The following is a 113,656-nucleotide window of genomic DNA, read 5'->3' on the forward strand; positions in this document are numbered from 1 at the left end:
CCCTGTTCTTTTTTGACAATAGTGTGTGGAAAGATAACACATAGAAGTGAAAATTATTATCATGAAGAAGTAGATTTAAAAGCTAGATTGGGTAGCAATACAAAGATTCCAAAGGGAATATAGTCAATAAGAGTGAGATAACTGTGCGTGGTGACAGATGGTTACTAGACTTAGTGTGGTGATCATATTGTAAGATATGAAGTGTTAAATTACTATGTTGTACAGCTGAAACTAATATGATATTGTATGCCAACTACACTTTAATAAAAACAACACGAGATACCACCCATTAGGATGGCTGTAATAAAGAAGACAAATATTTTTAAATGTTTGCAAAGGTGTGGAAAGATTAGAATCCTCGTACACTGCTTAGTGGGAATGTAAAATTATGCTTCTGCTTTAGAAATCAGTTTGGCAATTCCTCAAATAGTTGAACATAAAGTGATATGACCCAATAATTCCATAACTAGGTATACACCCCAGAGAAATAAAAACATATGTCCCCAAATATGTTGTTTTATTTATCATCTAGGATTGTAGTGTCTACACCCTTTGACAATAGTCATATGAATGCAAAGTTGTTTCTGAAAACTTTGGCTGAACTGAGGTCATCTAAAACTTTCAGGTGAATAAAAAGTAGAGCCCTGGCTGGCGTAGCTCAATAGATTGAGCGCGAGCTGCGAACCAAAGTGTCGCAGGTTCGATTCCCAGTCAGGGTACATCCCTGGGTTGCAGGCCATGACCACTAGCAATCACACATTGATGTTTCTCTCTCTCTCTCTATTTCCCTCCCTTCCCTCTCTAAAAATAAATAAATAAAATCTTCTAAAAAAGTAGAAAACTTAGTAAGTTCATGACAAATGAAAACATAACATTTAGAAATACATGCACCATGCGGTTCTGTTAAGATAATTAAACAGAGGCAGTGGTAGAAATGCAAATCTGAAGTTGTCTCTAGATCAGTCAACTAAAAGGACATAGAAGAGTTAAATTAATTTTACCCTCAACAGCATTACAATTTTAATAGATTGAAAATAGAAAGCTTCAAATTTTAGGGTAAATTATAATCAAGTGGGAAGGGGGTTAAAATGTCAATTGTTTTCTATCTCATCTTGGCTTATGACCTTCTCTATTCCCCCTTGATATTTTACATCTCACAGAACTTTCAAGACTCAACACCCAGTATCCCTGACACACAGACTCTTGTGATTCAGAAACAACTTCAGATTCACATTTGTATTGGGTCCTGCAGAACCACATTAATAAGTATTTCCTAACTGTCCAAGGTAATTTATGAATGGTATGACAGTGGTAAGTATAATAACAATTTTTGACTAATTAGTAACCTACATTCTTTAATGTCCTAAGAACAAAACTTCCCCCCGCCATACACAAAGAGTCTTATTCAGCTGTTAGAATCATGTAGTCATTGAACAAGACTGGACATGAGACAATACAGGCCCTCGGGGGTCTGGGGTGATCTGCCTGAGCTCCTTCCTGGGACTTCCAGATGCACCAGCGAGCAGCCAGTGTGTTCACTGGCGTTCTTTGAGGTTTCTCACATCAAAGGTTATAGCCACAGTGTGTTCAGGGGACATGCTGCAGCCTCTTGGCCCAGGGTCCCTTATAACAAGTAATGCCCAGGACTGGACAGAGACCTCAGGGTCTCCAGGGTGCTCTTGGAGTGTCCTTGCTGCCCTGTCAAACATAGATGGACGTTTTCACAATACCCCAAAGTAGTAGTCTCAAGTACCAAAACCTCAAGCAGGGGCACCCTACAAAATCAAACTGCTATATTTATCCCAAAACTAGTTTTTATGGCACTTGAAATAATGTACCAAAAAAGCTATAAGTCATATTTACCAGGACACATGTGTTAAATAAGGACACTGTTTCCCATTAGTGCACATATGCACAGGGCAATTATGGTGGTTCCTGGAAGAACAAAACTTTTGCTTTCTCTCTACAGTGATTGTATTTTGTTTTCATCGAAATTCTTTTTTTGTAGATTTGCTTATTTATTTAAGTATAGTTGTCATAAATATTGTATTTTTTACAGGTGTATGGCACAGTGATTCAACATCTCTATATCTTATGATGTGATTATCACACTGAGTCTAGTAACCATCTGTCACTATGCCAAGTTATCACACTATTATTGACTGTATCCCCCACTACCCTTTTCATCCACCTCTTTCTGCCTGGCAAACATCACTTTCCTCTTTGTTTCTGTAGTTTGTTTTGTTTTGTTAATTTGTTTTGGTTTTTTAACTTCACATATAAGTTGAATTATGTCTTTCTCTGACTTATTTTGCATAGCACAGCTTCTGGGTCTATCCATATTGTCGCAAATGGCATTGAAATGCAACAGCCAGATTTATTTTGGAGTTTACTAACATTGTCAGGACCTGGATCTGATACTGTGCCAATTTGCAAACTTATTTCAAATATTTCCATTAAGCTTTATGAGGAAAATCTTTCAAAATCATAAACATATTCAAAAACTTATTTAAAAGTTTGCTTAAAATGTGTTTTTTACTATCATATATTTTCCTCCTCTGTAGAGTTAGAAGTCTGTCTAAACATTGAAACATTATGCTACTCTGTGAGAATGAGTATTTTAATATTCAAAGAGAAACTGTCTAGTTTTTCAATATCCCTGTATATGGTAAGAAAATTAATTTAAAACTTTGTTTATAAAACATAGAAATGCATGTCAATATGTTCACACATTCCTGTAGAAATCATTGTATGTATATCTTTACATGTATAGTTTCCTTTTAAACATCAGTATCTTGAATTTCCTTAGGAATGTCTACTCAAATAAGATTCTTGTGTACAGGTTGCTTCATTTATACCTTTTTTAAAAAAAGATTTTATTTATTTTATTTTTAGAGAGAGGGAAAGGGAAGGAGAAAGAGAGGGAGGGAAACATCAATGTGTGGTTGCCACTTGCATGCTTCCCACTGAGGGCCTGGCCCGCAACCCAGGCACGTGCCCTGACTGGGAATCGAACTGGCAACCCTTTGTTGCCAGCACTCAGTCCACTGAGCCACACCAGCCAGGGCTATACCTTTTTTTTAATCTAGGAAAAAAATAGTTGTCCTTTGTTTCTAGTATTTGAATTTTTTACGTTTTGTTTGTAATGCAAATTCAAGCTGTTTGTAGGTGATGTATTGCAATAAATGAAATGGGATTTCAGCAGAGATTTTTGAGGTATTCACCTAGGACAAAGTACTTTTTAAAAATGAGCCTAACTGCAATAAAAGACTTCTTTCTGGTTTTGTGTTAAGCCTGACTTCTGTGGGTTGGCTTCTCTGACGTGATTCAACTTCTCCATTATTATTTATTTCAGTCAATGACTCCCAAATTCAGCTTTTAATGCTGTGCATTTTTCAATGATTTCTGCCTTCTTGTTGGCTAATTGAGGGGGACATTCTTTATGCTTTCTGATAAGGACTTTTATGCAAATGGTGCATCTATTGAGAACTTTATTTGGGGCTTTATTTAATGAGGGTCTCTTCAAATATTTCTCTAAGTGTAATGTGTAATTTAAGAGTAAGTGGACCACTGTGGTCTTTTCTCAGAATCATTGTATTTTTTTCAGGTTATATGCATCTGGAGAATAATAAGCATACTCTTAATTGTATACAAAACAACCAGAGTTCATATCATGCTTAGGTACATATGTTCTTTCTTTTTCTTTTTACTTATAACAGTAACACAGGTAATAGCAAAAGGTGTATGAGGCTGAGCAGAGACTGAACATAATTCAGTGCCATTAGACTACTCAGTTTTCTGTGTAAAAGCCATTGCTGCTAATTTCCCAAGTTATATCCAAGTTGGACCATAAGAGAAATATTGAGCATAGGATGGGAGATGTGCTTGGAAGATGAGAAGTTATAGAGGAGTCTATGTACCAAACATAACAATCAACCCGGGAGTTAATAAATTCTGTTATAACCCCATGAAATAAAATGTACAGAAACTTCTATCACAGTGGTCTGAAATATTAGGCTTTGCCAACATTATTTAACAAAACCACAATATATAAAAGAAACAACAATTTTATGCATATACTTTTAATAAAGAACATAAGAAGATAAGGCTGATCAGTATTTGTGGGTATTTCTCTGGCAAGACACAAGGTTTTAAGAATACCATATATAATCACTTTGAGCAGATTGGAGGGAAAAAGGACTTGTAGCAAATTGGCAACTTGAGCTTACTTGCTGAGGTCCCCAGGGCCTTTCTTTCTCCGGTACTCCAATACATTTCATATGTTACCGAGACCCAGTACTGGTTTTTCTGCTGTGTCTCTTTGCTGATTTAACCAGCAAAGTGACAGCAATTATTCCTTGACTGCATCTTATTGTTATTTTCCTTTCTTTTAACGCCATTCCCTACTTAGAATGTATTTCCTGATACACTACATTCATTGCCTGTTTTAACTCATTGTGCTGATGGCCATATACCAGGCTTATACAAAGAACACATGTAATAGTTTTGAACACTGTGTGGGATACAACCTTATTCATTTTGGGGAAGTAAACATTCATGGGTTGCATGCTATTAGGAGCCACCCATTCATTATTATATTACATAACACCTGCATGCAAAAGATTACAATTTAATATGGCACATTACAGCTATAGTTAAAGAAATGTAGATGTACCATACTTAATAAAACATTTTCTACTGATTGGATGGAGCTTATGAATTTTCTACTAACATGGTACTGTGGAAGGGTTGAACAATCTTGTTAGATGCCTTCTATGACTGAAAGAAACACAGAACATGTCTTTTGAACCAAATAAGTACTTTAGCTACTGTGGGAGCAGAGGTTCTAGAATGTATAAATGGAATGTTTTTCAACTTGCAGTGACTGTTGGAGGACATTTTTCTAGGAGAGGACAGAATTATTCCTTTAAAGTATCTGCTCCTCATCACCAGGCAGCCCATTTTGGAGACAGTGTGATGAGAAGGGAAAGGGATTGATTCTACATTACTGTTCCATTACTGTGAATTTGGGTCATGTTAAATTTCAGGTGCACTTTACAATAATGTGCATTCAATATTCTTAAAACATACCTGCTAGGGTTGTGCTTAAGTCTCCATTTACTGCAATGTCTACATTTTGTGCAATTTGGCATAAACATGGGGAAGCACATTAATTTCACTGACAAAGTCAGCCCTGAGATTTGGCTCTATGGGTTTCCAGAGGAGATAATGACACTGGCTGATGCCATGTAGTGTGAAATATATGTGTCACATGGGGCCAGTGGGGTAAAGAGGCACATATTACATTTATGTCACATAGAGAAAAAGAGTTGCATAAAATGCATGCTTTCAGATTATAGACAAAGTAGGACTCTTCTGAAATGTGATCTTGGCCTATTTTTTCTCACTGTTCTAAGCTGCTGCATGGTAATTGCAGTACTAAAAAGCCAAGTCACTCTAACAGTACACTGGACATTGTTTTGTTCCAAACAGCTAGGTGCATTTGGAGGGCATTTCATTTATTTGGCCTTAATTTTTCTACCTGTACCATAGGGAAATAATTTCTACTCTGTCTATTTCTAAGAACATTGTTGGAATTAATGGAAAACATTAATAAAGTACCCTAATCTCTGAAAGAACAAATCAGCAATGAGAACATGGAAGAATGGAGAGCGCTGGTTTACTTAGAAATACTGTTATGGTTAAACTCTTCATTCTAATCCTGCAATAATACGTATAAGAGCACTAAAGATTACATAGCACCTTTTAGCTGTGGGATCCTAATGAGTGTTCTCATGTTGCAAATGGGAAAGAATGGGTACCAAAGATTGGGGAATGTGATCCCACAGAGGTTATTGGACAGGGCTGCAAGGAAAAGCAGGCAAAGAAGCCAAATCAGGATATGCTAATTATCAAACAAATCTCTGTTGTTTCAATAATAAACCAATTGGAGGAATGCTTATGTATGTAGTCAATACTCAATCTATGGATATTATCAGTCTATAAACTAGTGAGATCAAGGTGCTGAGATAGGAATAAGGTTTCTTTATTTCACTAAGCCCCCAGTAAAAACACTGATTTATTTGGCCTTTTGAAGACTGTAAATCTGTCAGCTTTGCATCTTACCTTTCCTGAGCTTTATGACCTGATTTCTATGAGTGCTAATAGACTCTATGCATCAAAGAAGTTCTTGCTTCCTTTCTGGCTTTGAATTATAGTTAACAGCTACTCTGCCTAAACCCTTGGCAGAAGATGATACATGGAAAAGAGAAAGGCTTGCTTTGAGGCCCACTGGCTATGAAGTAAAAGGCCTACCTTTAAAGGTGCATTTCATGAACAGAAGGCAAGTCTTGTCCATCACAAGGCCACATGGATGGCCAAATAAGCTTTCAAGAGAAACCTAAACAAGGGAGTGTCTTGGAGGGAGAGAGGAAGGGGAAAACTATTCCCATCTGAACATATAGAATTTCATTGGGAAATCCAGTATGCATAGTCTTCTAGGCTGCTTCTTAGTGTCCGTGTTTGAGAAACAGCCCCTGGCCCTGATATATTTAGTCATGTCTAGTATTCTCTCAAGTGATATGCTGGCCACAATCAATTTAATTTATGATAAAAGTCTTATCTTGACCCAAACTACCTAGAGAATCCAAATAAACAGGTCTTTTGTTGCTTTAAGTAGTTGGGTTGCTCGCTTTCTCAGCTCCACTGGAGCCTGAACATTGAGTTGATTGTAGCAGGCAACTCTTTTTACTCAGTAAGGTTTGAGGGAAAATAATTTAGTAAACCTAACATTCCTCCAGGAGCTCAACTCCTTGATATCTGGAAGATGCCTGTAACACTGACTGATCTCCGAAGAGCTGAGATTTCTATGGTCAAGAGCTGGGCACTAGAGCACTGCCTGAGAAACAAACATCATCAATACTTTTAGGTATTATTATTATAAAGAAGCAGCATTCGTGTCCATACTCACTAATTTAGGTACTGGGACGAAAAGAACGGATGATTATAAATTAATGGGGAAATGAATGTAAACTATCTTCAAGGCTAAAATACCACTGAAACTAAGAAAACAAGAAACAAAGAAAAACCAAGGATTGTCATATTACTATTAGATTATCACTATCTGTACACTAACGCTTGCTGTGAAAACACAGATCTTCAGTGCTAACCCTTAGGCCAATTTCAACTGTAAAATTTTATCCTGATGAATAGTATTGTAATTAAATCTGAAAATCACCATTAACCTCCTTAACAAAATCAATGGTCCATAACTTAGGCTTATAGTTTTTCTTTCATCATAACAATAACTCATAAAGGCTAAAATAAAGCTAGGTAGCAGAAAAAAAAGAATAAAAGTAATTAGACAATTTTACCACAGGCTGGTATTACAAGTGTGTAAAATACTAATTGTTATATTTAATAAAGTAGAAATCTGATCTGATCTGATCTTCCCAACTAGCTGTGGTACTTTCAGGAACACCATACATCTATGACAGACATCAGGTTTTACATTTACATTGCTGTTCAGTTCCCAGTTTGAGGACCCTGATCACAGTGTGTCAAATCTCTCTTGAATTTTAGGGACCTGATATAGGGATGATGCTCACAGTTCAGCATATATTTAAATTGATATTTAGAAAAAAATATTGGATAAACAATGCAGAGTTTTTAAACTTCATTTTTCACAATACCATCGCAGAATTTTGTGTAAATGTACTACATATGTGCATGCTTGTCAATGCACATGCATACAAGCAGCAAATGTAGTCTGTAATCTGATTCCCCTCAATTCCACAAAGACCCTATAGATATGATTAATACACTTTCCAGGGGAGTTAAAGACTCCAAGAAAGTCTTTTGAATTCTGCTTTACCACATAAGAAAAATGAAAATAGCCTCTAGAAAGATTTATATGCATTTAGGCCTTCACAGGTTGAGGTGGGGTAGGGGGAGGAAGAGAGGAAGACTGGATGGTATTAACTGCTACCAGATTGATGAATTCAGTCAGTAAATTAAATGACTTGTAAAGTTCCAAAACACTATTTTCACAGCAAGTATTTGACAAAATGCTTTCATATAGTGAAGCTTTCAATCTGCCATGGTGACTTATTTTGAAGATTAAAATGGTTCCCAACATTGAACTCTGTAAACTTCATGGGAGATAGATGATCCTATGAATAAAAAAAAGAAATTCACAAGTGAGCTGAATAACTTAAATATACACATGGTAACATCCATTGACTATAATGTGCAACTGTTAAAATTATGTCTACAAAGAATATGGGTCAGCATTAAAAATGTTAAGTAATAAAAGCAGAATGGAAAATTACATATGCAACATTATAGTTATTTTTAACCTACTAATTGTATCTGGAACAAAAGCCTGAGGAAATACACTAAATTATTGTTAAGTAGTGGGTTTGTGGGTAATTTATTTTTATTTTCTCTACTTTCTATTTGTATTTTCCACATTTTCTCCAGTAGCTATATAATAATATCATCATGCAAAACAATTTATATTTTAAGATTCACGTGGAAATAACAAGAGCTTTGAAATTGGGCAATTCTGAATTTGAATTCTAGCTTTCCTGCTTGTTATCTATTTGACTCTGGACAAATAATATCAATGGACCTTAGTGTCTTCATCTGTAAACAAGGCATAATAAAATCTATCTAAAATGATATTTGGCATATAGTAGGTACTCAGGTAGCTGTTATTAGAATAAGCTTTTTGGAAAACAACTTGGCGTGTATATTAAGAGTCGTTAAAAAGTTCATACCAGTGATTTTGCTTCTTGAATTTTATACTAAGAAAATCATCATTAATTAAGAAAAAGATTTATGCCCAATGATATTATTGGCAGCCTTATTTATAATAGTAAAAATTAGATAACATCTTAATGTTGAACAGCAGTGAATTGGCTAAGTAAACAACAGTGCCTTGATATAATGGGAAATTATTTTCAGCATTAGTTTAAAAAAGCAGAACTCAAAACTGAATACAATATGACCTCAATGTTTAAAAAAATATATTCATAGAAAATATTTGAGGGGATACAGCCAAATGTTAACATAAGCAATCTTTCAGTGGTGGATTATGGGTGATTTTGATGTTATACATACTTTTTTATCTTTTTTATTATAAGTATGTTTAATGTACTTATAAAATGGATTCCAGGTCAGAGGAATGGTGGCATGAGAAGTCCCCTTGGTCTCTCCCCTTGAAGTTTCAACAATTTGAACAGCTATAACTCAACAAAGGATTCCCTGCTAATGCACACACCCATCTGACAGATCCACTAATTGAAACATCTAAAGGTGGGCAAATGGGAGTGAACTGGGGTAGTGGGAAGGGAGAAAAACAGAGATGAACCACAGACACAGCCCTGCAGCCCGACACTCACTGTGGGGCTCAGCCCGGAGAGGGGAGAAATCAGGTTGTGGAATAGCACTCCCTTCAGCCAGTAGGAGCAAAGAGATTTAGAGAGCATTCTTGCAGTAGTGGGCAGTACAAATTGCGGCTAAGCCCAGTGACCTGGGCAGAGAGGAAGCACAGAGGTGTGGCAAGTGTCTGGCAATTGGCATTTCAGACAGAAACATAGCAACAGAGCCTGACCAGCTTTCCCCAACCTCTGAAAGCTTGCCTTTCCACACCCTTCATGTTGGGATAAAGAGCACATTGTCAGCGAACCTAAGAACTGGTGTAACCCACACCATTTTCTTAAAATTGTTTCTGTAAATAAGAACTTGTGAAATCATATGTAGCTATGGATAAACTTCCTGTTTCCTCAAAGCATTCTAGGGGCTAACCTTGAAGGAAGCAGACTCCAGCTTCCAGGCATTTTAGCTCCAGGACATTTGCTCACCTTTGACAGTAAAACCAGAATGGCAAAAACCAGATCAACTGTTGATTGGCTCTGAGAATGACAAAAATCACACCAATTGTTGATTGCCTCTGAGATGGTTACTGGAGTACACTGTGCTGAGTCACACATACCACCTTCAATGGGGAGCCAGCAACCCCCTTCCTCCCACCAGTTTCCTTTGTTCTTCCTATCCCTTTGAGGCTCATAAAAACTGTCAGGATGGGCGGGGTAGGACAATTGGAAACCTAATTACAATGATAGCGTTTTGGACTACAAATATGGCCAACAAGGAATATGGCTGCCATTTGGACTACAAGTAATATGGCGACTGAACTCTGACCTAGAAGAGGTGGCTAACGTCAGACCAGGAACCACCAGTGATATGTGGCCGCTTTGTTCACCAAGAACCAATCCTTAGCTCCCATGAGGAGTCAAGCCATATAACGCCCCCCCACCACCACTCCTTCCCTTCTCCCACATGGTCTTTTCTCAGCCTTTTCTCTGTACGGGCGGGCGGAGAAACCTTTGCCCAGGAGCATAAACCTCCAAAATAAAGCTCACTTGCCTGTTTTCATGGCTAATTGGTGGCTTATTTCCTCGGCGGGGTCTAAGAAAACCTTACATTTGGTGCCAAAACCCAGGAGGAGTCATTGTCTACTGAAGACTGCTCCTCCCCCAGCTCCCAGAGGAGGCCTCGTGGCTACCCCACCAGTCTGAGCATTGAACCAGGGTAAGTGCTGCTGCCCCTTCCCTTCCTGGTCCTTGGATTCCGCTCCGGGTCCCTGTCCATTGGAAAGGCTGCTTTCCTAATTGAAAATCGTAGCACTACACTGGGGGAAGCCCTTCCGGGAGAAGCTGTTTTCCCTTCGGGATTCAAGAACAGGTGGAGATGTCCCTTGGGCTTGAACTCTCTTTCTGTCTGACTTGGTCTGTGACTTGAGTTGCGGGACGCCAATTCTCAGTCACTGATCTTCCGTCCTTGGGACCACGAATTGGAGGGCAGGGGTTCAAACCAGACACTAAGTCGCCTCTAGGGTGTCTGGCCTCAAACAGAAATGACTGCTTTTTCTGTCCACTACGGCCTGGCCGTTATATGAGTTCAGTAATTGCAAAACCTGGCCCCCTGAAGGCACTTTTAATTTCGTTACCCTTACTGACCTAAATAATTTTTGCAGACAGACTTGGAAATAGTCTGAGGTCCCCACATTTGGAGCTTCCGAACTTTGTGCTCCCGCCTGGACTTGTGTGCCCATGTCCCACGGCACAAGTCCTCTTGCCCCGGAAAAATTCTGAATCTGCACTCACTCCAAAACTAACTGCTCCGGAGCCTCCTCCTTCTTTTTCTGACTCTCTTGAAGATCTTGCTCCCCCGCTTCTTCCCCCTCCTTTATCAGCTCCCACCAGCGGCTACTCCAGCCCCGGTCCTCCCCTCTAAACCAGATTCTCCCCCTCCCTCTGAGGACCTTTCTTCCTCCTCCTCACCCCCCCTCCCTTTATCAGCTCCTGCTAGCAGCCTATGCTGGTAGAGGCCTATGCCGGTAAAAGCCGAGGCGGTGCCAGAAAAACCCAACTCTTTGTCTCCAGCCTTTTGGAACACAGTGAGTATGGTCTCACCAGCAAAGCTGGCCTGCCTTTCTCACCTTCGGAATTAAGGAAATGTGCTGTAGAGGTGGGAAATTTCAAAGTGTTAGGCCTATGTTCGGAAGTAAAAACAATAAGATCTGAAATGAGTGCTCCGGTTCTGTCCGGGCTCCGAAGAAAAGAGGCAGTTCCTCCCCCTGGCCCAAATCTTTGGGTGTCCCTATGTAAGTGAGGGCCTTGCGGGGGTGTCTGAGGTCAATCCCTGAGATGTTTAGGGGCCTCATAAAAAATTCCAATCACAGTGATTAAACTCCGGCTCGTCTGGGAAAGTGCACCTAAGGGCTGGTCACCCAGCACTCCAAGCCCCCCTGGCTGTATTAGACAGTCAGGGGAGAAACCAAAACATGTAAAAAAGTTAGGGATAACCAAAGGAATAGGCTTTTGGAAGCCCTGCACACAAACAGCACAATCTAACCCGCTACTTGGATTCCTTAGCCTTTTCTGCCTCCAAACCTGACCAGGGAAAAAAGTAAGTTTGAATCATTAGCCTGTTGTAAGCTTGCAGCAGTTATCTTTTTTTGTTTTTACCCTAGTTTTTTTATTTTATTATTTTTAATATATTTTATTGATTATGCTATTACAGTTGTCCCATTTTCTCCCTTCACTCCGCTCCACCCTGTATACCCTCTCCCACCCACTTCCCTCCCCTTTAGTTCATGTCCATGTGTCATAAGTTCTTTAGCTTTTACATTTCTCATACTATTCTTACCCTCCCCCGTCCATTTTCTACCTACAATCTATGCTACTTATTCTCTGTACCTTTTCCCCCTCTCCTCCTCCCACTCCCCTGTTGCTAACCCTCCATGTGATCTCCATTTCTGTGGTTCTGTTCCTGTTCTAGTTGTGTGCTTAGTTTGTTTTGGTTTTGCTTTAGGTGTGGTTGTTAATAATTGTGAGTTTGCTGTCCTTTTACTATACATTTTTTTTAAATCTTCTTTTCTTAGATAAGTCCCTTTAACATTTCATAAAATAAGGGCTTGGTGATGATGAACTCCTTTAACTTGACCTTATCTGAGAAGCACTTTATCTGCCCTTCCATTCTAAATGAAAGTTTTGCTGGATAGAGTAATCTGGGATATAGGTCCTTGTCTTTCATGACTTGGAATATTTCTTTCCAGCCCCTTCTTGCCTGCAAGGTCTCTTTTGAGAAATCAGCTGACAGTCTGATGGGAACTCCTTTGTAGGTGACTGTCCCCTTACCTCTTGCTGCTTCTAGGATTCTCTCCTTCATTTTTCCCTTGGCTAATGTAATTATGATGTGCCTTGGTGTGTTTCTTCTTGAGTACAACTTCTCTGGGACTCTCTGAGCTTCCTGGACTTCCTGGAAGTCTATTCCTTTGCCAGGTTGGGGAAGTTCTCCTTTATTATTTGTTCAAATACATTTTCAATCTGTTGCTCTACCTCTTCCCCTTCTGGTACCCCTATAATTTGGATGTTGGAATGTTTAAAGATGTCCTGGAGGTTCCTAAGCTTCTCGTTTTTTTGAATTCTTATTTCTCCATTCTTTCCTGTTTGATTGTTTCTTTCTTCCTTCTGGTCCACTCTATTGTTTTGAGTCCCAGTTCCCTTCCCATCACTATTGGTTCCCTGTGCATTTTCCTTCATTTCTTTTATGGTAACCTGCATTTGTTCATCTAATTTGTGACCAAAATCAACCAATTCTGTGAGCTTCCTGATCACCAGGGTTTTGAACTGTGCATCTGATAGGTTAGCTATCTCTTGGTGGCTCAGAAGGACGAGTTCTGGGGCACTGATTTGTTCTTCTGTTTGAGCTAGCTCTCTCTCTCTCTCTCTCTCCCTCTCTTTCTCTCTCTCTCTCTCTCTCTCGGTCTGGTCGCTCCTGTTACAGTGAGGGGCAGAGCCTTAGGTGTTCACCAGGACTGGGCACCCCAGTCGCTAGACTGTGATGTTGTATGTGAGGGCGGGGGTGGGAGGGAACAATGGCAGTAGCTCTGTTCTCTGTGGGACCTCAGTCCCCTCCCTGGGATCCTGGGTTGCACGCTCTGCCCTGCTCCACAATTGCTGCCTCACTGGGTCTGCCAGCTGCTGCTTGCATACTCAGGGTCCACCAGCTGTGATCTTGTGCGCCCCAGATGCATTACGCGCTCCCGGTTGCCTTATGTGCCCAACTCTTTCTGCTCTCTGCGCTGTGACCCACGCCCTGCTGCTTGTCTCTGCCCCTCCTACCAGTCTGAATGAACAGGTCTATTTCAACTTCTTGGCTGTCCGACTTCCATTCAGATAAATTCTCTATCAGTTCTGGGTGTTATTCTATCTCTAAATTGTTGTTGTTCCAATCTTGGTTGTGCGTGGAGGTACAGTGCATCCACCTATGCCTCCATCTTGGCTGGAAGTCTGCAGCAGTTTTCTCTCTCTTTCTCCCCTGGTAACTTCTAACAACTCAATTTGCATCCGAATACCACTTGAAAAAAACTGAAGGGGGTGGACAATGTTATGTCTGCTGAGCAAATGTCTTGTTTTCTCTCTCTCAAGAAATCGCTGCACCCCGCGGGCATAGATCGATCATTTAAGAGACACAAGGGCGCTTGCCGCAACCAAGACACCTGTGGAAGGTTACATTGGATGTGGACCTGGAAAGAACACTAGGTTTCCTGCCAACTGCAAGCAAATGTCCACGCAACTAGAGGCACACTGTAAAAGCATTCACAGTCCCATCCCTGCGGCACACTCCCCACTTAGGTGTAGTCTTTGAGAAGAGACAGCAAGATTTTAGCCTGTAGTGGAAGTCCTGGCTTTTCCAGGCTCTGTTCTCCTAACTAGGCCTTTTTGTTCGAATTTGCCTCATTCATGAGTCTTTTCTCCTTTCTCTGACCACTCCATTTGCATCTCTGACTACTCTCATGCCTATCTGCTTTACCAAATAATTGCTGTATTTATTTTCTGGCCAGGCAGCCATCTAATCTGTAAAACCATGCCTTTGATCCTTACTGCGCAGCAGGAGGTGATGATATTCCTTACCTGCCTAACCCAAGCCTTGCATTCAATTTCAGCTTTATATTGGGCTTGGCCTCACTATGTCCACATTGCCTAGAAACAAGGGTACAAAAAGGGAAAATCTCATTCCCTCCTTGACTGTAGAACTCAAAAAGGAAACTGGGGAATTCAGTCTTTGGAGCACTGTAAACTTCTAAACCTAAGTGCTACTGTAGGTCCTGAAAGCAATAGAGTAATTAACTGGCCACTCAAAACAGCGGGGTACCTGCCTCTCCAGTGCTATGGAAAAGGTAACATTTTAAACTGAGGCATTTTTTTCCAGCTGTGCCTGAGTGCTAAGTCTGCCATCTCTGCAGTTTTTTGTTTTTTTTTTTCTTCCAGCCTCTGTCCTGAGCACAGCAGGAAGCAGGGCACCGCAGCACCCAGTTTTCGTAATGCTGGCAAACAGCAGCTTATGTTTTTTTTCTCTTTTAAATAGGGCCGTACTCGGGTACATGCACCTTTCTCAATAGCTGACCAGTAGCAGTGTGAGGAAAGACCAGGAAACTTGTCTGAAAATCCCTCGCAACTCATCAGTAACTTCCATATTTTAACTCTTGCCTTTAATATAACCTGGAGAGACCTTTACATAGTTCTAACTAACTAATTTGGGAAGAGAATCCTGCACTCTTCCACAACAGACTGGTAGAGGCCTTTCAGAAATACACTAATATAGACCCATCGTCTCCAGAGGGACAGGTATTAATAGGGCAACACTTTATAACCCAGTCAGCCCCTGATATTCCTAAAAAACTTAAGAAATTACAAATGGGGCCCCAAACCCCTTTGGCACAGCTGATGGATGTTGCCTTTTCAGTTTTTATCAATCAAGACTTAGAAGAGAAACAGGCCAAGCTAATTGCATTAGCTCTTAGTGGCAACATTGGCTATAGCCAGCCACCTCAAGGTAACCTGAGAAAGAAAGCCACAGAGGTGTGGAGGGCACAAGGATCCAATGTGCTTTAAGTGCAAATGCCTTGGACACCGAGCAAAGGAATGCACTAAGCTACCCCCAGGGCCATGTACCAAGTGCAAAGGAACAAACCTTAATCCCTAGCACTGGAAGGTAGACTGCCCCCATTCCCAGAGTTGAAAGGGATCATCTCCTTGGCAGCACTTGAGGACTGAGGGTGCCCAGGGAGCAGGTTGGCCCCAGCCTACGCCAGCATCTCGATCTCTAACGAAGAACCCGGGGTGACTCTTGACAAGGCAGGTAAGAAAATTAATTTTCTTGTTGATGCTGGGGCCACTTACTCTGTCCTTAATTCATATGCTGGTACTCTCTCTTCTAACTCAAGAAACAGTATGGGGGTTAAGAAAAAATCTAAGACTTGTTTTTACACGCCCCCTATCACTTGTCAGTTTGAAAGCCAAATTTTTAAATATTCTTTTCTGATTATTCCACAATGCCCTATACCATTGCTAGGACAAAACCTCTTGGCCAGACTGGAAACTATTTTAAAGTTACAGGAAGTCTCAGATAAGGTCCTTATAATTATGCTAGCTTGTAAAGACAAGAAGGAAAATAATATCCCAAAGCAGATTTTACAAATAGTAAATCCCTTAGTTTAAAACTCTGGGGTTCCTGGCTGGGCTAGCACTGCCCAACCAGTTGAAATCTGCCTTAAGCCGGCCCCTGCCTCAGAAAAGTGGTCAGCGCAGCTCATAGGAGATACCCGAGTCCGATTTACACAAACACCAGGTTCTGATAAAGTTTCTACAGATCCTCCTTCTCCTTCTTGCTCACCCATGCCTGTCAGAAACCATTCCTAAACTACAAAGCAAATACACTTGGAGATTCTTCATATGTAAGACCTGTAACAAAGATGGATGGGTGGTTTCTCACCCAGTCACTTCCGCGGATTGCCCTCCCTCTGGTTGCTCTACATCCATCCTTCTCTCTGCTCCAAAAAGTAGCTTTAAAGGGCTAGACAGCTGGACTGCCCCATATGGATGACATGCTCTCTGCTTCCTCTGTGATCAGATGGGTAGTAACTGCAAACTCTGGCTAGACACACATGGAAGGCTGCCCCTACTACTATTGGAAATACCATGAATGGAGTACTCTCCAGCCTTTGCACTTTGCTATTGATGACCCATGGGACTCCAAATGGGAGCGGGGAGTAAAGGGAAAACTGTACCAAAGCCTCTCCTATTCGCATCCCCAGAGTTCCATTAAAATATACCAAGCTCTTATTCCAGGTCCATGGATTAAAACCCTATTAACTAATACCATATAAGCACATGAACAGTCTCTGCTAACAAAAATCCAGCAAGAAAAACAAGAAAATACCCCCTTCTCTTGGCTTGGCCTTGTACGTCAAGGTATTTCCCTCCTAAACCTTACCGATATAGGAAATATTACTGACTGTTTCTTATGTGCTTATCTCGACCGTTCTCTGATTGCAGTGGTCTCCATCCCTATATCCTCCCAATGTCACTGACTCCCCCACACCTTTCTTCTTAAAGGATGTACTTCTTCTCTAAGATCCTGGACGCCAGCTGCACGTATGTTATGCCACTGATAGCACCTCCTCCTGCAACCAAACTATACTCATATCAGGAACCATCACCAGCCCCCCTGGTACATTTTTTGGTGCAATGGAATGCTGCTGTGGACCATTAACTCCACCTCTACCTCCCCCTGCTTCCTGACCATGCTGACCCCACAGCTTATGCTTTATGGAGAGGGAGAGCTCAGGGACAAACTAACCAGGCATAAAAAGAAACGGGCCAGTCTTCCTGCCTATACTAGCAGGTCTAACCTTCACCACAACGCTGGCAGCAGCTGGGGTAGGCAGCGCTGGGTTAGCACACAGTCTCCAAGCCACTCGCTAACTACAAGCTGAGTTGGAGCAGGCCCTTGATGCCTCTGCCACCTCTCTAGCATCTTTGCAGAGACAGATAACCTCGGTAGCCCAGGTTGCCCTCCAGAATCGCAGAGCCCTGAACCTACTAACAGCAGAAAAAGGAGGAACATGTCTTTTTGCAGGGACAGTGCTGCTTCTATATAAATGAAAGTGGCCTAGTAGAAGGAAATGTTAATACCCTACAGGATCTCAGGGACAAATTACGCCAAGACCCTACCTCTCTCAAAACAATAACCCTGTGGTGACATTCTTTACTCTTTACCACCCTGGCCCCGGTCCTAGGGCCAGTCATAGTAATCTGCATACTATTAACATTTGGCCCCTGTTTCCTGAAGTTTCTCCAGGAAAGAATTCGTGAAGCATCCTGGGTTACCTTCAACCAGAGGCTGCTTCAGGCCCAAACCTACTCGCCCCTTCCCTCTATGCCCTTTTGACCAGCTGGAAGTAGCCAGATCAGACAACGCAGCCCCTTGCCCCTTATCCTATCAGAAATAGGTTGGATGTCAGGATGGGCGGGGTAAGACAACTGGAAACCTAATTACAATGATAGCGTTTTTTTTTTTTTGGACTACAAATATGGCTGACAAGTAATATGGCTGCCATTTGGACTACAAGTAATATGGTGACTGAACTCTGACCCGGAAGAGGTGGCTAACATCAGACCAGGAACCACCAATGATATGTGGCCACTTTGTTCACCAAGAACCAATCCTTAGCTCCTACAGGGAGTCAAACCACATAAAACCCCCACCCCTTCCCTTCTCCCTTGTGGTCTTAGTCCTTTCTCTGTTTGGGCAGGTGGAAAAACCCTCACCTGGGAGCATAAACCTCCAAAATAAAGCTCACTTGCCTGTTTTCATGACTAATTGGCGGCTTATTTCCTCGGCGGGGTCTAAGAAAACCTTGCAAAAACCCCTGCCTGCACTGAGATGTTAAGATGGTCTTTGTGAAATTAGTCTTCCCTCTTCTCAGGCTTCTGGCTCTGAAATAAACTGACTTCCCTTGCACCTACCCTTGACTCTTGATAATTGGCTTATAGGCAAAGGACCTGAATAGTCACTTCTTCAAAGAGGACATACAGATGGCCCAATAGGCATATGAAAAGATGCTCAGTATCACTAATCATCAGAGAAAGGCAAATTAAAACAACAATGAGATATGACCTCACACCTGTAAGAATAGCTTCATCAATAAATCAAACAACAAGTGCTGGCAAGGATGTGGAGAAAGGGAAACCCTTCTGCACTGTTGGTGGAAATGCAGATTGGGGCAGCCACTGTGGAAAACAGTACATATTTTACTCAGAAAATTATACATGGAACTGCCTTATGACCCAATAATTCCACTTCTGGAAATATATCCAAAGAAACCCAAAACCCTAATTCAAAAGAATATATGCACCCCTATGTTCATTGCAGCATTATTTACAATCACCAAGATTTGAAAGCAACCCAAGTGCTTTCAGTAGACAAGTAGATAAAAAAAGCTGTGGTACATTTACACAATGGAATTCTACCGAGCTCTAAAAAAGAAGAAAATCTCACCTTTTGCAACAGCATGGATGGACCTGGAGAGTATTATGCTAACTGAAATAAGCCAGTCAGAGAAAGACAAATATCACATGATTTCACTTATATGTGGAATCTAGTGAATAAAATAAACAAGCAAAACAGAAACAGACTCATAGATACAGAGAATAGACTAACAGCTGTTGAAGGGGCAATTGATGGGGGGCGGGGCTCAGTGAAATAGGTGAAGGGATTAAGCAAAAAATCCTCAGACACAGACATCAGTATGGTGATTAACAGAGGAAAAGGGGGATGGGGGAGGTACAGGAGGGTAAAGGGGGGATAAGTGGTAAATTTGGGTGCTGAACACGTAATACAATATACAGATAAAATTGTAACCTTGAAACCTAAATAATTTCATTAACTAATGTAACCCCAGTAAGTTCAATAAAAATTTAAAAATCACCTGTTTTCCACATGTCCTTGCCAACACTATGTACTCTAATTTATACTAATTGATTGCCTCATAGACAAAAATTGTTTTGGGGGGTAATTTTATTTTGTATTGCTTTCTAGTGAAGTTGAACAAATTTTATGTTTTTCATTTTTACTTTTATTTTGTCAATTGTACCTTTGCCCATTTCTAACGGTTGTGTTTTTCTTTTTTTACTGATTTCCAAGATATTTGTAAATTATGATGTTAAATTTTGTTTTATATGTTTTACAAATGTTTCTCCAAGTTTATATTTTCATTCTGAAAGAAAATATCATCTAGAATCTGTGCTTTTTGTGTATAAACATCGCAATAATTTTTATGTATAAAAATTTGAGAAAAGAACTGTTAGCATTTGTTAATCCTAAGTCATAAATAGATGAATAATCATTTTATTCTTCATATTTTAATTTTTAAAACTTCTAAAAATAAAAGAAATACATATAAAGAATGTAATAGCTTAGACATAGGCATACATAATTTATTCAACCATTTTTTTTATTGGTGGACATTTAGGTTGTTTTCTATTTGAAGCTTTTATAAACATCACTATATTAATTATCTATACACATTAGAAATTCTTCATATCTTGATTAAGTTTTGAAATGATTCTCCCATTCTTCCTACAAAATTAATCATTTAATTTATTTTAACAGAGTGCTCTGGGAAAAGCATTGCGTAAAAGCAATTTTTCTTATCAAGGAAATTATATCAAAATATACTTTATGATTTAACATTCACTCAAGATATTCTAAAAAAAGAGCTATATGGTAATATAAGTTTGGCAAGATTTATTACACTTTGGGGGACTGACAAAGTTCCTTAGTATATTGTAACTCCTGATAAGTACTACAGTAAAGACAAGGTTCCATGATCTGCACAAAATAAAATGAGTCTAGTCAAATAGGTTCAGAGGGCTACTAAATCCTCCTTTTGGAGAGTACAAAACTCATTTGCATAGTAGAAGTCTTGAGAATCCCTATGGTAAAGACAACTCTCTAATTTTGCCAACACAGGGTTCCCTAAATTTATTTCAGCAAAGAACTTCATTCCCCTTTAACATCTGTTAATATGTCAAAATACTAGTGCTTCATAGAATATTCATAGTAAGATGCAAAAATAAAAAAAAAATGTGAGAGGTACATGCCATGGATAACTGAAATCCAAATGCTACCATACTAGTTGTCTCACTTAAATATCAAACATTTCATCAGTGCTTTGGATAAAAGGACATTTAATTCTTCTCTCTTTTTGACCTTTGATTGTAAGTGAAGGTACTGGTAAATAGTTGAAGTTATGTTTTTAAATGTAGTGCCATAGTGGTAAGAGCATGCTCTGAGGTCAGACAGACCTGGTTTGCAATTTCAGCTTATCCACTGACTAGCTGGAAAGATGATTTGACATCTCTGGACTACAGTTTTCTCATAAGTAAAATGGGAATAATAACATTCACCGCACAGAGTTGCTATGAGGATTAAATGAGATAACATACATCAAATACAATAGCAAAGTGGCCGGCAAATATAAGACCTTATACAGTAGCTATACTGGCACACAGCAGGGTTTTATAAGGGAAAAAAGTGAAGACCCAAGAGCCCATAAACAGATTGATAGGCTTCTGAATAATTGCTAGCTTTTTCATGGGAATAAAATTGGAAGTCTTATCAGATCAGAGCTTTGAACTCACTGGTATTTCTATCACTAAAAAAAAAATCTCCATTTAATATTGAATTACACTGGATTATTTCCTTGTGAATGTTGCAAACAGAAGGCTCTTTAGCTTTATACTAGACAAAAAACAATCTCATGGATAAGGCTGCCTGACACTGCTGAACAAATTAGTAGCATTTGGGGAGAATTAGAGTATAAGGATGGTGCTTTTGCCTGTGAGTGGGTTAAGAGTAGGTTGTTAGCTGACATAATGGACTCAGGCAGAAAGAGCCAGGAATCTAATGAACAAAATAACCTGATGAACAAAATAGAGACAGAGTCATGGATTCATGGAGCAGGCTGACAGTTGTCAGAGGAGAGGTGGTGAGGGGGGACTGGATGAAAGAAGGTGAAAGGATTAGTCAAAGAACATACATGCATGACCCACAGACACAGACAACAGTGTGGTGATAGCCACAGGGAAGGTGGAGGAAGGCAGGGGGTGAGGGATAGGGACATCTGTAATAGTGTCAACAATAAAAATAGAGTGAAAAAAAAGAACTTATTTGTAATGTGTATCATTTTAGAGGCCTAAAATGCACCAGAACCAGATTTATAATTCGTAGTATGAAAGCACATAACTTGAATGGGCTGTTTGGCAGTTTCTGGATATCCTGTGGGTCTCTTAGTCCAAATGACAAATGTGAGTTAACAGAGAATAAAGGTATCTTTTTTCAGTACATAAGGGAAATTATGTCTAGAACTCCTATGTATGTGAATAATACAAGAGTGACGAATTTAACATCTTGTTTACCAGAGTGACAACTTACTCCTTTCCTAGTAACCTCCCAAAGCTGCCTCTTAGCACTCCAGGTTGCATTTTGTGTGCGTCCCTCAGAATACTGACCTGTCTTAGAGATGCAGGAAATGTGAAAACTGCTACGTTTCTGTTTCCACCGCAAGAGATGATGAACCTTCTGGATAATCTGCAAGGTTGAAAAGTGAAGGTGATCACTTGTCAGAATGGCTATCATTCAACAAACAAGTGCTGGTGAGGTTGTGGAAAAAAGGGAACCCTAGTAAATTGTTGGTGGGAATGCAGACTGGTGCAGCCACTGTGGAAAACAGTATGGAATTTCCTCAGAAAACTAAAGATGGAACTGCCTTTTGACCTAGAGATTCTGCTGTTGGGAATATACCCTAAGAATCTTGACTCACAAATTCAAAAGAACCTATGTACCCCTATGTTCATAGCAGCACAATTTACAATACCCAAGTGCTAGAAACAGCCTAAGTGCCCATCAGTAAATGAATGGATCAAAAACCTGTAGTACATTTACACAATGGAACACTACGCAGCAGAAAGAAAGAAGGATCTCCTACCCTTCATGACAGCATGGTTGGAACTGGGGAACATTATGCTAAGTGAAATAACCCAGGTGGTGAAAGACAGACACCATATGATCTCACCTATTGATTAGTGAAAACTAATCAACAAAACAAACAAGTGAGCAAAATAGAACCAGAGACATGGAAACATGGACTAGACTGACAGTAACCAGAGTGGATGGGGAAGTGGGAAAAAGATAGAAAGGGAAGGGACTAGTTTCATAGCATGTATGAATGACCCAGAAACATGGACAATAGTTGAAAATTGACTGTGGGAGTGGGGGATAGGCTGTGTGGAGGAGGGCAAAAGGGGGAAAATTGGGACAACTGTAATATAATGACAATAAAAATCTAAAAAATAAAAATACAAAAAACAAATAGGAAAAAAGTGAAGACGATTAAATGTCCTTTTCTCTTGTATGGGTGGGTATTTATTCACTGGAATATTTCCTTCTTTTTCAATCCCTAGAGGCAGCAGACATCTGCAAATCTCTAAAGACTGGTTTGCTATGCTGAAGTATTTGTAACCAGCCCAGACATTCACATTCCAAGAGTAGTCAGCCTGCTGTACTATGAACTAAGATTATTTCATTTACCAGCATTATCTGATCTATAATACTGCCTGGTATTTGACTTAAATAGCTGTGATGACAGCTCAACATCATGTGGCTTTTAATGGAATGTTTTGGGACTTGCTACTCACGAAATTACCCTGTCTTGCTGTTATTCTACTGGACATAATTGAGGTAGCTCTTACAGGACTTTGTGCTTGTGTGGGTTTTTAAAAAGATTTTATTTATTTATTTTTTAGAGAGTGGGGAAGGGAGGAATAAACAAAGGGAGAGAAACATGGATGTGCAAGAAAAACATCGATGGGTTGCCTCTCACTCGCCCCCAACTGGGAACCTGGCCCACAACCCAGACATGTGAATTGAACTAATGACCTTTCAGTTCACAGGCTGGCACTCAATCCACTGAGCACACCAGCCAGGGCTGTTGGTGTTTTTTTTTTTTTTTTAAAGGAGTGAGGTATGTAGAAAATAAGAGGCTCTGAAATTAACAGCCAACATTATTTGTAGTACAAATGTTTTGTTTCTAACCTCCTGCATTTTGGGTGAGCGAAGTATACTCTGAATCAGCTTGCTTAATGTGCAGATAGTCACTTTCTTTATACTCCCTGCATAAAATGTACTTGGCACTTTGAAGTTAAAAAAAAAAAAAGTTGACAGTGGTTGGCCCTGACAGTTTCTGCTTAGTACATTCTACTTTATGAAATCAATGTGCCATTCACGGTGCTCCTGAAAGTGTGAGTTCTGGATTTCAGAAGATAGAGGCTACCCAGGGTAGGTTACCCATGCCACAGTTAACTAGGTAGATTCCCGAGACAAGGTTGCTTTCTTCCAGGAAGAGTGGAAAAGTAAAAGTGGCTCTGAGAATGTCTTTGGAATCATAGCTTCAATATGGGGTACAACATTCTGTCTTGTCTGAACTCTCAGACTTAGGGTATTCTTGTCCTTAAGTCTGAACAGAAAGTAGCTGCAATGGACAAGCTCTTCAATGAAGGACAGAGAACAATTCATCTTTGTCAAATAATTCAAAGAGAAAAGGTATCAGCAAATGCTTTAGCATACATCTCACCTCACTTACACATTTATACCATGAAGGCAATTAATAAAGTATGAAAGGCAATTCTGTAAATGCAATGCATTATTTGCCTCGCTACTTCTTGCTGATGGTTGGCTGTCTCAAAGTTTTGTAGATATGGGTGGGCAATGCACCATTCAGAAATTGGCTTTTAGTATTCTGCTAAATGGGTTTCTTTTACTCTTTACCACTTTAATCCACACACCTGTTTGGCACAGGATCCTTCCTTCCAGTAATTATTTGAATTAAAATCAGACTTGCAGACATTAAAGCCTGAACTTAAAAACCCAATTATCACCTTCCTTCATGGTTTCACTCTGAAGGGAGATTAAACTAAGGCTGCAATGGTAGAGTCATCACCTGGTGAGGGCTAAATTGAAAAAATGCAGATCGTTCAAAACATCAGCTCTGCACAATTAGAAGACAAATGCAGAATATTTTGAATATTTTCATTTTTAAAAAATATTTTATTGATTACGCTATTACAGTTGGCCCAATGTTTCCCCCTTTGCCCCCCTCTGCCCAGTACTCCCCTTCCCTCCAGCATTCCCCCCACCCCAGCACATGTCCATGGGCTGTGCTTGTGAGTTCTTTGGCTTCTCCATTTCCTATACTATCTTAATTTCCCTCTGTGTCTTTGTTCCTAACAGTTATGCTTCTTTAAAAAAAAAAAGATTTTTATTATTTATTTATTTAGAGAGAGAGAGGGAGAGAAACATCAATGTGTGGTTGCCTTTTGTGTGCTCCCTACTGGGGACCGGGCCTGCAACCCAGGTGTGTGCCCTGACTGGAAATAGTGAACCTTTGGTTCGCAGGCCAGCACTCAATCCACTGATCTTTAAATCCACACCACCCAGGCCAACTATGCTTCTTAATACTTGCACCATTTCCCCATTCTCCGCCCCCCAATACCAGCTAATAACCCTCCATATTATCTCCATATCTATGACTCTATTCCTGTTCTGGTTGTTTGCTTAGATTGTTTTTTTTTTTTTAAAGATTCATTAGTTGATAATTGTGAATTTGTTGCCTTTTTAATGTTCATGGTTTTGATCTTCTTTTTCTTAGATAAGTCCCTTTAACATTTCCTGTAGTAACGGCTTGGTGGTGATGAACTCCTTTAGCTTTACCCTGTGTGAGAAGAACTTTATCTGTCCTTCCATTCTAAATGATAGCTTTGCTGTTTAGAGTAATCTAGGTTGTAGGTCCTTGCTTTTCATCACTTTGAATACTTCTTGCCAGTCCCTTCTAGTCTGCAAAGTTTCTTTTGAGAAATCAGCTGATTGTCTTATGGGATCTCCTTTGTAGGTAACTTTCTGCTTTTCTCTTGCTGCTTTTAAGAGTCTCTGTTTATCTTTAACCTTTGGCATTTTAATGATGATGTGTCTTGGTGTGTTTCTCTTGGGTCCAATTTGTTTGGGACTCTCTGTGCTTCCTGGACTTCTATGTCTATTTCCTTCACCAAGTTAGGAAAGTTTTCTTTCATTATTTTTTCAAATAAGGTTTCAATTTCTTGCTTTCTCTTCTCCTTCTGTCAAGGAGATTCAAATGTTGGTACATTTGAAGTTGTACCAGAAACTCCTTACCCTATTGTCGATTTTTTCTTTTTTTCTTCTTGTTGCTCTGATTGAAATTTTTTTCTTCTTTGTGTTCTACATCATTGATTTGATTCTCAGCTTCATGCACTTCACTGTTGATTCCTTGTACATTTTTCCTTATTTCACTTCATGTAAACTTTATTTCTGCCTGGGTCTTTTTTTATGCAATTGAAGTACCCAATGAAGTCCTTGAGCATCCTAATAACCAGTGTTTTAAACTCTGCATCTCATAGATTGCTTATTTCCATTCTGTTTAGTTCTTTTTCTGGAGTTTTGCTCTGTTCTTTCATTTGGGCCATATTTCTTTCTCTCCTCATTTTGGCAGCCTCCCTGTGTTTGTTTCTATGTATTAGGTAGAGCTGCCTTGACTCCCTGTCTTAGAGGCAGAATGCATTATCATAAATGGTGATCCGCTGATGTAGAGAGGCTGATGCATGTCTGTCACTGCCCCTCCATACCACCAGCCCACTGGCAATGCACAGCGGTAGCTTCAGCACAGCCCAGGATCGCTTGTGTTTCTGGGGTGGGCTTACAGGACAGAGAGCCAGACTTGGATTTCAGGGCCTGATTTGTTTCCTTCTTAGGTTTATTCTACTCCTGTTTGGATGATTTAAGAGCATCATACTTCTTTCTCCAGTGTTCCTTCTCGTCCTCCTCTCCCGCTTCCTCAGTTCCCACTCCTGAGCCTCCTCAGCTCACTGCTTGGCCTCCAGCCTCTTCTCAGCCTCTCATTCTAATACTTCTAGCTACCACTGCCTCTCTCACTGCTAATCCACTTGTACCACCTTCACGTGCTGTATGTAACATCTTGTTGCCACACAGTTTAAACTGCTTCTCATGCAAGCAATCCCCTGCCACTTTAGCCAGGACAGGATCCAAGGGGTTGTCCTTCAGTCCAGCCACTTCAGGCTCTTGAGCTGAGCAAAGCTGCCAGGCAGGGTAACCAACTTACTGTTGAAGACATGGTGCTGGAGGTTGACCAGAGGGCCAAGGTCTGCAGCAGTTGCTGCAGTTTGTTGTTACTCAAGTCTAGCCCAGCAGGTGTGTGAGGCCACAGAAATCCAATGGTAGAGTAGCCAGCTTATTGCAGGACAGATCCAGTGTGGCAGACTTTGGAACGGCAGCCAGCTCCTTGACTGAGACCTCATTCAAGTCGTTGAGGCTCAGGTTCAGTTTGATGCCATCTAGCTTACCACAGATATTCCTGCCCTTGCTACTGGCCTTGGTCATGGTGACACAGGCTGAGTGAGTCCCCCTCTGGAGCTTTCATTGGCAGGAGATGCCTGAAAAACAGCTCTTCAGCTCAGCGAACTCATACCCAATCAACAAAGCCTGTGTCCTCTACTGCCCCAGGTATGAAATCTCTGCTGCCCATTTTCCCCCAGCTGCGTTATGTTCCCCTGTCCTGCTCCCACTGGTGATGCTATACCTATTTTATGGTTGAATATTTTTTATCAAGTCTGGAATTGAAAACTGGCTTAAGAAAATAATCTCTTTATAATGTAGTGCTACATCTAGACTTAAAAGTATTCTGCTTGCCAACACCAAGCTCAGATATGAATTGTTTTTTCCATTATGGAGATATTTTAAACTAGGTTAAAACATTATAAGTCTCTGATTTCTATTAGTTTGGGTTTTTTAATACCAAAATAAAAGTTACACCTTTACTAGAAACTGCTATAAATAAAAGTCTGTTAAAAAAGACTGATAGCTGAAAGAAGGTTATCAAAACACAGTCAGTTTTTCAATAAAGAGTCAACAAGAGAAGGAAGGTAAGGGAGTTTCTTTTGTTACAACTTCTTTGGGCTGGGCAAGAACTCTTTCCTTTTGTAACTATGGATTTGGGACTGTTTTGCCTTGATTAGTCTTATTAACATAACTCACTCTAAAACTGGACTTTCAGGTACAGAATGTAGGCCCAGATAATCTAACTGTATGAATATTTAGAAAGGCTTGTTTCTGAGCTCTGTTCCCCACCTTAATGAGCCTCAAGTTATTACTCAAAATTTCTGTCAGCTACTGCATTATTGGGACCAGCCACTAAAAATTACTCTCTGAAGCCTATTATTAGCAACAAAAACAAATGCTGGAGACACAGTAGTAATCACAGCATTACATGAAGACAAAGAATAGGTGGCAATGGGGGTACATGGTATAAGAACTCAATTTTCAGCTCTTCACAAAAATATTTCAAGATGACCCAATAATCTGGTGGGAGAAAGGTGGAAGGGCAAAGTTCTGCTTCCTTGTTTTTCCTTTGTTCCTCTGCCTTTTAGAAAAGTAGACAACATGTGTGTGTAGCCTTGCCTGCAATGCTGTCTTTTTTTTTTCACATATTCAACCCATTCTAAAAGAGAATGGGAATGAGATTTTACAGAAAATATAAGCAAAGTGAATGAATCAGAGTACAAAAACGTAAGCTGTAGCCCACTGATTGAATTAACTAAGGACAAAGGACAATGAGTGAACAACTGGCAGAACTGTTTACAAAATGCATAGCACTGTTTATTATATTTTCTGATTTATCTAATTAATCATGGTATCACAAAGCTCGTAATGAACCTGCCAAGCTGCCATCTCATCCTGCCTAAGTCAATCATATTTGCTAAACAATCTGCCCATACTTGTCCTTGTCCATCCAAAGAGAACTTATTAGGTTGACATGTTATATAATCTTTCTGGACACAATTTGCTCACTACACTACATTGGTTGTATTAATATAGTCTTTACTAGTGCTTGGACTGCTGGGAGGAGAAAAGAATTCCTTACTTTTGAGCCTACTTACCTCGGCTGTGATCATCATTGTCTTCCCAGGCCTCTTCATTTGCTAGCAGTGGATTCTGTGACTCATTCATAGACCTCATAGGGAAGGAATGTCCATCACCAGGGCTGGAGGGAAAAGGAAGGCAGTGAGCTCTTGCAACTGACATAGACTTTTTGTAAGGTAATAACCATAGTAGAAATAAGAAACTTCTTAGCAACATTTAAATGATTTAGCTTATTGGCTAGAGCCATAGGAAATCGAATCTTACAATAGCATCATTTAGCTGCTATATTGCTTTCAATTTCTATATCTTATTTCTTTGTCTGCATCAGTTTGGGCATTGTGAGACACAAGTTAAAGAGTTGCTTACAAACAAAGACATCTTATGGGTGCATAAAATGCTTCATAAATATTATTTAATGGTGATGATCCTAATTACATCCATCTTATTGTTTGCTTCTAAATTTTCAAAGAGAATTACCAGATTCAGTATCACTGAATACAGTGGAGTTAAGTTGCTATAAATTGGTGTCAGATAATAATGTCTGAAAGCCCCACTCTTTGGCCTGTATAGTGCAAAGGTTATCAAGAATTGGGGAAAAGAGACAGAATGAGTCATCCCTAAGAGTGCAGATGCTGGGTGCAATTATCCACATGTGGAATCCACCTTATGGATATCTACAGTAACCTAGGACTACTTCCTAGGTTGATCTATGGCCACTAGCAGATGGGATGCTTTGGAAGAAACTGAGCTGGCCATAACTAAAGTGGGTTATAATTTGAACATTTGAGTCTATATATCTGAATGCATTCCAAATTTGTAGGAGTGACTTTTACATTATTCATTTGATATTACATATACCTTTTATCCTATTCACAAATGTGTTTGACTGAAAATGAACAGATTTCAGATTCTCTGCCCACTCTTTAATACGATTGTTTGTTTGTTTGTGTGTTTGTTTGTGGTGTTGAATTGTGTGAGTTCCTTGTAAACTATGGATATTAACCCCTTATCAGAGGTATCATTGACAAAGATGTTCTCCCATTTAGTGAGCTATTTTTTCATTTTGTTGATAGTTTCCTTTGCGGTGCAAAACCTTGTTAGTTTGAGGTAGTCTCATTTGTTTATTTTTTCTTTGTTTCCCTTGCCTGAGGAGATATAACAGAAAAATATTTCTAAGATAAATGTGAGAGATTTTACTGCTTATGTTTTCTTCTATGAGTTTTATGGTTTCACATTTTACAAGTAAGTCTTTTATCAATTTTGAGCTTATTCTTTTTTTAGAGAATATATTATATTATTATATTATTACAGTTGTCCCAATTTTCCCCCTGTGCCCCCCTCCACCTGGTACCCATTTCCTTTCAGCAATCCCCCCCTTAGTTCATGTCCATGGGTCGTGCATTTAAGTTCTTTGGCTTCTCCATTTCCTATATTATTCTTATATCTCTCTGTCTATTTCGTACCTACCCATTATGCTTTTTAATACCTGCACATTTCCCCCTATTCTCCCCATTCCTCCTCCCAGCTGATAACCCTTCAAATTATCTCCATACCTATGATTCTGTTCCTGTTCTGTTTGTTTGCTTAGTTGTGTGGGGTTTTTTTAAATTTTAGATTCAGTTATTGATAGTTGTGAATTTGATGCTTTTTTAATGTTCATAGTTTTGATCTTCTTCTTTTTCTTAGATAAATCCCTTTAACATTTCATATAATAAGGGCTTGATGATGATGAACTCCTTTAGCTTTACCTTGTCTGGGAAATACTTTATCTACCCTTCCATTCTAAATGATAGCTTTGCTGTTTAGAGTAATCTAGATTGTAGGTCCTTGCTTTTCATCACTTTGAATATTTCTTCCCTGTAAGGTTTCTTTTGAGAATTCAGCTGATAGTCTGATGGGAACTCCTTTGTAGGTAACTGTCTCCTTTTCTCTTGCTGCTTTTAGGATGTTCTCTTTATCTTTAATCTTGGGAATTTAATTATGATGTGTCTTGGTGTGTTCTCCCTTGGGTCCCATTTCTTTGGGACTCTCTGAGCTTCCTGGACTTCCTGGAAGTCTATTTCCTTCACCAGTTTGGGGAAGTTTTCCTTCATTACTTGTTCAAATAAGTTTTCAATTTCTTGCTGTTGCCCTTCTCCTTCTGGCACCCCTATAATTAGGATATTAGAACGTTTCAGGTTGTCCCAGAGGTTCCTAAGCCTCTCCTCTTTTTTTTTTTTTTTTAAATTCTTGTTTCTTCATTCAATTCTGGTTGAATGTTTATTTCTTCCTTCTGGTCCAAACCATTGATTTAAGTTCCGGTTTCCTTCCCATCACTGTTGGTTCCCTGTACATTTTCCTTTATTTCACTTTGCACAGCCTTCACTTCTTCCTCTACTTTTCGAACATAGTCAACTATTTCTTTGAGCATCCTGATTACCAGTGGTTTGAACTCTGCACCTGATAGGTTGGCTATCTTCTCATTACTTCGTTCTTTTTCTGGAGTTTTGATCTGTTCTTTCATTTGGGCCATGTTTCTTTGTCTCCTCATTTTGGAAGGCTCCATGTGTTTGTTTCTATGTAGTAGGTAGAGCTTCTATTACTCCTCATCTTGGTAGTGTGGCCTAATGTAGTAGATGTCCTATAGAGTCCAGTGACACAGCCTCCCCTATCACCAAAGCTGGGCACTTGGAGGTGTGTTCTTCGTGTGGGCTGAATACACCCTTCTCTTGTAGTTGAGGCTTGGTTGCTGTTGGCAGGTAAATAGGAGGGACTTACCCAGGCCAGTCAGTTGTAGGGTTTGGCTATGACTGCTGACCACCAACCTCCACCCTCTTTGGAGGATCAGCTGTTTAGGCCTTGGGACTTTCGAGGTGTTGCAAACTAATGTCAACCCCCACCTGTGTTGTGCCTGGGACCAGGCTGCCTGAGCTATAGAGCAATCTGAGATGGCTACTACTTGTGCTGGTCTTGGGAATTGCAGGTGAAGCCAAGCTGTGAATCTAGGCTCCTGCTGCTAGTGCTGGGCCTGGGACTACCTAGCAAAGGGTACAGGGGCTAGTGATTCACTGAGGCTAGCCATTGCTTGTTTGAAATGATTTAATAGGTTGTGAAGCTTGAGCCAAAACCAGCCATTCATATGGGAAAGTCATTGTTGACAGCTATAAGTTGAGTGGGGTGGAGTCTCAGGGAATCACCAGGCTGGGCAAACAGTGTTACCCAGGTTGATGGAGTCTCAGATATGGCACCCACCTGCCAGTTCTGTGGCTCTGCCCACCTTTGTCTTTGGGTGAAAGCTGTCCCCCAGCTCTCACCTTGATGCCAGACACTCCAGTTCCTCCCTGTATGCCACAGGTGCCTTTCAAGCTGCTACCCTGGTGCTGGAGCTCAGAGGGAGTGAGTCTAGGTAAGTCCATGTATGGGTTCTTTAAAAGGAACTCCTTGAGACTCCAGAAGTTTCTTCTACTGACTCAATCCCAGTTAGTTTTTGCAGCCAGAAGTTATGGGGACTTATCTTCCTGGCACTGGAACTCCGCTGGGGGGCTGGTGTGGTGCTGGGATACCTCACTCCTGAGATATGCCTCCCAAATTTTTACCCACCACACATGGATGTGGGACCAACCATCCTTGTGTACACCCCACCTACCAGCCTGGATGGATGTGGTTTCTTTAATTCTGGAGTTGTCAGACTTCCATTAAACTTTATTTCTGACAGTTCTGAGTGATGATTGTCCTATAATTTAGTTGTAGTTTTGAAGTGGTGTGCAAGGAGGCAAGTCATGTTTACCTATACCTCCATCTTAACTGGAAGTCCCCTGGGTCTTGTTTTCTTGTTTGTTTGTTTTTTATGTCTTGTTTTCTTATTCATTTAGCTACTCTATGTCTTTTGACTGGAGCTTTTAATCCACTTACATGTAAAGTGATTATTAATAGATATATAGTTATTATCATTTTATTATTCATATTTATAATCTTTTTTGCTTCCTCTTCTTACAGATGTCTCTATAACACTTTTTGTAATACTGATTTTACTTGTCTTGAAAGCTCTTTATCTGCTTCTGGTTCTAAACAATAGCCTTGCTGAGTATCATAGTCTTAGTATCCTGCTTTTCATCAGTTTGAATATTTTATGCCAATCCCTTCTGGCCTACAAAATTTCTGTTGAGAAATCAGCTGACAATTCTATAGGAGTTCCCTTATAGGTAACTATCTTTCTCTTGCTACTTTTGCAATTCTTTCTTTGTCTTTATCCTTTGCCATTTTAGCTATGATGTGTCATGGTGTGGGCCTCTTTGGGTTCATCCTATTTGGGACTCTCAGCACTTCTTTGACTTGTATATTTATTTGTTTTGCCACATTAGGTGACACTGTGCCTACAGGCTATATTCGAATAGGGCTCAACAAATAGCTGTTGCCCTGAAACCACACAATTCAGTTTCTCCCCATGTGTCCCTGGTGCCTTTTGAGCTGCTGTCTCTTCACTGAAGCTAGGGGGAGTTTTTGTAGTTGAGTGAGTCTGTACTCAGGCCTTTTAAGAGGATGCCTGGGTCTATAGCAACCCTCCATCTCACCAAAACAGAATCCACACTGATTCTCACAGTCAGATGTTGTAGGGACTCCTCTTCTCAGCACTTGTGCTCTGGGCTGGGGTATGCAGTATAGGGCTGAGATCTCCTGCTCCAAAGGTGGGATGTCCATGGCTGAGATATCCCTCCTTCCCAATTCTTTATCATGACACATGGGTGTGGGACCAACCCATTTCCAGTATCCATACCTTCTACCAGTCTCAATGTGTCTTGTTGTTCATATCCTTAGTTATAAGAGTTCCATTCGGCTTGTATTCAGATGTTTCTCCAGGGTGATTGTTTTATAACTAGTTGTAATTTTGATGTGGTCATGGGGAGGAGGAGAGCATAGCATTTACTTACTGTTCTATCTTGACTGGAAGTCCTATTTTTACATATTTTTATTATTTTATAGATTTATTTTTAAATATATCAGTTTTAAATAAATATTATAATGTGCTATAATAAATGAAGAAATAAAAATGTGTTCCTCGCTCTCCAGGTTGCTTTCAAATTAACACAAGTGCACCACGTCTCACTGAAATGATACTACAGTGTACATACCATTTTGAATTCTACTTTTCACTTAAAATATAGTAAGAATCCCCCTTATTGTGACATAATAACCATTACTTTTGACTTTTTAATTTTCTTATATATATATTCCCATATTTTCAGACTTTATATTGTATCCTAATTATTGTCTGGAAATAATGCTATGATAATCATTTTTGTGCCTAGTTTGTCTCTGTCTTTATAATATATTCTCAGAAATGGAATTATTGAGATAATTGACCTATATATTCTTATGATTTTAAAATACATACTACCAACTTCATTTATAAAAGAGTGGTACCAGTTTACACTGACACAAAAAATTTGCAAGAATGTCTATTTTATCATACCCTTACTTCTTGATTTATCTTTGCTAAGTTAGAAATGAAAAGCTTAGGGAATAGTCTATGGCCATACCACCCTGAAAGCGCCCAATCTCATCTGAAAAACTTAGGGAGTAGAGTTTTACATTGCACTGATACCTGCTGCATCTTACAATCAAAACTGAATCTGCTACTTCAAGGTATGGTCTGGCATCTACTTCTTTTATGGTAATAATTACCTACCTGGACCCAATAGGTATTAACCAGAACTTCTTGTTGTCTCCAAAAACCTGCTGGATATTTTTGATGAAGCCAAGGTTGAACCCATTCTTCTTTGGGCCACTTGTAAACACTGGAGTACAGAAGGCCTCTGTGGCAGGGTAGAGGAGTTGAAGAAAAGAGGAAGAAAGCAATAAGGGAATAAATGTCAGGACCATCATGATTTTACTGTTCTCCCTGAATGTGACTTGGTTCTATACCTTTGTGCTGTGGTAGCACAGGCCCTTCATTCTTAGGGACTGCTAAATTACTTAGTAAAAACCATTCTAAGCACTTAATACAAAGTAAATTTGTTATTCTCTTTTTTAAAAATGGCAGAAAAAACACACAATGGAAGAAATAATTAAGCAGCCATGGGCATAGAATATATTTGGTAGTGCTGCATATAAAGAGCAACACAATAAATTGAATAGTACTTTATTTGAATCTACTTAAGAACAACAACTGAACGATCTCCATCTTTAGGTATGGGGCCAAAGCAATAGCACATAAAGAGATGATTGTAACATTGATTTGGTTTTCAATCATTTCAGAAATGTATATGTTCACACTGAAGCCTGCAGTGTAAGAAATGGGGTGAACTATAATCACCTTAAATACTATGAGGAACTGGACCATGTCAGTGCACATTATATTTAAACACACATTTCTTCCATTAAGCAAATACTTTTACTGATGGACTCTGGTTGCATCTGGCCATTTCCTTTTTGTTCTTTGTTTTCAGACTCTTTTATCATGAAGCTTTTAGTACTTTTTTATTTGCAGCTGAATCTACCACCCTAGCAACTAAGTGCTACATATATATTTGGTTTAGAAAATGAGTGCAAATGCTTTCTTACCTATTAGTGTTATTAACAAATGAGTTTAAAAGTATAGTGGTTTTTGTACTAAACTTTCTTCAAATCTCTTTTAGCTAAACATTCAACATTTTGACACTTTCTTCTCACTCCTCATGCATGAATTTACATACAATGTAAATATTTCTTTCACCATAGATGAAAAAATTGCTGCACTAGAATCCACCAGAAATACAGTTCTCCAAATAATATCCCAGAGTACAAAGTAATGGACAGAAAAAATGTTCCTTTCTTCTACTCATGTTCTAGAGACTCAAATGTTTAATGTATTTATCTCATTCTCACAGTCCCTACACAGCTCCTTGATGATTATGGATATTCAATGATTTGTTGGTTTGAATTCTTTCTCAGGACTCAATTTTTGGACGTGCTCAATACATTAGATTCTTCTATTGACCTTTACTTCCTCCTTCAAGTATACCCTTCTATACTGATTCTTTCCTTCACTTCATGTGAACACATTTTTTAAAATTTTCAAGCTGTACATCTGGAGAGCTCCTATGCAATATGAACTATAAAGAGCAATGGTCATTTTTGGTTTGTCATGAGGTTTCATTCACTAATGCTTTCTCCACTATGTAAGCTTCATTCATCATGGCTCCCCAGTTTGGTAAAATGTGTTTATATTTGTCTCAGTTTGGAGACAAGGGGATGTCACTGCAGCTAAAATGCTTCACTGGAAGTTTGTATATTCCTTGGGAACAACACACAAGTCACTCTGACATACATTAATATGTTTTTTTCCTAGTCTTAATATCCAGTCTTACCTAAGGTGGTTTTGTTTCTGCTGACAAGCCAACAATGGTAACCAAAGAGAATCACAAGGCTGACAAAAAACATGCAGGCCACAAAGAGGAGAAAAAGGACATGGAACTTAGAGCGAACACTTGGCAATTCCCCCTAGAAAAGAAATAATAAACAGAAACAAAAGATTAAAGTGGTGAGGCTTGGCTAGCTTTTCTATATTTGTTTGTAATTTTTTCATATGTTTAAAATGTCTAGCTATAATTTAAAAATAGTTTTTTAAAATATTTACAAGACTTCTTTCTGTTGATGACCATGTCTCTTATGGATATGCTTTCAGCTTACAAACTCCAAAATGGATTTTTGCTTAAGTGCAGTTCAGTGTCAAATAGAGTCTACATTGTACCCACTGGAAAAAGGTAATGTGAAAAGAGTATACTCATTCCATAATTGGTATGCAATGGCTTGTTTTCCATTTAGTTTCCAAATTATGAACCATGGGCTACAGGTAATTTTGAGATTATACGGTTCATCCTCTTATCTCAAAGTGGGTTATTCTGTAATATTTTATATGTCATGTTTCCTTGGACACTGTGTATTGAAAATGCCATGGTGATATGTACAGGAAGTTAAAATACGTAGATAGAATTTTAAAATGTTCTTCTCATAAGCCATGACCTTATTTCAAAGCTACTACTAATTCTGTGTGGTTGTTTTTTTTTAAATAGCTGAAGTATAATATACTGATATATTACCTCCTGTCAAAATTACTGTTTAGACAGTAAAATCAAGCAGTATTTGACAGGCTAATTTAAAAGCATGCAGCTAGAGATTTTTTACAGAAGTCTCCATTTACAACCTTTGCTCACCTCCACCCAGCCCTCACCCCTTCTTCCCTCAGGCCATCACCACACTTTAAGATTTTTACAGTTTAGCTAGGACATCTTGCCCTCTTTATGGCACCAGATTTTTAAAAAATGTGCAGCCCTAAACCAAAATGAATTTTCTAAAGTTCTATAGCATGCACAGCACATAACATTTTGTTTTCTGAAGAAAATATTAGAAAAAAATCTCAATTCTGGAGTGAGCAGTTGTAAGAATGACTTTTCTTCCTTCCCTCCTTTTCTGTGCTGATCATTATTTTCACATGATAAATTATTTTCAAATATTTCCAAGTGATCTTGAGTGATACAGTTAAAGGCGATTCTTGAAGTGGACTTTACATTAGGATCTGGTTCTACTCTAGTTAGGAAGGAGAAAATTAAAGCTGGAAAACACTTGGCAAATTTGGGTAGTATAGGCTTTTTCTTCTCTTAGAGGAGATTTTTATTCATTTTGATGTAAGGAAGTACTGGGAATCTTCCAGAGTGAGTGTGTTTGAAGAACAAAGAGAAGCGGAATTAAGCCAGTGAGATGCTTTCATCTGAGGCGTGGTCTGGGTGAAATTGCATGAAATTTGCACCTCAGAAAAAAGCTATCCCTATTAGCTAGGACTTCAACCTTCAGGAATTTTTATCTGAAGCTCCCTTTTAAAATGATACCTCTTGGCCTAAGCACTCAAACTGAATTTGATTGGTTTTTGTGTGTTTTGTTATGAATTTATAAGAAAAACGCCATATATCATTTTGTAGTAGTCTTTGTTTGGCTGGATTTTTATTTCACATCTCTACTTTTTGAGTATGTTTTTAAAGCTTTTAAACTCATATTTATTTTAATATTTACTTTTTATGTTGAAATGGACAATAGAAAATGACTGCGCAAAAGGGAATGACATAAAGTCAGTTCATACCCTGGATAGCTGAGCTGGAAGTCTTTCTCCTAATTACTCTATAGTACTCTCTTCTATTTGCCAAATCATATCTACTATGTTGTCCCTTGATAAAATACTTAATATTTAACTTTTTTTTGTTAGAAGAGGGTGATGGCCCTATGTTGAAAATTATCTTCTCAGGAGATAACCAAGATAAACTACTCAAAAAAAAAAATAAATAACCACCAGAAACAGTTCAGGGTAATACTGGTGACATACTTATTATTTTGGTTCTAACATAATTCATAGCGTCTGTGAGGAGATTCATAGTCCAGAATTGGAGATGTACATTACTAATTTTTTATAAGGTAAAGATCAGTTTCCTATCAAGGTAGCAACTTTTATATTAATATTGAGAGGAAAGACACAATCCAATGGTCTTCTGAATTCTTTATTCCAAATGAGCTAGAGCTTCTCCATAGCAGGACCATTATGGGCAGATCACTGGGCTTAGAGTCACATTGAAATTCTGACTTTGAAACCTACAAGCTGGGTGATCATGAGCACCTCACCTAACTACTATAAGCCTCACTTTTATCATCTTTAAATCAGACTAACAATTCCTGCTTTGTTTACTTCACAAGGCTGTGGTAAGGATAAAATGAGATAATAGATGTAAAGGTGCTTTGAAAATGGTAAAGTACCATACAAATGAATGTTGCCATTCTTAGGAGCACAGCTAGTTTCCTTGATATGATAGCTTTTAAAATAAATGGCAGTGTTTACTTTTCATTTTAAAGGAGACCCGATTTACACTGAAAAAGCCATCTGTAAACCACACTAAAGTGCTCTCTGGCTGGAGAAACTGCAAAGAAGCATTTCTCTGAACTGTCAATGTCATTTTCATTATGAAGGCAAGCCAAGACAGGTTTCTTTGCCTCTCATCTGTCAGGCATGAGCTAGCATATTACGGAGAAGAAATAAAGGCATAGGAAAGGACAAGGCTATGTTCAGTCCTGATAGTGCTTGTGAATATTGACATATTTCTGGTGATTGATTCATATCTAAATATTATCTTTCAAGAGTAAAAAACAAAAAACCATATGGCACCTGGCTGGCATTTTGGTATTTGATTGTTGGATGATTAGGAATGCCAAAGACAAAATGTGTTGTTTACTCTGCTGTGAGAGTACAGAGAAATTCTTAAATAGTAGCTTACTGTGTTAAGGGCCAGTAAAGTCTGTAGTGAAGACTAAGGCTGAACTGGATGCAGTAGATTTTGTTTACTTTCAGGGCTCAGTGTATGAATAAAATGCCAAACATGTCATAAAAACGAGCACTAGATAAGAGAACTTGTGCTGTGGAAAAGGGCCAATGAAGAAAAACCAAGATGATGACACATTTTGAATTTGGGGAAAATACAAAATTGATGAGAACACTTCATTTCTGCTTATACTTTTGTGTCTCTTAGTTAAGGATTTTGATATCCATTATATCATTCCTAATTCTCAAAGTTATTAAATATCTGAATTGATTAAGTGAACGGATGGGAGAATGGAGAACACATATCACTATAAATTTCTATACTATATTTCCTATATTAGTAGGAATGAATCACTATTTAACAATTTAAATATTCTCGGTTACTTAGGCTTTCACTGCCTTGCTTTTCTCCCTTTTTTCCTCCAGTTTATTATAATCCACATTCTGGTCACAGGATTCATGTTCTTTCCCTGCTGCTTTACATCTCTACCTGATGTGAGATATTCCTGTTATACAGGCTCTAGTTTAATTCCTAAAACAATAACTAGTAGCTCTGCCTACATTCATCTTTTGTTATTCAGGTTCAGTTTGGACAATTCTCTTCCTGGAAGGTTATGATGTCTTTGTAATTGCACTCGAGTTGTGTGGAGGTCATGTCTTCTGGAGTCTGCTGGCATGAAACAAAACAACATGTTTGACTATATTTCTGCCAGACCCTGTACACATGTGTAAACTGAAAATCTGCCTTCAATTCTTTTGGAAACAAATGGGGTATGATTGGTATCTTCAAGTACAAGAAAGATGAAAGTAGGATTTTTTTTAGATTTCATTATAATTATTGGAATCATATTTTGAAAAGTAGAGTGCTTTCAACATCTATTTTACTTGATTTTGTCAATGAGCCAATGAAGTAGGTAACAGAGCCAGTATTAGAACTCCAGCTATACAAAGTCCAAATAAGACTCCTCATTTCATTTTAGTCATATGTGAAGATGAGCCGATGTATCTTTCTTTCCAGTAGGAATTTTGAAACTCTCCTTTGAATAAGGAATTAGAAATTATTTTCTAACAATGAGGGAGTACTTTGTTACCCCTTTTTCTTAAGAAACTAAGGATGTAGAATTTGTTTCAATATTTCTCAAATCTATGATTGGTAAGATGTTCATTTTTAAAACTTGACTAGAGAAGTACATTGTAAAGAATCAGTAAAAGTCAAGAGTTCAGGTTCCTAAAGGCCTTAAAAAAATTCTCATATATGACAAAAAATTGTTCAATGGGAATCTTTCAATCTCCTCCATCACAGAATATTCAACATGGGAAACTTGCTTTTGGTATCTTCTCTTCTGATAACTTCCATATTAGCTATTTAAAAATGTAAAAAAAAAATAAGTTGAACAATGTCACAGACTGGAGTAGGTGTATGTTTGTTTGTTTTTGCGGGGGGCGGGGGGCTTCAGGATTTTTAAACTTACTCTCCAGTATTTGATGAAATAGCTGAAGACCGTTGTAGCAATGTACAGGCAGTAGAGAACAGAATAAGCTAAGAACTGAAGGAAGAATTTATAGTTGGAAAATCCAATGCAATTATTAACCCTAAAAAAAAAAAGAAAAACTAATTTGAAATCAGGACCCATTTATTGAGAACGCACTGATACATAAGTGAATTAAGCAATGGAAGTATGTTGCTCCTGATATTTCATTATGTGTTGCGTAGGAACTCAACAGAAACAAAGTCCCTTGAGAGGAACAGATTGGAAAGACAAGTTCATCTCTCATTTTTCTACTTTCATTTGCAGGCACAGAGACACCTGGCCATTCTAATCATTCTGGACTGGTTCCTGACACATCCAAGCAAACCTAGATTTTGGATGCTGAAGACATATTAAAATCTTAGCAACTACACTTAGTACAGTGTGGCATGTTCTCTTTATATTTACGTGATTTCAGACTGGTTCTCTAGATCAGAGAGAGAAATTTGAAGAATTGCTTAACAATCCAGAGTATTTCAAATATCAAGACAGCAAAAAAACAAAACAAAACAAAAAACCCAGAACTGATTGTGTAATGTCAAAGAGAAAAACTATTTGTGTTCTATTTCATTACTATGCCTAATTACTAAAGCTAATGGACAAGAGACCATTAACTTTGTGACCACAGGAATTTACTACCATGCCTTTGGTGGCATATTCACTGTTGCTTTAAAATGTTAAGCCCCCTGTTCCTCCCACACATAAAAAGACCAATGAATAGCAGAATCAGGCATGTTACAACTATGCTTAGTAAAGTAGGCATATAGAGTAACTTTGATCTTTTTAGAGGAAATAATTAAATAAAAGGGACTTACCAAGGGCAGTGATGGTCCATTTTTAATACACACCTAAAAAAGGAGTAAAATATAGTGTGATGAGTAGGGCTATGGAAATGAAGCAGCACCTCGTAATTGAACTCAAGGTCTCACCAGTATTTTGTACATGATGCCAGTACCTATAGCTACTCTAAAACTACTGTGTTTTCAGTTCTTCCTATGATTAGCCAATCACAACAATTCATAGGATCATGCTGGTAACAAGTTACATGCCTAAAAGTCCAACCTTTAAAAGGGATTGTGAATTCCAAGATATTGATACAGAGAAGTCTAAGATATCACCCTTCATTTTGCTCAGTACTTAGTTTACTGAAAGTACAGAAGAAGATATATGGGTACAATCTGTGTTTAAATCAAGGGTGAAATAAATACAGGTGGAACAAGTACCCAAGAAAGAAGAAAGACATGATGATTATATTTATTAACATAAAAATGGGGTTTTACAAAGCTGAAGCAATTTGAGTAACAATACAAAGTAGTACTGAGCTATAACACAAAATATAAAATAATTATCCATACCTACATAATGACATAAATAAATGATTGGATAAATCAATAAATGAAGAAGAGACAAATAACCCATACAGAAGAATTCAAAATAACGTATGTAGATACTCTGCCTTCAAGGAGGGGGGTATAATTCAGTCCTTTAGTGACTTCCTTCCAAAGAGTACAGTTTGGAAAGCGGGAGAGAGTCACTTTGTAGTAGAGATATCTGACAAATACTATCTCAAGCCAGATGATCAAGATTAACATCACAGTGATAAGTCATGTTTATACTATGTACTATGATATCATATCATGTTATACTATGATATGATGCAGTGAGAATGGCACTATATCTCTGTGGTCTTCCTCCTCAAAATACATTACCCAAGTCTATTCTTGAGAAAAATGCCAACTGAAGTATATTCTCCAAAAACCTGATAATCCTAAAAGCTGTCAAGGTCATAAAAAAAGTAAAGCCCTGGCTGGTGTGGCTTAGTGAATTGAGTGCCAGCCTGCAAATCAAAGGGTCACAGGTTCAACTCACAGCCAGGGCACATGCCTGGGTTGCAGGCCAAGACCCCAGTAGGGGGTGCTCAAGAGGCAACCACACATTGATGTTTCTCTCCCTCTCTTTCTCCCTCCCTCCTCCTCTGTAAAAAGAAATAAATAAAATCTTAAAAAAATAAATAAAGTCTGATAAACTGTCACAGCTAAGAGAAGCCCAAGAAGACATGACAACTAACTGTAATGTGGTGTCCTGAATGGGATGTTAGAACAGAAGAACACTAGAGGAAAACTGAAGAAATCAAAATAGAGTATAGATTTCAGTAAAAAAAATAATGTATAAATATTTGTTCATTAATTGTAACAAATTTACCATATTAATATAAGATATTGATAGTAAGGAAACTTTGTGTGGGACATATGAGAACTATCTTTATTAATAATTCTATTACTCTAAAACTGCTCTACAATAAAATGTTTAATTTAAAATGGGGTCTGACTTTTCTTTCCTATCCTTAGAATAGTTTTTTTTTTAACTACTTTACTGTTGTTCAATTAAAGTTGTCTGCATTTACCCCTGACCCCTACCCCCTACCCCAACCAAACCCACCTCCCTCCCTTCCTTCCACCCCCACCCTTGGTTTTGTCCATGTGTCCTTAGAATAGTTTGAATCATCACCCCGTGAGGGTGTTTGGCATGTACTCATTATGATTGATAGGAAATTTTTTTATTTAGGAATGGTTACATTTTAAGATCAGTCAGATTGTTGTCTAGACAATGCCATCAATGGCTAAGCTCAGTCTAGGGGAAATATGGCTGTCACTTACATAGCACAGACAGAGCAGTGGTGGCAGCGATCTGGCTTGATCAAATGGCACCGGTCACAGAATCTTACAGCTATAGGAAAAATAAGGTGGTTAGCATTGATTAGGTCTCAGTGTGATATCCTGTATCTTTCTAGCCTATCTGAATGGCTTGCTGTACACTGATTATAGGTAGTCAAACTCATGTCAAGTTATCAAGTAAAAAACAGATTGCATAAGAGAATTGCGGTGTGTATTTTTTCCTGTTGTACCAATCTTTCTTTTTTTAAATACAAGTGATAGTTTATTTAGAAGTTTACAGAGGTAGAAAAAGTGAGCCAGCTCAGGAAACAATTTACAGAGGCAAAAAAGGGCTCTTTAGAGTTTAGGGGAAAGAGAGAGAGAGAGCACGCACAAGCGCATGTGAGCAAGCACAGGCATGAGCGCTCAAAGGTAACACACACACCTAGGGGAAGAAGATGAGGAAAGGTGTGGGCGTGCTCCAGAGAGAGGGAGAGGGGGTGAAGATAGGGGAGAGAGAAAAGCAGGGGGTGGGGAAAGGCTCAGGCATACTCAAAGAGAGAAAGAAGGAGCATGTTGTATTATATAAATCTTGAAAGTACTTTTTGGGGATGGTGGTAAGGGGAAAATTTTCTTATCTTAGGATAAGATAATATATCTAATTATAACATTTTGTATTATAAAATAAACCATGCTGTCAACTGCTTGAGCGATCTTGGGAAAATCATTTAGCCTCTGTTTACTTCAACTAAAAGTAGGATTCATACTTTATCTTCTGATTCCAGGGGCTTTATTCCATGACATAAATTCATAAAGCATGGTAAATATGTTGGTTCTTATCATTATAACAATTTGAAGAATAGAAGAGACATTCTAGAACAATTACATCAAGTGATCATTTCACAGATAACAGAAGTAAAGACCTGAGTCAAACCAAGTGAATTATACAAGGTCACACACTGAGTGAATGGCAGGGCTGTGACCAGTAGTTTTCCTGAACCCATAGTTCAGGTTCTCTTTACTCTAAGTCTGATAAGTCCTTTCCTCTCTCTTTCCTTTCTTACTTTATTTCCATTACATAAAAGGCATTCACTTTTTAAAATTTTTTTAATCTTTCAATTACAGTTGATATATAATATTATATTACTTTCAGACGTACAACATAGTGATTATATACCTTGCAAGGTGGTCACCCTGACAATTCTAGTACCCACCTGAAACCATACGTAGTTATTACAACATTAATTGACTATATTCCCTGTGCTGTACTTTACATCCTCATGACTATTTTGTAACCTCCAATTTGTACATTCAACTCCTCTGCCCATTTTCTAATCGGATTGCTTGTTTGGTGTTGAGTCATGTGAGTTCTTTACATATTTGGATGGTAACCTCTTGTTGTTGGTTGTCTTTTTGTTTTGTTGGTGGTTTCTTTTGCTGTACAGAAGCTTTTTAGTTTGATATAGTCCTGCCCATTTATTTTTGCCTTTATTTCCCTTGTGTTTGGGGTCAAATCCATAAATTTTTTTCTATGACCAAGGTCCATAATGTAGTACCTATAATTTTTTCTATGCAATTTATTGTGTCTGATGTCTTATTTAGTTCTTTGATTCATTTTGAATTGATTTTTGTAAAAGGGGACAAACTAGTCATTTCATTCTTTTGCATGTTGTTTTCTAAGTTTCCCATCTCCATTTATTGAAGGGGCTTTCTTTTCTCCATTGTATGTTTTTGGCTCTTTTGTCAAAAATTATTTGTCCATATACATGTGGTTTTATTTATGAGCTCTCAATTCTATCCCACTGGTCTGTGTGTGTCTTTTAATGTGAATTGCATTAAATTTGTATATTGCTTTGAGTAATATGGACACTTCAACTATGTTGATTCTTCCAATCCATGAACAGGTAATATCTTTCCATTTCATTGCATCTTTTTCAATCTCTTGTAATAATGCTTTGTAGCTTTCAGTATATAGGTACTTCACATCTTTTCTTAAGTTTATTCCTAGGTATTTTGTTCTTTTGTTGCAATTGCAAAAGGAATTGTTATTTTCATTTCTTTTTCTGAAATTTCATTATTAGTAGTATATAGTAATGCAGTGGATTTTTGCACATTGATTTTGTATCCTGCAACTTCACTGTATTTGTTTATTGTTTTTATGGTTTGGGTTCTGTATATAAAGAATTATGTCATCTGCAAACAGTGACACTTCATTCCTAATTTGGATGCCTATTTCTTTCTCTTGACTGACTGTTTTTAAAGATACAGTCAAAGGTACTGCCCAGTGTAAGCCACCATCATCTCTCACTTAGATGACTGCAATAGTTGCTGCCTATTTTTCACTCTGCTTTTATTCTTTCCCCACGCCTTACATATATTTTCTACACAAGAGACAGGTGATCTATTAAAATGTAAATCAGATCATATCATTCTTCACTTAAAACTTTCAACAGACTTCCAAAACCCTTACAATGAAAATCCCAACTCCTGTTCTGGCTGGTGTGGCTTCATGGGTTGAGTGCCAGCCTGCAAACCAAAAGGTTGCCAGTTTGATTCCTAGTCAGGGCACAGGCCTGGGTTTTGGCCCAGTTGTGTGCCAGGCAACAGATTGATGTCTCTCTCACACACTGATGTTTCCTTCTCTTTCTCTCTCTCTTACCCCTTCTCTCTGAAAATAAATAAGCAAAATCTTTAAATGAAGTCCCAACACCTTAATATGGTCTGCATCATCTGGCCTTAGACTGACTCTTCAACCTTAACTTGTATCACCCTCCTCCAGCCACAGTCGATGTCTGTCTTTTCTTCTAATAATGCAAGCTTGCTTCTTTCCCAGGACCTTTTGTATTTTGCAGTTCCTTTTTATTTTCCAGTCTCAGGTCAAATGACATTTCTTTGGAAAGCCTTCTATTACTCTGTATCCTGGGGGCTGCAAACAAATGCTTCAAGGATCCAGGGAATAGGGTGTAGTGAATAAAGCAGTGCATATTTACCCAAGAAAAATGAAGACATCTCTCCACAAATACTTGCACAAGAATGTTCATAGCAGGTTAACTCATAATATCTAAGCACCAGAAAAAAACACCCAAATATACACTAATGGATGATTAAATAAACAATGATATACTCATACAATGAAATATTACTCAATAATAAAGGAAATGAAATACACAATCATGTGAATAAGTCTGAAAAGCATTATGCTGAATACAATAAGGCAGGCAAAACAGAAAGTACTGTATAAATCCATTTATACAAAATTCTTACAGCAGATAAAACCAATCTGGTATACAAATATCAGAACAGTGGTTGTGTTTAGTGGGATTTACCAGGAAGGAGTATGAGAGAACATTATGGGATGTAGCAATGTTTATAGAAGTTTTTGTTACACAAATGTGTACCTTTAAAGAAACACTGAATGGTACACTTACAACTTGTGCATGTTTTTACATATACATGTATATTTTAGATCCCCCAAATGGTAAAATATTTAGGAAGATTTGTACTGATATCTGCTATTTACCTTAAAATGTACCCAAAATAAGGTGGCTTTATCAATGATGGATTGAGGGATGGGTTTCTTAGCAGATGTGTGATAAAGCAATATAGTAAAATGTTAGTGGTAGACTGCAGTGGTAGGTATACAAATGTTTATTATATAATTTTTTCATCTTAGATGTATGCTTGAAATCTTTTATAATAAAATGTTGAGAAAGACTCCATAGTGTTTTTCAGAAGAGAAGAGAAAAAAGGGGCTAGATTGAGGATATAGATGACTTAAACTTTCTGCTCATCTACCTCTCTAGTTGACTTTGGATGAACTGACCTCCACTCCCGGTTCTTGTGTAGACTGGTAGCTTCTTGGCAATATCAACAAGCATCTGCTTTTGGACCTCAGGTCTCTCTTCATTTTCATAGCGCTCCTTGTCTGTATAGGATAAGTGGAACTGAAAGCAGAAGTAAGAAACAAGACTGTTTTCCAAAGTTCACAAAAATTTTAAAAACAACAAGAATAATTTTATTTTAAAGATTTTATTTTATTTATTTTTAGAGGGGAAGGGACGGAGATAAAGAGGGAAACATTAATATGTGGTTGCCTCTTTCACACCGCCTACTGGGGACCTGGCTTGCAACCCAGGCATGTGCCTTGACTGGGACTCAAACCAGCAATCCCTTTCTTTGCAGGCTGGCACTAAATCCACTGAGTTACACCAGCCAGGGCTAATTATTTTGAAGAAAATATTTGTTACTTATCCTTGAAGCTCAGGTACCTATTAGGCTTATAACTTTCTCTAGATATTTATCTCAATTATCTTATCTGGTTTTTATCTCAATATTCATACTCTGTGTGCTAAGTGGTATTGTTTTATAAATAAAAAAAACTTAGATTAAGTAACTTGAGATTTTTACTCACTCAACTAGTAAGAAGCAAAACTAAGACACAAACCTAGTTCACCTTACTCCAAGACTTGTGCCTTTTCCACTCCATTACACCACAATATGATATTGCATACAGATGTGTGACACCTTGCTGACAGGACCCTACTGATGATTAACATGCTTGTTATTAAGTTGTAAATGTTTTTCATAAGTGACACTTTTGTAGAATCTGCATGAGACTGCTTGTTATATTATCTACATATTCTAAACTTGCAAATGAGTAGAAGTTTAGAAATTTTCACAGTTTAAGAAATTTGGTCCTGGCGGGCATGTCTCAGTGAATTGAGTGCTGGCCTGCAAAGTGAAAAAGAGAAGGATTTGATCTGTGTCCAGACTTTCTGGGTTTAAATCTCATCTCTTCCACTTAATAGTTTAAAAAAATCACTTTTAAAAATCAGACACTCAGTTTAAGTTTATTCATCTATAAAATAGAGGCAATATACCTATTTCACAAGTTGGTGTAAAAGTGCTAGATGGTAATAAGTTATTAAAAGTCTATTTTTGAGACTCAAGATGGTACTGGAGTAAGTGGAAGCTACACTCACCTACTTGTAGGACCAAAGTGGAATTACAAACAAAATATAGAACAATCAACCTGAATAACCAACTGAAGACTAGCAGAACAGAAGTCTTATAACCAAGGATTTACAAATGAAGACACATCAAGCCCTGGCTGGTGTGGCTCAGTGGATTGAGCACTGGCCTGTAAACCAAAGGGTCACTGGCTCAATTCCCCGTCAGGGTACATGCCTCGGTTGCAGGTCGGGTCCTCAGCACAGGGCACACAAAAGGCAACAACACATTGAAATTTCTCTCCCTCTCTTTTTGCCTCCCTTCCTCCCTCTCTAAAAAAAAAAAACAAAATAAAATCTTTTTTAACAATGTCCTCAGGTGAGGATAAAAAAATTAAAGAAAAAATGAAGACACATCAAGACTGCTCCAAAAAGAATGCCCAGGGCCAGTCACAGGCAGCATCTGACATTGGACTGTACCACAGTCCCTCCCAAGAGGCCCAGAACCAACACATCCAGTGGCCAGCTGCAGACAACATTAGGACAGGATCCAATTAGATTCACAAGAGGCATACCCAAAGGCATATGTTGGCAGGCACCAGACTCTACTGAGGAGAGTTCCACATAGTGTGGTCAGTAGCTATACAGCAGCTGGCACACTGTGGTCAGAGTTGATCCTCACAGTTAGCAAGCCTGAAGGTTGAACCCATGCATGTACAGGCCAATAGTAATAAAAACTCAATCACAACAGGAGGGCTCACATAATCCACACAAGGGACATTTCTGGAGCACCCAGCTTAGGTGATCAAGGAGACTGCACCATTGGATCTGACAGGATACCTACTACATAAGGTATCCTGTCAGAGCCACCCTACCAAGACCCCAGAGCAGATCTACCTTGCACATAAAGAAAAATCAGAAAAAGGCAGCCTAAGTGGGGAGACAAAGAAACATGCCCCAAATGGAAGAACAGGAGAAATCTCCAGAAAAAGACCTAAGTAAAATGGAGGCAAGCAATCTACCAGGTATAGAGGTAAAAAAAATGATTAGGATGCTCAAGGAACTTAGTGAGAACTACAACAGCATGAAAAAGGATATGGAACCATAAAAAAGAACAAGTCAGAAACAAAGAATGCTATATCTGAAATGAAAAACACACTAGAAGGAATAAAAAATAGATTGGATAGAGCAGAAAATTAAATCAGTAATTTGGAAGACAAGGTATCAGAAAACACACCATCAGAGCACCAAAAAGAAAAAGGAATATTAAAAATGAGGATAGTTAGAGGAACTTTTGGGACAATGTGAAGTATAACAACAGCTGCATCATAGGGGTACCAGAAGAAGAGAGAGAGCAAGAGATCAAGACCCTGTTTGAAGAAATAATGAGAGAAAATTTCCATTACCTGGTGGAGGAAAAAGACACACAAGTCCAGGAAGTACACAAAGTCCCAAATAAGATGAACCCAAACAGGCCCATACGAAGAAACATCATAATTAAAAGGTGTCTGTTTCTTTTTTATTGAATTAACTGGGGTGACATTGGTTAATAAAATTATATAGGTTTCAGGTATACAATTTTATATAATACATCATCTGTGTATTGTATTGTGTGTTCAGCACCCTAAGTCAAGCATATTATCATTCTTTTGTTGTGAGTTTCAAATACAGGCAAGGCTGTTAGAAGCCAGATTAGTGGTTACCTTTGAAAGGAAGTTGATTGGGAAGGGACATAAAGGATATTTCTTCTCTTTTTATAGCTATTTTTATTATTTACACTATTACAGATGTACTCATTTTCCCCCATTTGCCCACCTCCACCCAGCCCTCATTACCCCTTCCCTTAGACCATCACCACACATCATCATATGTGTCTATGGATTATAAAGAATATTTCTGAGGTGTTAGAAATTCTCAAAATTTAACCTGGATGATGATTATATGGGTGTATATATAGGTAAAAATTCATCAAATTGTAGTCTTTACAGCTTCACTGTTGGAGTAGAATATGCATATTACACATCAATAAGAGTAAAACAATGAAATATTTAAGGTAATTTACTGTATCTAAGTTTAAAATTGGAAATGCATAAAATCAAACACTCAACTTTAAGATACATTTCTAGTGGTACATTTTTATGATATCATGTCATGTTTATGCAAAGTAATAGCTGAGTCCTGCCAAGGCATATGTAGAAATATGTAGGGGCATTTTTGGTTGTTACAATAAATACGGTGCAGTACGAGCATTTAATGGATGGAGGCACAGGGTGCTGAGGATTCTGTAATGAACTGGACAGATGCACAAATCCAATAATTTTCCCAATCAAAAGGCTATAGATCAATGTTATAAAATAGTAACTAAATAATATAAATTTACCAAATAAACAACTAGTTATTTTGTTTCCTTAGAAGAAAATTATACTGACTGACTCAAAAGTATGAAGTTTGTCATAATTACTTTTAACTTTGACAATACTAGCAACTTGGGGCAACACTTTAATTTTGGGGATGTCTTTGGAAATATAACTTTCTGGTGGTTATATTGTTACTGCTTGTATGTGATGAATACCTTATGGTTATTTGACAAGTTGTTTTTTGTTTAGAATCATAGGCCATGCCTGGATGCCCAATTTCGGGAACTAACCAAGCCTTTTTGGGGATTAGAATACAATGAGTGGGCAAATGAAGTTTTGGTGGGGCAATTGGTGATAGAAGAGGATATAGGTGATAGAAAAATTAATATTTTGTCTATTAATTAGGCCCCAAAGACTCACCTTTTCTTTTTACCAAATAAAAATTATGAAGATAGGGAGTGCTGCTCAGAGCTGGGAACTTCAGAGCGTGTCTCCCTCAGAGGCTCCTGTCCAGGATTCAGATGGCCGCGACTGTGAAGAAGGGGAGAGGCAAAGTACTTGCTTCCCTCCTGCATCTCAGGTTAGCACCAACCAAAACAGGAGACTCTTTTGATCAGTCCTTCACAGTTTCAGTGACTCTGCTCTGCTGAGTTTGCTCCTGCAAGGAGGATGGCTTGTTCCACCCAACCTAAACCTGCAGTGTGCTGCTTCTGGAGGAGCTAGAGTTTGAGACTCTAGCAGAGACTAAGTGGTATGGCTCTAGAGTAGTGGCACTCCCTAGCGCCCACTGAGAGACCAACCATGCTGTCCCCACCACCCTCCTGACCCCAGTCAACCTATCTACTGAACTTGCACCTTGTGGAAAAGTCTGTGGGTTGTGGCTGGCCTGGGCCCACATTACAGTTTTTGTTCAGAAGGCTCTAGAGAAAGAGCAAGTCCAGGCAATTTCACTGAAAGGCAGAGTAGCCAACAGATGGAAGTGGACCTCAGAATGCCTTGCACTTTGTATTGATATGTCCCCAGCTCAGAGCTGCAGGAAGCTGACCCTCATACACAGTATGACCTTTCCAATACATATCCAGGCCTAGTAGATACAGTCACAAAGAGTGAGCAGCATGGTAGCTCTCCAGAATGGTAGCCCAAAACACGTTACATACAACATCTGACATTGACCTGCACCAGATCTGGCCCAAGCAGACCCAGAACCAGCACAACAAAAGGTGACCTTCAGACCACACCAGAGCTCTACCCAACTAGCCACACAACTAGCATACTTAAAGGGGGATTTCAGTAGGCACCAGGCCCTGCTGGGCACAGATTCAACTTGTGGGGCAGCCCATGCACAGTGACACATGCACAGTGACAGAGCTCTACCCTTATAATCAAACCACCTGAAATTTAACTCTACCCACATGTGAGTCAACAGCATTTAAGACTCAACTACAACAAGAGGGCAAACTAACACACAAGAAACATTCCAAGAATATCTACCTCAGTTAACAAGAAAGATTTTGCTACTGAGTCCCACAAGACACCTCATCACAAAGCCATGATAAGAGGTTTGGGAATGATAGCAAAACTACCGAATACACAAAGACACACAAAAGGCAGGCAAAATGGGGAGGCAAAGAAACACGCCCCAAATGAAATAACAGGAGAACTCCTCAGAAAAAGAATTAAATGAAATAGAAGCAACCAAGAGACCAGATGCAGAGTTTAAAACAAATGGTTATAAGGACGCTCAAGGAACTTAGGGGAAGAATGGATGATCTCAGTGAGAACTTAAACAAAGAGATTGTAAGCATTAAAAACAACATAGAAACCATAAAAAAGAACCAGTCAGAAATGAAGAACACAATATCTGAAATGAAGAATACATTAGAAGCAGCCCTGGCTGGCGTAGCTCAATGGATTGAGTGCGGGCTGCAAACCAAAGTGTCGCAGGTTCGATTCCCAGTCAGGGTACATGCCTGGGTTGTAGGCCATGACCCCCAGCAACTGCACATTGATGGTTCTCTCTCTCTCTTTCTTCCTCCCTTCCCTCTCTAAAAATAAATACATAAAATCTTTTAAAAAATAAAATAAAATAAAATAAAATAAAATAAAATAAAATAAAAAAGAATACACTAGAAGGCCTCAATAGCAGGTTAGATGAAGCAGAGGATAGGATGAGCGAATCAGAGGAAAAGGTAACAATAACCACCCAAAGAGAATACTTTTAAAAAAAACAGTATTAAGAGAAATAAGGGAAGTCTAAGGGACATCTGGGACAACATCAAGCATAACAACATCCACATCATAGGAATACCAGAAAGAGAAGAGAGAGCAAGGGATAGAAACACTGTTTGAAGAAATAATGGCAGAAAACTTCCTTAACCTGGTGAAGGAAAAAGACACATAAGTCCAGGAAGCACAGAATCACAATCAAGATGAATTCAAACATGCCCACACCAAGACATATAATTAAAACGGCAAAGTATAAGGTCAAAGAGAATTATTATAACAGCAAGAGACAGTTATCTACAAGGGAGCTCCCATAAAACTGTCAGCTGATTTCTCAACAGAAACATTTCAGGCCAAAAGGGATTGGTAAGAAATATTCAAAGAGATGAAAATCAAAGACCTACAATTAAAACTACTCTATGCAATAAGGCTATAATTTAAAATTGAAGGCAAAATAAACAGCTTCCCAGACAAAAAGAAGTTAAAGGAGTGTATTACCATCAAACCAGTACTGCAAGAAATGTTAAAGGGTCTTCTTTAAGAAGAAGAAAAAAAAATAAAGACAGGGAGATCAACATAGTTATAAAGAATAAAACTGCAACAAATAAGTACCTATCAATAATAACTTTAAGTGTAAAGAGATTAAATGCTCTAGTCAAAAGACATAGAGTTACTAAATGAATAAGAAAGCAAGGCCTGTATATATGTTGTCTACAAGAGACCCACTTCAGAATAAAGTATGCTAACAGACTGAAAGGAAAGAGATGTAAAAAAATTTTTCAAAACAAAACAAAAAGCTGCAGTAGCAATACTTATATCAGACAAAATAGACTTCAAAACCAAGGCTGTATCAACAGACAAAGAAAGACCTTACATAATGCTAAAGAGATGGATTCGACAAGAAAATATAACCCTTGTAAACATATATGCACCCAACATAGGAGTACCTAAATATATAAAGAAAATCTTATGGACATAAAGAGAGAGATTGACAGCAATACAATCATAGTAGTGGACTTTTTAACACACCATTTATATCAATGGATAGATCTTCCAGACAAAAATCAACAGGCAAGAGCGATTTTAAATGACACTCCAGCAAATGATCTCATTGATCTTCACAGAACATTTTATCTCACAGCAGCAAAATATACATTCTTATCAAGTGCATGTGGAACATTCTTTAGGATAGACCACTTGTTAGAACACAAAACAAGTCTTAATAAATTCAAGAAGATTGAAATCATACCAAGCATATTTTCTGACCACAATCATATGAAACTAGAAATTAATTACAAAAAAAAAATAAAACAGAAAAACATACAAACATATGAAGGCTAAATAACATAGTACTAAACAATGAATGTGTTAACAATGAGATCAAGGAAGAAATCAAACATTACCTGGAGAAAAATTAAAATGAACACACAACAACCCAAAATCTATGGAACACAGCAAAAAGAGTTCCAAGTAGGGAAATTATAGCATTTCAGGCCTACCTCAAGGAGCAAGAAATCTCAAATAAACAATCTAACCCTACACCTAAAAGAACTAGATAAAAACAACAAAAAAAGCACAGAGTAAGTAGAAGAAAGGAAACAATAAAGATTAGAGTGGAAATGACATAGAGACAAAAATTACAAAAGATTAATGAAATCAAGAGCTGGTTCCTTGAAAAGATAAAAAAAAACCAGACACATCAAGAAAAAAAGAAGATGCAAATAAATAAAATCAGAAATGATGAGGGAGAAGTAACAACTGACACCACAGAAATACAAAGGTTTGTAAGAAAATATTACAAACAACTATATGCCAACAAGTGGGACAATCTGGACAGAATAGATAAATTTATACAAGCATACAATCTTCCAAAACTAAATCAAAATAGACTGATTGCAATTAATTAAATTTAAGCAGTAATAAAAAAATACTTCCAGCAACAAAAGTTTTGGACTGGATAGCTTGAAAGAAGAATTTTGTCAAACATTTGAAAAAGAACACCTATCCTCAAGCTACTCCAAAAAATTCAAGAGGAGGGAAGCCTTCTAAGCTCATTTAATCATGTTATCTGTGAACAGAGATAATTTTATTTCTTCCTGTCAAATTTAGATGATTTTTTTTTCTTGCTTACTATACAAAGTGTTTCTCCCTCTTCCATTTTTGGGGGGAAATTTTGAGAAAAATTTGTGTTAATTCTTCTTTAAATGTTTGTTATTTACCTGTGAAATCATCTGGTCCTGGTCTTTTTTCTTTATAGATTTTTAATTAATATTATCTCTTAACTTATTATACTTATCTTCAGACATTTTATTTGTTCTTGGTTTAGCTGTAGTAGTTTGTGTGTTTCTAGGAATTTGCCCATATCATCTAGATTATTTTATTTCTTGACACATAATTCTTCATAATACTTTCTTATAATTATTTCTGTTTATGTAAAGTCTGTACTAATGCCCCACTTTTCTTTCTAATAGTAATAATTTGTGTCTTCTCTCCTTCTCTCCCTCTCTCTGTCAGTCAAGCTCAAGTTTTGCCAATTTAGTTGATCTTTTCAAAATCCTACTTTTGGTTTTATTGATTGCCTCTATTGTATTCTATTTTTATTTAGTTTATCTCTGCTTTAATCCTTATTCTTTACTCTGCTAACTTTGGGTTTAGGTTGCTCTTCATTTTTTGATTCTTTAAGGTGTAAAGTATATTGCATTGATATATTAGTCCTTTTAATTTTTTGAAAAGATTCTATTTCTTTATTTTTAGAGAAGGGAAGGGAGGGAGAAAGGGAGACAAAGATCAATGTGTGTTTGCCTCTAACATGCCCCCTATTGGGGACCTGGCCTGCAATCCAGGCATGTACCCTGACAGGGAATTGAACCAGCAACCCTTTGGTTCATGGGCCAGCACTCAATCCACTGAGCCACACTAGCCAGGGCAATATATTACTCCTTTTTTATAACATAGGTATTTATAGGTTGTTGTCATTTTTTAAATTTTAATTTTTACTGTTGTTCAACTACAGTTGTCTCCATTTTCTCCACCCCACTCACCCCACCTCCCACCCTCAATCCTACCCCTCTTTGGCTTTGTCCATGGGTCCTTTATACATGTTCACTGACCACCCTTCCCCTTCTTTCCCCCATTATCCCCCTCCTCCTCCCCCTCCCCCTCTAGTTACTGTCACTTTGTTCTTTATTTCAATGTCTTTAGTTGTATTTTGCTTGCTTGTTGTTTTGTTGATTAGGTTCCACTTATAGGTAACATCATATGGTATTTGTCTTTCACCATCTGGATTATTTAACTTAGCATAATGTTCTCCAGATACATCCATGCTGTCGTGAAGAGCAGGAGCTCCTTCTTTCTTTCTGCTGCGTAGTATACCACTGCGTAAATGTACCATATTTTTTGGCCCAGTCATTTACTGATGGGCACTTAGGTTGCCTCCAACACTTGCTTATTGCAAATTGTACTGCTATGAACATGGGGGTGCATAGGTTCTTTTGATTTGGTGTTTCAGGATTCTTAGGGCATAATCCCAGCAGTGGAATTGTCAGGTCAAAAGGCAATTCCATTTTTAGTTTTCTGAGGAAATCCTTACTGTTTTCCACAGTGGCTGCACCAGTCTGCATTCCCACCAACAGTAGACTAGGATTCCCTTTTCTCCACAACCTGGCCAGCATATGTTGTTTGTTGATTTGCTTATGATGGCCATTCTGACCCATGCAAAGTGGTATCTCATTGCGGTTTTAATTTCCATCTATCTGATGGCTAGTAATGCTGAGCATCCTTTACATGCCTCTGGGCCCTCTGTGTGTCCTCCTTGAAGTGGCTATTCAGGTCCTTCACCCATTTTTTAATTGGATTGTTTATCTTCCTGGAGTGGAGTCATATGGGTTCTTTATATATTTTGGAGATCAAACCCTGGTCCAAGGTATCATTTGCAAATATATTTTTCCATATGGTTGGTTCCCTTTTCATTTTGCTGATATTTTCTTTGGCCATACAGAAGCTTTTTATTTTGACCAAGTCCCACTTGTTTATTCTTTCCTTTATGCCCCTTGCTGTAAGGGACATATCGGTGAAAATATTGCTATGTGGAATATCTGAGATTTTCCTGCCTATGTTTTCCTCTAGGACTTTAATGGTGTTGCGACTTATATTTAAGTCTTTTAACCATCTTGAGTTTATTTTTGTGTATGGTGTAAGTTGGTTGAGTTTCATTTTTCTGCATGTCCAGATCTTCCAACACCATTTGTTGAAGAGGCTATTTTTACTCCTTTTTATGCCCCTGCTCTCTCTGTTGAATATTAATTGTTCATAGAGATCTGGGTTTATTTCTGGGCTCTCTATTCTGTTCCATTGATCTACATATCTGTTCGTATGCCAGTACCAGACTTTTGATTACAGTGGCCTTATAATAGAGTTTGATATCGGGTATTGTGATCATATCATTATCACGGTGATTAGTGGCACAATGAATATAAGAGTGTCGATATCTCTTTGAGATACAGACTTCATTTCTTTTAGATATATACCCTGAAGTGGCATTGCTGGATGATATGGTAACTCTACTGTTAATATTTTGAGGAACAACTATTCTGTTTTCCATAGTGGCAGCAACAATTTACATGCCCACCAAGAGTGCTAAAGGATTCCATTTTCTCCACATCCTCGCCAACACTTCTTATGTTTTGACTTTTTGATAATAGCCATTCTGACAGTTGTTAGGTGATCTCTCTGGTTTGATTTGCATTTTGCTGATAATTTGCATTTTCCCTGTGTCTAGCACCTTTTCATATACCTGTTGGCTAGTCATATGTCTTCTTTCAAAAAATGTTTATTTGGGTCTTTTGGTCATTTTTAAATTGGGTTGCTAGTTTTGTGGGGTGTTTTTTTATATATATATTGAGTTGTTGAGTTCCATACAAGGCCTGTCCAGAAGGTATCCAGCCACATAATATGAAAAATAGACATTTATTGAAGAAGATACAAGAAACATTGCACATAGGACAATGACACCTTCAAAGTAGGCACCTTGGGACCTCACATAGTGCTCCCAATCACCATCAGCTGTCCCCTCATATTTTTCTGAACCTCATTAATGGTCTGAAATCTCTCTTTTCAAAGGTGGTTTTAGTTTTGGGAAAAGTCAGAAGTCACAGGGCACTAAATCTGGGCTGTAGGATGCTGAGTCACCAGAGTGACTTGATGTATCACAAAAAACTCTGCACAAGATATGATGCATGAATGGGTGCATTGTCATGATGAAGCTGCCAATTAGCAGTTGCCCATAGTTGCAGCCTTCTGAATCATTTGAATAGTTTCTGTGGAGGAATGTTCAAGCTTAATGCAAAAAATGATACAGATTCATTACTCTACTTGCTCAGTCATTTTGAATGCAATTGCCACACAGTACACATGCTCACTCAATGGTGTCTACCACCCCCACTGACTAGGTACAGTGAAGTTGTCCTTGTTTATACATGCACATTCCAGTCCATTCTCCTTGGCTGCCAGTTTACATTGATGTCACTCATACCATTCTTGTTATATTAACAACAGCTGGAGTTTTTCTGGACAGTATACATCTTGGATAATAATCCCTTTGCAAGTATAAAGTTTGCAAATATTTTCTCTCATTCCATATATTGCAATGTCATTGTGTTGATTGTTTCCATTGCTGTGCAAACAGTTTTTAGTTAAATGTAGTTGCACTCGTTTATTTTTGGTTTGGTTGCATACTTCTGGTGTCAAAACCAAAAATAAAAAAATCATGCCAAGACCAATTTCAGGTAGGTTTTCTTCGTTTTCTTCCAGGAATTTCATGGTTTGAGGTTTTATGTTTAAATAGTTTTATTCCATTTTAAATTATTTTTGAATGGTGTAAAATAAAGGTCCAATTTCATTCTTTTTTGTACAGATATCCAGTGTTTCCACCAACATTTACTAAAGAGATTATTATTATTCCATTGTGTATTCTTGGCAACTTGTTGAAGATTAGTTGACTATATATGCATGGGTTTATTTCTGGGCTCTTGATTCTGTTCCATTTATCTATGTGTCTGTTTTTATATCAGCAATATACTGTTTTGATTATTATACCTTTATAACATGATTTGAAATCAGGAAGTATGATACCTCCAGCTTCCATAAATCCACAGGCTCACAGAGCTACAGAGGCTCTGGGGTCTGAGGCATGGGCTCCATTGACTTAGGCACATGCACTTGCAGAGCAGTAATGGAACTAGAGTCCAAAGAGCAGCTATATGTGGTATATAGATGAGTCTGATATGGTGGTGACTCGGGTCTTAAGTTTGAATACTTGTGGAGAAGCTGTGGTAATGGATTCTAGAGCACAGGTGCATATACTTCAGCAGTACTCCAGTTTCCGTGTTGTGAACACTTACAGAGTGGCCATGGATCCAGGGTCCAGAGCACAGGTGTGCATGGAATGATAGTGTCTCTGGGATCTGCGGCATGAGATATCATGTGTTGTTGGTGGCTCTGGTGTCTGAGGTACTGGTATAGGCAGAGTGGCTATGAAGCCAGGGTTTGCAGGATGGGCATGGGTGGAATGGCTGTTATGTTGGCATCTAGTAGCAAGTGCATGTAAAGATCCATGGCTCTGGGGTCTAGAGAAAGCACAAAGTTTCGCGTAGCATTCCCAGTACTCGATGGCACAACAGGGGCTTCTTTTTGTAAGGAGGTCTCAGCAGTATCCCATTTTAAGGACAGTCTGTGGCAGTGATGGCTATTGGTTACCTCAGTGGCAAAAGCTGCCAGTATCCTCTGTGGTAGAGACTGCTGGGGTCCATACCACCAAACATTTTGAGGTCCTCTGCTGTTAAAAACTGTGGAAATTCATGGCTGTCCCAGGGGCTGTTGAGGTCCTCAGTGGCAAAAGCTGCCAGAGTCCTCTACAAAGCAGACCACTGGTGACTGCATTAGTACCTGTTGTGTGGCTGATACTGTTAGTGCCTGGCCCGTTTCTTTGTTCTTAGCCTTCTCAAGATATCTCCATCAAATTATTCTTCCTAGCAATCCTTCCTGTATGATTATTCTTCATTTTTTGTTCCACTGTGTTGCTGCAGGTACATAATTAAACTCTTTAGCCCTCTCATGGTTATTTTCATTCATGCATAGCTGTCTGTTGTTTTTGGTAGGGGGACAAAGGCCAGCATCTTCTACTCTGTCATCTTTCTGGCATCACTCAGTGAGATCTTTTTCTTCTTCGTATCTAGCAGCAGTTTTTGTCTTAAAAGCCCCCTTATGTGACATTAGTACAGCTCCCCTTGTTGCTATCTTTAGGTTACTATTTGCTTGGAATAACATTTTTCCATCCTTTCACCTTTGACCTATTTACGTCTTTGGTTTTAAAGTGACTCATTTGGCCCTGGCTGGCGTGGCTCAGTGGATTAAGTGCCAGCCTGTGAACCAAAGGGTCGCTGGTTCCATTCCCAGTCAGGGCACATGCTTGGGTTGCGGGCCAGGTCCCCAGTAGGAAGAGCATGAGAGGCAAGCACACATTGGTGTTTCCCTCTTTCTCCCTCCCTTCCCTTCTCTCTAAAAATAATTAAATATAATCTTTTAAAAAATAAAGTGACTCATTTATAGACAGCATAAAGATAGGTGATGCTAATCCATCATGTAAATATCTGCCTTTCAACTGGATAGTTTAACTCATTTATATTTCAAATAATTACTTATAAGGAGAACTTGTAGAATTTTGCTATTTATTTTCTATAAGCTTATATCTTTTATGTTCATCAATTCTTGAATTACTGCCTTCTTTTGCATTTAATTTTATTTTTTCTTGTGTACCAATTTGATTCCTTAAATGGTAGAATTTAAACCAGTATTTTCTTTAATGTCTGTAGGCTGTTTAAGTCTCCTCCATTGTTTTTTTTTTAATTTTTCTACATTGGAATTAAACCTGTTTTGTAGTAGTCACATAATAGAAATGCCTGGTATAATTACAAATTTTTTGATAAATATTCCTAAATATTGCAGGAAACACTTTGATTCAATGCAGCACAATTTGAAAATGATCAGTTTCACTATTGCAACTTCTTCCTAACAGTTGTCTTCCACAGTCTCACTGCGTTCTAAAATAATAGCTTCATAGAATTGAACTAGATGAGTTTTCAGAATCCAAATGGGTTCTTGTTTCTCTAATTATGTCATCAATGCAGGTAGTGGTTTTCTAGTATTAAATATATCCACAGCTAGTGATTTCACAAACACCTTCAATAGGCAATCCTACACTTAATGTATCTTTATCACCAAGAGTCCTTTTGAAATATTACTCTTAATCTCTATTTTTTATAATAGAAAGCTTTTTGCTTCCCTTTTTGTCCTTTTCTTGCATTATTGGCATTTCTACTTGCCTCTGTTTTTAGGCTTTATGAAATAAGCAGTATTCTTACCTTCTGATTTGGCTGTTGAGGGAGTGTAAAAATAGACTTCCAGTAGGTCCAGGTAAAGAACACAAAGATGGCATGGTAGAATATGAGGTAGATAACTGAAATTTAAGAAAATAAAAGTGTTTATATTATCCTTTTGCCCACTTCTAAGAGTACAAAAAGACATGAAGCTCAACAACAAATTTGTACTTTGTTTTTCTAGTAGCAATTATTTTTTTTGGTATTACTATGAAACATTAACTTTACTTTTTCCCCTACAGTGACAGTAACAAGTTACAGTGACAAATTTTGAACCAGAGATGTTCTGGAAGTTGCATGTTTTAAAAGTTGGCATGAAGTTCTGGGAGTAAAGAGGTAATGTCCCTTATGACAATATGGGGAAACTACTGTAAGTAATTGTCATTAACTCTGCCACTGTGGGTGATGAAAAATAATAACAGTATTCGAACACTACATAGCTTAGAATGTGCATTCGCAATATCTCATTTAATTTTTTAATAAGTTTCTCAAACAAGTAATAGGATAGGGATAGTTGAATAACTATAGGAGTAGTTGATTAACCATAGGGGTAGTTGATGATCCAAATTCACACAGCTACTCTAAAATTTAGCCAGGTTTTAAAAACAGGAATTCTGACTCTAAATTACAAGTTTTTTTCAATAGTTCCAAAGACTACGCACTTTGGAAATGTGAGGTGTACATTCGAGATCATTATAAAAGTGGTTATCCACTTCTTATCTTTTTATGCCCTTTGCCTCCTGGATAATTCTTCTGATATGGGAAATTTGAGCATTCTTCATGAAAGTCATTGTAAGACTGAAGGTCAGCTTACTATTTCATTTTGAATTCTTGCATGGTAAGGTCTTGTTCCCTTTTTTAAAAAATTATTAAATTTATTTGGGTGACATAAAATTAACCAATGTTAATAAAATTATGTGTTTCAACTGTACAACTCTATAATATATTGTCAGTATATTGCCTTGTATATTTTCTTGAATTTGGGTGGTGACCACAAGGTCTTATAACTTCAATCTATCAGAAATACTCATGGGAATGATGTTACGGAAATATTAATAGGGCTAAGCCTTCCATATGTTTATGGCAGAATTTAAAAAAAAATAACTGTACTCTCTTGGTACAGTGTCCCCAGACCTATAAGATTTCTTTTTATGTGGTTGACTTGTGTAATTATAAAATCTTCTTTCAAATTCAAGCAGCATAAAGTAAAAAGTAAATGTGCATCCCACACATACATCTAATGTCTCACCTCCCCTTCCTAAGTCATACCTGTTTGGTTTGGTGTTTGTTGTATATCATTTCAGACCTTCTTATTTTTATATGTTTCTATAAATATATATAAACATAATATACATGTAGAGTTTTTATATTTAAAAGGTTTTCATTGTAAAAGTTTTTCAGATGCCCTGCCTGGTGTGGCTCAGCGGATTGAATGAACGCCAGCCTGTGAACCAAAGGGTTGCTGGTTGATTCCTGGTCAGGGCACATGTCTGGGTTGCAGGCTGAGTCCCCAGCAGGGGGTGCTCAAGAGGCAACCACACATTGATGTTTCTCTCCCTTTCTCCCTCCTTTCCCCTCTCTAAAAATAGATAAAATCTTTTACAAAGTTTTTCATTGTATTTATGTTTTTAAATTGTTGTTCGAATACAGTTGTCTCCATTTTCTTACCCACATTTTCCCCACCCCACCCCCACCTCCCACCCTCCATCCTTCCCCCCCTTTGGCTTTGTCCATGGGTCCTTTATACATGTTCCTTGATGACCCTTTTCCTTCTTTTCCCCGTTATCACCCTCCCCTGTTCCCTCTGGTTACTGTAAGTTTGTTCTTTATTTCAAACACAAGATTCAAAGTTAGAAGGTATAAAATAGTACATAGTAAAAAGTCTCCCTTCTATCCCTGTCCCTCAGCAACTCAGTTTCCCTCCCTGGAATCAAGAAATGTCAGTGTCATGACTTTATTCTGTATTTTTTTATATTTTAAGCATACAAAGCACCACAACAGTATACAACACACACTGTTTTTCATTTGCTATAAGTTACAGATTGCTCACTTAACATAACTGAGAAAGAGAGAAATTCTTTTTAAAAAATAAACACTGTATTTATTTTTAAAGATTTTATTTATTTATTTTTAGAGAGAGAGGAAGGGAAGGAGAAAGAGAAGGAGAGAAATATCCATGTGTGGTTGCCTCTCACAAGCTCCCAACTGGGGACCTGGCCTGCAACCCAAACAGGTTCCCTGACTGGGAATTGAACTGGTGACCTTTTGGTTCACAAGCTAGTGCTAAATCCACTGAGCCATACCAGCCAGGGCAAGAGTAAGATTCTTCATTCTCCTTTTAAAAAGTTGCATGGAGATTCAAGATAGCAGCAGAGTGGGTAGAAGTTACACTCACATCTTCCCAGGACCAAACTGGAATTACAACTAAAATATAAAACAATCAACCTGAAAAACCAGCTGAAGAGTAGCTGAACAGAAGTCTTATAACTAAGGATTTACAGAAAAAAGCCACATTAAGACAGGTAGGAAGGCCGGAGATGTGAAATGGGTGGAGCATTGCCCTCCTTAGAGCATCAGTCTGGGGAAATGTTACAGCTCCACCCTCTGGACTCCCTGTTACACCATCCTGCAGAGCTCACACCCTGCTGAAGAGACAGCTGCCTGGGTAGAGGTATAGAGGTCTGAGAGAATCAAGGGGTGTCAGCGACTGGGTTTTGTGGCTCTGTGGTAAGAACCACTCCTCTGTTACTCCCAAGACTGATAGGCAATCACACTCATGGAAAGTATGCTAGCCCCACTCTCCCAACTCCTGACAGCCCTGTCCTGCTGAGATTTGCCTCCTGACAGACTCTAAGACAGACTGAGTTGTGTGGTCCTAGGAAGGCCATTTTTTCCTTGCAAGCCTGATGAGTGCAGAGCCCTTCTTTACACAGCCAAATCTTAAACTGTTTAGGGTTGATAAACACTACTGGCCTCACCCTGCTGATTTCTTGAGACCCTGCTGCATCACAACAGTCTGTGGGCAACTGATAGGTGCCAGTTAGACTTTTTATACCCTGAGACATTTGCTGAAAGACCTTAGACCCAACACTGGCACCAAGATTTAGCCTGCATGTATCTGGTGAACACCACTCACCCCTACCTGGTGATTCACTGAAAACCATCCTCATGCAACTCAAGTACAGCCAGAGGCCCCTTAATGACTGAGCCTAACAGGCAGCAAAAAGGTGAAGGTAAGCACAGGCAAATCTCAGGGTTCTTAAGACCTTTTTCTTACATGCCCCTGGATTTGGTGATGGTGGAAGCTGACATTGACTTACACCTTGGTCCTTCCCAAGTACACCCATGGCCAGCCAAGGCAGCCACAAACTGGATCACACTGAAGCTCCAAACAGGTTGCCAGGGGCCAATCACACAGGCAGCATCTGATACTGAGCTGCACCAAAGATCCTCCCAAGTTTGGGAGACAAAGCAGATCTCCCTAATACACAGAAACAAATACAAAGAGGTAGACAAAATGGGGAGACAAAGAAACATGTCCCAAATGAAAAGACAGGAGAAATATTTTCTTTTAAGGAGCTAAATGAAATGGGAAGCAATTTACCACATAAAGAATTTTTTAAATGGTCATAAGGATGCTCAAGGAACTTAGCAAGAACTACAACAGCATAAAAACATAGAAGTGAAGAATACAATATCTGAAATAAAAAAATAGACTACAATGGCCCTGGCTGGTGTGGCTCAGTGGATTGAGTGCCAGATTGTGAACCAAAGGGTTGCCAGTTCAATTCCTAGTACACACCTGGGTTGCAGGCCAGGTGCCCGCTTGGGGGCATGTGAGAGGCAACCAATCAATGTTTCTCTGGCACATCAGTGTTTTGCTTCTTCCCTCTCTCCCTCCCTTTCCCTATCTCTAAAAAGAAATAAAATGTTTTAAAAAACAGACTACAATGAATAAACAGGTTGGATGAAAAAGAGGATTGAATCAGTGACTTGGAAGACAAGGTTACATAAAACACACAATAAGAGCACCAAAAAGTAAAGGAATTTTTTAAAATGAGGGTAGTTTACAAGACCTTTGGGATAATATGAACTATAAAAATATCTACATCATAGGGATACCAGAGGAGAAGAGGGACAGCAAGGGACTGAGAACCTATTTAAAGAAATATTAAGTAGCCCTGGCTGGTGTGGCTCAGTGGATTGAGCGTGGGCTGCAAACCAAGAATCGTTGGTTCAATTCCCAGTCAGGGCACATGCCTGGGTTGCAGGCCAGGTCCCCATTGGGGAGAGGCATGCACACATTGATGTTTCTCTCCCTCTTTCCCTCCCTTCCCCTCTCTCTAGAAATAAATAAATAAAATCTTTTTTTCTTAAGAAATATTGACTAATAAATTTCTGTAATGTGGTGAAGGAAAAAGACACACAAGTCCAAGAAGTGCAGATAGACCTAAACAAGTTGAACCCAAAGAGGCCCACACCAAAACATATCATATATAAATGGCAAAGTTTAAAGAGGAGAGAATCTTAAAAGCTACAAGAGAAAGGCAGTTAGTTACCTACAAGGAGCCCCTATAAAACTATCAGCTGATTTCCTAACAGAAATGTTTAAGGCCAGAAGAGATTGCCATGCCATGACATATTCAAAGGGATGAAAAGCAAAGACTTAAACAATTGGCACTACTTTCCTCAGAAAGGCTATCGTTAAAAATTGAAGGAGAAATAAAGAGCTTTCCAGACAAGAAAAAGTTAAAGGAGTTTGTTACCACCAACCAGTATTACAAAAAATGTTAAAGGGCTTTCTTTAAGAAGAAGAAAAAATAAAAATCAGAGGAACATAGTTGAATGAATAAAGTGGACATAGATATATACTATCAATAGTCACTTTAAATGAAAATGGCTTAAATGTTCCAATCAAAAGACATAAGGTAGCTGAATGGGTAAGAAAATATGACCCATATATATGCTGTCTTCCAGAAACTCACCTCAGATAAAAGATACACAGAGACTAAAAGTAAAGGGATGGAAAAAGACATTTCAGGCAAATGGAAAGGATAAAAGGCTAGAGTAGCAGTACTTATATCTGACAAAACAGACTTTAAAACCAAGGCTACAGTAGGAGACAAATAAGAACACTACATAATGATAAAGGGAACAATCCAACAAGAGGATATAATCCTTGTAAACATTTATGCACCCAACTTAGGAGCACCTAAATATGTAAAGCAAATATTGATGGACATAAAGGGAGAGACTGACAGAAATACAGTCATAGTAAGGCATCTAACACCCCATTGACATCAATGGATAGATCTCCCAAGCAAAAAATCAACAAGAAGAAGGTGGCCTTAGATGACACACTAAATCAAATGGATTTCATTGATATCTTCAGAACATTTCATCCAAAAGTGGCAGAATACACATTCTTTCCAAGTGCATATGGGATGTTTTTTAGGATAGATCACATGTTGGAACACAAAACAAGTCTCAATAAATCTAAGAAAACTGAAATAATATCAAACATCCTCTCTGACCACAATGCTATGAAACTAGAAATCAATCACAAGATGAACACTGAAAAACATGCAAAGACATGGAAGGTAAATAACATGTTACTAAACAGTGCATGGGTTAACAATGAGATAAAGGTAGAAATCAAAAGATGATTTAAAACAAATGAAAATGAAAACAGAACAACCCGAAAATATGTGGGACACAGGGAAAGCCGTCCTAAGAGAGAAATTCATAGCATTATAAGCCTATCTCAAGAAACAAACAAAAAAAACTCATAAACAATCTAACTTTATACTTAAAACAAAAAAAAAAAACAAAGCCTGAAGTAATGAAATAGAAGGAATGAAATAAGAAAATATCAGACCAGAAATAAATGAAATACAGTCTAAGAAACAATAACAAAAATCAGTGAATCCAAGAGCTGGTTTTTTGAAAAGATAAACAAGATTGGCAAACTTTTAACAAGACACATAAAGAAAAAAAGAGAGAGGACCCAAATGAATAAAATCAGAAATAAAAGAGTGGAAGTACAACTGACACCAAAGAAATAGGAAGGATTGTAAGAAAATACTGCAAACAACTATATGCCAACAACTGGACTATCTGGATGAAATGAATAAATTCCTACATGTACAATCTTCCAAAACTAAATTGGGAAGAATCAGACAATCTGAACAGACAGATAACTAGCTTAGCTGAAGCAGTAATCAAAAAACCTCTCAACAAACAAAAGCCCTGGATTGGATAACATTACAGGTGAATTTACCAAACATTCAGATAAGAACTAACACCTCTCCTTCTCAAACTGTTTCAAAAACTTAAAGAAGAGAGAAGACTCCCAAGCTCATTTTACAATGTCAGCATTATCCTAATTCCAAAACCAGACAAAGAAAGAAAATTAGAAATCATTATACCTGATGAACGTTCATACTAAAACCCTCAACAAAATATGAACAAACTGAATACAGCAATACATTAAGATGTTCATACACCATGATCAAGTGGGATTTATACTGGGAATGCAAGGTTGGTATAATCCACAAATCAATAAATGTGATACACCACATAAACAAAATGAAGGATAAAAACCTCATGATCATATCAGTAGATGCAGAAAAAGCATTTGATGAAATCTAGCACCCATTTATGATATAAACTCTAAGTGAAGTGAGAATAGAGGGATTGCACCTCAACTTAATAAAGGCCACATGTGACAAAACCACAGCCGATATCATACTCAACGGGCAAAAATTAGAAGCATTCCCCCTTAAGATAGAGAACAAGACAGGGAAGCCTGCTTTCACCTCTCTTATTCTACATAGTACTGAAAGGATTTTACAGAGTGTTTTGAACAGTGGAAGAAACGCTGGGAGAACTGTGTGAGGTCCCCAGGTGCCTACTTTGAAGGGGACTGAGGCATCCTTGTCCTATGTACAATGTTTCTTATATCTTGTTATCTTCTTCAATAAATGTCTCCATTTTAACATTACATGCCCGGACACTTTCTGGACAGACCTTGTACATGATCTCATTTCATGCTCCAAACAACCATGAAAGGCAGGTATTGTTATCCCCATTTTACAGACAAAGAAAGTGAAACTTAGTGAAGTTAAGTTCCCCATGGTCATATATGTACTAAGTGGCAAAATCAAGATTTGATCACAGGTATATCTGACACCCAAGTCTGTGCTCATTTGCTACTGATACAATGTTCTTAACAGTACATTAGAGATTAAAATTTATGAGGTACTATATTAGTTTCCTAGGACTGTCATAACAAATTACCACAATCTGGGTGGCTTAAAAAGCAGAAATTTATTCTCTTACAGTGCTGGAGGCTAGAAGTTGGAAATTAAGGTGTAGACAAGGTCATGCTCTCTTGGAAGGCTCCTGGGGAGGATCTTTCCTTGCCTCTTCTTAGCTTCTGGTAGCTCCTGAAAATTCTTCTTGTTCTTTGGTTTGTGGCTGCATAACTCTAAACTCTGCCTCTATTTTCACATAGCCATCTTCTCTCTGTATCTATCTATGTATCCACCTTTTCCTTTTCTTATAAGGATGCCAGTAATAGGGCCCACAAAATCCAGTATGATTTCAACTTAACTTAATTACACCTACAAAGACCTTATTTCCAAATTAATTTACATTCACAGGTTTTAGGTGGACACTAATTTTGGAGAGACATTCTTCAATCCAGTAGAGGAACCACTGAGCAGACAAAAAATGGGGGGCAGAGGGACTTTTACAGTATGTTTTAACTACAATTTTCTTGAGCTGTGGAGACAATAAAAGGTTATGCGTTTGAGGCTTTCATTTCTTTGTCCCTTATATTTTCTTTGTGTATGCCAAACAATGTTCCTGCTGGCAGTCATATGCTATACTGCATCTTTAATAGTGCACTGTAATTTGAAACAAGTCACAAGAGAGGCACAGGGTTAGCAAAGACCTCAGATAGTCATTAGGCCTACTAGTGTGCTTCTAGGCAAAACTCACTGAATCATGCCAGGTAGTTGTGTGTCTGATACTTTCTGAAAAGGAGGTTCCACAGCATCTCCTAGTAAGCTGCCTTAGTGGTCAGAAGTTCTTTACAGGTCTAACTTTCAACCTTCTGGTTACAATTGAATCTAATTTTAGTTTATGAATTCCTCTGTCTTTGAGAATCCTGACACATAAAAAATGTTACAAGTGAGATTGTTAATACTTAACATTTACAAAGCAGTTTCTTTTACTGCTGTATACGTTTATTTACTCTCTCTAGTTTAAAAGAAATCGGTAAGATATTATTAAACTAGCATTTTACAGAATTTGAGGTTCATGGAAGCTGAGTTACTTACCAAAGTTAACAGAGTAAATGTTAGAGCTGGAACACCAACCCAGATATTCTGTCTCTAAATCTTGCATTTTGTCCCATTTTGCCCCAATGGAGAAGAAGCAAAAAAAAATTTAATCTTATTTTTTATTTTACTGTATTGATAAATTCAAGAGCTATCAGGTGAAAAGTGCTTTGGGATCACAGAATTCTAGTGTCAAAAGGTACCTTAAAAATTATACACTGTGGCAACATAATCTCCTGAAGAGCTCAAATTCTGTAACTAGACTGATGTTACCAGGAAGGCTTTGAACTCAGTGGGGTTTACAAATGACAATCTATACTGGTGTGATTGAGTTACTCATAAGACACAAAACATGAAGATATAGTACTTTGAACACTAGAAAAAAGAGTAAATGAGCATCAGGTTTTTGAGGATGAAGCTCAAGTAAGCAAATAAGGGAGTTGTAGATTGAAAAGTAAAAAAGAAGTGCAGGTTTGCTTAAGAGCATGGAATTTGAAGTGAGAGAGTTCTGGGTTTAAATGCTACTATTTACTAATTATATTACCTGGGATGTTATTTAACCTCTCTAAACTTCAGTTTCCTTCTCAACAAAATGGACATAAGTGTGTCTACATCATTGTGTTGATGTAAATATTGAACGAAGATATATATCTTAGCAGGATACCTGGCACAGTAAATCATGGGGGGTTTGTTGTTGTTGTTGTTGTTGTTGTTGTTGTTTTAAAATTAAAAAAAATATTTTACTTATTTATTTCTTAGAGAGGGAAGGGAGGGAGAAAGAGAGAGAGAGAAACATCAATGTGCGCTTGCTGGGGGTCATGGCCTGCAACCCAGGCATGTACCCTGACTGGGAATTGAACCTGCGACACTTTGGTTCACAGCCCATGCTCAATCCACTGAGCTACGCCAGCCAGGGCTTGTAAATCATGGTTTTCAATAATAACAATATTATTATCATTATTCCTATTATGGTAGAACAACATCTAAACCCCCACATAAGTTATTTTAAAAGTTTATTGCAGAAAATATTTATTTTATATATGCTTTCTTACCTTAAGAACCATACATAAGAATAAGAGGCAACTCAGGACTTACCCTAAGGTGCTTTACTTACCACTGTTTTGCTTTACATGCATTAACTCATTAAATTTTCACAACTTTATAAATTAGGTAGTGTTAATAGTTCTATTTTACACGTGAATAAGATAAGCAAAAGGAGGGTACAATAATTTACTAAGTATTGAAGGCAGGATTTGAATTTAAACAGTTTGGCTCCAGAACTCATACTTTTAACTATTATGACCTACTATCTTCCCACAACTCTGTGGCCTCTATAGCCAATGCCTCTGTTGAATGAGTAATAGCAAACTGGAGTTCTAAACAGCACAACATGAATGATTTATAGTTAATGAATCACAATAATATCCATGAATGAGAATTAAAAGTGGCTATATAAAGTAGCTACATAAATACTTATGATTATACCTGAAAAAATAATGTAAAGCTAAAGGTTTGTTAATACTCATGCTTGGCTTACACATTTTTTAATGGAAAATACCTCAATCTCATTGGAATGGTAGTATAAATCACAGATAAGATCAAGATGGGAATGAAAAATGGACAGGAGTACAATAACTATATAGGAACTGTGACAGTAAAAGACTTAGAAGCTCTCTGTGGAGCCCTTACTCCATCCCTTGAAGTGGGAGTGAATTGGGTAAAAAGGCAAGGTACCTAGGAAAACAAAGTACTATGGCCAACAGAGTGGTTATCTATGCTCTTTGTTGTCATAAATCTTGGTAACTTTCAATTCTTGTCCTATAGCCAAAGGGGCCACAGAAAATATGTTCTGCTCTACCTCCAGGTAAGTTTCCTGAAAACCATCATCCTTAACTTCCACTCACCTCAGTGTATTCCTGGAAAAGTTGCTCAAATTATAGGCCTTTATGTAATTAATTCACTTTTAGATAGAAAAGGGGACACAGTGCTGTCAATACAATCCACAACACCCTCTTACCTTTTTCTGCTGAGCTCAAAACAGTGACTGTGAAAAGAGAGAAAAAGGACAAAATTAGTGGTATTTAAAAAAATTATTTTTCTAATCCATTTTTCCATAGCACTATTTTTAATCAAGTTTGTCAATGGTACTTTAGGAAATCATCAGCCTGATGAGATAAGGGAAGGGAAGGATTAAATTTCATTCTTTGTTATCTTCTTTATCTTAAACCTTGAGTAATTAAGAATTGGTACTCATTAAACAAATGCATGTATAGCCTGATTTAAAATAAAATAGCAAATGAAAACACTTAAAACTTAAGAATTTAAAAGCTAATAAATTAGGAGATGACTTTGCATTTCTCCAAACTATTCACTATAGAACATCTTTAAATACCAAGCATCTTTTGTATATTTACAGGTAACATAGTATAGAGGTTGGTTGCATGCTGGCTCTGAAGTCAAACTGTCTCAGTGAGAAGCCCAATCACACTATTTTGCGACCTAGTGCAATCCTTCACTTCCCTAACAGTACCTACTTCACAAGGTTACTTGACATTTAAAATGAGTTAATGCATGGAAATGCTGTTTAGCATAGTATCTGGCACAAGGCAAGTATTTAATGAATATTAATTGCTGTTATGTTTGAACTAAGATTTCATAGAATATCAGAAATGAGAGAGAATTTAGGGATTATCTAATTTTCTGTGTCATTTTAAAGATGGGAAAAATGAATTAGAGTAGTATCAACTAATTTGCTCAAGGTCATACAGCAAGTTAGTGGTAGAATTGGGATTAGATTCCAGCTTCACAGGCTTTTTTCATGTGCTGTGTCTACCTTTCACAATCATTTCTTCCTGGCATATTGTGATATATACAAAACTTTCATTCAGAATGTCATTTGTGCAAAGTGAGGCCTACTTGTCTTTACTTACCAACAAACATCTGTGTGCACTTGTACTAGATGCTAAGGTAAGGTGAAATTATAAAGCATGACTATCAATCATGAAATGTTATTAAATTAAGATAGTTTGGGTACACAATGATAAATACTTAAAGGCCAGAAAAATGGGGTTAAAAATAAACAGGGAATTTAACTGTATTGTAGAAGCTATTTCCTTGGATACTTCATCAGTCATACCTCCTGTTTTTCTTCATTTGCAGGTCTATTTTTGTTGAGTCTTTAAACATTCTTCTTTTAATGATCATTTGAATGGACTTTGTCAAACTTGTCCCATTTTTTTGCTCTGTGCTAAAAATCTGACAACATAGTGTCCTTTTTTCTAATATATCTACCTGGAGATTGACAGCAATTTTTTTTTGGTTCTGGTTAATGAATTTTGCTTAAAAATGATAAAAAGAAGCACATACACAACTTAGACAATAAAAATAGAAGTGGAAACAAGAAACCTTGATGCGTTAACCTGGAAACTCGTGACTTTTACACATACATGTTACATGACTACATCAATTCTACCAGACCCTGAATTGGGTTAATAACATCTCTTTCAAAAGGAGTGAGAGAAAGAGAAGAGTAGCTTGGAAGTCATCTTAATAAAGAGTAGCTGACAGTCTTCTGGTTGGTGAACAGGTGGAGGTGCAGGGAGAGTGGTGCATCTGCAGAGGGCATGGAAATTCTATGCCCCTTCCTACTACCTTGCCCTCTGCACCTCTTTGTTTGGCTATTCCTGAGTTAAACCCTTTTATAATAAATCAGTAATCTTGTTCAGCATAATACCTGGCATATATAAGCCTTTTAATAAATAATGGCTGAATAGATTAATGAATCAATATTAAAGATGCCAAAAAAAAAAAGCTCCAGTATCCTCTTCGGTACAACATTATAATTAGAAACCACATTTCTAGTCAAGGTTTCAACATTAAATAGTCAATAAGATCAATGTCAGATTAAAGCAGAGACAGAGCGGTGACACATTCTTGTTTTTATTTAAGAAGTCTACTGAATCAACAGCAATCAAGATTCAAATACAACAGGAGGGTTCACATAAGAGATATTCCTGGATCACCTGGATCAGAAAATAAGGGAGACTACACCAATGAGCCCCTACTACATAAGACCACTGTGCAAAGACTGGGAGATGTAGCAGATCTACCTAATACATAAAAATAAATAGAGACTCAGACAAGATGGGAAGACAAAGACTCATGTTCCCAATGAAAGAACACAAAAAATTTTTAGAAAAATAACTAAAAGAAATGGAGGCAAGCAATCTACCAGATACAGAGTTCAAAACAATAGTTCTAAGGATGCTCAAAGAACTTAGTGAGAAATTCAACAGCATAAAAATGACACAGAACATAAAAAAGGACAAGTCAGAAATGAAGTATACAGTATCTGAAATAAAGAAGACATTAGAAGGGATAAAGAACAGATTAAATGAAGCAGGGGACTGAATCAGTGATTTTGAAGACAAGGTAGGAGAAACACCCAATTGGCACAGCAAAAAGAAAAAAAACAATTTTATTTTTTCAAATATTTTATTTATTTATTTTTTAGAAAGAGGGAAAGGGAAGGAGAAAGAGAAGGAGAAAAACATCAGTGTGTGGTTGCCTCCCACACGTCCCCAACTGTGAACCTGGCTGGCAATCCAGGCATGTGCCCTGACTAGGAATCGAACTGGCAATCCTTTGGTTCTCACGTCTGTGCTCAATCCACTGAGCTACACCAGCCAGTGCAGATATACTCAGGGGGGCATAAGAGGACTAAATGGTAAGGGCAAAAATACAATAAAGATTAAATCGAAAGAAAAGAAAACTTCCCTAACATGGTGAATGAAAAAGACACACAATTCCAGGAACCACATAGAGTCCCAAAGAAGATGAACCCAAAGAAGCTCACACCAAGACAACATAATAATTACAATGACAAAGGTAAAGACAAAGAGAGAATCTTAAAAGCAGTGAGAGAAAAGCACTTAGTTACCTGCAGGAGACCCACATAAGTCTGTCCCCAGATTTCTCAGAAGAAAATATTGGCCAAAATTTAATACAACCAAGACTACTCTACTCAGGAGGGCTATCATTTAAAACTGAAGGAGAAATACCATCCCAGATAATAAAAAACTAAAAGAGTTAATCACCAACAAACCAGTATTGCAAAAAAAAATGTTAAAGGGTCTTCTATTAGAAAAAGAAGGAAATTTTGGTGGTGAACATGCAGTGCAATATACAAATGTATTATAGAATTATACACCTGACATATAATTTTATTAACCAATGTCACCACAATAAATTCAATAAAAAAGGTAAAAGAATAACAACAATTAAAATGTTAATATAAAAAGAAGAAAATAGAAACATAATGATAAAGAATGAAATGACAATAAATATACACATATTGGGAGTATTTGAGATCTTGCTCCCTGGCATATGTCCTCAATTTGGCTCAAATAAACTCTTATAAAAGACTTCTGAGACTTCCATTCAAGATGAGACATAAGTAAACACGACTTGCCTCCTTGCACAACCACATCAAAATTTCAACTAAAATATATAACAACCATCACTCAGAACCATTATAATTCAAGTTGAATGCAAGTCTGACAACTATGGAATTAAAGAAATCACATCCATCCAGACTGATAGGAGGGCAGAGATGCAGAATGAGCTGGTCCCACAACCACATATGGTAGATAAAAATTTGGGAGGGATATCTTGGGAGTGAAGAGCCCATGCCCCACACCATGAACCCCAGCACAGCGTTCCAGTACCAGGAAAGTAAGTCCCCATAGCTTCTGGCTGCAAAACCCAACAGGGATTGAGTTGATGGAAGAAACTCCTGGAGTCCCAAGTGTAAGGTTTCCTTAGATTCTCCTGAGGAATAAATTCCAATTAGCCACAAAATTAGGCAGAAGAGCCTTATTTTGGGGGTTTGTGCTCCCGGGCGACGTTTTCTCCGTTTTCTCCGCCCGCACAGTGGCAGGAACAAGGCGGGATTTTATTCTGGTCAGCCCTCTTCATGGGGGCTGGGGATTGGTTCCCTCCAAACAAAGTGGCAACCCATAATTGGTGGCTCTTCTCCTGCTCTGATTTGACGTCACCATCTCTTCCGGGTTATAGTTCAGCCGCCATGATTGATTGTAGTCCAGGTGCCATTTTGTCCTACCCAGCCCATCCTTACACCAAGCAGTTCTCCTTAAACACACACACATGGATTTAGATTCATTCCCTCTGAGCTCTAGCACCAGGGTAACAGCTTGAACGACACCAGTGGCATACAGAGAAGAACTGAAGTGTTTAGCATCAAGGCAGGAGCTAGGGGACAACTTTTTCCCAGACAGAAAAGCAAGAAGCCACTGTCCCTTTTTCTGAGCCTTCTGCCCACAGGCCCACAGCACCAGCAGGCAGGTGCCATATCTGAGACACTATCAACCTGACTAACACTGTTTGCCCCACCCTGGTGATTCCCTGAGATTCCACTCCACTCAATTTACAGGCCTACCCAAACTATTAACTGTGACTTTTGCATATGAATGGCTGGTCTTGGCTCATGCTCACAACTTCCTAAATCCTCTCAAACAAGCAACAGCCAGCCTCACTGAGCCCCCAGCCCTCATACCTCTTAAGTGGCCCCAGGCCTGGCACTAGCAGCAGCCAGCCTAGATTAACAGTTTGGCTTTGCCTGGTAATCTCCAAGCCCAGTACAAACAGTAGCCATCTCAAATTTCTATACAGGTCATGCAGGTGGCCACAGGTAGAACACAGGTGGGGGCTGCCTTTGGCCTGCAGCACCTGGGAAACCCCAGGGCCTGCACACCCAATGGACGGCTACAGACCATGTCACAGCACTACCACCCTGACCCTGCACAGCTGATCCTCCACAGAGGGGGGAGGTTGGTGGTTAGCAGTTACAGTCAGTACTTGCACCTGAATGGCCTAGGTAAATCCCTCCCATTGGCCTGCCAACAGCAACCAAGACTCAGCTATAAGAGGAGGGGGTACTCAGCCCACATGAAGGGCACACCTTGAGTACCCAGCTTGGGTGATAGGGGAGGCTGTGGCACTGGATCCCACAGGACACCTACTACATTAGGCCATGTTACCAAGACAGGGAGTCATAGCAGCTCTAACTAATACATAGCAACAAACACAGGGAGACTGCTAAAACAAGGACAGAAAGAAACACAGCCCAAATGAAAGAACAGATCAAGACTCCAGAAAAAGAACTAAACAAAATGGAGATAAGCAATCTATCAGATGCAGAGTTCAAAACACTGGTTATAAGGATGCTCGAGGAACTTAGTGAGGACCTTAACAGCATAAAAAAGACCCACTTAGAAAGGAATGATACACTAATTGAAATAAAGAACAATTTACAGGGAAATAACAGTACAGTGGAATAAGCCAAGAATCAAATCAATGACTTAAAATATAAGGAAGCAAAAAAAATAATAATAAATCAGAGCAACAGGAAGAAAAAGGAATTCAGAAAAATGAGGATAGTGTAAGCATCCTCTGGGACAACTTCAAATGTACCATCTTTCACATCATAGGGGTGCCAGAAGGAGAAGAAAAAGAGCAAGAAATATGAAATCTATTTGAAAAACTAATAAAAGAAAACTTTCCTAATTTGGTGAAGGAAATAGACATGCAAGTCTAGCAAGCACACAGAGTCCCAAACGAGATGCATGCAAAGAGGCCCACTCCAAGCAACATCTTAATTAATTAAAATGCCAAAGATTAAAAGGAAGGAGAGAATCCTAGAAGCAGCAAGAGATAAGGAGACAGTAACCTACAAAGGAGTTCCCATAAAACTATTAGCTGATTTCTCAAAAGAAATCTTACAGGCAAGGAGGGGCTGAAAGAAGTATTCCAAGTCATGAAAGGCAAGGACCTACATCCAAGATTATTTTATCCAGCAAAGCTTTCATTTAGAATGGAAGGGCAGATAAAGTGCTTCCCAGACAAGGAAAAAATGAAGGAGTTCATCATCATCAAACCATTATTATATGAAATGTTAAAGGGACTTATTTAAGAAAAAGAAGATCAAAACTATGAACATTAAAATGTCAAAAAATTCACAACTATCAACAATTAATTAGACAGGGGTCTTGACTTTTATGTCCTTTAACTCATGAAATCTGCAAGGAGCCAAAAGTTTAAGGGAAAATATTTTCTTGCAAACTTATCTGTTGGAAGTTACAGAATTCGTTTTAAAAAAGAGGGCCTTTATTCTAAAGCATTGTGGCACTTATCTTGGTAGTTTGGCCTTTCCTTTATTTTTCCAATATTGCCCTTTTTTGTTATTAAAGTAAGAAACTAAGAATACTTCAGTTACATTTAAAAGGAAATTGTTATAGTCATACTAAACTTTTACAAAATGAATCTTTAAGCATGAATCTCTTGGTTATTGTTTTGTTTTGTTTTTTTTAATCTCAAAATGGATACTGTTAGTCACCAAAAAAGTAGCAGAGTAGAGAATTACAGGTTTTTCTGTTTTTTCCCCAAAGGGCAGAGTAGCAAAAACTGTCTGAATCAACTTTTGCAGAACTGGAATCTAGTAAAAAATGTCCAATAATTAGGAGGGAAGAGTTGGTGAAAAAGGAGCTGTTGCTTTTTGATAAGAGAATACTGCAATATGGTAAATTGACTGTCTACCATCCTCCACACCCAAGATCTGGAGAGTCTGTGAGAATGGCTTCATACAGGTTACCAATGCTTAGAGAGAGAATACATAATACAATTTCCAAATTGTGGTTGTGAGTCTTGCCTCCCTGGTGTCTCCCTGAAAAACCAACACAAAGGCTTTCCTATGTTTTGTCTGTCAGAGCATTCCCAGGCTTGAGGTGCGCCTTCTTGGATGGCTTTTGCTGAAAGCATTTGTAAGCACAGGTATTGACCACAACAGCCCCCATAGAGCACAGGACAACACTTAAGACAGGCAATTGACAGAATAAAAAGCTTGGGAAGGAAGACATAGAAAAGGAGATTGGTAGGGAAGTAAGTGTTTAAAAGCTACCATGTGTACCATGGTATTGGGAAGGAAACACACACCAAGAGGGTGGGATGCATGGTCCAAAAAGACTGAGAACACCCTAGGCTTTTACCTCTGACCTTCAGCCACTGGTAAGCAGGGGGTAAATGCTTAGGCAGTCTTAAATGGCTTAGAAAAAGCTGAAGGAGTGCCCCCTATGCAGAGCTAATCTGCAAAGGCTGGGAGAATATTTTTCTTCTTTTCTATTTCTTATATGTCTCCAGATGTTTATGAAATCTTTATCAAATGACTGACCAAAAGCCTAAGGAACAGAGACTTTAGAGAGCACATGTACCAGAGAATAGGTTTTTTTAAAATTTTATTTATTTATCTTTTAGAGGGGAAGGGAAGGAGAGAGGAGGAGAAATATCAATGTGTGGTTGCCTCTCGTGCGTCCCCTGCTGGGAAATGGCCTGCAACCCAGGCATGTGCCCTGACTGGGAATTGAACCGCAATCCTTTGCTTTGCAGGCCCACGCTCAATACACTGAGCTACACCAGCCAGGGTGAGAATAGTTTTTAATACAGAAAAATCACAGAACAAGCAAACAGCAACTCACAACAGGCAGCAAAAACAACCCCCCAGCAGGGAGAATCTGAATTCTATTTACATACATAAATATATAAAGCTAGTAGTATTGTATATTTGGTTTTCCACTCTTATTTACTATATTATTTAAACAAACAAATGCATACAATGGTAATGATAAATCTATATTAATAGGCACACAATGTATAAAGATGCAATTCATGACAATCACAACATAAAGTAGGGAATGGAGCTGTAAAGCAGAGTTTTGTATACTATTAAACTAAACTGGTATTAATTCAAATTTCATTATTATAAAGTTAACATGTTAATTGTAATACACAGGATAATCACTACAAAAAACTGAAAATATATAAAATGGAAGGAAAGCAAAATGGGTACATTAAAAATAAATTAATCAAATAATAATTCAGTACAAACAATGAGCTATCACTACACACATATTAGGATGGCAAAACTCCAAAATACTTAAAACACCAAGTGCTGATAAGTTTGTGGAGTAATATTGCTGGTAAGAATGCAAAATGGTACGGCCACTTTGGAAGACAGCTTTTCAAAGATAACCATGTAAATAGTAACCAAAAGAGAGCTAGGGTGGCTATGGTAAGACATGATAGACTTAAAGTTAAAACTCATATAGGAGACAATGGAGGATATTATATATTGATAAAGGGGCCAATTCACCAAGGTAACATAACAGTTATAAACAAGTACACACCTAACAACAAAGTTCTAAAATGCAGGAAGCAAACTTTGATAGAATTGAAGGGAGATGTAAACAGTATTAAAATATCAGCTGGAAGGTGCTGACAGGTGTGGCTCAGCAGAATTGAGTGCTGGCCTGTGAACCAAAGGGTTGCCAGTTCGATTCCCAGTCAAGGCACATGCCTGGGTATTGGGCCAGGTCCCCAGTTGGGGATGCTCAGAGGCAATGATACATTGATGTTTCTCTCCATCTCTTTCTCCCTCCATTCCCTTCTCTCTAAAAATAAATAAATAAATCTTTAAAAAAAGATTGAGTCAGTAATCAAAAACTTCCCAACAAAGCCAGGTCAAGACCAGATGTTTTCACTAGTGAATTGTACTGAATATTTAAAGAATGGACATTAATCCTTTTCAAACTCTTACAAAATTTTTAAGATGAAAAAACACTTTCTAAGTCATTATATGAATCCAGCATTATCCTGATACTCAAGCTGAATAAAGAAATCACAAAAAAAACTACATACAAATATCTCTTATGAATATAGGTACAAAACTGCTTAATTACTGGCAAGTCAAATTCAGCAGTATGTTAAAGGATTATACATTGTGATCAAGTGAGATGAGTCCAAGAAATCTAAGGGTAGTTCAACATATGAAAATCAATCATGTAAGGCACTACATTAATAGAATAAAGAAAACCCTACATGATAATGTCAATTGATATTAGAAAAGCATTTGAGAGGGAATGGGGACTTCTGGCAAGATGGAGGAATAGGTGGACGCACTGTACCTCCTCGCCCAACCAAGAATAGAACAACAATAATTTACAGTCATAATATCACTCAGAACTGTCAGAGGATTTATCTGAATGGAAGTCGGACAGCCAAGAAGTTGAAGTAGACCCGTACATCCAGACTGGTAGAGGACGACGAGCCGGGCGGGTGCGGGGCTGGCGCGGGTCGGCAACGCACGGAGGTCGGGGGAAATTTGGCACAAAATCGACGTGACAGCCATCTGGGGTGCAAGAATGCAGCGGTGATCCCTGAGTACGCAAGCAGCGGCTGGGGGAATCAGTGGGGCAGCGATTGTGGACCAGGGCAGAGCTTGCAGCTCAGGAGCCCAGGGAAGTGTCTGAGCCCAGGAGAACTGAACTGCCGCCATTGTTCCCTCCCGTCCCCGCTCCCACCCCCCGCCCCCACATATAACGTCACAACCTAGTGACTGGGGTGCCCAGCCCCAGTGAACACCTAAGGCTCCGCCCCCCCACCATAACAAGAGCGACCAGAACGGGAAAAAAAAATAATAGGAGAGACAGGGAAAGACATAAGACATGTTTCCAGCAGAACAGATCAGTCCCCCAGGACTCATCCTTTTGAGCGACCAAGAAATAGCCAATCTATCAGATGCACAGTTCAAAACACTGGTGATCAGAAAGCTCATGGAATTGGTTGACTTTGGGCGCAATTTAGATGAAAGGATGCACGTTACCATAAAAGGGATGCAGGAAGATACGGGGAGGAGAGCCAATAGTGAAAGGAAGGAATCTGAGTCTCAAAACAATACAGTGGACCAGAAGGAAGATAGAATCAACCAAGCAGGAAAGCATGATGAAATAAGAATTCAAAAAATTGAAGAAAAGCTTAAGAGCATCCAGGACACCTTTAAACGTTCCAACATCTGAATTATAGGGGGTACCAGAAGGGGAGGAGCAACAAGTGGAAAAGTTATTTGAACAAATAATAAAGGAGAACTTCCCCAATCTGGCAAAGGGAACAGTCTTCCAAGAAATCCAAGAAGCTCAGAGAGCCCCAAAGAAGTTAGACCCAAGAAGAAACAACCAAGGCACATCATAATTACATAAGCCAAGGTAAAAACGAAGGAGAGAATCCTAGAAGCAGCAAGAGATAAGGGGACAGTAACCTACAAAGGAGTTCCCATCAGACTGTCAGCTGATTTCTCCAAAGAGACCTTACAGGCAAGAAGGGGCTGGAAAGAAATATTCCAAGTCATGAAAGACAAGGACCTACATCCCAGATTGCTCTATCCAGCAAAGCTCTCATTTAGAATGGAAGGGCAGATAAAGTGCTTTTCAGATAAGGTCAAATTAAAGGAGTTCATCATCACCAAGCCCTTATTTTATGAAATGCTAAAGGGACTTATCTAAGAAAAGAAGATAAAGAAAAGACATGTATAGTGAAAGGACAGCAAACTCACAATTATTAACAACCACACCTAAAGCAAAACCAAAAGAAACTAAGTAAACAACTAGAACAGGAACAGAACCACAGAAATGGAGGGCACATGGAGGGCTAGCAGCAGGGGGGTGGGAGGAGGGGAGGGGGGAAAAGGTACAGAGAATAAGTAGCATAGAATGTAGGTTGAAAATAGATAGGGGGAGGGCAAGAATAGCACGGGAAATGTGGAAGCTAAAGAACTCACAAGTATGACACATGGACATGAACTAAAGGGGGGGAACGTGGGTGGGAGAGGGGGTACAGGGTGGAGGGGAGTGAAGGGGGAAATGGGACAACTGTAATAGCATAATCAATAAAATATATTTAGAAAAAACAAAAGCATTTGACAATATTATACACACACTTTCATGAAAAATTCTAAAAAAACTAAAAATAGAAGAGAAGTTCCACAACTTGATAAGGGCACTTATGGAAAATCCATAGCTACTGAGTGAAAGCTTTCTCCCCCAAATAAGAAACAAGGTTGGAATGCCTGTTTCCACTACTTCTATTCAACTGGATGTTCTAACCAGTGCAATTTGGCAAGGCAAAAAAGCACCCAGATTGGAGAGAAGTAACATTATCTGTATTTTCAGATGATATGATCTTATGTATAAATAATTCTAAAGAATCCACCAAAACACCTGTTAGACCTAATGAACAAACTGATCAAAGTTGCAAAACACTCCATATCAGTATTATGGAGAATCAGCACTCCATATCAGTATTATTTCTATGTATAAGCAATGAAAAATTAGAACAAGAAATTAAGAAAACTATTCCATTTATAATAACATCAAAAAGAATAAAATATTAGGAATAAATTTAACAAAAGAGACTCAAGACTTACACACTTAAAATTCCAAAATACTGCCCTGGCTGGTGGCCCAGGTCATTGGAACACTGTCCCATACAACAAAGGGTTGTGGGTTCAACCCCTGGGCAAGACACATACCCAAGTTGTCAGTTGGATCCCCAGTCAGGGTGCATATGGGAGACAGCTGGTCAATGTTTCTCTCACATTAATCTCTCTCTCTCTCTCTCTCTCCCTCTCTTTCTGTAAAATCAATAAACATATCCTTGGGTAATGATTTAAAAATATAAGATAACTAATGAATAAGATAAACTAATGAGAAAAATATAACCAGAGACATAGAGACATGGGACAGACTGATAGCTGTAGGGGCAGGGGGGATAATGGTGGAAGGAAAGGGAAGGGACTAGTCAAAGAACATGTATGAATGACTCATGGATATAGACAATCCATGGGAATGGATTGACTGTGGTCAAGAGGGATGGGTTGGGTAGATGGGGCAAAAGGAAAAAAACTAGGATAACTGTAATAGAATAAATAATACATACATACATAAATAAATAAATAAAGACAAAAGAAAAAATATATAATAAAATAAAATTCCAAAATACTGATGAAAGTAATTAAACACCTAAATAAATGAAAAGATACCCCATGTTAAAAGGGTTGGAAAACTTGATGTGGTTAAGATGACAATTCTCTCCAAAACAATGTACAAATTCAGTACAATCAAAATTTCACTGACCATTTTGCAGAAATAGAAAGCTCATCCTAAAATTCATGTGGAATTGCAAGAGACCCTAAGCAAAACAGTCTTTTTTTTGTGGACATGCCATTTCAAAACAGTCTTAACAAAGAAAAATAAAGTTGTAAAAATCACACTTCTTGATTTCAAAATTTATTACAAAGGTACAGTACTCAACACTGTAGTACTTGCTGAAAGATAGACAATGGATCAATGGGACAGATTTAAGAGATCAGAAATAAATCCATATACCTATGGTCAATTGATCTTTGACAATCACATCAGGACCACTTAATGGAGAAAGAATAGCCTCTTCCACAAATGATACTGGAAAAACTGCATAGCCACATCCAAAAGAATGAAGTTGGACTCATACCACATGCCATATAGAAAAATCGACTCAACAGATCAAAGACTCAAATGTAAGAGCCAGCACTATACAACTCTTAGGAGAAAACACAGGGATAACTCTATGACCCTGCATTTGGCAATGGACTCTTAGATATGCCCCAAAAGCATAGGTTACAAAAAAGACATAGATAAACTGAATTTTATCAAAATTAAAAATTGTGCATTCATCAAGCAATACTATAAAAAAAGTGAAAAGGCAACTCATGGAATGGGAGAAAGTATTTGTAAATTATTTATCTGATAGGAGTCAAATATAAAGAATATACAAAGAAATCTTACTAAACAAAAAGACAGATAACCCAATTTTTTGGTTGTCAAAAATGACAGATAGGCATTTCTTAAAAGAAGAGGCATTTCTTAAAAGAAGATATACAAATGGCCAACAAGCGCATGAGAAGACACTCAACACCACTAATCATCACGGAAATACAAATAAAAATCACAAGGTGCTCCACACCCTCTATGATATCTGTAATAAAAATGGAAAACAAGTGTTAGTGAGGATGTGGAGAAAATAGAACACTCCTATATTACAGGTAGGAATGTCAAATTATGTAACCACTGTGGAAATTATTTTGGAGATTTCTTAAAAAGTTTAACATAGAATACAGCCCAGCAATTTCTACCCACTCCCTGATATTTACTCAAAAGAATTGAAAACAAGTATTCAAACAAATATTTGTTCATAGCAGCACTGTTCAAAATACATAAAAGGTGGAAACAACCCAAATGTCTATCAATTAATGAATGGATAAAGTAATGTATGTACATAAAATTGGATATTATTCAGCCATAAAAATGAATGAAGTACTGTTAGATACTACATTGTGGATGGACCTTAAAAATATTATACTAATTGAAACAATCCAGACACAAATGCACACATACAGAGTGGGGCAAACGTAGGTTCATAGTTGTGAGTATGCAGAACACAGAGTTTATTCTTATATTATTTATTATTATATTATTTTCCATATGAACTATTGTAAACCTAGTTTTGCCCCACTTTGTGTTGTATCATGCCATTTATGTGAAACATCTAGAGTAGGTAAGTAAATCCATAGTGACAAAACACAGATTAGTGATCGGTAGACACTGGGGGTAGAAGGAAATGGGGAGTGACTATTTAATGACAATGAGGTTTCCTTTTGGAGTGACTAAATGTTTTGAAACTAGATATTAGTTATGGTGTGCAACATTGTGAATATACTAAAGGTCACTGAATTGAACACTTTGAAATTATTTTTATCTTGAGAATTTTACCTAAAAAAGTGAATTTCTTAATTTTCTCCCTGCCTAAAAGTCTAAGCTGCTTATTTTCTTTAGCTGAGCAGAATCCCTTATATCCTCATTAATAACAGTAACAAGTTACTCTGGAGGGAGGTGGGGAGGGCTGGGGGGTGGGCTGGGATGAGGGTAAAGGGCAAAAAACTGTACTTGAACAACAATTAAAATAAAGTAAAATAAAATAAAACAAATAGTAACTAGTTACTATTTAATAAGCTCATACAATGTGTTATCAAATGTGATGCAGGTTTTTCACACACTACATTATTTATAATCTCACAATAACAATGTTATAAAGCATATAGTAGATGCTAAGCAAGTTCTGTGGTATGAACGAACAAGCATACAATTAAGGTTTACGTGAGGCATGGGAGGCTGAGAATGTTCTTAACTTTCTGCAGGTCTTCTAGTTAATAAATGGCAGAATTCACACTCTAAGACAAAAATACCCCCTTTTTTGACTTCAGCTCTAACCGCACATTAGAGAAGAAGACATCAGATTCTATTTCTGGAAAGAAGTCCTTAATATTACTTTTTGAGACATACTGAAACTCAAATCTGTTAATTTGGTTATATTGCCTTTATATCAGGCAGCCTTGACATCCAATTGTCCATTAAGTTACTAAACATGTGACTAAGAAAATGTAATTTGATCTTTCTGAAATCCAGGTCTTTAATTTGTTAAAGATTGTAAAATGTTAAAATGACAGGATAGACTGGTAGAGCCAGAATTGGAAGTGTAGGCTACCTTCCTCTCTTGTGTTTTAAATAATAGTAACTGGTGCAAAATGTTAAGAAAACATTGTTCAGGCCAAATAACATACATCTGCAGCCTACATTTGGCCTGTGAGTCATAAGTTTTGACCTCTGTATTAGTTGAAAGGAGGCACTGTGGTAGTTAACACATAGATTGTTTGCACTGGTTCTAACTTAGTCTTTACCTCACTTTGTTCATCTATGCCTTAGTTTGCACATTTGTGCAGTGGGGACAGTTTGATTATGGTGAGGATTAAATAAGTTAATATAGAGAGAGTAATAAATCTACAGTGCTTAGAGTATTGCCTGCCACAGATTAAGCACAATGTAACTGTTAGCCACAATCATGTCAATTTTTAAATGATTTCTTTGCAAAGCTCATGTAGATCAGTATTGAAACATTCCAAAATATGTGTAACAGTATTTACAATATGGCATTGAACTTAGACACAAAGTCCATGCCATAATAATGGAGCTGAACTTTTAACCCTTTATTCAATCCTTCAAAAAAGCAAGATGGGGAGGTCTAAGAATAGAAAAACTTCTAGTCATTGCACAGCCCACTTAATGAACCCCAATATCATATTTAGACAAAAAAAGAACAAAGCAAAAATTTGTACCTGTGAAGGCAACTAATTGTCTTTAATTTTAATAATTGTTTCAGCATTTTCCACAATAAATCTAAGGTGATGAGAACATTTTAAACTCTGATGCACAAAACTGATTAGAAGAAAATACACTATTGGAAAAGGTTATCTGCTGCCTCCCTAGTTAACCCCAGTCTACCTGGAGTGGACTATTGTTTTGTCAAATATGTAAGTGAAAGGAGTTACAAGTGGAGTCAGTCCTGGGGTTGGAATAAAGCAGGACCCTAACCATAATTTTTAAGGTGAGAGGAATCTGGTATGCAGAAATAAAGCAGTCCCGGAAGGAATTGGGAGGGAATGTCCAACAGGACAAATAGGAGTCCTAATGTGAGAGGATAGGAAATATCCTGGGAGCTCACACTGAATGAATAGGGAACATTATAAGGCACAAGTCTGAGGGTGTTAGAAATGGGATTCTAGCATTAAGGTGACAATAAGTATTAGTTGAATTTCGGAGAAGTGGGAATTCCTCAATATGAGACAATAGGGGCAAGTGGAGATCTCCCTGTGAGAAAAGCAAAGGTTAGCTCTGAGGAGACACAATAAAATAAGGACATTAGCGATAAAGATAAGGGACTTTAGGGTAATCCAAGTAGTAGAATCACAGGTTAGGGTCTTAGGGCTTATGTCTAGAAAATTGTAGAATTTTGAGTTTATAAGAATAGGATATACTGTGGGAACCATTTTTATAGATAAGGAGAAGATGGAAAGCTCCCTAGTGTGACAGGACAGAGTACAAGAGGACACCTTGAATTTATAAAAATGGGGGGTCTAATGAAGCGGGGCAAGAACTAAGTTCCCAATGAAAGGGAAAGGAAATATTAGAAATTTCGGAAGGAACAGATGGTGGTTTTCTTGTTTGAGAAGACAGTGTACAAGTGCAATCCTAGGGGAAAGTAAGAGAAAAATAATAGGAAGAGTCTCAGAGAAAGAGGATGGCAAATGTGGGGCTACCTGTGGAAGAGGAGTTGAGGAGGTGCGGAGTAGATTTCAAAAAAGTTAAAGGGCGGATCAACATTAGAGAAGTAGTGGCCCTTGGAAGGAGTATAGGAGATATTGTGAGAACCCTTGTGGGAGAGTAAAGAGGACACTCTAGTGTGAGAAGACAATGGACAAGGCAGGGCCATAGTGTGATAAAAAGCAAAGTGTGCAGCATGAGGTGTCAGAAAATAATGTGGAGCCTCTAAGGGAAGTACTGAATGCTCCTCAAAGCAGTAAGGCAGGAGATAAAGGGGAACCCTAGTGTGATAAAGTTAGGGGCTCTAATGTGAGGGGACAAGGTAGTATATATTGTAGGGCTCCCATTACAGTGGAGAAAATTAAAAAAAAAAATAGTGAAGCCCACAGGGCAAGTGAATGGATGGTTTACCACTTTGTGAAAGGGTTAATTAACCCTGATGGGGTAGAACAAGGCGTGCTGGGGGATCCCAAGTGGGAGAAAATGTGAAGCACTTGAGACAATGTGAGCGGATACGGGAAAAGGATAAATCCCTGTGATGGAAAGAGGAGAGCTAGTAAGATAATACAGGAAATATTTTTGAGATTCCCAGGAAGAGGATTTGGGAAATGTGACGCTCCTAGTTGAATGCATTGGTGGGATTCATAATGTAAGTAGACAGTTTAAGGATAGGGGATATGCTGTTTCCTCACTTTGGCAGGGCGGGAGACCCCAGAACGAAAACACAAGGCACAAGTGTTTGTCCGGTATGAGAAAAGGGAGCCCTAGTGGGAAGAGCAAGGAATTTCTTGTGAGCAAGGCCAAGAAATAATGTAAGAAACCCTAGGTGAGAAGCGATGGAGGCAAGATGGGATCCTCGTGGGAGGGTGCAAGAAATACTGTGGGAAACCAGCAGCTGGTGGGGGGGGGGGGCGGCTCTCTAGGGAAGTAAAGAAACACCGCAGTGTGAGGGCGAAGAGCACAAGGAACACCACCGTGAAGGGTAGGGCAGACGGTAATGCTGGAGCATAATTCCCTACCTTACGTGCCCGGCTCCACTTACCCAAGCAGAGTTCAAAGACGTAGGCATAATAAGACCAGAGCACGACGAGGACGATAACAAGCACTGGCACCCAAGAAAGTACCCGGCGGCAGCACCGCAGCGCCGCGGACAGAGCCATCTTCCAGCCCCGCCGCATCTTCAGCTCGAAGATCGACCGAGCAGGCCTGCAGGCGCTGGGTCGGAACTGTTGGGGCCGCAGCTGGGAGGCAGGAAAGCACGTTGCGCGGCACTCCACTGCCTACCCTGGCTGGAACCTTCGCACCGAGCTAACACCACCTGTGGGGCTGCAGGGCAGAGTGCGCCCAGGCTGGCACAATAAGCATGAGTCACGGCGAATAGGAACCGGCCGTTTGGGAGCGGAAGGTGATCCCGTCAGGCAGTGGAGCCTGGGCACGCTCAGAGAGAGCACTGGCCCTCCCCTTTTCTCCTCTCCCACCCACCGCTACAGCGCTAGATGCAGGGCTAGACCTCTGCAAAACTGTAAAGCAGAAGAAATTTGGGTCTGCCCATCTGCTCTTACTGCACCGAGTCCACGCTCATCTCCTCTGAGTTCTGTTTCTTTCTCATTCTCTTTGCACTCTGACCCCAACACACATGATAATACATACACAAAGTATCAAAGATGCACCTTTAATATCTCATGACTTAAAGGTCACTCAGCTTCATCCTCCCACTGTTGCTTGAACAATATGCTTAACACGTAATCCTGCAGTCCCTGTGTGAGTAAGTCCATTGACAGGGCGCTTCCTTCTTCCTTCTCTTCTTCCCTTCCCCCTGAGTTAAATTAGTCCATTTTTTCAGAATAAATAAACAATTGATGTAGAAAAAACACATGGGGAAGATATTAATTCAGTGATGGGTCAGGAAAAACCACAAAGGTAGTGATATTAGGCTGAGCTTTAATAGTTAATAAGAGTGTGTCAGGCAGATGAGAGTGGAGGAGCTTTAAGCAGACGAAACAGCATTTGCAGGGGTACAGAGTAATAAAAATCCAATATGCTGGAGGGATACCTAGTATGGCTTGAGAAGAGGGTGTGTGAAGAGCCTGATTGTAAGACTGAGAATATAGACTGAGGGCAGGGTTTGAAGGTCTTTATATGCCCGCCCACACAGGGCGTGTGCACAAAATCCTGTAAAACAGATTATGAACAACCATTAAAGATTTGAGGACCATGGAATTACATTATCAGAGATGTATTTTTGTAAAAGAACTGGCAGAATTTCAGAGAGGAGGATGGCCTGAAAGCAGGGAGACCAATTTGGGAAGCAAATTAATTCCACAAATGTTTTTGCACTGGTTGCTTTGTGTTAGGCGGAATTTAGTAGAAAAGGAGTGACAAAACAGAGGCCCTATCCCCAAGAAGCTCATGTTCTCATTAGTGCAATAGTTGTTCAGTGACACAAGTGCAAGTGCAAAAATAGAAGTACAGCAAGCTTTTGACATTTATGGATTTGATACTCACTGTTTAATGATTTTCAAATGTCTATGACAGGAAGAAATTTGCAATTTTGCTGAGACCCGTCATTGATTCACATTCTGTATGACTGCAGTATGGGAACAAGGATTTCAACAAGGTTTTCTCTATTCTTTATTCATGGTTATATACACAGTAAATTTCCAGAGGGTGAAAGAGCTTTGTTGTGTTTTGTTTTTTTACATTAAGTTAACTTCATGGTTGTATTACTAAATTGATGATATAATGAAATGCAGACTCATTACAGTTGTAATATTTTAATAGCCCAATTAATTATTTGAGCCCTAAGGTACTGACATGGATAATTAAAATATGTTTTTTCAGCTTTATCAAGATATGATTCACAAATAAAAATTGTATATAATTAAAATGTATAGTGTGATGATTTGCTATATATATACTGCAATGTTTATGTGAAATGATTACCACAATCAAACTGGTTAACACATCTACCACCTCACATAGTTACCACTTTTTGACACTTTTTATTAAGATATATTTGACATGCAACATTGAGTAAGTTTAAGGTGCGAATATGTTGTTTCCATATATTTATAATTGCAATACGATTGCCATTGTAGCATTAGCTACAACTTCTATTATATCACATAATTATAATTTCTTCTAGTGTTGGAAACGATTAAGGTCTACTCTCTTAGCAAGTTTAGTGTTTATACTACAGTTTTGTTGTCTATAATCATTGTACAGTGTATTAGATCTCTGGGACTTATTTATCTACTGGTTGTAGGTATGTACCCTTAAACAACATCTCTCTCATTCTCTCAACCCCTATTCCCCAGTAGCCATCATTTTACTCTCTGCTTTTAAGATTTCAGGTGTTTTCCCTCTGACAGATGTCACTTTGTTCTCTGAATGTTATGTCTCTTTCCTTTTTCTTTGGTAGTTTATTTTGTTCATTAGACTCCACATATAATTGAAATTATAAAGTATTTGTCATTCTCTGATTGGCTTATTTCACTTATAAGACTCTGCAGGCCCATGAAGGGACTAAGAAAAAAATCACAGACACAGACAAGTGTTGTGATGGCCAAAGGAAAAGGGGGGTGAGGGAGGTAGAAGAGGGTAAAGAAGGAGAAATGGTGTGGAAGGAGACTTGATTTTGGTGGTGAACACAATAAAATGTACAGACGATGTATTATAGATTTATATACCTGAACCCTATATAATTTTATTAATCAATGTAGTCCTGATAAATTCAATACAATTTTTTAAAGATTTCAGGGTTTTTTTTAGATTCCACATATAAGAGATATGATATAGTATTTGTCCTTATCTATCTGGTTTATCTGCCTTAGCATAATATGACCAAGGTACATCCATGTTGTTTCAAATAGCACGATTTCCTTCTATTGTGTGCTTACCACCCAAATTCTAGTTTCCTTCTGTCACCATATATTTGACCCCCTTTATCTTCTTCACCCTTCCTCCAAACCCCTTCCGTTCTGGGAACCACCATACTGTTGTCTGTATCCATTTGTTTATTTGTTTTGCTTTTTTTTGTTGTTGCTTTTGGTTTTATATCCCACATAAGAGTGAAATCACACAGTTCTTGTCCTTTCCTGTCTGACTTATTTCATTTAATAATGCTCTCAGGATCCTTCCATGTTGTCATAAATGGCAATATTTCATCTTTTTATGGCTGACCAGAATTCCACTGTATACATGTACCATGTATTTTTTCAAACATCAGTCAAATAACACGTTGGTTGTTTCCATATTTCAGCTACTATGAATAATGCTGCGATGAACATAGGGGTACATTATCTTTACAAATAATGTTACCAAACTTTTCAAGTAGATACCCAGAAGAGGGAATGTTGGTAGTTCTATTCTTCATTTTTTGAGGAACCTCCATACCATTTTCCAAAATGGCTGTAGCAGTTTACATTCCCATCAGCAGTGAATGAGGGTTCCTTTTTCTCCATAACCTTTCCAACACTTGTTATTACCTGTCTTTTTGATAATAGCAATTCTAAGAAGTGTGCAGTAGTATCTCACTGTGATTTTCATTTTCATTTCCTTTATACCCATTGATGTTGAGCATCTTTTCATATATCTGTTGGCCATCTGTGTGTCTTTCTTGGAAAAGTGTCTGTTCTGGTTCTCTGACCATTTTTAATTAAATTGTTTGTTTGTTGTTGTTATATTCTTTAAAAAATATGTTATTGATTATGCTATTACAGTTGTCCTGTTTCCCCCCTTTATTCCCCTCCACCCTGCACACCCCCTCCCACTAGCATCCCCCCCTTAGTTCATGTCCATGGGTTATACATATAAGTTCTTTGGCTTCTCCATTTCCTATACTATTCTTGCCCTCCCCCTGTCTATTTTCTACCTACCATTTATGCTACTTATTCTCTGTACCTTCTCCCCCTTTCTCTCCCTCCCATTCCCCAGTAATAACCCTCTATGTGGTCTCCATTTCTGTGATTCTGTTCCTGTTCTAGTTGTTTGCTTTGTTTTTGTTTTTGTTTTAGGTGTGGTTGTTAATAACTGTGAGTTTGCTGTCATTTTACTCTTCATATTTTTTATCTTCTTTTTCTTAGATAAGTCCCTTTAACTTTTCATGTAATAAGGGCTGGGTGATGATGAACTCCTTTAAGTTGACCTTATCTGAGAAGCACTTTATCTGCCCTTCCATTCAAAATGATAGCTTTGCTTGATAGAGTAATATTGGATGTGTAGGTCCTTGCCTTTCTTTATGTATTTTGGATATTAGTCCCTTGTCAGAGGTATTGTTTGCAAATATCCTCTGCCATTTTGCTGGTTGCCTTTTTGCTTTGTTGATGGCTTCTTTTGCTGTGTAGAACCTTTTTAGTTTGATCTACTGCCATTTGTTTAGCTTTGTTTTTTCATCCCTTCCCTTTGGGGTCAAGTTCACAAAAACGCACTCTGACACCAGAGAACCTAAGTTTAGTGCCTATGCTTTCTTCTATGTATTTTATTGTTTCAGGTCTCATGTTAAGTCTTTATCCCATTTTAAGTTAATATTTATGTGTGGTGTCAGAAGACTAGTTTCATTATTTTGCATGTGCCTTTTCAATTCTCCCAGCACCATTTATTGAAGAACCTTTTCTTTCTCCATTGTATGTTTTTGGCACCTTGGATGAAAATTAGTTGCTCACATATGTACGGGTTTACTTCTGGGCTCTCAGTTCTGTTATAGTGATCTGTGTTTCTGTTCTTCTGCTAATGTCATACTGTTTTGATTACTGTAGCTTTGTAGTGTACACATACTTTGAAGTCAGACAATGTGATATTTCTGGCTCTGTTCTTTTTTTCTCAGGATTGATACAGCTATTTGGGGTCTTTTGTGGCCCCATACAAATTTGAGAATCTTTTTCTATTTCTGTGAAAAATGCCATTGGGAGTTTCATAAGGTTGCATTAAATCTGTATATTTCTTTAGATAATATGGCCATTTTAATAATGTTAATTCTACCAATACATGAACATGGACTATCTTTCCATTTCTTTATATTTTCCTCAATTTCTTTCAACAATGTGTTGTAGTTTTCAGTGTATAGGTCCTTCACTTCTTTTGTGAAGTTTATTACTAGATATTTTAGGTTTTGTTGTGGTTGTAAATGGGATTGCTTTCTTCATTTCTCTTTCTGATGTTTCATTTTAGTGTATAGTAATGCAACAGATTTTTGCACATTGGTTTGAAATACTGTAACTTTATTTGTTTATTGTTTCTAATATTTCATGGAGTCTTTAGGGTTTTCTATATAAAGAATCATGTCCTTGCTGAATAATGACAGTATTACTTCTTTATTCCAAACTTGGATGGCTTTTATTTTATTTTTGCCTAGGCGCTCTGGGTAGGACTTCCTGTACTATGTTGAATAATAGTGGTGAGAGTGAATATCCTTGTCTTGTTCCTGATCTTACAAGACAAACTTGCAGTTTTTCACCACAGAGTATGTTAGGTGAGGGTTTGTCATATATGACCTTTATTGTATTGAAGTAATCATAAATGGATGTTGTATTTGTCAAATGGCTGCAGGTCAAAACTATAGGCAGCAGATCAAACCAGAGAGGAAAGTTATCAATACAGGTAGAAAAGAAATAGTGAGGGCTTAGTGAAAATAGATAAAAAGGACCAGCTTTTAGAGATGCCACTGGAAATAGGCTCCCTAGAATTTTATCAAAGTGTGTGGATGTACGTGTGTGTGTGTGTGTGTGTGTGTGTGTGTGTGTGTGTATGTGTATGTTGTGGGGTTGGGGGGAGGGAGGGTCTCCATTCTAAAAAAAAAAGATAGAGGAACATAGTACAAAAACAGGTAAAGGAGAAAATACCCTCATTTTCTTTCATTTATATTTGAAATGACCACTGAGTTCCTTGATGCAGAGAGAGTTCTAGAAATTTTCTCTGGAGCTGGTCTCCCAAGACCTATATGTATTAGATAACATTGCCCCTAGTATCTACATGTCTCTACGATAGAAGGAAGGTTGTAAAGATTACTTGATCAGGGCTGAAAATGGTATAGACCAATTGCAGAAATTACATTACCCAGTTTTTCCTTCTTTATCAAAATTGAGTCCTGGCTGGTGTAGCGCTATGGATTGAGCGCCAGCCTGTAAACCAAAGGGTCACTGGTTTGATTCCCAGTCAGGGCATATGCCTGGGTTGCGGGCCAGGTCCCCAGTAGGGAGCACATGAGAGTCAACTACACATTGATGTTTCCCTCCCTCTCTTTCTCTTTCCCTTCTCTCTGTCTAAAAAAAAATAAATAAAAATTTGTTAAAAATTGATATTGGTGACCAAATATACTCCCATCAGAAATACATTGGTATAGTTTAGTCATAAAGAAAGGCCATTAGAGATGGTGGACCTCATGGGTTTTTTCTTTGTGAGATCAGTTCATGTAAGTCTGAAGCATGAAATATCATAATACACTTTCAATAAACTGTCTTAAGTTCTGCTATATCTACATGGTCATGCACTAAGAATAGCACCTTAAGAAGTTTGAGTGTCACTTATTATGGGTGGTCATGGGCAGTAACTACTGAATTCATTACCTGTCCCTCTCAGGCCAGTTGCTTCCTTCCTACTTAGCCCTGCGAAAATGTGAAAGCAGAAAGAATATGACAAGTAAGGATACAACTCTTACTATGCAAAGTACCACCCATATAATATAAAAGGCTGCATATCAATCCATTCTCCTTCAGGAGATGAACATTAATGTCAACCATGAGGTTTTACTTTCCACCATGTACACACACTGTGTCAGGTAGGTCCATAGTCCCCCATTACACCCTATCAGGGGAGACAGGACTATCTTTTGCAGTGAGCCTCAAGGAGCCAGGAATGGCAGACAACCATAGGCTGGGTATACATTAGGGGGACCAAATTGAAAGTATAAGTAAAATGAATATAATGAGGCAGGTGCTGTGAACTTTGTTTTGTTCTCAGTCACCAATTAGTTTGGCATAGTACAATTAGAATAAGTAGTGACTAGTTGTGATAGTGCCATTAAGTTTGTGGCAGATTGACTATGCTTAAGTACAGATTTTATGGGCTTATTACCCAAAAGACTGCTGGCTTCTGACTCTGCCTGAATATTTCTTAAAGTCACATATGCTAGGACACACATGAGTAGAAAGTAGAATTGCCCTTCCTGCTTCCTTTTTTCTGTTTTTGCTATTTCCTTCTCTTTTCTCCCTCTTTTCTGAACCTAGTCCTATCAATCTTGTAACACTATCCCTGGTATAATCTACAATAGCATGTACACTGGGAACAAACTCTACGACAACAGTTATGAAAAAAATCCTTCTATGCCAGGTGTTGTGGCTTTACAAGTAAGTACCTGAATGGCTGGGGGAACATTGCTTCATATGGCTGAATTTACTAATATCTAGTGAGGCCTCTGGGATGAGGTCCAAACTGAGTATGGTTTGAATGTAGGGAAAGGTAACTTCAAGTACAGATGTTTGAGTTTGAGTCTTAATTCATTAGGAAAATCAGTTCTGGAGCCAGATTTTAGGGTTGTAATCCAAGTTCCACCACTTATCAGCTTTGACATCTTGGGAACACTACTTAACCTCCCTGGGCCAGATCCCCTCAATAAGTGTAGTACCCACCTGACACCATACACAGTTATTACAATATTATTGACTATATTCCTGGTGCTCTACTTTACATCCCATTGACTATTTTGTAACTACCAATTTGTACTTCTTAATCACTTCACCTTTTTAACCAACCTCTCAACCCCCCTCCCATATGGCAACAGTTTGTCCTCTGTATCTATGAATATGTCTCTGTCTTCTTTATTCATTTATTTTATTCTCTAGATTCCACATATAAATAAAATCATATAGCATTTGTCTTTCTCTTTATATATATATATATTTATATATATATAAAGAGAAAGAAATATATATATATATTATTGATTATGCTATTACAGTTGTCCCATTTCCCCCCTTCACTCCCCTCCACCCTGTACACCCTCTCCCACCCACATCCCCCCCATTTTGGTTCATGTCCATGTGTCATAAGTCCTTTAGCTTCTACATTTCCCATACTATTCTTACTCTCCCCCTATCTATTTTCAACCTACATTCTATGCTACTTATTCACTGTACCTTTTCCCCCTCTCTCCTCCTCCCACTCCCCTGTTGCTAACCCTCCAAGTGATCTCCATTTCTGTGGTTCTGTTCCTGTTCTAGTTGTTTGCTTAGTTTGTTTTGGTTTTGCTTTAGGTGTGGTTGTTCATAATTGTGAGTTTGCTGTCCTTTTACTATATATGTTCTTTTTTAATCTTCTTTTCTTAGATAAGTCCCTTTAACATTTCATAAAATAAGGGCTTGGTGATGATGAACTCCTTCAACTTGACCTTATCTGGAAGCACTTTATTGGCCCTTCCATTCTAAATGAAAGCTTTGCTGGATAGAGTAATCTGGGATATAGGTCCTTATCTTTCGTGACTTGGAATACTTCTTTCCAGCCCCTTCTTGCCTGCAAGGTCTCTTTTGAGAAATCAGCTGACAGTCTGATGGGAACTCCTTTGTAGGTGACTGTCCCCTTATCTCTTGCTGCTTCTAGGATTCTCTCCCCTCATTTTTACCTTGGCTAATGTAATGATGATGTGCCTTGGTGTGTTTCTTCTTGGGTCCAACTTCTTTGGGACTCTCTGAGCTTCCTGGACTTACTGGAAGTCTATTTCTTTTGCCAGAATGGGGAAGTTCTCCTTTATTATTTGTTCAAATACGTGTTCAATCTGTTGCTCTACATTTTCCCCTTCTGGTACCTCTATAATTCGGATGTTGGAATGTTTAAAGATGTCCTGGAGGTTCCTAAGCTTCTCCTCATTTTTTTGAATTCTTATTTCTCCATTCTTTCCTGTTTGGTTGTTTCTTTCTTCCTTCTGGTCCAGTCTATTGTTTTGAGTCCCAGTTTCCTTCCCATCACTGTTGGTTCCCTGTGCATTTTCCTTCATTTCTTTTATGGTAACCTGCATTTGTTCATCTAATTTGCTACCAAAATCAACCAATTCTGTGAGCTTCCTGAACACCAGTGTTTTGAACTGTGCATCTGATAGGTTAGCTATCTCTTAGTCACTCAAAAGGACGAGTTCTTGGGCACTGATTTGTGCCTCTGTTTGAGCCATCTCTCTCTCTCTCTTTTTTTTTTTTTTTTGGTCTGGTCACTCCTGTTACAGTGAGGGGTGGATCCTTAGGTGTTCACCAGGGCTGGGCACCCCAGTGGCTAGATTGTGATGTATGTGAGGGCGTGGTCGAGAGGGAACAATGGTGATAGCTCTGTTCTCTTGTGGGACTTCAATCCCTTCCCTGGGAGCCTTGGTTGTGCGCTCTGCCCTGTTCCACAGTCGCCACCTCACTGGGTCTGCCAGCTGCCTCTTGCGTACTCAGGGTCCACCCACTGCGATCTTGTGCGCCCCAGATGCCTTACGTGCTCCCAGTCACCTTATGCGCCCAATTCTCCCTGTTCTCCGACCTGCACCTGGCTGCTTGTCTCCGCTCCTCCTACTGGTCTGGATAAATGGGTCTATTTCAACTTCATGGCTGTCTGACTTCCATTCAGATAAATTTTCTGTCAGTTCTGGATGTTATTCTACCTCTAAATTGTTGTTGTTCCAATCTTGGTTGTGTGTGGAGGTACGGTGCATCCACCTATGCCTTCATCTTGCCAGAAGTCTGGAAAGGTAATTTTTGACAGGGCAGTGGGAGGTGTTCCAGGGCCTACAGTATGGGTGGATGAGAACGTGCTGTCTCAGTGATGAAGGATTTTAGATAGACAAGGGGCAGCACCTATACTGAGACACTGACTTGCTGGCATGTGAAACAACTATGAGGTAGAAATGAGGGCATCAAACCCATTTTCCATAGTATCATTTTACTGATGGATGGTCGCTTCCAGTGCCACTGAGCAAACAGGCATTTGACAGAGAAGTGCAACTTTTCTGTAATCTCAGGAAGGAACAGTTTAGTCTGGTTAATTGATTTTTGGTTCTACCTACTTTTAGACCTTATGCAAGACCATTTCTCACTTCTTGCTGAGGGACTGGACCCTCACGGCCACCCGCACATTCGCCATCCCTTGGCCTCTGCCTAACCCTGGCAAACTGGCCCAGCTGCAGCATCACCAGCCCCCAAACTCAGCCGCAGCCCTGGCGCAGCCCCACCCGCCCCCTGTCTTTCTCTCTTTATTTCCCTCAGCACAATACCCTCTAGGTTCATCCTGTTGTAGTCAAGCCATGACTACTATGGGCACATCAATGGAAGAAATTTACACACACCCCTGGCCAATTGGCAGCAAGGACTGGCTGTGAAAACCAACCACTGACCTCTGACCACTGAGGAGGATCAGCTGTGCTGGGGTCCACCCCACATAGCAGGACTTACTTTAGCTGGATTCTGGTGCCTGCTGAGTCTGCCCCTTGAGTGTGCTGCTTGTGGTTGGGTGGCAATGATTTGACATGGTCTGAAGCTGTCTACCAGGTGCCCTGGCTCTGTGGCCTCCAGGGAGGTGCAGGCCAAGGTCATCTGCAGCCTAAGGTTAGCTGCAGCCTGTATTCTGTCTGTGGCCACCCAGCATGAGCTACAAAGCAATCTGCAGATGGCTGCTTTTGTACTGGGCTTGGAAGTGTCCAGGTGGGGTCAAGCTGCAAACCAAGGCCAGGTGCTACTAGTTCTGGGTCTGGTGCCACTAAGTGGGCACTTTGAGGCCAGATGCTGCTTGCTTGAGAGATTTTAGGAAAATCTGAAGCGTGTATCAAGACAAGGCATTTGTATGGAAAAGCCACTGGAAACAGCTTGGGTGGGCCTGAAAGATGAGTGGGGCAGGGCCTCAGGGAATCACCAGGGTGGGGCAGTGTGAGGCAGGTGATGGAGTCTCAGATATGGTGCCCACCTGTGGGCTCTGTTTGGGGGGAGGGCTCAGAAAAAAAAAACAATGGCCTCTGCCAGCATTTCTATCTGAGGGAAAGCTGCTCCTCCAGTTCTCACCCTGATGCTAGATACTTCAGTTCCTCCCCATATGTCCCTGATGTCTTTCAATCTGCTGCCCCTGTGCTGGAGTTCAGAGGGAGTGAGTCCACGTAAGTCAGTGTGTGGGCCCTTTAAGAGGAATTTCCTGGGACTCCAGAAATGCTCTGTCTCACTCGAGCACAATACTCACTGTTTTTACAGCAAGCAGTTATGGAGGCTTCTCTTTCCACCACTGGAATCCTGGACTGGGGGTGCCTATTGTGGGGCTGGGAACCCTCACTCCCCATGGGGACCTCTACAACCAAGATATTACTCCTAATTTTTATCTACGACATGTGGGTTGTTGGACCAGCCTGTTCCTTGTCTCCACCCCTCCTACCAGTCTCAATATGCCTATGTCTTTATATCCTTATTTGTAGGACTTCCATTCATCTAGATCTCAGGTGGTTTTGAATGGTGGTTGTTCTGTAGTTTAGTTGTAATTTTGATGTGGTTGTGCAAGGATTTGAGTACTCCATTTACCTACACTGCCATTTTGACCAAAGGCCCTCTAATGCTCTAATGGATGCATTTAATGGCATGCATTTTTCTCTAAGTAGGGCTCTAGCTGCCTAGCACAAATTTTGATATATATTTTCATTTTAATTTAGTTGGAAATATTTAATTTCCTTGGAGACTTCCTCTATCACACATGTGCTTAATCTAATTTCCAAATTTGTGGAGGTTTTCCAGAAGTGTTTATATTATTGATCCTAGTTTAATTATGTTATTACTAGAGAATATACTTTGTATAATTTTTACTCTTTTATATTTGTTAAGATTTGTTTTATGGCTCAGTATAAGGTCAATTTTGGTAAATGTTTTATGTGTACTTGAGTAGAATGTGTATTCTGCTGCTGCTGGGTTTTAACAGTTGGCCACAATGGTTGACTTTTCAAGGATATTTTCACTTGATATAGAATACTAGGATAATAGGGCTTTTTTTTTCTTTCAACACTTAAAAAGAGGTTTGTTGCTTGGATGGTTTCTGAAGAGACATCTACTGTAATTTTTATCCTTCTTCCTCTGGAGGCAATGTGCCCTGACCCCTGGCTGACTGCAAGATTTTCTTTTTGCTATTAGCTTTCAGCAGTGTGAATATGATGTGCCATGTGTGTATACGTTTTATTTTGTTTTGTTTTGTATTTATCCTGCTTGATGCTCCCTGAAATTCTTTAGTCAATAGAGCCTGTTAGTAATTTTGGGAAATTCTCAGCTATTATTTTTTCATATTATTTTTCTGTTTTGTTCCCTCTTCTACTTATAGGATTCCAATGACATAAACTACACCATTTGTTATTGTTCCACAGTACTTGCATATTCTGCCCTATTTTTCTACTCTTTCCTCTTAGTATTTCAGCTTGCGTATTTTATGTTGACTCCTCTTTAAGATTAGTGATTTTTTCTCAACTGCAGTGAGTATACTAATGAGCCCATCAAAGACAATCTAATTTCTGTTTTTGTGTTTTATATTTCTGGCAGCTCTATTTTATTCTCTCTGATGTTCTTTTCTCTAATAAAAGACCTGATATAATCTTGTATGATTTCTACTTTTTCGAATACAACTTTTAACATAGGCTTTTCAAGTTTTCCCAAGCTCAGTATAATATACATACTCGGCCAGATAATTCTGTTGTAAGGTGCTGTTTCATGCCTTTTAAGATGTTTAGCATCATCTTGTCCTCTACTCAACAGATGACAGTAGCACATGTTATGACAATTACAAATACCTCCAGACATTGCCAAATGTTCCCTGTAGGCAAAATTGCCCTCCTTTGAGAACCACTGCTTAAACTTATTACTCACAGTTGTTTTAAATGCCCTATCTGAAAGCTCTAATAGCCATGTTATATCTGAGTACGCTTCAAATGATTTTTTGTCTCTTCAAACTGTGTTTTTTCATGCTTTCTGTTATGGCACATAGTTTTTTGTTGTTGTTGAAAGATGAACATGTATAGAATAGTATGTACTGAGATAAATTATTTATACTTTAAGATTACATGCTTTTTCGTCTTCTGGGCGTTAAATGTGGATGTTTGAATTGATCTAGTTAGGAGTTAAACTAGGTATGAAATTTACTTAGTTGCTATGGTTGCCAGAGCTGGAATTTGTTGCTATGGTTATCAGACTTGGATTTTGTTGTTGCTATGGGCACAAGAGATTTCAAAATCCTCTAGTAATACCTTGTTTTTGTATATTCTCTTGACTTTGGATTTTTTCTTTTTTGTTCCACATAGTCTGTCCCTTGACATTTTCCCATATGTACTCCACTATAATATTTATTTGAGGTTTGTTAGCCTGCTGAGGAGATGGGTGAAAGTGGCATTCTCTGATATTCCTTCTAATGAACTAGGATTTTCAGGTATGTTCTTCACAAGTATTTATACCCCTCCTCTAAATCTAGAAGCAACTGGGGAGATAAATATGGGCACACCTTTAGTGGTGGTCTCCATTACCCTTACTCAACTGTAATAATGAGTTTCCACTAATGCACTACACTAAATATAAAGTCTGTTGGCCCTGACTGGTGTGGCTCAGTTCGTGGGGCATCATTCTGCAAATCAAAAGGTTTCCAATTAGATTCCCGGTCAGGGCACATGCCTGGGTTGTGGGCCAGGTCCCTGGTTGGGGGTGTGTGAGAGGCCACCAATCAATATTTCTCTCTTACATCTATGTTTCTCTCCCTCTCTATCTTCCTCCCTTCTCCTTTTTCTAAAAAAATAAATAAATAAAATATTTTTTTAAAGAAAGATAAAGTCTTTTGTTCTGTAATGCAAGTGGATGAGAGGAGGATGTTGGTCTAAGTTGATTTTGGCAATGACTCTTGTTCATTTCCTCCAGCCAGAAACAGGGGAGAACTCTCTAAGAATTCTCTTCAATCTTATGTATGGGGTTTCTAGGAGGGAAAAGTCCTGCAAAGGGGTGAAAACACATTTGTGCCTGAGGCTCCCAGGGACTTCATGCTCTTATGCTAATACACAATTGACCTTTAGCAATTGGCTAAATATTTCTAGTTCAATCCTCCCACAGTTTATATGGTGTTTGTGACATCTCTTCTGGGTAGACAATGATTGAGTTCTGTTTTTCCCTGAAGTTAACTCTCTCCAGATTTCAAGTAAGTTGTCTGTCTTTAGTACAATTCACTGATATGCTCAAGAAAAGTTGTTAATTCACATTTTGTCCAGCACTTTTTCTGTTGTATGGCTCTTTCCACACCTCTACATATTCCAGCTGAAAACAGAAACTACTGTTTATAAGCTTTTAAAGAGATTTAAATAATAAAATTACCTTATATGTTTATCCATGCCATTATCATTTTTGCAGACATTCACTCATGTTGAAAAGTATTTCCACGTAGTATCATTTTCCACCTCTCTGAAGGACTTCATTTACTTTTTTCTAAATGTATTTTATTGAATTTATTGGGGTGACATTGGTTAATAAAATTATATAGGTTTCAGATCTGGCTGGTGTGCCAGCCTGCAAACCAAAAGGTCACCAGTTCGATTGCCAGTCAGGGCACATGCCTGGTTCCAGGCCAGGTCCCTGGTTGGGAGTGTGCAAATGGCAACGGATCAATGTTTCTCTCACACATCCATGCTTTTCTTTCTCCTTCCCTTCCCCCTCTCTAAAAACTAAATAAAACCTTTAAAAAATTGTATAGGTTTCAGGTTTACAGTTTTATAATATATCATCAGTATACTGTATTCTGTGATCACCACCCCAAGTCAAGTCTCCTTCCATCACCATTTATCCCCCCTACCCTTTTCTACCTTCACTACTACTCTTTCCCTCTGGTAATTACCACGTTGTTATCTGTGTCTGTGTCTATCAGGTTTTTTTAATCCCTTCACCTTTGTCACCCAGCCTCTTAACACCCCTCCTCTCTGACAGCAGTCAATCTATTCTCTGTATATGTGTTTTCTATTTTGTTTATTTTGTTCTTTAGACTCCAAATATAAGTAAAATCATATGGTATTTGCCTCTTTGTTTGTAGTGTGGATCTACTGCTAATGTATGCCTGAAAAAGTTATTTCACCTTTATCTTTTTGAGAGTTCTTTCCTGGATATACAATTCTAGGCTGACAGTTTTTATTTTTCAGTACTTGTGTTAGTCAAGGTAATACAGAGAAAAAGAACAAACAAAATGTGTTTAGATAGATAGATAGATAATTTTAAGAAGTTGGTGCTAGTCACACTATCATAGCTCCTTTCTGCCCAGTGGAAGTTAGTCTTTGTTCTATTAAGACCATCAATTGTTTGGATAACATCCACCACATTATGGAGGGCAAACTGCTTTATTCAACGTTTACCAATTTAAATGTTAATATTATCCAAAAATACCCTCACAGAAACACCTAGAATAATGTTTGATCAAATGTCTGGGTATCATGGCCAAACCAAATTGACATATAAAATTAAACATCAGAGTACTTTAAAAATAGTTATGCACCATCTTCTTGTTTGCATTGTTCCCAAAGAGGTATCAACTATCCTCTTCGTATTTATTCCTCTGTATATAACACGCCTTTTTCCCCTGGGTGCTTTTAGATGTTTTTCACTTGTTTTGAACAATATAATTGTAATGTGTCTTTGCTTATGAACCTTTAACCAGACTAATCAAAAAAGGAAAGAAAGACAGAGAGAAAGAACCCAATAAGTAAAATCAGAAATGAAAGATGAGAAGTAATAACTGAAATCACAGAAATACAAAGGATGGTTAAAAAAAAAAACTGTGAACAATTATATTCCAACAAATTGGACAACCTGGGTGAAACAGATAAGTTCTTAGAAACATGCAATCTTCCAAAATTGAATAAGGAAAAATTAGAGAACCTGAATAGAAAGATCACAACTAGTAAAATGGAAGCAGTAATAAAAAAAACTCCAAACAAATTGAAGTCCTGGATCAAATGGCATCACAAGCGAATTTTACCAAACATTCAAAGAAGAACTAAGACCTCTCCTTCCCAAACTATTCCAAAATGTTCAACAGGAGTGAAGACACCTAAGTTCAGTTTACAAGGCCAGCATTATCCTAATTCCAAAACCAGATAAAGACACTACAAAGAAAGAAAATTATAGGCTAATGTCCCTGATAAACATAGATGCTAAAATCCTCAAACAAAATATAGCAACTTTTTGCTATAGCAAAAAAAATGTAATATTTTTATTATAGCAAGTAAATACAGCAATGCATTAAAAATATCATACACCATGATCAAGTATGATTTATTCCAGGGTTGCAAGGCTGGTACAATTTTCACAAATCAATACATGTGATATATTACATAAACAAAATAAAAGATAAAATTACAGGATATCAATAAATGCAGAAAAAATGGATCAAATCCAGCATTCATTTATGATAAATTCTCAGCAAATTAAGAAGAGAGGGATCACACCTCATTTAATAAAGGCCACATATGACAAACCTACAATCAACATCATACTCAATTGGCAAAAAAAAATTGTTTCCCTTAAGATCAGGACAGAACAAGGATGTCCACTTTCGCCACTCTTATTCTACACAGTAGTGGAAGTCTTAGCCACAGCAATCAGACAACAAGAAAAAATAAAAGGCATCCAAATTGGAAAGGAGGAAGAAAAACTGTCCTTACTTGCAGATGACATGAGACTGTACATAGAAAACCCTAAAGACCCCCCCCCCAAAGCTACTAGGTCTAATATATAAATTCAGTGAAGTAGCAGAATAAAAAATGAATATTCAGAAATTAGTGGCATTTTTATATGCCAATAATAAACTATTAGAGAACCTAAGAAAACAATCTCATGTGCTACTGCCACAAAGAAAAGGTTACCTAGGGACAAGTTTAACTAAGGAGGTAAAAGACCTGTACTTGAAAAACTATAGGACATTGAAAAAAATTGAGGAAGCTACAAATAAATGGAAACATAAACCATGTTCATGGATTGAAAGAATTAACATCATTAAAATGTCTATACTTCCCACAGAAATAAATAAAAATAAGTGGTGCTCGGAAATGAGTACATGCAAAAAATGAAACTGGATCACCAACTTACACCATACACAAGGATAAACTCAAAATGGATAAAAGACTTAAATGTAAGTCATGAAACCATAAATATCCTAGAACAAAACATACGCAGTAAAGTCTCAGATATCTCTTGTAGCAATATTTTTGCTGACATATCTCCTAGAGCAAGGTAAACAAGGGAATAAATAAGCAAATGGAACTATATCAAACTAAAAAGTTTCTGCACAGCAAAAAAAAAAAAAAAAAGAAAAAGAAAAATCAACAAAATGAAAAGGGAACCTACTGTATAGGAGAACATAATTCCCAAAGAATTATATGGGAAAGAATTGATAATGGGTTCATTTCCAAAATATATTTTAAAACTTATGCAACTCAATATCAGGAAGGCAAACAATCTGATTTTTAAAATGGGCAAAGGACCTAAATGAACACTTCTCCAAAGAAGACAGAGATAGCCAATAAACATATGAAAAAATGTTCAACGTCATTAATCATCAGAGATGATGTCAAAATGGCTATCACCAGTAAATCAAGAAACAAGTGTTGGAGAGGATGTGGAGATAAGGGGACCCCTAGTGCACTGTTGGTGGGACTGCAGACTGATGCAGCCACTGTGGAAAACAGTATGGAATTTCCTCAGAACACTAAGAACTGAACTTCCTTTTGACCCAGTGATCCTACTTGTGGGAATATCTTTTAAGAATCCCAAAACAATAGTTTGAAAGAATATATACACCAGTATGTTCACTGCAACACTATTTACAAGAGCCAAGATCTGAAAACAGGCCAAGTATTCATTAGTGGACATGTGCTACATTTACACAATGAAATACTATGTGGTGGTTAAAAAGAAAGAACTCCTACCTTTTGTGACAGCATGGATGGACCTAGAGATTATTAAATTACATGAAACAAGCCAGTCAGGCAGAGACAGTACCATATGATCTCACTTTTATATGGAATTTAATGAACAAAATACACTTATCATTAAAATAAAAACAGCCCTGGTTGGTGTAGCTCAGTGGATTTAGTGCCAGCATGCAAACCAAAGGTCACTGGTTCGATTCCCAGGCAGGGCACATGCCTGGGTTGCAGGCCAGGTCCCCGGTGAGGGGCATGCGAGAGGCATCCACACATTGATGTTTCTCTCCCTTTCTCTCTCCCTCCTCCCTCTATAAAACTAAATAAATGAAATATCAAAAAATAAAACAAAAACAAGGTGAGGATACATGGAACAGACTGACAGCTGTCATGAGTGAGGCATGAGGGGGGACTGAATGAAAGAAGGTGAAGGGATCAACCAATGAACATATATGCATGACCCACAGACACTGGCAACATTGTGGTGATGGCCAGAGGGAAGAGACGGGACGGGGTCTGGGTAGATGTGGGCAAAGGGGGAGAAAATAGAGACATCTGTAATAGTGTCAATGAAGTTTTTTAAAAAAGCTTTTCTATACATGCTGAAAATGAAAGAATTCACCACCACAAGACCTCCATACAAGAAATAAAAAGGAGCTCTTTTATCATAAATAAAAAGACAAAAGGATACCAAAGTATGAGTAAGATTACTAACAGGCAGTCAGAAGCAGAAAATTGTAACTATTGTTCAAAATAGGATATTAAACACTTTAATATAGCATAGAGGATAAAAATGTTAAAAACATTTAAAAAGATGATAGCTACCGCAATTTGGAAATGAATGCACAGTGTGAAAAACTATTTGTTGACAGAAAAAAAGAACATGAATATAAAGGGGATAAAAGGACTAAACTTACACAGGTAAATGGAAATAAGATATAATCAGAAGAAAAATTACTATTGCACATAGAAAAATTTTTGCATAAACATAATGGTAACTACAAAACAAAAATCTATAACTGACATGTATACCATAAAAAGAGGAAACAGTGGAAAAATATAGATTACCACAAAACCAAAATAACAGAAAAATGGGAGAAGAAATAATTTAGACATAGACCTAAAAGAAAACAAAAAAAATTGCTATAGGAATTTTTCATAAATCAATAATCACCCTGAATATAAATAAACTGAACTCACCAACTGGAAGGCAGAGAATGGATTTAAAAAACAAAACCAAGTTATATACTGCCATTAAGAGACACATCTCAGCTGTAAAATTAAACAGACTAAAAATCAAATTGGTGGAAAATACCTCAAGCAAATTAGATCCAGAGAAAATCGAGTGTAATAATACTTATGCCTGACAAAATGAGTTCAAAATAAAGATAATAACAAGACACAAACATGAACATTCTGTAATGATAAAGGTAGTAATATACTGGTACAACATATAACACGTTTTAATATATATGCACCCAGCCTGGGAATAGCAAAATGTATAAAGCAACTACTCACAGAACTAAAGGGAGGAAATGACAAAAATAAAATTATAGTAAAGGATCTAAATATCCTATTGACAGCTATGAATAGATCATCTAAACAAAAAACACACACAAAATTGGCTGTAAATGACCCATTATACCAAATGGACATCATTTATATTTGCATAGCCTTTCACCCAGATTATACACATTCTCAAGTATAGGATAGATTATATATTGGGACACAAAACTAACAAATTTAAAGTTGGAAATCATACCAAACATATTCTCTCACCACAGTGCTTTGAAATTGGATATCACCTACAAAAAAAAAAGGTGGAAAAAGCACAAATATGTGGAGATTAAACAACATGCTACTAAAAAACAACTGTGTCCATGAAGAAATAAAGAAAAAAAGTCAAAAGACACATAGAGGCAAATGAGAATAACAATAGGACATATTAAAACTGGGATACAGAAAAGGCACTAAAAAAAGAGGGAAATTTATCATTACCAGCCTATCTCAAGAAATAAGAAAAATCTCAAGTAAACAACCTAATTTTACATCTTCTTTAAAATATATATTTTATTGATTATACTATTACAGTTATCCCATTTTATTTTTCCCTTTATTCCCCTACACCCTACACTACCCTCTCCCACCTGCACCCCACCCACCTTAGTTCATGTCCATGGGTCGTACATATAAAGTTTTTTGGCTTCTCCATTTCCCATACCATTCTTAACCTCCCCCTGTCTATTCTGTACCGACCATTTATGCTTCTTATTCACTGTACCTTTTCGTCTATTCTCTGCCTCCCCCTCCCCACTGATAACCCTCCATGTGATCTCCATTTCTGTGGTTCTGTTCCTGTTCTAGTTGTTTGCTTAGTGTTATTGTTTATTTTTCTTTTTGTTTTTTAGATTCAGTTGTTAATAGTTGTAAGTCCGTTGCCATTTCACTGTTCATAGCTTTGATCATCTTCTTTTTCTTACATACGTCCCTTTAACATTTCTTAAAATGGCTTGGTGTTGATGAACTCCTTTAACTTGACCTGGGAAGCACTTAATCTGCCCCCCTTGGTGTTGATGAACTCCTTTAACTTGACCTGGGAAGCACTTAATCTGCCCCCCTTCCATTCTAAATGAAAGCTTTGCTGGATAGAGCAATCTGGGGTGTAGGTCCTTGTCTTTCATGACTTGGAATACTTCTTTCCAGCCCCTTCTTGCCTGCAAGGTCTCTTTTGAGAAATAAGCTGACATTCTGATGGGAACTCCTTTGTAGGTAACTGTCTCCTTTTGCTGCTTTTCAGATTCTCTCCTTATCTTTTACTCTTGGGTAACTTAATGATGATGTGCCTTAGTGTATGCTTCCTTGGGTCCCACTTCTTCTGGACTCTCTGAGCTTGCTGGACTTCCTACAAGTCTATTTCCTTTGCCAGAATGGGGAAGTTCTCCTTCATTATTTGTTCAAATAAGTTTTCAATTTCTTGCTCTTCCTCTTCTCCTTATGGTACCTCTGTGATTCAGATGTTGGAATGTTTAGAGTTGTCCCAGAGGTTCCTAAGCCTCTCCTCATTTTTTTGAATTCTTCTTCCTTCATTCTGTTCAGGTTGAATGTTTATTTCTTCCTTCTGCTCCACATTGTTGATTTGAGTCCCAGTTTCCTTCCTGTCACTGTTGGACCCCCATCCATTTTCCTTTATCTCACTTTGCATAGTCTTCACTTCTTCCTCGATTTTTCTACCATGTTCAACCATTTCGGTAAGCATCCTGATTACCAATGTTTTGAACTCTGCACCTAATAGCATGGCTGTCTCTTCATTGCTTAGTTCTATTTTTGGAGCTTTGATTTTTTTTTCATATGGGCCATATATATATATATATATATATATATATATATATATATATATATATATATTTTTTTTTGTCTTGGCATGCCTGTTACATAGTAAGGGGTGGAGCCTTAGGTGTTCACCAGGACAGAGCAATCCATATCACTTCATTGTGGCACTGTATGTGGGGCAGGAGTCCAAGAAGGAACAATGCCACTTGCTGGGCTCTCAGCCAGCTTTCAGTCACTTCCCCCACTACCCCCAAGTAAAGTGGGTTCTTCTGGTGATGATCCCGGGTGGGTGGGTTTGTGTACATTCTACAGCCCCATGGATCTCTCCAGCGAACTCTCCTGTGAGGCTGGGAGTTTCTCCTGTTGCTGCCTCAACCCCCACAGGTGTTTTCAGTCAATGGTTTGAGGATTTATTTCCCTGCGCTGGACCCTGGGGACCCTGGGTTGCACAGTCAGTCTTGCTCCACAACTGTTCCTCCTGGTTTATCTGCATGAAGATGTGGGACCGTGTCTACCAGCCGCCACCTTGCCCACCCCAGTCTACCAGCCACTGCCTTGCTGCGTGTCCTCTCCACCCCTCCTACCAGTCTGGATGAATATTTCTTCTTTAACTCCTTGGCTGTCTGACTTCCATACAGTTCAATTTTCTGGCAATTCTGGTTGTGCTTTGTTTCTGAATTTGTTGTTGTCCTTCCTTTGGTTGTGCAAGGAGGCAAAGTGTATCTACCTATGCCTCCATCTTGGCCAGAAGTTCCTCCTAACTTTACTTTTTTTTAAGATTTTATTTATTTATTTTTAGAGAGGGAAGGCAGGGAGAAAAAGAGAGAGAAACATCAATGTGCGGTTGCTGGGGGTAGTGGCCTGCAACCCAGGCATGTGCCCTGACTGGGAATCGAACCTGCAACACTGGTTCGCAGCCTGAGCTCAATCCACTGAGCTACACCAGCCAGGGCTCCTAACTTTACATCTTAATGAGCTAGTAAATGGGGGACTTCCAGCCAACATGAATAAAAACAATAAAATTTCAAAAAGCAAAAATGAAGGAAACAATGTCCTTTGCAATTGCCACAAAACAAATAAAATACCTAGGACTAAACAATTACAAAATGTGAAGGGCTTATACAATAAAAACTACAAGACATTCTTCAACAAAATTTAAAAAAAAAAGACACAAAGAGCCGTAGCCAGGTTGCTAAGTTGTTTAGAGTGTCATCCAAATATGTCAAGGTTGTGAGTTTGATCTTTGATCAGGGCACATAAAAGAGGAAGCCAGTGGGTGCATGGAGGGGTGGAGAAACAGATGGATGTTCCTCTCTCTCTCTCCCTCCCTCTCTCTAAAGTCAACAAATGGGATTTTAAAAAATAAGACATAAAGAAATAGAATGATATTTTGCATTCATGATTAGAAGAACCAACATAATTAAAATGTCCATTTGACCTGAAGCAATATACAAATTTATTGCTATCCCCACCAAAATTACAATGGCATATTTTTAAAGACATAGAAAAAAACATTAAATATATATAAAGTCACAAAAGACCCAAATAGCCAAAAGCAATCCTGAGGAAAACACAAAAAGTCTGATGTATCAACACTCTGACTTCAAATTATACTACAGAGCTACAGTAACCAAAACAGTATGGTATTTCAGAAAAACAGACAGAGAAATAGAACAAGAATTAAGAGGCCTGAAATAAACCAATAGGTACATGTGTAACAAATATTAAATGAAGGGATTAAGTAAATACAATGGAGAAAAAAGCCTCTTAAATAAATGGTGTTGGGGAAATTGGAAAGACATACACCAAAAAGTAAAACTAAATTGTTACTTGTCACCATATACAAATATTAAATGAAAAATGGATTACACATGTGAATGTAAGCCCTGAAATAATAAAATACATCAAAACAAACATAGGTGCTAAACTTATAGTCTCAGAAAAGATTTTATGGACTAGACCCTATAGGCAAGTGTTGTAAAAGCAAAATCAAATGAATCAGCCTACATTAAAGTTAAAAGTTCTGGACAGCCCTGACTGGTGTGGCTCAGTTGTTTGAGCACTAGCCTGTGAACCAAAGGGTCACCAGTTCAATTCCCACACAGGGCACATGCCTGGGTTGTATGTCCCCAGTGTGGGGGGGGGGGTAGGAGTGTGACAGGCAACCATACATTGATATTTCTCTCCCTCTTTCTCCCTCCTCTCTCCTCTCTCTAAAAAGAAATAGACAAAATCTTCTTTAAAAAAAGTTCTGGACAGCCAAACAAAACAATATATTAAAGAGGCAATCAACTGAATGGTTGAAGATATTTGCAAACCATACTTCCAGTAAAGGGCTAATATCCAAAATATATAAGAAACTTATACAACACAAAACATCAAACATACAAACAATTCTATAACAAATTTTGGAAGAAAAACCAAGCAGACATTTTTCATCCAAATACATTCAAATGGTCAATAGATAAATGAAAAGGTGTTAAACTTTTCTAGCTACAGAGAAAAATGGAAATAAAAACCACAAATAGATACCACCTCATATGTTAGAATGGTTATTATCAAAAAGAAAAAAAGTTAGGAAGGATGTGAAGAAAAAGAGATCTAATACTGATGGTTGGAATAGAAACTGGTACAACCACTATAGAAAACAATGTATACATTTTTCAAAAAATTAAGAATAATGCTATCATGTGACTGAGATGCCTTCCTCTTCTATAATAAACAGAAAATTTTGAAAACAATTCAATCATAAAAATATATGTATTCTTATGATTGTGTTCATACACAGTATATATCCCATCCAACACATAAAAACTTCCCAAGTGTTCTTCAAAGAATAATTGGATTAAAAAGATGTGAGAGAGATATATATATGTGTATATATATGTACACACGCAATGGAATATTAATCAGCCAAAAGTAACTATGACATACTGCTATTTGCAACAACATTGATACATTTTGAGCAATCAAGTTAACAGAGAAAATTCTGACCAAAAAAACCTCAAGAACCATATGATTTCACTAATAGCAATAAACAAACAAAATACAAAAACAATGAAAAAATAAGACTGGTTACCAGCTAAAAACCAGAGTGGAGGGGAAAGCAGAGGGTAAAGTGGGTCAAATACATGGTGACCAACAGAGACTAGATTTTGGGTGGTCAGTGCACAATGCAATCAGATGCTGTGTCATATTCAATAGAATTGTACTTTTGAAACATATATGTTATTAACCAATCGCACCACAATACATGGACCTGGGCTAGGATGATTCATTTAATAAACAAAACAGGGAAATTAATAAGTCTTACAGGACTCTTGTCACAATGACCAAGAAAACAAAAAGTCAGGAGTGAGAAAGTTTACAGGCCTGCTATTAATCAAACACGTTTAAGGAAAGAACTGGGAGCTACCAGGACTCTAGAAAAAGACCTGCCTCAGCTGAGAGGTAATTTAAGTTTTGAGCCTGAGGACCACTTTTTTTCAAACAAAAGGGCGGGGAAGGAGTGGGGCTGGGTGCATCGGTGGAGTCATACTGCCATCTAGTGGCCAAAGTTTTGCTGAGCCGGAACAAGGAGCCGGGCCAGGAGCCTGGGGACCTTCTCTTTGTGGGCCCCGAGTAGCCCGCAGAAGTGCCTGAGCCAGATGGTGGAAAAGGAAAAAAGCGACAGCAGCTCGAGCAGGAAGCTCGAAAAGCAGATAGTGGGAACGGGGGTGCCAGGGCAGTGGATTTGCGACTGAGATTCATTTGGGCGGACTTTGGAAGCCCTGTCCCGTAGCCATAGCAACAGAAGCCAAGGCTGTGGGCGCCTAGCCAGCCTGGCCCTCCAGCAACGCCAGCGCCAGGGCTGATGGGAAGTGTGGCATTTCTGGGTGGAAGGAGGGAGGAACTGGGCCTGCGCCTTAGAGACTTTCGCCAGTTTATTTTGCAGGCCGCTTTAGTAGTCCTGCTTCAGGTACAGACAACAAAAGGGTTACCAGAGGGAAGCATGAAAGGAGGGGAATGCAGAGAGTGAAGTGGGTCAGTTATATGACCACAGAGGGAGACTGGATTTTGGGTGGTGCACCCACAACGCAATATAGAGAC

The 113,656-nt window shown here is 38.3% G+C and overlaps 1 protein-coding gene and 1 pseudogene across 1 annotated transcript; both read right to left on the minus strand.

Moving 5' to 3' along the window:
• Nucleotides 1–4,066: 4,066 nt before the first annotated feature.
• Nucleotides 4,067–88,656, minus strand: ZDHHC15 (zinc finger DHHC-type palmitoyltransferase 15). Its single transcript, XM_045839425.1, has 12 exons — nucleotides 88,364–88,656; nucleotides 71,244–71,270; nucleotides 60,867–60,961; nucleotides 46,744–46,864; nucleotides 42,924–42,993; nucleotides 41,082–41,114; nucleotides 40,210–40,330; nucleotides 35,748–35,880; nucleotides 34,088–34,214; nucleotides 28,440–28,543; nucleotides 21,930–22,008; nucleotides 4,067–8,171 (listed from the first exon to the last, which is right to left on the minus strand). Exons 1-11 carry the CDS (start codon nucleotides 88,497–88,499, stop codon nucleotides 21,962–21,964), a joined length of 1,014 nt encoding a protein of 337 aa, XP_045695381.1. The 5' UTR covers nucleotides 88,500–88,656; the 3' UTR covers nucleotides 4,067–8,171; nucleotides 21,930–21,961.
• Nucleotides 26,031–26,889, minus strand: LOC123819034 (annotated as a pseudogene).
• Nucleotides 88,657–113,656: the final 25,000 nt, after the last annotated feature.

This window comes from Phyllostomus hastatus, unplaced genomic scaffold (assembly GCF_019186645.2).
Source record: "Phyllostomus hastatus isolate PE091 unplaced genomic scaffold, TTU_PhHast_1.1 phas_contig_30, whole genome shotgun sequence".
NCBI lineage: Eukaryota > Metazoa > Chordata > Mammalia > Chiroptera > Phyllostomidae > Phyllostomus > Phyllostomus hastatus.

Coding starts and splice junctions, on each gene's coding strand:
- ZDHHC15 (XM_045839425.1), bottom strand. CDS start 88,499: ATGCGGCGGGGCTGGAAGATGGCTCTGTCCGCGGCGCTGCGGTGCTGC. Junction 71,271..88,363: donor CGTCTTTGAACTCTGCTTGG/GTAAGTGGAGCC, acceptor CTCTTTTCACAG/TCACTGTTTTGAGCTCAGCA. Junction 35,881..40,209: donor ATTTCATCAAATACTGGAGA/GTAAGTTTAAAA, acceptor TTTCTTTTCTAG/GGGGAATTGCCAAGTGTTCG.